Here is a 117,462-nt window from a genome sequence, read left to right on the forward strand (position 1 = left end):
ATGCCATTTACATATGATGATTACATCTCTTTTAGTGTTTATCCAAATGTTCGAGTTTGCACCTGCATTTCTCATTACTAAACAATGTTATTGAGAAACGCGAAGTTACATACGAAATGATGAACAACATATAAATAACCGGCTAGTATTTTAAACAGATGTAAAACGCCGAATTATATTTTCACATTTCAAGACAATAACTTCGGTTAAATAAAAATAATTGCAACTATGAAACTTGATTCCACACAAAAAAAACTCTTAAACGTAAGTAGTGTGCGTGTGTCCGTTATGTTTATTCGCAATGTACTAATTTACGAATGTTTACAACATTTACAACAAATTCGGACAATGTGTGTCTCAGATGAATTGCAAACAGATTTACATTGAAACGATATTAAAGTATCGATAGCCATTCCTATTTAAATTATTTTCTGTTTTATGATTTTCGGCCCACTCTAAGTCAAAGTGTAAATGACAATACGAATAATACAATAATGAATATGTTCGTTTCTCTTCGAAAGTCGACAAGGTGTACGCAGTGAATCTGTACATAGATATTACAACATGAGAAACAATAAAGTAAGTAACCCTTGACAGCAGATCACGACGTCCACTTGTCAAGCGTATAAATACAGAAATGACTCTTGATGACATTGAACATACTTTATAAAACGAAATTTCCAGTGCCAGAAAGGGAGATTTTCTGCACATGGAAAATTAAAAATTACAGCCATCCAGAATGTTTCGACAATATTGAAAACTGTGCAATAATTCAGGTTAAGGCCCCCATCTTGTGTTACAGAGAGGGATCCATGCAAATAAATGAACAAGGCTATTGTAAGAAATGAGAATCACATCCAGATGAATACCTCCCAGACCAGTGGCGACTGTAAGCCGGAAGACATTATTGAAGTCTATGACGGCAATACTCGATTTTACACTGGTTTCCAACATATGCAGTGTTGATGCTTTTCTTCCAAACATTCATCAAACATGGTGCTGATCGTTTAAACAAACAGCGAAGGTCAGAAACGCACACAATTAGACAAAAGTCAACGAGACCTCCCATAAAAATAAGACAGGAAACAGAAACTGCGACCGACAGACGAATTCGGCCGATTGGTTTTGTGTGTCAATTATGACAGTTTCAATGATCATGAGTACATGAATAACCTATGTACGACCGCATGAAAGGTCTCAATTTATAGCCAACAAAGAAAAAAATTCTTACCAATCGACCAAAATGCACTCAGGAATCTTTTGATTCTAGGACAGAAATAGATGCCACTGATTCTTTTGCAAAAACCCTAGTTCTCTGAAATCTCAGAATATGACATGGAGTGACGTGGAGTGAGTAAAAACACCATACTTAATTCAAAGTTCAAAGTTCACGCAAATGTGGGGTTTTAAAAATTTGCTTACTGTACAAGTACATAGCAGAATTAACTCTTCGAACTGTGGTCGGATCAGGCGGACCGATAATGTGGTTAGTGTTTATATGCTTTCAAAATGGAGTATTGCTTATTGCGGATTGAAACCAAAAAAACACACGAAAAGTTATAAAGAAATACGTACTTATTATAAACAATTAATTATGTGGTAAATACTAATCAATGTAAAACAACTAACGTATATAGTCATGTATATGTCTGCACATACATATTTCAAGCATTTAAAACTGAAGGGCGAAATGTTTGTTTTGAAATGCTGTAAATAGTTGCATTTAAATAGAATTATATGTATGGTTAAAACTATTGCTTCATCTTCATCTTGTGTTGTTTAAAAACTTCAAGAAATAATGCGATGAAAATTTACATTTTAAAGCTGCACTCTCACATATTAATCGTTTTAACAGCTTTTTTTTCTTGTCCTTGGATGAGCGAATTGTTGTGCAAATGTCTAGAATCCAGTGATATAAAACTGCTGACAAAGGGTCACTGATTGTCCATATTTACATTCGAAATTTGATGTTTTAATTGTAAAAGCTTTACTAACACTTTAAAGCTGCACTTTCACAGATTGAACGTTTTGACATCTTTTTTTTGTCTTGGAACGTGCCAATTTTTGCGAAAATCCATGGAAACAGTAATATAAGACTTCTGACAAAAAATAGATCGCAGATGTTCATATCTAAGTTCAAATATTCATGTTTATGCATTTTTCTTAACCCGTTAGTAACGGTTTAAGCCATAAAACATTAATTTTCGAACGAAAATATGAAAATCTACGATCTGATTTTTTGTCAGCAATCTTATATCATTGGTTTGCAGATATTTACGCAAACATTTGCTCTTTCCAAGACAAAAAAATAAATAAGTTGTGAAAATGGTATATCTATGAGAGTGCAGTTTTAAGAAAACATAAATGTTCGGCAGTTTTTAAAAAGATTAAGATTTGTTATATTGTGAATTATCTTAAATGACTAAATTAAAGGCATTGACGCCAACATCAGCTGATTCTGAGACAAAACAATTACAATGTCAAAACTGTCAGTCTGTGAGAGTGCAGCTTTAAAAAACTTCATTACAATTAAAATTAGCAAAATCCTCTGCAAATGATTGAGCGTTTGTCCATTGCAGGGGTGCAGTTTCATGCTTTGCCATTTAGCCAAAAAGATACTGTTTATAAGACGTCCACTAAACAAATTTGTAGATCAAAAGTCAAGGTCACGATAGATTAAATGTCATGTACATGCCTCAAACTTTGTATGCTGGTTGGTATTAACCAGAAGATTATCTCTTTAATTTTTGTCAGTAGGTCATTGTCATAGGGACATCGGATAAGTGATATGGTTTCTGGATCAATAACTTATTTAAATATCAAAGACCAAGATAATAAAGACCTTATAAGGACAATTTTAGGTGCATACAAGTGCTTTTGCTGATGTGGAGATTAATAAAATGCGAATATATTTGACAAATAATAAAGGTGAAAGGGTTCAGGCTCTAAATAAAAAACACGAATTTTAATAACATTTTCAAAAATAATTAAATTGGAAGATCAGTATATAACAGTTAATGTATTTACAACACAATACAAAAGAACTATGTACATACCTATATATGCGCGACTAGATAATAACAACAAAAATCAGAGGGGTACACGTATTTCGAATCTGCAACGGTTTAAGTGAGGATTATAAATCTTAACTGCAAGATGGCGGCGAAGCGTTAAACAATAGGATTTTTGGAAACTGCTTTCGCCTAGTAAGTATTATAACTTATATATTTCCCAAACATCATGACGCCTATTCGCCTCTACAATCTCGATGTCTATCTCGGCGTTTTATTTAAAGCTATTAGGTTCCGGACTAAAAAGTTCTTAAAGGAAAACCTTCGACCAATCTGATGTTTTCAAATGTGGGAAGCGAGATTTTAATACTTTACAGGTCATTTTAGCTCGAAAGACATTCTTATCTGCAATTGTTTCTCCTTCAGCATTATTTAAATGTCGTATTTTAATTTTCTGACGCTTTATTTGCTGTACGAGAGCTTTCAGTGTCATTTTTATTGAATCATCTTAAAGTGTACTGAAAACAGTTTAATCACGATGCCGACGTCTTCTCATCCATTGCCTCATCTACCATGCGCTGCATCCTCTCTTCTCCATCTCATGTTCATAGTGACGGTGCCAATAGAATTCCACTAAACTCATGCAATCGGTAACTGAGATATGGCCACGATAGGACATGGAAAGCAAGACAGACGAACGGGCAGACACCCCGGCAGCTATATACTACCAAAAATGCTCGTGGAGCATTGGAAATGGTATCGATTTGGTCCTATTTTTGTGCAATATTTGGGAACACCATGCTAGTTTTATCACCTTGGTAGTTACACAATTAATATGATTAAGTTGTTCAAGTACATGTCAAGAATTTGTTTAAGACTAAGAATTAAATCAAAGCATTCGACAAAGGTTGTGTGTGCGATCAGGATAAACAGAAAACACTGATTCACTGGACTATTTAGATAAGAAATGCCTTACGTTTATTGTCTTTTGGTTCACACTATAATGGTAGGTGCATGTTTTACTGGTCGTTGAAATACTTACCATTATAACGGACTGATAGGTCGTGCAACTATCGTACATCAATAAGACATTTGAAACTATTGCATCTGATTTTGCATTCTTAATTAGGTGATAGAATTAAAACTTATAAAAAAATCATCAGGTTATATCAGGGTCATTTTTCACCATGTTGCAAGCAATGGAAGTCGTATGTCGTCGTATCCGAAATGAATGATCTTTAACAAATACTGCGTTCAAAAACTTAATTCTTTGGCATGTGGTATGTAAATTCAAAATGTACTTACTCAAAATGGTACCGACTGCCACCTGTCATACGTAGTTGGTTTTAAATAATGGAATTGACGAATATTTTAAAGCTTAACTGTGACGAATGCTCTGCACAACCGGTAATTTCTAAAAACCGACCGGAACTAATCTATACACAAGGGGCGCAACTCGTTTTGCAATTTCCAATTGAGGTAGCTCTGTATTGCGATAGGTGGCCATTAAATGTGGCAACGGTATCATTCTGCATTTTCGGCAAGCATATAACTAGCTATGTCTTCTGCAGAATGTTAAAAAAGGTTAGAGTAATAAATGCAATAACATTTAATTTATACATTTTATGTTACAAACGGAAATTGTATAGCAGGAAGTTGGCAAAAGCCCCCAAAAATCAGCATGATATGGTCGAACAATGCGTCATATCACTAATTGATCATAAGTGTTTTTTTGCCACAGCACATCCAGGATCATTAGTTCATACGTTGTGAATTTATACACAACAGTGTCATAAGTCACCATTGCATAACTTTGACAACATTAATGATACATTACACGCTGTTTTGATGGAAAAAAGTTAAAACATTTCTCGTACAATTTCCCGGGTACAGGGGTCTCATTATCAACGAGTCTATGACCAAATATCGTTAGATCAAAATGTTTACTGAAAGAGTACGTTAAAGAGCACTTTTGAATTGATACTGTTATTTACAAAATTTACTTATTATATATTAAACAAATGTTTCGAAGAAATTAACAGTACATCTTTGCCAAGCCGTACGATACGATCGGTGATGAAAGGTTCTTTGATCAATGCTTTCAACAGAAAGATTATCTGATCACGTCTGAGAGATGCTTTTCTGAGAAATATTTAGCCATACCAGTCGGGACGTCATGTGTGAACAAAATAATATTTAGGAAACGTTTGAGCCCGACCTCTTTCTTCTTTTGTTACTGTTTAGCATAAGTAAAGTACTAAAATGCATACGCAGGGTAACGAGACTGTGTGTGCAGGAGACTTAAGGTAGGATAAATGGACGAGCAAACGTTCTGGGTTTTTTAGTATTCTTGTCATGTTAACTATCGCACTTTCACTAACTAATTATTGATACGCTCACAAGTGCACACATTTAACCGGTCCCTACAAGTTTATCTTACTGATGTCGCATTTCGAAATGTTTGATAGTATAAAATCGTGAACAACGATCATGTTCGGCTTAATCATGTCGCAATCGCTCATCATGTCTCTGTCAAAGTATCATGGTAAGGACATCGTGATTTAATAGAACCCTGAGAGTGGAAGTTCCTCTCAGTGAAAATCGTCTGACAATTCACGTATATATCTTCGAATACATTGTCCAAAGCATATGTCAGTCCGAAGAACAAACGGTCAGTAAGCTGGTCGTGTTTTTGAAATTAATTTGAACGATATATTCTTTCAACTGACGGCCATCATTATGAATATGATCAGTATCGATATATTCTTTTTAAGTTGTCTAAATAAAATCTGAATAAATCAGAAGGTCACTGTTAATAGATTATTGTACAAAATTCCTCTGGCTCATACACAAACACTAGAACATACATGTTGAATGCAACTTTTGAAGATTATATACCAATGCGGCCAAACATATTAATACTCGATACATATCGAACAATAACGGGTGTAGTCTTTCGTAATTATTCTAGCAGTTTGTGTGTCGGAAATATTCCAATCAAAGAATGCAAATCCTTTGATCGTTATATCAAAAACGTTATGACTTGAAAGCTATAACGTGACAGACAGCATTCGGAACTCCTCGGCCATTTTTTTCGAAAACAACCAGGGATGTATTTGGACGGTTTTCATACTCAAAAAGAGGTACGTTTAAGACCGCTGCAAGTAGATCGCGTATTAATTTTATTTAGCAGTTAAACTTTACGACTTAACTCTTGGAAATCTTAATTATGTTTGCAACAATATACTTCACTGACAATCTATTTAAACTTGGATCAATAAAAACAATTCTAAAACACTATATTTCATAAATGATATAATTAAAAAATTTACGAACTACTTCAACTGATGTACCGGCATACATCCGAGGTTCTTTTCGATAAAATGGCCGAGGAGCTCCGAATGGACAGACAGTTGTTAAGAGTTTTTTTTGTTATTCTTTTAAGGGGCTATTTGAACTGACGTTTGTCAATTTATTACATGAAACATTCACCTCTCGAAGGCTGAAGGGAATTGCGTGTCGGGAAAAAACATTGTTATGCTTTGCAGAGCACTGTAATTGTATTCATATCACCCAGGATATGAAACTATATTGATGATATTTTTGAATGTATTTCACAAAAGATTATGATAAAGATTTCTTATAATAATACGAATAGACATAACGTATTTTTATAACCGTCAGCAGCCAAAATAAATAACAAAGTGTTGCGTTTGGAATTAACATGTATAGAAACAGAAGACTTAAAAAGTAGATATATTCATCGTTTTGTATACTGAACAAGTCTGGTTTTGCGATTTGAATTTGTCAACTTTGCAAGAATTTACCTAATGGTTAACGATACTTATTAAGGAATGTTTCTAAGTGAACATATAAACAAACAGGGATTAAACGCTTAACATTTTAAGCTTGGTTTTATCATTTGAAGTGCCAACTGCAAGTATCGATAGTGAATGGTTTAAACCTGGAATTCTCCAACATTCCGTTTCAATAATAAGTCAGTCTAACACTGTTAAAATATTTTCACATTTCTCGAAATGGAAATCTGTGAGCAAGGCCCTTTATATATTCTCTATAATAGCATACACATATTCCCATGAGAGCATCGCCCTGTATTTCGCTAATTGTAAGTCACATATATTCACATTCGACTAGTATTCTGTATAGAGAAAGCTTGACGTTCATATTGTATAACCCGAAAGACCCTTTGGGTATAACGTCATTGAATATTGAGATATTGTGCTCTTGCTTGATTAGCTGACGTCATTAGCCTATTTTTCACGAAGTGTCAGTAATCGGCAAGTCCTTTATACAATGACTGATGTCGACAGTCTTTCTTTACATAAACTACTCAGCTGCAAATTTCCAATCGTGATGAACTATTCCTTATAATGTCAAAATAAATATTGCACGGTCGCATTTAGAGTGTGTATGTTATAACGCAGGAGAAGACGCTTCAACATGTCCCCCCAAAAATAATCCTGAATTACTATGACAAAAAAAACCTGCACCAATTTGGTCCAACACAGGCGAATTGATGATGTTCGAATACTCAACGTCACATTTGAACAAATCTTATTTACATAGAACAAACTACAGTATTCCATATCAGTTTGTGGGAAAGAAGATAATGCAAAAAGCAAATAACACATAGCAGTGTTTCCTGATCGTTCCAAGGCGGTAAGCCTATCACTAATTGATAAGCATGTTGATACGAAAGTGCTTTCGTTTGTGTTCGTTCATGCCTTAGTGCTTGCTTGCTATTTTTATGCTATAATTTTCACTCCAGAAGTGAGATTTGTTTTACGTTCATTGATCTTATAAACTTAGGTTGAAGTATTGCTAAATAGTAGAAATGTACCGTTTTCTATGGCGGGTTGAACATTTTTGAAAGGTCGTCACTTGTATGTTGACACGACGCTTTAATTACCATGCGATTGTCCCCCTCAAATCAATTCATTTGGCAGTTTTCTTAAAATTCAGCATAACAGAAACAGCAAATTTTATCAACTTGTTGTAAGACCAAGAGTTATTTCGCTTGAGATCACAGATAATTATATATTTATTTGTGGTAATATTACTCTTAAAGATTTGACTTCTATGATCACCTGGTGAAATAAATTTCGGGCTCATATAAAATATCGACAAATATTTTATATTGATATGCAATTGTCGATGATTTGCAAACATACAAGCTGTTAAGTAGAAGTTAGATGACCAGAGAAAAATCGTAATGTTTAAGAAGGGTCGGAGTGATCGGAACGTAGGAATTTAAGGCAAGTGAGACTGTATCGACCTGCTCAATGATGACCGCTGTTAAAGTATGTGGATGCAAATAGGAACCACGTTGTTGCTGTTGAATAACAGAGAAAAACGAATCGCTACAAAAGAGGAGTTGAAAAGAGCAATTTGTGATATGTCATTACTAGTATTAAACCTGGAAAAACTGAACGATATCATCTAATAATCCGCTGACCATAGAATTTATTAATCTTATATAATGATTTTGTTAATTTATGGCATTCTTTGTTAAATGCACTTTAATTAGAAGTTTTTTGTTTTTGTTTTTATATATTTAAATTCACCATAAGCCACCACTACTACGACAGTAGAAACTTGGTTAGTAATATGTATTTATTTCACCACGTTACGTAGATTGAAATTCCTTCCTTTGTCAAAATCCTTACCAGTATAAGGGTGCCTTTCGTCAGATTGATGAGATCCGTGTATGATTGTACAACCAATTTTAGTGGTCAACACTGTCGATCTGGTTGTTTTCGACGTCTGTATCGCAAAATGCATATGGTTATAAATCTAGTCTAAGACATGGAAGTGTTTAATCGAAGGCCTGATATTGCGAGTTTAGGAGCCAAACAAACTTTGCCCTGGACAGGTCATGAGGATTGAAAAAATGATTAATTAAGGGTCGTACCCTAACCAAACTGATTAAGAATTAACAGAACAATTGCAACTTGGCAACCAATTGTTAAAATAATTGTATAGCTTTCAATTTTTCAATAACCTATATCCTTGTGTGTTTTGTTCTTGTATTACTTGTTCCGCTAGCAGATGCTGACACTGAATATATTTCGATGCATGTGTGGTATGGCTAATGTGTCTGTGTTGTGAGTACGTTCTGTGCCTCTCGTTAAGTATCTGTTGAGCTTTGACCTTTTGCCTCTAAACAGGGTCATTGTAAATTGTTTGGCTCCTGCTCGTGTCCATGTAGTTTCCATTGTATCTTAATGACAGAACCTGATAAACGCCCCTAGTTTTATAAATTACTTATATAGTTTGTGTTGTTTGTTGATTTTTGTGTTGTTATTCCATGTTTCTGGTTTGTGATATATCTGGTTTTTGTGTTCTATGTAATAGGCGTTGACCCTGTGCTATTAAACGGGGATAATGTTTAAACTTTCGACTACTGGACTTGTTTCTGAAGTTTTCCATATAAAAAGTTAACTCGATACGTAGATTGTCTTTCCTTCCTTTGTCGAAACCCGTGCCAGTATAAGGATGCAATACTCGATGTTAACTCGATATAAATAGTAACAGATGGTATATGTTTCGAAGGGAAATTAATATAGTAATAGGCAAAAAATATAGTGTTCCAGGGTACAGCTTCGTTCAATTTTAAAGCTTTTTCTTTTGAATAATGTAACACCAATACGAAGTTAATATTAAATAAACAATGATAAACAAAAATTGATTTTGAATATGTTTATTGGCCAAAATTTAACAAAATATCAGAAAAAAACTTAAGACACAATTTCATTTCTAACAAATCAAGATAAATCAAGTGAAGTGTAATATGTCTAATTGTAGAAAAAAAATATAGAATCATATAAATGTATCTAATGTACTAGCCCTCTGCCACTCCTAATTGATCAAATCTCGTTTTCATAATATTTGTCATTATAAACAATATTTGTTAATTTTTTTATACGTTCAATATCCCGCCAGAAAATGGTAAAGTGCAGTGACTTTCTCAAAAATTGAAAAACGAATTACCTCATTCTCTTTTTTTCTTTCTCTTATCTTATAAAAGAGCACAATTGAGAGAACGCCAACGCCCGTCTAGATTTATTATCCAGTTGGACTCGATAATTATTGTTTTCACAGGTAACATGTGTTCAACGGTTGATTCCAATATCATGAATAGTTTTTTAGTTATGCTTAGGATTAGTGGTTCTAACCGCCACCGATGACGCCAACGACGTCACAGTAGCTTTACATGTTTTCTTTGTAAAACATCAAAGGACAAGCTTAAAATGTAAGATACATGTATGTCAAGAAAAAGGACAGAGTATAAAACATTGCAAACTTTAACAATTAATGAAATGTAATAACTAGCTCCTAATGTTGGTGTCTTAGAGGCCATTTTAATGGAAATACTTCTGTGGGATATAAATTTTATTGAAACAGCATGCATTGTGATAAAAAATGTTATGATTAATATTACATGTACATTTATATAACACACGAAGCATAAATTCAATATTATATCACATATCATTTCTATTCCTATAAACGGACATATCAGTAAGAAGTTAATTTAAGATTCTAAACTAGATTCGTCTTAATTCGTTTTTTTGTTTTTCTCTTTTTCTCACTACCTCAATGAAATACAAATAGCTTAGAACGAACATATACATAATACTTATAAGACAAGTGGAAGGAAAGTGTATGAAACAAGAGAAAAATGTTAAACAATGTTTGTGCGAATATTCATACATGCAATTACAGCAAAGATGTACTTATTAATAAAAAAACACAGACAATAAATTTACATTTTTTTCATTTATACATTCAGACTTTTGATTGCAGTCATAACATAAGGTGCAATTACAATATCAACATTTGACGGTGTCTGTGACAGGACATGTTCGCGTACATGAAAACAGTGGGAGCTTTCGAAACATACACGCCCATATCCGTAGTAGTCATATGTACACACGGGTTTTGAATTTGAGTTTAAATCCGTTCGTGAAATCACTTGTTTACGTCGGTGTAATTACTGATATAGTTTAGCTCATTGATTATCAGCTGATGATATCTTGATACTTGTTTACGTCGGTGTAATTAGCTCCTTGCTTATCAGCTGATGATATCATGTTCTAGTACATTTCTTGGGTGTTAATAAAGAACGATAACGAGTCCCATCCTGAAGCCTAGGTGGCCTTCTTGTGAGAGAGGCGGAAACCATTACTCTCTGCAACTACATCACAAGTACAAGTACTTTCACGTGTTCATGAAGGTTCACTAACACTCGTGAACGGTTATATTTTAAAATTCTGAATGACATTTCCTGTGTACTCTGATTCCTAGATTTCGGCTGCATATACTTTCCGTATATACATCTCACACATACAATGACGGCGTAGCACTTAATAACTAGCCTAAACTGACATGTAGAGTTCTTTCTCAACTTGAATGATATAATGAATTATAAATAAAAACACCAGTTACACAATCATTTTTAACTCCTTCTTGTTGCACATCTTAGTATTTTTCATACAACTACAGACACAAAAACACATTGTCAACTTTGGTATTCACGCCACATGTGCGTTCATATGACAATTATTCTAGATTTGTACTCTATGTATTGCAGTCAAATAAATATGATAGGTGTGTTCACCTTGAGAGTGTTCAAATTCATAACCAAAGACGCACACATTCTACGAAAGACATGGTATTAACAAACATCGACGTTCTAGAAAATGCCAAGTATTGTTAATGTACTATCACATTTCATATATCTAAAATGAATTAAACGTCCAATCACATGTAAACGATGACTCTAAAATGGTTCATACCTTTCAGATTTTTCATTCCTTTCAGATTTTGAATAATGTGTAGATTGCCTTAAAATGAAAATGGGTAAAAAAAAAGTGTCAATGTTTCTTCAATATTTTAGTAAACCATACGCACTTGCATGACATACAAGTATATCACTACAGAGCTCATCTCTACAATCATGCATTAAATTCCCACTACATTCATATTGCTTGGGGATTTTTTAGCTGTTTCAGGTAGTAGCCCCAGTAAGCAATGTTAAAGATAGCGAACATGATTGGGAAGGAGATTCGAGAGCCCACGTCACAGTACATAGCCCAGCGCATGCCGCAAGAGAGTCCCTTCTTCCTAGGCTTTGCTGGGCTGCTTTCTTCACCCTGCTCGGGGTCCTTACCATTCTCAGTTTTCTGCAGAAAAAACGAATCAAATCGGTATAAAATATAGAAAATAAATGCAATTATTGAAAATTAATAGCTATTTGTATGGGCATCGGATAGTAGTAACACTTCTTTACGGTTAAACAAAACGAAATTACTAAGATCAGGAAAGATAATCTTACAAGGCAAAAATAGCGTTCTCCTGTCTTGGTAAAATATATAGATTCAGCAAGAAAATACATGAAATATATTTTTTTGCATTCGTCTTCCATTACATATTTCATTTATCATACTTATCTAAACATTGGTAAAAACAAACTTACTTTAAATATGATAGAACAATATACTTGAAACTGAGCATGCCAAACAATGACAGTGTTTACCTCTTTTGAATTAATTTTTTTGTCGACACCTGACCTTGGAATGCTGAAAATGTGTTTGAACTTAAACCCGTTATTCGTGTCTTTTCTCACTAGAACGTTTGCTACGGCGAACTCTATGAGCGCAAAGAATACAAACATCAAACACGTGGACATCCAAATGTCTATTGCTTTTGTATATGACACGTGCGGAAGTGACGCATTCACACCAGAACTCTGCGTTGTCATGGTGAGAACAGTTAACACTCCGAGGGAAATTCTTCCGGGCACGGCGTTCACGTTGAGCCAGAAGGAGATCCATGAGAGCATGACGACCAGAAAGCTAGGAATGTACATTTGCACGAGGTAATAGCCAATATTCCTTGCCAAGGTGAACTCGACCACGAGGCAGCTATGGTTTCCTAAAAGTAAATGCAATGATTTATACCAAATTATGCTACCAGTTAGCTGGGAATATATTATGTTTGCATGACGTTATAGCAAAAATTCCTTGCCTAACTGAACTCTACCAAGGGGCAACTATGACGTCCTGAAATTAAATGTAAAGATTTATAACAAACATTGCGATCAGGTAGCTGGAATACATCTTTGCACGAGGTGAAAGTCAATATATCTTTCCACGTAAAACTCTATAACAAGACTGCTATGGTTTCCCGAAATTAAATAATAGGGATTCATAACCAAATCTGCGACGAAAAAGCTGGTTGCACGAGTTCATAGCTAAATCTTCTTGTCAAGTTGAACTCTACCGAATACATATAACATATATACTGATCAGTCTTAACAATGATAACAACACTTATCGTGCTGATTGGTCACTATTTGTTGTCAAGAAAACATCTGATTTCAATACCTACACGGGAAATAGTTACAACGCTAACCAGATGATGTGTAGTATCATATAACTTACAGGTAGTACATGTACCTATTTTCCCTGATCTAGAAAATTTGTTTAATTTGTACTGATTTAAACGTTTCTTGGCAATACATGCTTATTTAGCTATTTTTCCTTCAAAAATAGTATTTTGGTGGACAATAAGTAGTGTTTTCATAATGCTTTATACAAAAGCACCCGGTCTCGGTCACGAGAGAATTTAGAGTTAGTCATAGAGCGATAGAGAATCTAAGAATCTTGGACTAGGATTAACTTGCATAGGCATTACAGAGTAATGAACTGTGTTTAGTTAATTTACTGGATATTGAAATAAATTCCAATTTTCCAATGTCGATACTATAGAGAATTATTATCTGTGTTACTGACATAAAATATATCTAATATAAGAAACATGTAAAAGAAATCAATTTGGGTACAGTACTAAAGGAAAGTTGTTCGTTTATACAAAAATTCTGCTCGATCACCAATATAGCCCCTTTCTGTATGACGGTAAGCGTCTTGGAGAAAGGAACCATGCGGCTTCTCAAAGTATAAAGAAATGGATTACTGGCACTTAAATAAAAACTTACAATTTATCCTGAAACCCATCGGGCGCTTTTCGCTGATAAATGGTTTATTTATGACAGTATTATGTTGTTGTTTAAAAAAGTTATACAAATGTATGGCTTTTAACTTGTTCCATGAAATGCCAATAAGGATACCACGTAAGAAACTCATAAATAACTTCTCTTTTTCCCCGAATATCATCAAAATCAGTTAATCGAAAATGTAAAATCAACTTCATTTTATGAAATCGCTTGAGTATATCATCGGGTGATTCGTTTTAGGCTAGTTCCATTGAAGGTCGGTGAGGTTTATTCGGTTATGTATAAACTGCATTAAATTGAAAAACAGCATTTGTAGATGGGTGTTTCTATCGATAGAACTTTAAACTTTCAAACAGTTGCTACTTGTTTTTATCAGGACCCTTCACATGGTAAGTCAGAAATAGAATGTCAGACATGCTGTTAAACAGCGTTTGTTTTTCCTTTTATCCAGAAAATCGGAGAGCAGTTCACCGATGTATCTTATCTTTATTTACCTAAGAATGATAGCAGAGGTAAAAGCGCATACGTGATGGACGTGAAGGTGGTATATATTAAGAACTGTATCAAAACTTATCTTATATCATATATATATATATTTATGTTGCAATCGATATTTCGACTTTACGTATATAGCTATGTTATAAAGAGTTTAAGGCGATGCTATACTTTATAGCATGATAGAAGGAAATGCTAGGTTTGAAAACGTATAACAGGCAAGAATTAAGCATTTCAATGGCTGTATAACTATCTTTTTCGGTATTTCGAAGAAAAGCAATCCGAATTCGGCAGTATCTCATTCTAGAATATTTACCTTTAGAACAATACATGTTATATAGTGCAACCATGTATAATGGTACTACAATAAAGATAAATCAAAGTAGCGGATCTAAAAATAAGTCGGAATACAATGACATCCACGTCACTGCTATCTAACTTTCATGCTAGTTAGGCAATGATCATTACTCTTCTAAAATTGCACTCATATATTATGTATTATGTTAGGCAACAGGTCAACCTTTTCCCGTTGATTGCTAAAAGAGCTTTTTGCATAGGGTATTAAACCGACTGACTATCAATGAACATTCTAAAAAGACTTAAAGATATTTTTAATTTAATCTCTCATAGTCACTTATATCCCTCCCGGCGTTGAGGATCTTCTGCATTTGACTCTGTCAACTTACATGTAATGTCAGTTCCAATATACAGATTGTAGTAGAGGTTAATCGAGATGATCACAACGGTTCATTACCCGACCTTGCAAACACTGACACAGTCCTTAATCCACATGTTCACATACAAAACTGTAAGCCTGAGTTATTAAGTTTACCTAGATCTCTTCTTGTGGCAGAAAAATTACGGGTACTGATGGCGATCACCTCGAACTGCGGCATGTGTTCTGTGCTCTTGTCTAGGAATACGGGGCCATCGGAAGAGTTCGACCATTTCAGTTGAATGTTACCGTCGTTGTACGAGACTGAAAGGGAAACATCAAGGTTATAAAATCCTATGTCAAACAAAAAGTGTTTTGCCTTTATATTTTTATTGATTTTCTTTAAATTATTGAAGACATTATTTATTGGGATATATAATTTTCCTAGCTTGAGTTAACTAATTAGAGTCCCTTGTTTATTAGAATTCGACAGGTGTCGGGATGATTCGTGTATGTAGAAGAATTTTGGCGGAAAAGTCCGCGTGGAAGTCATTCAGCTTTGGGACTTCGTCCAGGCTAATTAAAAATCATTTTGTTTCATTTAGGTTAAAGGGGGACAATTTGTTTTTAGATGCAACAAAGTATTAGCTTTAATCGTATGATTATTATATATGGTTAACATATGTATGTCATACCCGGTTGTTCCCAGATGCTATACCAAAATACAAGCTGTAATTATACAAATGTGTTGTCTTTGTATAGTCGTAACGGAGACTGTTTGGTTAAGGGAAAAAGAGCTGCATGTAATAAAATTATTTCAGGGATGTAATCGAACAAATGTTGCAAGAACTCTTTAATGGTATACTGGTTCATATGAAGGAATGATGAAGTACAAAAGTATTACTTGTTCGAACAATTTCCGTAGTAACAGGTTTCCACGAAAAAGAACCATGTCGAGTAATAAGATATCGAATGAAAAATCTGTTTTTCGATATGGCATTTTGAAGTTACAGTCATAAAAGATTTCAGTGTCTATAGGAGTATGGCAGAACGCCTGTGGTAATAACGTCATTCTTTAGAAGAAACAATTCAGAAATGGGAAAACTAAATTAACATTTACTGTTAAAGTACCAATAATGTAACATTAAAGTGACACTCTTATTCAAAATGAATACATATACATGTATAACAAACATAAATTTTAAGTGATACACCTTAAACTACTAACTTAATAATGCATTTATGGAAAATATTGATTACTGATAACAGGCTTGTAACCGTGTATTTAATAGCTGAAAACGCAAAAATATTAAATGATTGGAGAGTGCTAAATGATTTACTGTGATCAACTATCGTCTCATGAGGTAGAACTACCATGTTTTCTGTATCTTTCTTTCAAATTAAACTCAGTATCCTTCATTATAACCATGATCGTTTTTGCCATTTATTCAAATCCTTTTTGGTATATCAAAACAATTGTATTAATTGTGGTGAATCTTATTTTGGTGCAAGAGTGCATCTTTATTAATAACGTTAATAATAACGTTATAGTTTGACTATAAACATCAGTATTAGATCTAATATGGAAATGATTTGTAAAATGAATGATCTCTATATACGTACAGCTCTCGATCTCTATTTTACACGTTTGTTTGTCGAACGGGTAGTGTCGAAAGTCCATCGGACAACTCAGAGTGATGGATAATCTGAAAACACAATATATCAGTGTTGTTTAGCTCTTAAATGGTTTCGCGTCATGGAATATGTAGTGTTTAAAGTTAACGGTTGGAAAAGTAGTAGTTTATATAGTTTCATTTTGATAGGAACATATATTTTATTCACAACAGAATTGGCTCTATCTATTGATTAGTGAATTCAAAATATATCTGTTTTTCACTGCTAAAGGATGAACGTGACGAAAACAAATTTTGTGGAATTAAGGCGTTGGTAATTTATAAAGAATGTTGTTACCATTACGATTTATGATTTACAAAGACAAGGACGCTAATTGTAAGAATTATAAAAATGAAAAACAGCATATCACTTTATGGAAAAAACGCAAAACACTTTACTAACATACTTTTATTTTACACAAAGAATATAAAAAGTATATTGATATTTAACTCATCCATTTGAATTAAAATGCTTCACTACAACCACCGACCAAGGTAAATTATAGCCCTCTAAAATATCAATACAACTCCTCTTAACCAGCTCTTATAAAACAATTTTGCGCTCCTAGTGTCTGAGAGATGTTATAAAAAAAACGCATAACCCAAGTCATACCTTGTTGAGTACGTTACATCTCCCCCTTTATAGACCCTCAACATTTTGTTTGGCATCAGTACGTTGTGGTAGTACGCCCGTTTTTCATTTGGGAAGTAAAGGTCGGGTACCCATAATTTCTCGAGGTTTTTGGCATCTATTTCTACGTAGCCGTCAGCTATGTTTTTTATTTGAAACTGACTAAATCGATGGTCGTACCAGCTAAGGTGTAGCAATACGGTGGCAGTAAAGTCCTGAAAGACAACGTTTTATTTGAAACAAATATTACAGTGTTGGAACGGCTTATAATTGTGTTTGTATACTAAGTTAATTGTCTGTTGGACCTTAACACTTGAATTTTCGGTTGAATCCTACTTTGTATTAGAGGTAATGTTATAAAATGTGCTGTTAGTTAAACTGGGATTGTTATAAATATTTAGTAAATTCGGTACAAGTTGTCTAAGATATGATCGGTTGAGGGATGAAAACCTGTCAACAAAGCGAAATCAAAAGCAAAGAGGCATATCATGAAAAAATGTTCTCAACTTGTATGGAATTACCGCAAAAATATTTTTATTATTTTATCAACACAGACAATGTAAACGAACACATCGTTACTGTTAAAACAGTCATTCTTCAAAGTTCTGTATGAGCGGTTAAAAAAGTGTACATTTATCCATTTATGTCGTAGCTTATTAAATCATAAGCTTTGTACACTACTATTTATTGCATTAAGTATAAGCTTTGGGTTTGATCAGCAAATTTGTAAACGACAGAGAGAGATATGTCTTTTAGTTTTAAGAAAAGGTCGAGATGTTTGGTGTTTAGTTAACAATTTTCAATAGAACATTCAGCTAGAGTCAAATTGATCTTAACCTAACACGAGTAAATATCGTCTGTGCTTAAGAATGTTAAATCTTACCATGTTTGCCTCGTTGATTGAGTCAAAGTTTTCAACGTGCATTTCGCATTTTATAACAGTCGCAAAGTCTGAAAAATGTTATCAAAACATTATTGTAGAGAGTAAAACAATTGTGAACGATTGTAATGCTGTATAAAAAAGGATTTTAGAAATATCACGAATACTAGTGGCAAACAATAAACTAAGACGTATACAAGATAAAGAATTCCATAAATTTCCGTAAGATATCACGAATAAAAAAATATTTATTATAGGTTACCAATAGAAATTATGGAGACAAACCTCGTATATATTTTCATTGTGAATTTAGTCAAGAATAAGAAGGACTGTTTAATTTATGATAAACACGAACATTATAACTCACTTACCATCGTCATAATCTGGTGGCACGTTGTTTTCAAATTTGAGTTCGTTGGTTATAAAGTCGAGAAAGTCCTTTCTGAAAACAGAAAAAAAGCTTACAATAACAAATAAATTCCGAAAGTATTCTACGAAGTTTGAAAATAGTAGTCTTGGTTTGAGTTGGACTATAAGTGGACAAATGTGGTACCTGGTACAACAAAAACAAACCTGCTGCTCATCAGAAGTGTACATAAAGATAATATGATCTGAGATATCCAAAATAAAAGGCAAACAGTTACAGCACTTATCTAAGTGTTATGTTTCCTTGCATATCATTTATTTGGTTTAAAAGAATAATGGTTTTGAAATATGAATACATATTTCCAATACATATTTCCAAATGCTAAAGAACATTTTTTGACACAAGAACGACCAATTACATTTTAAATAACCCTACTATATCTCGGACCTAAACTTCACATTAAAGTATACCAACGTCTGCAACTTCTAATCTCTATGTATTCAATTTAAAAAAATTAGGATTAGTATTATTTCAAGAATTGGAAGTGAGGTTTTTGCAATAGCTCTCACTTGCATTTTATGAGTTGAAGTTAATTTTGGGTATAATTATACGTTCTTTAAATTGCACATTAATGCATGAGTGTTGGAGAAATCATGCTTCATTGTGTTTGCTAATATGTTCCAAAGTGGAACACTTATTTTACTGGCACAATAGCTTTGTTGAAGTACTTTCAATTGATACTTATTTCTTCATCTGCTGTTCAGTTAAAAATACATGTCTATCTAATTGAGCATTGGATAATCGCGGTGTTAATGCAGATTAGATGTAATTATGCCGACAGTACACACACTAATGGAAAGCAGGAAAAGAAAGTTTAATTCAGTAATTAAACCTCAGGATTACAACTTCAAGTGTATATTTTGCATTTAGTTCACAATGTGTGTGGGTCGCAACCGATCCTTTTTCCGATTAATTCGAGTGATATGTACCCATTGGTCCCGTATTGAAATCGTTGACAAGGGATACAATGGGGCAAATATTCAAATACTCAATCAACGGATTTACTTTTGAAGCTAAAAATTAAATAATTCACGACCTATGATGAAATAAATTTAAGTCAAATTACGTACAGGACAATTTTAATAAGGTATATGTAAACTGTTTTTTTTTTGTTTTCAAAACGAACAACTTATTGTCTAACGTTTAATAATTGAAATACACTGAATTGGACCACCATGCTGTTGTTTTCCGGTGGTACCATACCTCCTCTTTACTAAGCGATCGCACGATACGTTTGTTGATAAGATGGCTTCGCTAAGTAAAAGTTAGTTAATTGTCCTTACGAAAGTACGAAAGCCTTCGACCTTTCGTTTCTTCACACTTTCTCGTCTTGGCAATATGATCATTTAACATGTATGACCCTGCAATTCGCAGGTATATAATATCAACATGAGATTAGCGGACTGGCTTCTCAGCACGGCGTACCAGGTTTGACAATGCTTCAATATGTTTCACAATCGTGCGACACCGAATATGCGTTAAACTATGTCTTCACATACCATCTGTCGCTGTTATAATATTTTGATCCGTACAAAATCGATTACAACGCAGTTTGGTGCTATATAAATGTTAAGGGTCAATGATTTCCAAACGTTATTCTGACATGCATTAAAAAACTTCTTATTAACCGTATTATTTCGCATTTTATTTCCCTGGTACTTTTGTTTTACTAATACCTCAGAAAAAGGTAGATATTTGTTGTGCAGATAATAAGGACTTAAATTAAAACGGAGTTAAAAATAAATAATAGCTTATGTTTAAGCCAATAATATAATACACAACAAAGCTTTAATAATTTCTACGGAGTTCCGTTAGGGCCATCGTGTCCAAAGAGGAGGACCAAAGAAGAAGACTGCAAAGTCACGATAGTATAAAGGCGACGAAGCGAAAGAACGAAGGCGACGGAGCGGCGGGACGAAGCTGAAGGAGTGGAGGTACGAAGGCGAAGGAGCGGAGGAACGAAGGCGAAGGAGCGGAGGTACTAAGGCGAAGAAGCGTTGGTACGAAGGCGAAAGAGCGGGTGGGACGAAGGCGAAGGAGCGGTGTAACGAAGGCGAAGGAGCGGTGGAACGAATGCGAAGGAGCGGTGGAACAAAGGCGAAGGAGCGGAGGGACGAAGGCGAAGGAGCGGTTGAACGAAGGCGAAGGAGCGGTGGAACGAATGCGAAGGAGTGGAGGGACGAAGGAGCATAGGGACGAAAGTGAAGATTCAAAAATATGAATGTTAAAAGACGAAGAGAAGTAGCCGAAGGAGTGCAGTTACCTTGCGTAAAGGCGAAGACGCGATCGCCGAAATCGACGCAACAAAATAACATGTCTTTTTTACAGAAGTAAAAAACCGAATTTCATTTTCACATTTAAAGACAAATACTAAATTTATATCAAGAAAATTTAACTACAAAATGATTCCTTTATGCGTGCGTTCAATCAGCATGAATGCTAGAATATGGGCTTCCAAATTTTCCTAAGCGCTCTATGGATAGGAATCAAGAATACATAAAAACAGGAATCCTCCCTGGAAATGGCCCTTAAATGTCAATCAGTATATGCAATTACATTCAGACACAAAATTCGGGATAAATAAAACATGTCTTAAGCATTTTATGTTCGATCATTATACAATTCGAAAAAGATAAAATGGACTTTTTACGTAATCTTGATAAATAAAAGCAGTGTAATTCAAGACAATGATCCTTTATACAACAATATTTATGATATCATTACATATAATCATTTTGGTATAGTTTAAGAACAGTCTGTGTTTGTAAATGCCTGGCTTTTTTGCAACGCACGGGTATTCTTTAAACTATATTTTAACAAACGGTAAGATTGAATGGTATAAACCTGAAAATCGGAACCAACAACGCACAGTTTTATACTAGCTACGTCTTCTGTGGAATATTAATGGGGAAGAATGATAAAGTCAAATTCATGTTATTGGTACAAATCTGTAATATTACACGAGGAACTTGTATAAAAGTAAACTGGAATGTTATTATTTTCCATTTCTTTTGACATGCATTTATTTATAGCGTGGTAAGATCATCTCTCTTATTGTCAAATGCATTTCGAAAAACATAAACATCAGTAAGTCAAAGTCGAACACTGCGTCATGTCAATGATTAATCATTTTAGGAATGAATTGCGAGGTTGATGTCATTATCGGGGTATGAACGCAATTAGGCTGGACTCCACACACTCCACGCGTACTTTGACCAGCCCAATTACGTTCATATCCCCGATAATGACATCATCCTCGCAATTCATTTCTTATATTTACACCAGAAGTTCATTAGTTCATTCAATAATTGTTTTAAAGATACTTCATTTCATTTAAGAAAATCTTCCAGTAATCCTTTTTTACCCATTCGGTAAATAGAACGACCCGACTGTAAACGGAAACATTTTTTTTCAAATGACGTCACAATAACGCGGGAAAAGTTCAACCACTTGAAATCACTTTTTAAACGTAAAATTGACACTTATGTCAACAATACGTTTAAAACACAATAAATTAACACTTTCTTAAATGTTGATTTATATTTTTCGGGACCTTCTGACATAATACATACAGTAACAAGATGAACAATGTTCATATATATTGTTATGCGATGAATTGCGATAGAAACACATCCAAAGATGTTGCGTTCATCGATTGATAAACGCAATTGCTGAAAGGCAATTCAATTAAGAAATGGAAGTTGAGGTGTAAATATTAATAGTTTAAAGGTGACAATGCCGTATGTGAGAGAAACAATCCACCTTTTGCCTTATCGCATAGAAAGGAATTCGTTCATACGCTGTAAATAAAAGACTATAGTGTCACAATGATCATAGTCACAACATGAGATTTTGGGCCCAAATGAGGTATCTAGGCGAAAGCGAGTTATTTTCATATTCACAAAGCTTATTCTTTTCACAACCCAAATTAATTTAAAAAAATTGAGAATACCATGCATATCTTACCTGACACTTCAGCAAAAAACAGAAAATGCTTTAAAATTATTTTTTATTGGAAAAAAAAGTTAATTGTTTGACGTCAATTTTGAAAACGAGGTTACCTCATTTGGACCCAAAATCACAGAGTGTGTCATTATCATGATTGAAGATACAATACACACGTTATTTTTGCCGGAAAAAAGGAAAAGATTTTTCAGACACTTTCCCGATAACAGGGGTCATATTATCAACGAGAGTACGACTTCATTTCAAAACATCGAGAATTTTACTAAAAATAAATTAATATCACCTTTTGAATCAACAGTGCTATTTATGAATTCAACTTTATAAAATACCTTGTTTCGAATAACATAATATAACTACTTGGGTTTACCAGATCGTACGATAAAGAACCAAACTTAAATCAACACATGAGATCACTTTAAGATTCCCTGACCGTTCCAAGGCGGTAAGCCTTACATTATCAGAAGGCAATGCTGTGGCACCAGTGCTTTCGTGTGTGTTTATTGTTTGCTTGATTGATGTTCAGATGATTGTATTGCAGTTTGATATGTGGAGCCCTGAATTATCCACCACTCACGACAACTGAACGTGGCAGACGGTAGCTCGCGCATCATATACACCAACAAAGACCTTTACACAATTATTTTCAATAGCGGGATGATAAAGAACATTCAAAACTAAAACAAACAATGACTTTGTAATATTTTTGTGATCGTATCAAAATCTTAAATAGTTCGGGACTGCCGTAAGACAACGACTTAACTATTAAACTAGACCTCATAAAATGTTGCATCTCTGCTCGGCCATTTTTTTTATTACGGGCTTGGTTCTCTAGATTTATTTAAGAACCGTACTCATATAAACCTTACTATACTCAAGATTGCAATGCACCCAGACATCAGAAAATATAATTATCTATTCATTAAAAAGTATGCGTCATATCACTTTCACAAATTCAAACCAAACTGTAAAATACTCAATAAAAATGTGGCCACCTAGGAATTTTTTACGGCATCGTTCAAATTCAGTTTGAAACACACATTTTTTTGTTTGTAACCTTTCTTATCGATAATAAAACGTTAACGACATAAAAAAAACGGCGCGGAGCAAGTGTTACTCGGCTTAATTCCCAATCCAATAGAGCGTATAATTAAACAATTTTTGAAGCCATGGTTATGGGTCTTGCTGACCGTATTCGTATTTTTGTTACACACGATTAGGAATTGTTAAATGAATGCCAACAAAACAAACAAAACGAACTGCAAACTTGAACTGCAAACTTAAAAAAGTCAGGGCAAGGTTACTGTTTCTCGGCCAGTACATTCCATGCTGCCTTACTGACACTATTCATGATGCGATAGATTTTGATTAAATTACGTCACTAGATCTGATTACTTAAGGTTTCCGACCCTCAACATTGTAAGACTTTATGTCTGGTGTCTCAGTGATTTCTTATATCATTTGAGAATGCTTTATGTGCAGCAAAGAAATTTATTACAACTTATATATTATAACAAACGAGCTTTTTACCTTCCAAGATTGCGAAACATGTCATTCCATGTTGGATTTGAGTTGAACTAAAAACCAGATATGCCGACAACGAATCGCTATTTAACATTTAAGACAATATCGCTATCATAGAACTGGAATATTTTGGGTCGGATTCCTTACGGCAAAACTGCATTTCAGGAGGGAACAATCAAACATAAATGTGTCGGCTTTATTCAATGAAGACGATTTATGATAGGTTTACGTTTGAACATTTGTCATAATTGTTATTTGTTTTCATAAAATTGAAATATTGTTCACAATAATGAGAAAAGTTAATTCCGCAAACTATTTTTAACACTGTACTAGACATTCCAAGTCACCAGGAAGACAGAGGAACATGCATTAAGATAGAAAACATAATTTATTATATACGTACCATTATACGAAAGATAGCAGCGCAAGCAATACTAATCGCAAAATACACGATATTATATCGTAAACATATGATTTATACAGTACAACGGAAGCCTCAATCGACTTTTTAAATGAAAAACAAAAATGGCAGACCTTTGACTATGGGCTTTTTGTTCCCTTCTGGATTTATAATGTCGCACGAAGCAGACTCTATTCGTATGTACAATTCAATACACACTCACAGGAAGCAATGGAACCGATAGTTTGTGAATAATTGTACAACCATGATCACGATTTGGGTCCATCTCTAAATCAGCAGACTTTTGTCTTGCTTGTTCATGTTAAAAAGCAATTATATATCAATATCATTGAAACAGACGGTCCACATCGTGTGTGCAGCGTTCGTTAGAGCACAATTAATGTAGTTTCAATATTGGCATTGGCTTGCCATTTGTCGAAGGAATCGCGTGACTTATTGAATTTTAATACTGATTTAATATCAAATACTGTTTTTTATTAATTATAGCTTTAAGTGTACACCCAGACAAAGCTAATTTGATATATTATATCTAATGTAACCCGATCAAGTCCAATTTTCCCTCTTTGCAAAAAAGTTTGGATTCCAACATACGGTGAAGAATGAATGGCAAGAATTTGTCTAAATTATATCAGTATACAGTAAATAAGGCAAATTAAGATAATAACAACTGAAAACTTTTTCGAAAGCTTGCAAAATTTCATGACCGACTGTTAACTTATAGAGGCGATAGAAACATATAAAAACGACCCTTAAGAGTCATTTATTTCTTAGCAACACGAAATAACCGCACTATGATATCTTAATTGCAGACAATTTTACCTTTTTACAGTTTTTAATTTAGGTTTTATGAATTGTGTTGAACCTTTAAAGGACTGAAAACGGAAACTAAAATTATTTTATTCCTATAACCGTCTCAAATATAATATAAGTTGATATCAAAATCAATAAGAACGGCTATGTGATCGCGTACTCTTCGTCTGCGACAAAAGAAACTGAACTAGACGATTTCTAACTTTAATATGTTTTTCACTTTCTTTATCTTATACAAACATGTTTCGCAGTTGAGTTGCATGCGATTTTTTACTCACAGACATTAACGCAAATTGTTTAATTAATGATTGATTAGCCTGACTCAGTTTGTCCACTTTCTGTCAAATTGATATTCGTCTTCCCTTGCAGAGCGAAATGCAAAGATTATTAATCTTTTGACATTCTGTTTGATCCATCGATTTGCCCGCGGCTCCATTGTACATTGGTTATACTTGGTTAGTCTGTTGATACAAATTGTTTTTTATGGGGAATGCGTGCTTGGCGCCATGTTGCAACGAAACTGGACATTGGGTGATTCAGGGGAAACGATTTTGTTATATAATACATAGTTTTGTATTGTTTTTATTTATTATGATACGTTATGGATCAGCTTGCCTCAGACAAATCTAACAAACCACCTCTCTTCCATGACACAGAAAGAACTTGAATATGCATTTGTTAGACAGTAAATGAAATGACACGAGGGAAGACGTACGAAATAGTTTTTCCGGAAACATTCCGGAAACAGGTTCTCGAAAATAAGGGTTTAATGTAAACAGGGTTGTATGGTAAATGCAAAATGCCCTCATTTTTAAATAACAGTTTTTGGGAGTTAACTCCCAGCATTACGCGTGGAATATTTCACCAGATCGAGAAAATAACAGTTTTTTAACCAACTCCCAGCAATTCGCGTGGCCTCTTTCACCAGATTGAGAAGAGTAAAGTAGTAGAATGATTGATATCCAATATGTTTGTTCTGACAAGCAACTTTTAAATCATTAAAACGGACAGGTAAAGACATTTTCTGAATGATATAAATCAAGAAATTAACATAATGGATTGCATGTGTGTTTAATGCAATTATGATTATGAAATGCCTGAATACATGTTTCCATGACGCAAGTATGTATAAGATAATAATTGCTTCGTTGATATTATTGAAGCTAAGTAATCACTCTTATTTTTGAAGGGAGATGGGAAGATCAGTGTAAATAACTGTTTAAACAAGAAAAGCGTGAACGTTTCTTGGAAAAAAGTGCCAAAAGACACTCCATTGTTGTGTTATTTGACACAAACATATATATAAACTGTTGACGTTGTATGACATGATGTGCTATAATATCGATAAATATCGATATATTGGGACACGGAGAAGAAGCGATACGTAGCAACATTGGTGGAGTAACGATTTCGATCTTATTGCGGGCCGCTATATTTAATGCGTGGTGAGTAAAAGGTTTATGGAGACTTAAGAACTTGGTTGAAAATATGCGTCATTTTTTCTTAAACAAATTAAGTACTTTTGAGCTGAAAATGTAGACACAGTCAATTTTTTCCTTGAATACATGAGTTGTCGTTCTTACCAAAATAATTGTCTCGTCATTAAATAAACGGTGTTACTTTTGACATTAAATATGTAGACACAGTCTATTTTTTTTACAGATTTGTCTTTCGTACGTTTGCCAAAGCGCGCGAGTTTCTGATTTTCGCAACGTTTCTGGCGGGTGGTGCTAAAAGCCGGTACACGGTTTCTGGTATCGCCTTTATCGGATAAAGATCTCTGTTGTTGGCGGTATGCTTTAGGTTAAGAAAATAGTTTGAGTTATTTATGTCTTTCCCCGAGTAAGCAAGAGACATATTGATTTAGTGTTGTCTGTCTGTCACAAAACTTTGTCCCCTGTAAAACTTATAGTTGTACTGAAACCTGGAAGGAGTGTTTAATTTAAACTGTAGTTGTGCATAGACTAATGTTTTACCGAAATAGGTCTCTTTGAATTCCTTCATAGCCTTGACTCGACATCAGCCATCACCAACTTCAAAATAATAACATGGTAGATCTGTTTGTTGGCCCGCTGTGATTCTTTGTATCACAGTTTTTCTTGTTGTATTTATGACATAGTGTAAATGAATTTTATCAATTTTTGGCATAGGGGGATATATCGATATATTTGGAAATGTTGAATACATATTTAGTTCCAATGTGTATTATATAGCGTATTATATTACTTTTGTATTCTGGGTTGTCAAAACTGCAAAGGCATACACATGCCAAGTTTGTAAACGCAGAAGTTTGACATTCAAACAAGTGTGTACAATGAAGTAATAAAAGGTTGTTCGTATGAATATGTATTAGCGTTATTAACGTGAGTGGTGAGAACTCAAATATATTAGTATTTGTAAATGAGTAAATTAAAATCAAGTTAATTTTAAACAAATCAAAAGATGTGACCTGTAGGATTTAAGATATATCTTTCTAGTAACTCCAGATTGTCCGTGTACTGAATAATTAAATTCACAGGACAATTTACTTAACTTAAATTACTTTACTTAGGTTTAAGGAAATGAGCGTATTGTTTCCATATCGTGCAACAAATTGACAAATGTATCCACTGCACTAACCCATCACTTGATGTGTGTGTTGATTGATAAGATAGCTCCGCTAAGTATATGAGTAAGAGAAGGACACAGGTACTGGAACTCAACAAGTACACTAAAATACAATTATTTTACTGCTGTGTTTATCAAAATGCTCTATTTGGCATCTGCATTTATCTTTACTTCTCTATATTGTATGGAGAGTCTAATGATTACGAACCAATTTAAACCTGAACAATCTATCAAAATTAAAACACCGAATTCCATTTTCACATTTAAAGACAATAACTAAAGTTATATAAAGGAAATTAAGAACTGATTTCTATGTTTCGTACGTACAATTGCTTTGCAACACAAAATTTAGGTTATAATAAAAAGTAAACGTGTCCTAAGCATTTTATGGTAGATCATTATACAATCCTAAAAAACTTAAATTGACAATTCACGTATTCGTATTATATAAAAGCAGCGTAATTCAAGTAATATTGTCTTTTATGCAACAATATTTATGACATCGTTATATAGAACCAATCCAGTATTTCTAGTAAGAACATTTACTGGTTATAATGGCCTTTCATTATTGCTAATTGATGCAATGCAAGGGTTTTCAAACAATTGTATTATTTGTTTTGTTTAAAAATAGTTTATTTCAAGAAAAATATATTTTATGCAACCATATTTACGACATAGTTATACAAAATCAGTATTGTTTAATAACATTCAATGGATATATAGGCTCTGCATTAATGCTAAGTGATGTAATTTATGGGTTTTAAAAGAACCGCATGAACAACCTCTGTGTCTACGAAGTAATGATACATATATATTTCGAAACAAAGAGTTGGATTTAATAACGCACAGTTTCATGCTGCAATCTGTGATCGAAAAAAACACTTGCTACGTCGTCTGCAGAATATCAAGAAGAGGTTAAAATTATAAGGACAATGTCATGTCATTGATGCAAGCTGATTTTTACAAGTGGGAACTGTCTTTAAGGTTAACAACGATGTCTCTGAAGGAAATCATCTTGCTGTTGCCTGATCACATTTCCGGGGATTTCAGGAGATTTGTTCATAGGCTGTGAATAAAAACACTACAGAGTAAACATATCATAATTAAGGAAGTTTCGTTGGAGATACGGAAGGAAATTTTTTTCACGTGTTTCTTTGTTCCAATGTGAACTTCTACAAAGGCGAACGCATGTTAAGAGCATTGTATGTTTGTGCAAAATATTATAAGGAACTATTCTTTAGCTTATAAGAAAAATCTGGATGTTTTGATCGTTTGAGCATGTCTGTCATGTCTACTACCAAACTGTAACATTCGAGTTCATCCTAAGCTTACAGTTGCACACGTTAACCGATCCCTATGAAGTCATTTTTACTTAGGTCGCGTTTTGAAGCATTTGAAAAAATAACGAGCATGTCCGTTGGAGAAATAATGCAATCACCCATCAAGTTTCTGTTAAAGTAGCATTTATTGACACCGTGATTCATTATGGATTCCTTTTGCTCTGACATGTTTACGTATACCATTTTAAAATTAGATGTCAGTCAAAATTACAAAGACATAGTTGAGGATGTTTAAAGTTCACTTTTAATTAATTGCATGTCCTTCGAACGGCAGTGATTGTGAACAGTATCGGTGTACTGTATGCCCTCTTAATGTTCGAAACGATTATTAATCAGAATGTTAAAGACCTATTTTGCATTCAACGTATAAATGCTAGTAAATATCGAAAACGAATGAGTATGTTTTATATATAATATGCTAGCAGTTTGTGCGTAGGAAGTTATCAAAATCACGGGTGGCGAAACCTTTACTCGTTTTATTTAAAACGTTTGAACCTGAAACTATGTAAATGCAATAGAAAATATTCTTATTATCTTCCTAGGAACAGGCCTTTCTCTATAATTATTTGATCGTTCAGTTCATTTCCCTATTCCGTTACTGACAGTTGTTATTAGTCTTTATTATTCTTTCATGGGGCTATTTGAAATAACTTTTGTTAGACTTTGCATCATATATGTCTATTTATTACATAAAACACTCACCTCTGAAAGGCTAAAGGGAATTGAATGTAGGGAATAAAACATTGTAATGCTTAGCAGACCACTGTAATTGTATTTAATGCCATCTAGTATATGAAATTATATTGATGATAGTTTTGTATGTATGACACAAAAGAGACAGAGCGTCTTTGCCATTTTGATTATGTTCATGATATTTCTTAAAATAGTACGACTCGACATGAAGTTATGTTATAACCGTCAACAACTAACAATGAAAAATAGCAATGCGTTCTGTTTAACAATAAACAGAAGGCTTCATTTGATGCTTAACTCTTCAACGTCTTCCCTTTGTGTACTTAACTGGTCTGTATTTGTGATGTGAAAATTGAATATTGCACATAATGTTTATCACATGCTATAATTATCTTGTTTCCTGTCCAGTATAATTATCAATTATTTTTCTGTATGACACATGTTTTATATGACAATATCACTCCGCATGTTTGTAAACAACTGAATTGGGAACTATAATTGCTTGATTGATAATATCTAACAAGTCGTTAATTCTTATTTTGTTTCATGATAAAGATTTATTTGAATAAAGAAGTTCATTTCCATTTAAATAATGAGAGGAAAACGTTATATTGATAGGAACCAGGCCAGGCCATTTGCGTTTTTGAATTAAATGTGTTTACAGTTACATTTTACAAATTATTCATATTCATGAAGTGAAAATTGGACCTGATGATATATAATATCCTTGATTCCTTCGAAACATAAAGGAACGTGATATTCAAAGCTATTTTATGACTTTCTATCTACAATGGGCCTCGGTTGAAACCTTCGAAGACTTTTTGAGAACTTCAACAAAATGTATTTAAAATAGAGCGAAACTTATGAATCTTACATCATCCTACATCAGGTTAGACTTGGTGTGACACAAGTGCTTCATATGTGTTTATTTTTGCTTGATTGATGTTTGAGTGGTTGCATTGCTGTGCTATATGTGCGTGGAGCCCTGCTAGACTTACCCACTACACATGAGCACTAAACATAGCATGTTGTAGCTCGGGGATTGTGTACTCATCCGAAGACCTTAACACCGCTATAAATTTCCATCGCGGGATTATACAGAACATTCAATACTACAATAACCAACTACTTTCCCCAGATTTTATATAATCACTTTAATTGTTGGTGCCAGCAGTTTGTCAACAGCTTAACTATTAACGTACACCTTATACATGTTGCTTCTGCACGTTTCTGTTCTGTTGATTTATGCAAATTTTGGAAGCAGGTGCTTCTGGACTTGATTCTGTACAGTTATGTGTAAGTGTATTCATATAACTCTAACTGTGATCAAGGTTGCAATGTTGCAAGTGATGAGAAGATATAATTCCTTATTCATAGCTTATATATTTTTATCAGAATAAAACAAAAAAATATATTGACAAACGAAAAACTATGTCTAACCTAATTGAACACACGATTCAAAATTTATCAAGCCAGGAATGATGTTCTCGGAATGTTTTAGATAAATGCGATCGTTCGAATTCAGTTTTGAAAAACATATTAATTTTGTCTTGGTATCTAACCCTATGTCATAGGCAAGAAAACGTAAACAGACAACTTAAAAATGGTGTTACACATTAATCACTATGTGACAGATTTGGATTAAATCTCGTTACTAGATTTCTTACGGTTTCTGACTCTCGAAAGGGTATTCATTTATTCCTGGTTACCTTACGTTTTCTTTTTATCACTTGTGAAGGGCTTTATGTGCAGCAAAATAAAATACAAACATTTTACTTTAAATAAAAATGTGCTTTTTTGGCCTTGATAGAATGTCACTCCAGTTTTCATTTAAGAGGAAATAAAGAGCCAATATACAAACCAACCATCAAAATTGTACATTAAGGTAAATGGAACTATCAGAAAGCTAGCGTATTTGTGGTTCGGATTCCTTTAGGCAAAGTTTCTGTTTCAATAGTAAACATGTGTACGTAAATAAGTCGGTTTGGTTCAATGTAGACGATTTGTTATACGATTACGTAAGAACGCTTATCATAATTGTGATTTGCCTTCATAAATTTAAAATGAAATATTGTGCAACAAAAATGAGACAAGTCTACTCCGAAAATTATTGCAGACACTGTAATAGCAATGCAAAGGTTGCAGAAAGATAGATGAACAATCATCGGGATAGTTCTTTATTCTTGAAGTAAACAAAGGAAACTGAATTGTATGAAAACAATATATCAATAAAAATGCAATGTGATACACAGTTTTTGAAACAAACATTCAAAATTAGGCATGCAAAGGGATTCGTCCACGAGTTTAACTAACATCGATAACGGTCCTTTTTTCAAATCTTCATGAGTCACTGTGTCGTTTCTGTCGAATGGAAATAACAACTACATTTTAATGCATTACGAGTATAGAAAGCATTATGTATAATATACGTTTCCTTATATATAAGCAAGCAACGAAAAAATCTCATCGCAAAATACATATATCCGAACTCCGCCTAGTGAAATACGGGCTTTTTTTACTCAGCTGCAATTAGGTTATTACACGTATCATTGCGCGATGCTTAAAATACGTCATAAAACAAAATAGCTTGTCAATGAAATGTACTTAATTGTGTAATAATGTGTTTTTAACGTGATTTAAACAAGTAATAGACGGAATAAAAGAGTAATAAAAACTGCGTTTTGCTTCGAGAATTCGTATTCGACTGTCGTACTGTTTTGTCCGTTTTAATACAGCCTATGTAATCCGGATGTGCAAACCCTAATAGGGTCGAGTACATCCTCAACGATAAAACGCAGTTTTGACATCCTTTTATAACCATACTTTGACAAGTTTAATTGAAACATTCCTCAAAGAGTTTTTTAATGAAATACAAAAATGACAGATCATTGCCAAGGGAATTTTCCCCATCTTGATTTATGAATGGCTCACGCACCAGACACCGTTCATATGTTCAATTTAATACATTCGCACTGGATACAACGAAATGGTGAGCTTCTGAATAATATATAACAATTATCACGATTGGGGTCAGTAACTGAATCGGGAGTTTTTATCTTGCTTGTTCATGTTAGAAAGCAATTATATATCAATAACAATGATACATCATGTTTGCTATGTATATTTATAAGAGCACACCTGATATTTAAGCAAAATTTGCATTGGCGTGCTACAATAGTCGAAGAAATAGTGCAACTTATTGAATGCCAATACTTAATTAATGCCACAATTGTTTTTATCAACAACATGTGTTTAACTTTAAACGTATACCCAGCCATGGCTTAAATGATACATTTTCTAGCTATTGACACGCCCGATCAAGTTCAGTTTTCCCTCTCGGCAATGTTTGGCGACCCCCCATATGTTGAAAGATGATTAGCAGTGTGGTTTATGTGAAAATATTCGATATTTCTCTTGTGTCTTATGTCAAAGATAACATTTCGTCCACATTTATATCAGTATAAGCAACAAAGGAACTTAAAACTATTAACGAAAAGGTTCCAAAATTTAGTACCGACTGTTAAATCATAGAGTGGAAGGAAACATTTGACAGTCATTTATTTAATAGAAGCCACACTATGGTATGTATATTACAGACAATTGTACCTGTTTTACTATGGTCAAATTAGGTTATATGCATAATGTTAAGTCATTAATGGACTGAAATATGAAAATGAGTTTTCCATATTCCTTTAACTGATTTAAATATCATTAGTTTGATGTACAAAATGCTATTATAACAGCTATATTGCAACTGAATGTTTAAATCGAAGTCATCGTCTGCAAATAGAAAACGCGTACCACTTCCTTTCTCATATATGCATCTGCATTTTTACTCAGAAACGTTAACGCAGATTGTTTAATTAATGATTGATTAGCCTGGCTGAGTTGATCCACTTTCCATCATATTGCTATTCGTCTTCTCGTGCAGTGCGAAGTGTGAAGATTAATAGTCTCATGGCAGTCTGTTTGATCCATCGATTGGATCGCGGCTCCGATGTACCTAGGCTATTTTAGGTTAGCCAGTTGATACAAATTGTTTATATAGAAAATGCTTACTTGGCGCCATGTTGCAACGAAACTGGACACTGGGGGACTCAAGGGAAACGACTTTGTTATATAATACATAGTATTGTATTGTTTTTTATTAAGATACGTTATGGATCAGCTTGCCTCAGACAAAATTAGCAGCCCACCTCTCTGCCATGATAAAGAAAGTGCTTATATCTGCTTTTGGTAGCCAATATTCAGCGTTGTCTAAACGAAAGGATGTCTCCATTTTTCAGTTCTACAACTCACTCAAAACAATACTTGTAGCCTTTTATACTAGATTGAGAACAGAACAGTAATGTAAAATGTTTGATGTTCAATATTTTTGTTCTGACAAGCAACATTTTAAGGATAAGAACTGACATGTTATGGCATTTTCTGGATTCTATGAGGTGTATAAATACATTAATATAATGAATCGCACGTGTCCATATTGCAGATATACTTGTGAAATGCCTGAATACATGTTTTCATGATGCAAGTACCTGTTAGTTATTAATTGTTTCGTAAACATTATTGATGCAGAATAACTCAATCTTATTTGAGAAGAGTGATTAAAATATTCCATTTGAATAAATAAATAAAGGTAATGCAGTAGTGTTTTTTATCAAGTTCTTTCTTGGCTTAAGTGAGAAAATGCGCTTCATTATTGTGTTATTTTAATGAATCGTGTTTATAAACTGTTTTAGTAGGATGTGCGATAATATCGATAAATCGATATTTCAAGATACGGATGTAACGCTTGCGATACGAATCGATGGAATAACGATATTGTTTTGGATTTATTTATACCATATCGTAAATGCAATTTATAATCTTTAGACATCCAGATCTTTCGCTATATTTGAAATGTCGCTTCTTACTTGTATAACAATTCTGATTTGATGTTTAAATGTTGTTGTCAAAATTGCAAAGGCATTAAAATGGTAAGGTACCAAGTGAGTCAAACGTACACAATTATCGATTTTATTTTGTATTATCCGTTGTGTAACATGCAAGAAAATTGCAAAAAGAGTTATAATTATCAATATAGGAATTCATTTTGTAAATTATTCACATACCTTTTTTAAACGATTTATCAGGACGAACGATGGACATGGCGATTCATTTTGTCCAACAATACCTATACCTTATTCGGATGCAACGTGAATAAGCGTAAACGATGTTGAACGCGTTTACTTTCTACATCAATGAAAACGAAATGAAGTAAAACTCTTACAGATTATAGTGTTTTGTATATTTTGCAAGTGTGTTGTTATTTTAGATCGGCGGCAGACTAATCATCTCAGATCAGCTCAGTTATACGACAAGAAAATATGTTAAGTGAATACAATAAACTGAAGAAAAGTAAAACATGCCTGTGTCCTTGGAATTCCGATGTACATTTCCACAAAACGTTATAGTTAGTGAAAATAATATTTCGTAATAAAGAGCTACCATCATTTATAAGTCGGCTTTTGAAAAACAATAAATAGGCACGCCTATGTTTTATGTTGTATCTGCAGAGATCGCTATGAATTGAACTACTTGGATTATCTGAATGACAATGAGTTATTCGGTCTTCACTGTTTTGTGCATATATCGTTTTATCGTCGAATTTTTACGAATAATTGCCACAGTAAACTTTTTGATCATGCTCATGTGGCATATATCCGGAAATTGAAATTATTTAAATGAAATAAATATTGTTGAAGTAAACATGAGTACGACCATGTTATCAAATGCTTGAGGTGAATTACATCACGACATATGGGAAGCTAGTTTTGTAGTTGTTGTTATAATTCAAAACAAAAGATGCACTACGCTACCCCTCCAACACACGTAAATAATGATAATAAAGATTCACCTCATGAGTGAAGGCTGTCATGACGTTTACATGTGCCAAGTTAAGACATCTTCTTAGATATTATCAACAGATGATACATCTGTTGAGGAAAATATTTAAAACATACGTTGTTTTAAAACAATTACTCATTTTAGACCTCTACCGCTGGGATGGTGTTCAATAGTGTTCTATTGTTCTAATTTAAGCTAAGACCGATGAAGCTAGTCGGGTTGCGTGATATAAATAACGGACATACACAGAGAATATATAAATGATCTATGACCGTAATGTTTTTAAGTTGCATATAGAATACTATAAAGATGTACATAGCACCAGTCATTTAAGCATTTAAGAATATAACAGAAACAATGAAAGAGCTTAAAGCACTGAAAGCATTGAAAGGTTGTAAGAACGACACGCGTGATTTTACCTATTTGAAAATTCTGTTCACAGACAAAAAAAAACGGAATTCAAAAAGAGGAATATATGAACAGTGCTTTCTTCTTGCAAGTGTTTTGCTAGTTTAAATTTATTTAAATGTAACCCTATATTCGCTGTGGACGTTTTGCTTATTAGTAGGTCAGGTCCCTTTCCATTTTCTGTGTAATTACTTATAATTGTCTATTTCCCTAGGTTCCTCACCAAGATTTGTTTAAGATTGTTTAGCTTGCGTTCAAATTTAAATTAACGTTGCAATCTTATAAACGTATTTAAATTAAGTGGTCGTTTCATGCGCACTATTTTAAACCGCATAACACCATACGTCCCATCTTGTAGCCCCGGCGCATTAATTATTTTAACATGTCATGTGATGTCGAAAAGTAGATCTGACCATATCTGATTTCAATTTGCGCTACTGAAGTCCGTAGCCCTTAATAGAACAGTTACTTCTATATTATACATGTAACGCTATGTTGCATCGCCCCTCATTTTACAAATAGAGTATTACTTTCTTCTACTTATTTGCACATTTCTGTCTCTCCTACTATTATTGAAACCATCATAAATATCTACATGTTTAATCCCACCTAAACGTAAGCTACCACCACTATCACTGACAATCCATCATCATCATTACCACCGTCAACAATATCATAGATGTCTTTAATATATTGACCTTAAGTTTTACATTTTATTACTTACAATGTGTGTTTAAAATGCAAGCATAACGGTTACATTACGAAACGTTAACGTGAATGACATCGGTGTCATTTGAGGCATATTTCTTCTTTTTTTTTTTCTTTGTACAGAAACTTGGCATATTACCATGTGATTTAAGGAATTATCTCAGACAAAACCTTGCCAAATAATGCATGGATTTATTTTGGGAAGCTATAACCATTGATCAAGGTCTATACAATACAATGACATTATTTTCATTGCCTCTGGAATTCGCTCTGTCAGATCAAATAAAGACAAATAATACTGTGACAGAGGTCGGTCTACGCCAAACGGTTTGATAGTGGTATCCTACAATGACAGCTAGCTACTATAAACCAGTCCGGTTGTATCATTTTTCTCCTTCAATTGGCAGACATTGACTGACTTTCACATGTGCATTTATAAAACATAAAACAAATGCCAAATTCCCTCAAACGTAAGTTTTCATCTCACCCCCACAAGGTAGCACGTGAGAATTGAATTTATAAATGGTATCGCCATTATTTTTTAAATTTGAGTTAAGTACACTAAGGCAAAACAAAAAAAAATCAGAAATATCAAACAGTAGGGTAGTTACAATTCACGTGAATACACGTAAACTTTGAATTCATGATAAGCCGGGCTGCTTAAGATGTAATATCTATTGGTTCCAATGAGTAAATGAATAAGGAATATATCGTTTTAAAATATGAAACAATGAAAACATTTTACAAAACACATTCTTAAGTCAATGGCCATATCCAAAGAATGTCTATTGTGGCTATGGAATGGTTATCAGGAGTTGTTATATGTAGACGTATACCAATAAGTAAATGAATAAGGAATATATCATTTAAAAAATGAAATATGAGGATATTTTACATAACAAAACTACAATTCAAAGGCCATACCCAAAGAATGTATGTGGCGTTTTGAATGGTTATCAAACGAACTAAAACGCTTTTGCATTGCATTGTGTATTATATAATATATATATGATTTTAGTATTAATGTATCTTTACCTTTAAATGTGTACTTTGATATCATTATCGTTGGCGGTTAATATGCTACGATTTCAGGGTAACGATGCTCAAGTATGTAAATGCTTGATGCGCGGTGACACTATAATAAAAACATCATTTGAAAGTGTTTGATATGCAGAATTACACATTTGCGTTTTGAGGCATTAGTCATTTTGCATCTAATTCAGTTCAAATAAGGAATACAAATATAAACTGTAATAACTGTATAAATGGTATTGTAGTCTTTTTTCAGTCTTATAGTTCGCATATCAATAATCAGCATGATGGAATTCCCTTTTTAAATAATGACAAAATATGTGGTCCTCAGGCGACAACATTTAATGCAATGGTCAAAGGCTTGTTAGACATAGGATGTGTCAGGAGGCGTCGTATTATACAATTTCATTAAAAAAGTTCATGATATGCCTTGTGTCATATACCCTTTTCGGTAATTAATAAAAGAACCTACCTGTTGCACATGCACTGATAATGAACCAAATACCACAGACTGACAAAGCTATTTCCCGCGCTACCTGTTGTGCAGAAATATATTTCCCGGAAGGACTTAAAACTGAATATGTATATCCGAGCATGTTAAATTAGTAGGATGAGATCTGTGATAATATCTAGAAATATTCACAACATAGACACTATGCTTTTTGCGAAACTTGCTTTCTGTTAAATGGTAACGTCACAGATGGTTGGATGTCGTAATCATTTAGTGATATGTCCATGTTCCGTTACCTGTTTTTATAGAAAAAACGACCAGGTTTAGAAAATATATTTCATGAAATTAATAGAAACTATTTCGTTTATCCCTTACGATTAAAATAAACAAAACATTACTTTATTCAAATATATTTTTATCATTAAAACAAAATGAGAAATAAACAGACGCTTTGCTGGAAAAGTACCAACTAAGCAATCAATGTTTCCAATTAAATTGATTACAAATGTGCGAAGTGCTATTGTTATATAACACATGTGTAATACAGAATAATAAGTGATTGGTTATAAAAAGGAAACAATATAACAATATATAGCATTTAATAAATGGACATTGGATTCCCTAGAATATACAAAAGGTGTTGGTATGTAAGAGAGTCCTCATGTTGTTAATCGCAACCAAATGAAAAAGTATTGCAAGCATAGATATTTTCAAATAACACGGAATGCAGTTTTGTACATGCAGTTGAGACATATATCCAAACATTGGTTTACATTGCATTAGACAATTTGCTCTTCAAAACACAATAGATAAATGTAAATCTATAAAACCGCTGTCTGCATGAGTTTCAGCAATAATTCCTGTGTATATACCTTAGAGAAATGAGTCATTTGAATATTGTATAAAAAGTCGTATAAATGAACGAATGATAAAAGATAAATGATATTAGATATCATATTTGTTAAAGTTTGTTGAATTGGCTTTAGATATTCAAATTTGAAGTATAACAAGGGAATTTCACTAATAAGAAACAAGAGATATTCTAGACAAATAATGTAGTAAATTGCAAATTCGACGTAGCCACTAAAAACCTCCTTTCTGGTAGGCAACCTTTATCTCCTCGGGGAGATGCAGAACCGGTACCAGATAAGGAACCATTAGGCTAATATCGCTCAATACTTACCAGAAATTGTCGGTATTTGCGCTATCATATGACGACATGCGGATGGAGAGATGCTGAAAATGGCATTAATCTCCATCAATTCATGTCTGAGATTGGCCAGTCAGAAGGGCGGATTATTCGTTACCGGTCTAGTCAGAGGTAATGACCAAACATTTCTGTCTAATTTCTAATGATAGCCACTTTTACTTTTGTTTTGGAAAAAAGGGAAAATTATTACCGTTGTGATTGCGTTTACGTCGTTTCTTAAGCGAATTGTTTCTATAACTTTTTGAATTAAGACATCAAACCAACGCTTACAGTAACGAAGGATCAACTTTCAAATTAATCTACTTTACAAAAAGCATTTTATAAAATTGGTTTGAAATAATCTATTTTCTGACACCATCAAATTATCAGGCATTACATGATTGCTCACATATGTTGAACGGCGCAACCACTTAAATTATCTTATTTGCTAATTTCAGGATATTTTCGTAAAAAAATGATGTAACTTTGCGTCTGAATATACAAACGCTACACTTACCGCTATCAGAACACTAATGTTTCCAGGCATATTTTAATAATTCAAATATTTACCCTACGAGATATAACGCCGCCGGTTCACTCTGAACATATCTACCACGGACGTCATATCTCTCTAGGCTGTTACAATTTGGCAATCAACCAATATTTATATTTTACATACTGGCATACTGTGCTTGGCTCCTGCTTGGCTTTCTTAAATCAAACAGCTTTGTGAAATCAAGTTGTAGGATACTGTCTTCACCCATAGTTCTTAGATGTACCAAAATAAAAAAAACGAACTATATAATTACTACTAAAACTCATATAGTGAGAATAATATCATAATATAAAACTAACATATCCTCATATATTCATTTGAGAAATGAGTAACTATTGATACGAATTGAAATATGCGTGTGTTTGACAAATGAACGAGTTATAAATTGTTATGGTATTCAACTATATGCGGTAATCTTGTATCTTGTATAAAAGACAATTATAAAATAATAACTGTGTGCTTATCGTATAAGACGTTTGAATTCAATTGTACGTCAATTTGGGCGTCATATCAAATGATACCTATGTTTGTGACAAAAATCGTTTTGTTCAAGACGGAGTGTCTAGTTATGTTCACTAAAGTATATAGTTACATTTAATAATTCTTTTAACTGATTGTGTACCTAAAATAATAGCAAATGAGCCTTTCCAAATTTTGAGGAGTATTAAACGTGAATTTAACTCTCCAAACAGTAGAACCGATATTCAGGAAACATCTGAAGACATTTCTTAGTCGATTTGCTAAATAGTTTGAGAGAAGTTATCCTACTGGTCGGAAAAGTAATATCTTTGAAATTTCTAAAATGCTTTATTTTCATTGACATAGATCGAACGTGTTTAAGATAAACAGTTAAAATTTGTAATTACTTAAACATTTCTTTTGACTTTCAGGAATTTTAATTCAAATTCCACCTCGGATGTTTTATGAATAAGAGCCATAAACTTTTTTCTGACGTTGCCAGTTGCATTTAAAAGAAATGCCAAACCTCAAATTTAAAGTCAATAATATCAATATGTTTCTATGCGTCCATTTTTTTTAATTGCAGAAATACCTTTCAATATTTCCAAGGCATCTAACGATTAATTCTAAGAATGTCCATATTGTTGTGGCTTAAAAAAAATTCCATATTCGTGGCATTTGTCCCTTTTTTAGTTTCGTTGAAATCTTACGCATATTTTGGTGACCTTTAAAAACCTTGCCAATATTTTAGAGGTATGTTCAATTATGTTGGTGACCCATTAAACCTTGTCTATTATGAATGAGAGAAGAGAATATTCGGAAGCATAGACTTATCTAAATTATGAAAACAGCAGATTCGTTTTGATCGAAACTGTTTATTGGCAAAAATGATCAGCGCAACATTGCCCTTTTATTGAATTCTGTTCTGGAGAACAAGTAGGTATACTAATATGAGATCAATCAAACACATTTATATTTTGGCTATCAAATGAACACATATGAACCAGCTTTACATCAATTTGAAAAGGAAACGTAACATGAAGAAAGGGTAAATAGTGTACACTTCAGAGCACATAGGAAACATGACGGACAAAAACGGGATCGCATTACGTTCAATATCAGAAGAATTCCTGAAGCTTACCAAGGTAATTAACTTATGTACACTACTCATTTACCTCCAATGAGTGTTTTATCGTTTATATTTTTCTATTCCCTTTCTCCATAAAGAAGTAAGACCTTTGAAAGTGATGATGTGGTTAGATCAGAATGGATATTACGCAGTATGATTAGGGTGATAATGATGCTCTTTGCATAATATAACCACTGTTCTGATAGAAACTGACGGACATATTATATCATGAAAATATATCATATATCTGAATAGGATTCATTTGTATATACCACACAACTTTATTATCCTGAAAGAACCATTACGTCGACAGATGGTTTTGTAATAAAACTGATTTTCTGTAGTTGAAATAAAGTGTTAATTTTTAATTACAGTTTGCTTTACCCTTGCGGTTTCTGTTTTTGGCCATTCGTGAATTAAATGCAATTTAAGTAGCATTTATGAAACGTGTGGAAGATAAGGATGTTATCGCTTACCTGTCGATAACATATCGGTATGCGTTAACAGGATTATATGTACAAGTGCTAAAATTGCATTATTCAACGAACAATGTTTAGAGCATCTATTATGTATGGCGTTTTAATCTTTGGACGTAATTGTTATTTTACAAAGATGTTTTTTTGTTCTACTTGACGTGCGCAACACTCACTTTCAGATACTTCCACTCTGCAATTCTGGTTTTTCAAGGCAGTGTATTATTTTATGAAAAAACGCAGAGCCATTGTGTAAAACATTCGAGTTTAACGGAGAATGTTGTCTGTACTAGTTTTTGCCAATTAGATTTTGAGCGGAAACGTGACTTCTAAAACAAGTTTTTGTCTAAGCATGGATTAAGCTTAGTAGCGCAACATAGACATCCTGCTGCATTAAGCAAATCCTTTTTCAAACATTTTCGAAGACGACTCCGTAGCTGGCCGTAATGATAGTGATAAGACAAAATATAAAAAGTTTATTTCTTTCAACAATTTTAGAGAAGGCGAGCTAAGAAATACCCGGTAACATCTTTGTTATCCCCTGAAAAAGCACATGATTCATCTCATCAACGATTTGGAACTGTGATAATATTTGGTAAGACAAAAGGATTTAATCAGATTGGTAAAACGTCTGATAAGTGCTCAAAGTTATTCTAAGATTCATATATGAACCCTATTAAGAGGAACAAAATGATAGCATACACGACACTGAAAGTGATACAAAAACGTACAAATACCACCACAGGCTATCAACATAGCTTAATCAATACATAATAAGTTCGCTAGAACACAATTCACTTGGGGTTTAAACTGGCTTATGTGTCAATAACCTCCCACTCATTCCACCATTTATCCCAATACTATCCTTAAATGGCGATTGCAAGGCAAGGCAGCAACTGGTACCAACTATTTTTGGTATGAAGCGGTTGAAGTTTGAACCCTGAACAATTGCGCACCAAACTGTTGACGATCCACCGCATGTTGCAGCAAGATTTATTTTTTATTTTTTATTTTATTAAGATCATAATGCTTGACTAAGAAAACAGGGTTGCGTGAAATGACAATCAAGTGGCCATAATTCTGAGACCGAATTGTTCCATCGATACGTCGTGGTATCCGTACAGACATTGATACGATTAATGGTACTTGACACATCTCACCAAACTTGCAAACCAATTTTGATCTGCGTAGTTGACATTCTATGACAGACATATGTTGAATATACGAACATTTTGTGTCGTTAAACAACAACAAAAATATATGATTTCTACTGATGTGGAAAGAAAGTGAATTCATCTTAATCTCAAACTATGTTTAGTTCAAGTTTAATAACTAAAATATTTTTAATGCGGTTTCTGTTTTGGGCGTGATAGAATAAAGTTCCATGTGTGATATTTGTTAAGGAGGCATTTACGGATCTGTCGGAGATATGAAAAACTAATAACGATATTGTTGTTAGATAAGAATATAGCGTTGGAATTAATTTGGTTGTAAAATTCATTTGCTGGTACTACCAGACCTGTTTATGTTTCGTTTAAGTTTTCATTTAAGTAAGACGGGAAAAGGAGTTAGCGTGTTTTTTTGCAAATCTGATTTCGTTTAGCCTGATGCTTTTTGTAACAGTTTGTCACAATGCTTTAGCGGGATCACATGACCATAACATTTTCTTCAACTTTTACAGACACACTTTTTGCAATTTAAAACGCAGTTTGACTGCAGACCCATATAACCTTATACTGTAATACGATTCAATGCAAAAGCATGTGCATGATCTCTTCATCGATATCGAAGTTTATGTTTTGCCAGAAACAAAATATCCAAAACATTTTTTTATGTTGGTTTAGTTAATTAGCATTCGTCACACACACATATACAAATTGTTTTGTTTTTATTCAGAGAAAATTGAAATACCTTGACCGTCTCGAAGAGAAGTATATGGTAACAAAAGCAGGCCTTGGGGAATGTTTAATGGTTTCTTTACAATTGATGCTGACCGTTGTTCAACAATTTTGATCAGTATTGCAATAAGACACATGACGAGTCACTCAATATTGCAATAAGATACATGACGAGTCACTCAATATTGCAATAAGATACATGACGAGTCACTCAATATTGCAATAAGACACATGACGAGTCACTCAATATTGCAATAAGACACATGACGAGTCACTCAATATTGCAATAAGATACATGACGATTATATCAATATTGCAGAAGTAACGTTACGTTTAGATGGTGAGAGTAGTCTAGTGGAATAGATGTCCGCCTCTCACCCAATAGGTTGTGGGTTCGAACCCCACTAGGGATACTTTCTTTCGACCTTTCAAAAAGGTCACAATATTCTTTCTGGGGATCCGAGGTCATTCAAATCAGCTATCAGCTGTCATTACAATCGAGCAAAAATATATCACTGAATATTGCAGCAACTTACATGACGATTATCTTTGTTCACTAAGCTTACAGAGTCACGTGGTATTTCAATCGCTTGGCAATGATAAAACAACCAACGTATATAAACGTAATACGTTTGTAAATATATCATGGTAAACCGTTGTGACAATCAGAAGAAAGGGCTTATACCAAAACTCTGTTTAAAGTTGATTTTGTTAAGGCGTATTTGACTATCTTCAACGAGTGTTTAATAGGCGGACATCCAGTGACATGAGAGACAGAAAAAACAACGATAATCTTTTCTAAAACGACTTTCAACGCAATGAACCATCATTTTAAAAGAAACAGATGCCATCTAATCGACGATCGTATCGTGCGTCTATTTTGTTTGTATTACTGAGTTATTAATGCTGCACATTTCGAAACAACTGGTAATATTGGAGACGCAAGCCAAATAATATTGAATTGCTCGATTATTTTCTTCCAATTAAATTTGTGATAATGCCAAAACATCAAACCGACATTCTTGATCATCCGATATTGTATCGTATTCTATTCCAAAAGATGGCACCAACAGTTTATCAAAAATAAATACAATTTGTTACAAGAAATATCACTCCGGACAAGTAGACAGCATGTACGTCTTACATGTTTTGTATAATGCAACAAATACAGGCTTTTTATGTCCCCTTTATGATTTATTCGAGGTTGATCAATTTGCTCAATAAAGTAATGTACAATTCGAAAAAAATGTATCTGTGTTTCCTACCAAGCGTGATTCAGCTCGACCATATGCTGATAAAACATAGAATCATTTGGAACACTAATTTGACGCATAAAAGGTTTCGTTTGTGTTTCAGTAGTACACAATCTTATTAAGTGCCGATGTTATTACTTGCAAGAGACTGTAAGTAATAGATATTTCATTTATAAGTACACTTATAAGATACACCCATATAAACGTATTTGTGAGAGCTTTTAAAACATTGATTCAATGGGGTTTTGATGTTAAGAAATGAAATATTCGAAGGAAAATGGGGATGACATTACTTCGAGCATCAATGATCACCTAACACTATATGTACAAGGGTTGACCCAACATATCATAGACAACCGCTAATAATATCAAGTTTTAGGATTTCATTTACGTATTATTATAATTTGAGTGAAATGTTGAGAAATTATCTTAAAATTTACCCAAAATGTATATTTTATTTACACCACTAATTTCGGCACCAAGGTAAATAAACGATTTGCATATCGCAAAGTTTAATTTATATCCATTTTTTGGCCTGGTTTTCGGTGTGATTTTAATACTAGTATAGTGTTGAAGAACGTGTTTTCGCTCAACATACGTTTAGATCTGTAAAAGTTATAACTCCAATCTTTGTCAATTACCATATTAAAATGTTAATTGGCCTGTCTATTCATTTGTGTCTTGTATGTATCATTCTTTCAAAATCATTCATCCAACCTGTAAATAAAAACACACAACACGTTTAGCTTTTGTAGGCGGTAAATAAAAGCTCGCTCTTCGTTAAAATATATCGACACTCAGCTCAGAATATAACCATTTATTCCATACAGATTAAATTTTCGTTTAAAAATTACATGGTTAAAAAATAATAAGTTGGAAACCGGAAAAATCCGTATTAAACACAGTGTTTTCTGAATGAGTCACACACAGTAGCCTGTATACATTGAAATGTATATATACACGATAATAAACGTATTTTAACCCCTTAGCGCCTCGCAATCGTTTGGGTTTTTTTGTGAAAATTGCATCCTTATCTAACGTCAAGATGTGTAGATATAGCATTTGTCTAGCATGTTAGGGATAGCCGTCGTAAGAACTCATCAACAGATCCATTGTGCGTCTGTCGTTTATCTTTCAATGCAATATCATATCACTCTTTATATTTATTTTGAGTATGGCGGGGTCAGATGCGGTACACCCCAGGGTTACACAGGTGATTATATTGCCTAATGTTACCATTTTCCCCTCCCGCAATTTCTACAATCTGACAGACATGTAATATTATAAAAAAAAATATAACATATTAGAAGAGGATTCATTTCAATCTCCCACACACCTTTATTATCCTGAAGTAATCATTACGTCGACAGGTGGTCTTGTAATAAAACTGGTATTTTGGATAGGTGAATAAGAATGTTAAAATCTTAATTAGTGTAATAAATGGTCGTCTTTATCTTGCGCTTTCTATTTTCGACCATGTAGAAAACCTACACCGTGCTTTTTTGTCTTGTTAGGGAAGTATTTATCCAAATTTTGAAGATATTGGTTATGTGAGAAATAAATTGGGACAATAAAATTTTATCGATTTATACCAAATGAATGGATTCTAAGAAAGACTTTGCTGAACCGATATTCTGTATCATGTTCAAAACAATTTGGTTGTGTAATTATTTATACACTTACATACTCCATTTTTTCAACACCTGTTCGGTTCAGGTTCTCCAATACTAATTATTTCAAGGTTCTCGGCTTTGTGGTTTTGAAAAAAAACACAACCTTTGACTATTGATGTAAAAATGAAATACTATTTTGTATTTCATTCGTTTTCAACGCAAGATATTTTAGCAGGTTTATATTTTCAAGTAACAGTTTAACTTTGATTGTCTGCAAGCATTTGTACGAATATTTAGCCTAGTACCCAACTGAAGAAATAATTTATATTAATATCATTGAAGACACTTGTCACGAAAGCTGATGGCTAATATATGCACGCTTGGTTATAACTAGTTGTAGAATCCAAGTTAACAAGGCAATGAGAAAGTGCCCAAGACGGGGCTCCAACAGACGATTTATTTCGTGACACGCATGCCATTTGACATCTCTTTACTTTTAAACTATTTTCACTTACATGGCAAATATAAGCTACGTTGAAAGGAATGTACTATATGTGACATGCTTAGGCATAACTCCGAAAAAAAAACATGACAGGGTAACGTAATGGTTTTTTTTTTTTTTAAAAAAAGGTGCTGGAACTCTTTCGGCACGTTTGTACCGACTTATGTAGTAATTATATTATGGTCTTAACATCGGTCATGAATGGACGTTTTTTTTATTTTCAACCTCCTAACAGGAACAAATAAAGAATGTCGCGGTAAACGATATGAAATGACATCATTTGAATTGCGATAATAAATCCTTAAAACTAACATAAATTTATTTTAAACATTAAAAGAAGTTAGAAAGTATAGTTTGATACTATGAATCACAGCTTGGCACTAAAAATATTTCGAACTGTTTTGATTGGAAGTCTTTTCAAATTTAACGAAATATTAAAACGTTATACTAACTAATTCCATTATATTAAAAAGATTACTGAGTTTGAATGATAAACAGATATGTTTTCGGTATATATTGTTCGGACGTAAAAGCATATCCGAAATCAAATACACTTACATTCACCTAAAAGTAAGATTTAAACATGAACTTCAGCATCAAATAACAATTAAAATAACACTAATAACGACCAAAATGTAGTGTGTTTTTTTCATTCTAATCCTTGCGGTAAATTCGTATTAATTATTTGGAGGGTAAATAAAACAAATACTACAAACAATTACATTCCTTCACTACGGATATGAGTTAAATAGGGTTGAAGCATATTCGTTGGAATTGAGAATTAGCGTACAAAATATAAATGTAAGACAACTGTCAACATAACAGTTGTCCTCTGCGTTCGGACGATTTATCTTCAGCCGTGGATAAAAACATGTTCATCTTCCGTGTATTAAAGATATCCAAGAGAAAAAAAAATATTTTGTCAGACATAAATTGTTGATGTTTATTAATAAAACATCTGTTTTGTGGTAAATTAGCTAATGCATGTTCATTCTTCGTTTTTAGTAAGGTAGTTCAATACTATATGTTCACATATAAATCTTGTATTCGAAAAATATGATGTTTAGATTTTCATTCCACTGATCTTGAAGTGTTAAAAAACGGCATTACTATCGCAAGAAAGATGGCTACTTTCTTCTTGCTTTTACTTTAAAAAAAAACACCCACAAATATCAGTGGCTTTGGAAACGAGGTAAAGCTTCTTGCTTTTCAAGACATGTGTTTCGCAAAAGAAGAAAGAATAATGGAAATGCAAAATGATTTATACAACCAGTTTATCCTTAACGCCATACATGCTATTTTTTCTTATATAATATATAAATATATCAATTTGTGGTATCGTGATTTTTTTTACATTTTTACTTTCCGTTTATAAATTGCACTCTTATCTTGAAAAAGACGATTACTTTTTCATGGATTAGATATTAGACACAGGCGTTTATCAATACATGGCCGAAAACAGAAACAGCAAGACAACAGCAAAGAGTAATTAAATTTCGACATTTTAATTTAACAACAGAAAACCAGAATAATTACATAACCACATGTCCATGTAATGTTTATTTTAGGATAATAATGGTGGGTGGGAGATTAAAATGAAATCTGTTTGATAGATGATATTTGCTCATGAAATAACAATTCCGTCAATTCAAGACGCAGATGGCAATTTAACCCCAGTATTCCCCTACTCACACAGGGAAGTGTCAATTTCGATCCAACCGCATCATCGTTTTTAAAGGTATCATTCCAGTAAGCTTATGTTGCACGGGAAATATAAAAAGGTAAGCGATAAAACACTTTTGAATGTAAGTGAGAAAGTGTATTGGTATAATAAGTCTAAGATATGTGAAGTATTTTGTTGATGATAATTAATTTGAGAATGCTGAACGTTATGATATCCATATATTTTAGGGCATGTTTCCATTGTGCCCTCAAGTGTGCACTACTTCCCTTGTATTTCTTTAACTTGACCTTTTAAAATACCTCGTATTTATTTTTCCGTTTAAAAAATAAAATGCTGGTGACTTTTGTTCCAGTCAAATTCACCAAGTTCAACAGTTCGGGCGTATTCTGTTTCACGTATCACGTGGAACTTCCATATTCTACTGTTTAAAATGATTTTGCTTCTACCGGCCAATCAAATCGTAGCTCAAAATAAAATAAAAATCCACTCTATTCTGTAGATCGTCAAAATTGGACGCTAAATTATTTCATGTTTATAAGTGCATTCATCAGAATCGGTCTACGTAATAAAATTAATGAACAGAAGATTTCAATAATCCTCGATGGTCATTTGCCCACACAAAAATGCAAACATCGAGTGTATGCATTCTTTTTACTACCTACTCCCGTTTAACAAGTACGCCTTCTTTGAAAAAGGTAGTCTATGAAACTAATTTTGGTGCATTCGTCAGAATCGATCTACGTTTAATTAATGAACGGAAAATTTGAAATAAACCTTGATGATGATTCTCTCACACAAAATGCAAACACCAACACAAATTCCCTATATCACTATTTACTAGTTTCAAAAGGTAATCATACGATATGATTATTGATAAGATGACCAATGTTGTGTACACTAGTTCAGAATAACACTGTCTGTGACGATTCTTACTACAAAGTGTTTCTGTTTGACGAACTGTATCTTTAAATTAAACATGGTTAACTAAACGTCCATGGTCACATATATTGCAATCATACGTCCCAATCGAGGGACAAACGCTTCAAATTTGTTCTTAGATACGAAATGGTGATCCGTTAATCTACTCTTGCATAGGTGTATGTGTTTTATAAAAAAAAAACCTAGTTTGATATATTAGTTTATATATTATATATGTTGTGTGTTCTTATGTAGTTTTGTGCTGTTGTTCCATGTTTCTGGTTTGTTGTTTTTGTGTTTTGAGTGATTGACTTTGACCATGTGCTATCAAACGGGGTTCATGTTTAAACTTTCGACATCTGGACTTGTTTCAGTAGTTTTACATATAGATGCTGCAGTTGAACACATTCATGATCTTTGTCAGCAAAAAATTGTAAAAATGCTGTAATAGAATTTAAAATGACCGTCTATGTAGTCAACCTATTACACTGCCAATATGAGATCTAGCATTTTATTCTCATCTTTTTAACCTTTTTCCGTTCTCCATAAGCATACTGAAAAACTATGTACGAAGATATTATGTGGTGGGATTAGAATTGGTATTACCCCGTGTGGTAAGAATAATTGTGGTGGTATATTATACCCTTATTGAAAGGCTTGTTGGTCAAAATTAAGGACGAGTGTACTATTGCGCGAGGCCGTTTGGAAACAGTTTTCTATATCTTATACGACAGCGAGCAGATTATTTTGATTATTAACCGACAAGCCATTCAATGAGTGTATAATATTCTCCTTTTATGTATGGAATTTGACAGACATGAAAGAAAATGATAGATCGGAACAGAACTTATTTTAATCTCCCACAACCTATATTATCCTAGAAGAATCATTATGTAGACAGCTGCTTTTGTAATGAAACTGCTTTTCTGTACAATATAGTGTTAAAATGTAATAAGTCTTTGCTTTCTCATGCAGTTTCTGATTTTGGGCCTGCATAAATTTCCATACAGTGCAAACTAAAAGTACAACACCAGACACATTATGAAATAAACCCTCTTAAGAGGCAATTGTTACGCGCACAAACGACATTGACGATAGACACAAAGGTTCAAACGCAGACCACACACACATTAAAATATATTTAACAATAAACAATGGGTTTACCGCCTTGGAACGGTCAGCAGGACACGAATTTACTGAAACACTGAGTTTTTTAGGGGATAACAGTAGCATGAATGGGCATATTTTTACATTTGTCCCAACATCTTTCAATGATAACACAACTAAAAATATAAGCCTTATCAGGGCTAGCGAAGTAAAACTTATAAACTCCTTATCTAAAATTTAGTATCGACTAGTTAATGTTGAGTTTTAAAGCGAACGGTAAAAATGATGTTGTTACGAAAGACAACATCAATGATATATAAAGCTTTTTCCTGAAAAGCTATTTTGCATGGCGTTGAAAACAAATTGGTCGGGTAAATCATTTGCTAAAACTTTTCGTTCTATTTTTGCGCAACACCTGTCTTTTTTCAAAATCTCCCACGCCGCTTTCAAAGCTACTAATCATTCTTGGTTTGTTTCATAAAAACATCAGCATCCAATGTCTGGCGATGAGCAATAAGTGTCGTTTTATATACTACAAAACAAGTCACTTCTGGTTTTTGCAAGGAGTATTGTGCTTTCTAATAACAGTTATGTATTCTTTGCAAGTCTTTGGATGAATTCACCCCAGGAGCCAAAATAATGCCTACATTGACATGTATGTGTTACTTCCAAGCAAGACATTTTATATGTCTTGTAATGTAAATTTACGTGACAAAACACATAATATATTATCGTTTTCCGTTTTGTGAATATAGATAACGAATTGATATTATCGCAATTATCCTCAGCTTTTATGGCCAATCAAATCAATTAAGATTATATTCATTATAAGCTTGTCTTAATTATCATAAAATGCAGTTGAATGAAAACATAATCTCCGAATTGACTTTATGGTTAAGAGTATATTAACAAATAGGAAAACCTGAATTATATAGCTATTGTATTGAGCTATGAAAAAGCCGAATAAACTTCATGAAACATTTCCAAATTTAACTTCTTCGGAAAAAAAAACAATAACGATTTCATTCTTTTTATACAAGTATTTTCAAAGGAAATTATAGACAACAATTGTTATAGAGAAAATTAGAATTTTACAAATACAACACGTCGGATTTAATCTACATAAAACCATTGTATTTAGGTGTCAGATGTTGTATTTATTATCTTAAGAATTTACAGAAGTATATAGAAAAAAACACTACACGAGACACGGTCAACACAAACATGACAAAGAACACAAAATCACTATATTTGTTTTTTACGAACGATTTAGTTCATGAGGTTCTGGGTTTTTTTTATTTAAAAAAAAAACATAAGTTATGTAAGTAGTATATTATGAGCGAAGGGATTTTGCTGCGAAACACCGATCTTCTTCAACGAAAATTAATTTATTGTCTGCCTGACCATTATGCTTTCAATGTTTTCCATTATTTCGTCATTTATTAAGCATAACATCAAACAATTGTTATTAAAACCCACCTGTAAGCGAAAACACATTAAGGCTCGCACTTAATACAATTATATTTCCACTCATAATAGTTTTAGAGTGCCGCCTTTTTGTTCGCCGCCATCATTCCTTAAAGTTTTGAGTGTTTGCGTCTGAGACTCAATGCAACTGACACATAATGTTATATATTGGTAGATCATGGCATTATTAGACCTTTTTGCGTTTTGTGATGCTGTCCGTGGCAAGTTAGGATTAGTTAGGATATATGCCCACTACCTTATCCTCATGTGCATTTTTTTTTATTGTTATTAAACTTAAAATACATTTTACTGACCGCTCCAAGGCGGTGCCAAACAATCCTTGGTAAACAGCCCTGTTTTTTTATAAAGTATATAAATTATGTAATGGGTTGTTTGTCGAGTTTATTACTGTTGTTTCATGTTTCTAGTTTGTGATTGTTTGTTTTTGTGTTTTATGTCTTTGGCGTTGAACCTGTGCCATTAAATGGGGTTTATGTTTAAACTTCGACTACTGTGCTTGTTTCTGTATTTTTAATACACACATTTATATGTATACATAGCTAATGTAATGTATAAGTTGAAGTATTAGTTATGGGTGGTGAAAACAAGCTCACAGTCCTTTACTAATTGCGGTACTGCCTTCTATAATAAAACATTGAGACGTATAAACAAATGCATTCTTAAGTATCAAAAGTGATTACGTTTGATAATATTAAAGGCTCTTATTATAGAAATACAATCATATTTGTATTATATTGGATGAAACTATTCCTAAAACTTCCTCTCAATTTCAACGGATATACTTTTTAATGCAAAACGCTGGTGATGCCAAGCAGATTAAAAACAGTCTCCCGTAATGCGATTACATCTAAGTGTTCAACTGTAAAGCATATGCATTATCTCTTCAAACACATGAATCTTTGTTAATATTTGTCTGACAAAAAATATCTTATTTGATTAATAAAACGTCTGTTTCGTGCTAATTTAGCTAATGCATTTTCTTGATTCGATCTTCACAAGATAGTAAAATATTGGAGAAAAACGAGTTCGACATATAGCGTCACAGGTATGCAAATTGGCAAGTAGAAGCTCAAAATGAATTTTATTAGTCGGCATTGACGGAGATTATTATCTGTTGACCGACTAGCTTTTTAAACAGAAAACTAAACCTGATTTTAGGTTTGTCGTTCATGAGTAAACACCATGCTAAGTTTATAACATCAGAATGTTATTTGTCTGTAAAGGCACAATTTTGTCATATCACAAATGATTGCCAATTTGCACATTTTTAAACTTTAAGCTTTTTCTCAGAGGCATTATAAGTACATTACATAAAAGCGGAAAGAAAAGAAAGGAAGATCTTAAAGAAATATCATACCATACCGTTAAAAACTTATGAGATAATTATGTTGGTAAATGTTGAATAACAGCTGATTTACAAGGTGGATTTTAATCTGATTTAGAATTTATCATAAAAATTCTTCCTTTTTACGAAAATGTCAACATCATGCAAAATAAATATTCCTTATGAAATATTATGTTATAATATGTTATTTGGATGGTCGTCAGGTTTATGACAGTTTAAATGGCGCTTCCCATACAATGCAAACAACATGGCCTGTTATTCCTTCCAACGATACATTTACAAGGCAAAGTGAACACATATTACTTGAGAATGAGCTGATAAATGAATGTGACTTTTAATGTCATTTTGGAATTAAGCCTTATCGGCTTGTGACATCAAAGGTGGATTGTTTTAAACTTCAAGGATTTATTTTCAAATATGTAAATGAGTGGACCCTCGGTCAACCAGCTCTGTATATATATATATATATATATAATCGTATAGTAATCAATAAGTTGGTGGGTCAATGGGCTAAAACATTGTCTCAACGCATTACTTATTACCATAAAATAAACAGACAAACAATCTGATTTATTCCCCAAATGTATAGACCGCTGAGAAGGTGTTCACTGCTGCAGGTCATGGAAGCGTATACGAGAGACAGGGCCTTGCCACGAAGCAAGTATGGAAAAAATCTTGAAAATCAATGTAATTGATTAAACGTGTCGTCCTATTATTGAGCTCTCGCTAATGGCTAAAATCAGTATGGTCAAACAAACGTTAAATATTTTGTTTTTAAAAATCAAGAATTTGATATGTGGTGAGAAAGGATCTTACGTAACTTCCACTGCGCTATGCCTTTATAAACTACATTGAACTTTTTCCGCCAAAGCCAATTACACTAAAGTATTTATACACATTTTGAACACGAATTATACAAAAGTGTAGTGCGCATGAAGTCGATAGATCAGTGTTGTTAGATACTACGTCAATAGAAAAGGACAATATGGAGTTTAAATACTCTTTTGTTACGATGTTACAGATGAAGATTTTGTGCCAATTCTCCTAACATTCTGTTCCACACAGCTGTCTGTTTTCCTTGTGTTTCATCATTTTGTTAAGATTTTGGATTTCGATCTGGGCATTTCACAATGAATAAATAATCAAGTTGCGCAGAGATCTTAATGAAGGTTTCATTAATATTACTTATCACAAGCAGATCTAGATTGAATGCAGGTGCAATAACAACACAGTAGATTGCTGTAGCTAAAGAGCTCTATTTTTAGAATGTGTCCAAAGCGTTATAATCGCCATCTGTCTTTATATACTGTAATGATAAGATTCATGAGTGCTTTATAATAATATGCAATTGTAATGTTTATTGTGTTCATTTGTTTTTCTGTCAATTATTGGTGGAAAGAAAAATTACAAATAGATAATTACTGTCATAAAACGGCAAACAAATGGTATATAGTTAGATACATATATTAAGGGTCAAATATTGAATTATCAAAGCAATTTAAGGTTTAGTTCAATAAAAAATGAGTTTCGCTGAAATTAGTTTATTTTTTACTTCATGCAATCCATAAAATATCAGCAATGGTGTTGGTCAGATGGAAACTAAAACCTGACATACAAACCCACACACTCATTGGGTTAAAAAGCATTAAACTACATGTAAACTCTTTAACCTGAATATTACCTGAATATTAAGATTGGTTGAATATATGGGCACATGTTTCAAACGGTCAATAGACCTCTTTTCGGTAGCAATATAACGTGATCTTTGGACAGGAATCTCTATGTCAAACAATGTATATATATATGAAATGTTGCATGTGGATGGATATTATTAATATTTAATCAGTTAGAGATATGTTTAAATGTATATGGATCTAGGCGACAATAGTTATTAACAAATCGTTAAACTCTACTTTTTCATCGCAAACTTTTATCGAATCTATTATATTATAATGACGCCTGTTGAATGTCCGTTTAGACCTTTGAACACAACAAAGATTATAAGTATCTTCCATGGTCGAGAGTGTAAGATAGGTTCATTCCGACCCGAGCGTAGGGTGTTTTGCGGAAACTCGGTAAACCTCGGTAGGGTGTTTTGCGGAAACGAGGTTTACCGAGTTTCCGCAAAACACCCTGCGCGAGGGTCGGGATGAACCTATCTTATACGAGCGGCTATGGTAGATGCTTTTTCTCCCACCTCAGTTAAACAAAATTAAGTAAAAATGTATTTTTTGCTGGAACTCTTATTTGCTTAGTGAAAATAATTGCGTATGGATATGCGATAGCACGTGGTTGTCATGGATATACGCGCAGTGATCAAGTTAATGTTAATGGTCAAATCGGTCTTTTTAAATAGTTCTAAGGAAAATGAAGCCTTATTTCTTAAATGGTGCCTGAAAACTGTTTTATTGTGACATTTGAAGCGAGAAATAATTAATTAGCATTCGAAATATTACCATAAGACAAGATTTCCTTGATGCTACTGACGACAGTCTTCAACAAGGGAGGTAATTACAATGTGGTAAAAGGAGTTCCATACGGGCATTTTATCTTCGCCCGTGGGCAAGATAAGAATATCTAGCATGGTTAAATTATTGGATCTACTTATCTGAGGTGGGAGAAATATATGGCTCTACATTCAATTTGTGAATGAGGAATGGCAATAAATATAGGCAATTTTAAATGAAAACTGTAACTTTTAACTCAAGTTCTGTATCTTATGTAATGTAAGAATGTAGTATAGTGTTGTTGCTGTAAAAACACATCCACATAAACACTTATGGAAGCCTCCTAGTGTCACTTTGAATACTTAATTTTAGATGTATCTCATTACCAGAAGATATATCATGAAAAGTAGATTGAACTGTCGTACTACTAGGCTACCATACAAACTACTGAAGAAAAAACGCAAAAATAATAAATTGCAAACATTCGCATGTTTCAAATTATAGCATTGCGTTAGCATCGTAAAGATATGAGATCAACTTTGATTGACATATTCACTTTTATAACCCAAAATAACGATAATTACTTCCACAAAATAAACATCCAGTATCAGTTTGAGTGCTTTCCTCCTAACAAAAAGAAAGCGTTTGATTTTGGTTCGACGAGAATTTTCCGGTAAAATTCATGAGAATGAGAGGAAGTTCTTTTAATGATGCACTCTTTCAACGCCATATGTTTTTAGGCGTCAGCCACCTGATAGCATACAGGTTTGATCCGAATCTTATCTCGTTTTTTGGCTGTGACGTTTTTGGTTGGATACAATTAGAACATATTTTGTTGAAACCTGTTGAAAACATTCGCAGGAATTTATTAGCTATCGACTGATCGTGAAAGGTACGAAATCAAACAGAAATTTTAAATACCTCTGATCGTTCAAAACGACATTCGTGATTTATCAAAAACGTTTATTTGCAGTAGGGGTATTGTATTCTTGGAAAAATATGCCAATGAGTGCAAAGTCCTTAAAGACCGAAGCTCAATATTAAAACAGTCAATCCTTAGTATTTTGTTGAGCATTATTTTGAAAAGTAAGTATATCAAGTATATTGAGAAAATCATTATGTTTGGCAGCATTACGCTCGCACATTTGTTATTTTTAAATTCCATACCATCGCAGTATTTCAAGCAGAATGAGTTCAGAACATGTATGGTAAGTGAACTAGTTCTACGATGATTCATTTAAGATTAAGTTGTCAAAATTGCCCAATTAGTTCCTCTTCGAGTGCCAAATGTCACCGACTCGGAAGAGTATGCTTCAAGTCCAGAGATCAATCCAGTGACACACTGATTGCAAAATCAGACGCTCTACGAAATTAGCTGACCGACTCGGATAGTTCACATTTTCTCTAACCTTTACGTACGATTAGGTCTTGACATACTAAAAACTTCTATTTTTATATTCAGTACTGAGATATCAAATAGTTGGCTTTGGTCATATTTCACAAAATCTTTACTTACGGCTCTCCTTAAAAGCGGGTGAAAGTAAACTCAAATAAACACATTTGTATGGGTATATCTTATATTGTAACGGCAACCAAATGCATTCCAATAGCATGTTTGCATTTTGTTTATGTTTACGGGAATAAAGTGTGGCAACGAAACGTTCAGATACCCATGCAATGATTTGACCAAACCATTTAGAACTTAGAACTCAGATATGCGTTCAAAATTGATTTATTTGGCATAGTGATAGTTTTATATGATTTACAAAATAATCTGAACCGCATCTTGAAGTTTTAACGGTGGATGATAAGGATGGCAGGCAATCATACTGACAGAAACAGAACGACGCAATCCACCCCATTACAACAAAAACATATAGAGGTCTGAAACATTTTTTTTTTAGAAATGAGATAAGTACAAAGAATGCATTAAAGTTAAATTTGAAGGTGAATTACCGAGGAGAGTTGCCATTGTATGACGAATGTTGCCATGCAACCGCGGCCAGAGTTTGTAAACTACATGTATGAACAGTTTCTGAATGCAGATATGGTAGTCTTGGTTTTTGTACTTTTAGACCGGTCGTTTGTTCACCTTTGGTCATATTTTACCAGGAAAAGTAGTAACATTGCGATTGCTCTTTTGAGATCCATTTTATTTTCTAGAACTACAAAGTATACGCCGTCCTATTTTACTGATGACGTGAGCTATGTTGGTTTAACATTTATAGATGAGCTGAGTTACCGAAATTAATTCCGGAAATGCGTAATTTCTCCATTTACAAGTTGCACCGGCGTTATTTTTTAAGATAGCTAACACAGCTCGGCTTATTAATGTTTGTCTTTCCAATGTGCTATGTAAAGGGTCTAGTAGGATAGTTATCCCTTAAAACCGTGAGCGAGTCCCTTTAGTGCGAAATATCCAGGTCAGATTCAAGCCTGCTAGCAGACAAAAGGTTTTCAATTAATTTTTGTATCAATGTCAATAAAAATGTTAATACAAAAACAAACAGCCAAAAAGCAAAGCCAAGATTAAAGTTTAAGAAATGGAATACTTGTCAAAGTTTTCATCTCTATGGACAGTAAATTGTAAGTGTCAGTTTTGGAAAGTGTAACAGTAAGAGTGTCTTTTGTAGAGCTTTATCTAGAGTGCTTTATACACTTTACAGAATGTCATTTTGTTAACAAATATCAGTTTGTTGATTGGTGGCCCTGTGCATGGCCGAAAATGGCAACTTTATGTAACAATGAAATAAATATATATTGTGTACTTTTTCCAAGCAAATTAGTTCAGAACATGCAAGGTATGTGATCAATGATGATCCATCTTACATTAAGTTTGTCAAAATTCTCCAATTATTTTCTTGAACGCGTTGAGTGTTATTAACATATGTTTCTAATGTAAAATACCTTTTAAACAAATACTTTGTTGAAATGACTCACTATCGGTTCACCCGTTAAATTCTTACGCCTTGCCAGATAAACTTTCCCCATCCACGGCACTAATATACCGGTTCTGCAATTAAAAGTTCAGTGCTTTGCTGTAACCAGTGACAAGAATTTCCAAGCTTCACTGCCTTTTCAAACACTTGTGGATCGTAGGTTACTCACTGGCAAAACGAAGAAGATAAAGTTAATTTAGGAAACTTGTTTACAAAACATGTCTGTTTACGATATATACAATTAATTTCTTGCGCGATGTTTACAATGAATACAATTTTACTTCTTCTCCAAATGCTTAGCTTGCAGGTAAAATAGGTTTTGGATATATTCTGCGTTCTTTCTTTAGAAGATCTTCAAAGCGGACATTACTTTGAAGTTCAAGGAGAAAACGAAACTTTAAACTAAATAACACAACAAGACCGTTACACATGGGTTTTAACAGCGCTGATAATTGTAAATCCTGAAAAAATAGCCGGGTGTCGGTTTGAGTATGAAGAATTCATGCCGTAAGCTGTGTGAAGGGGCTTGGACCCCTTTTAAAAATCGTTTTCAAAGTCAATTATTTTTATTTCAAGGTACTTCCTACTGCGTTTGATGCAAAGTAATCTTTCAACTGTACATTAGTCAAAAGCTCTGAATCATCATTTTTGGAATTATCCTGAACTTAAGAGACCCTGTGGTTTTTCAGTCAAACAAATGCACTTTTACATTTATTCTTTTTAAATTATCAAGCTTTTTTGAGGCTAAATATTTCCAATATTGCAAACGGTTATTCCATAATGTGTTGTTTTGAGCTATACCAAATGCGACGTGAATTCACTTAGCAATTCATATAGACATATGATGGACTATGTAAATCTTTAAGAACATATTACTTACAGGCCCTTAAGCTGTGTTTATGATTTCTAATGAAAAATGTTTAAAATATCAAGCTGAAAAGTGAAGACATGAGCTGAGTTTATAGATATAGTTATATTAGAAATATTAGTTGTAACAATCTGCCGGCAGCAGGATTCGAACCCGGGTAATCTTAAGTCTGCAGTCGAGGTCATGTCTATTACACCAAAGTATACATTCCGAGAGAGTTAAGTTTAAAATATAAACACTAGAAGCAGATTCTGCTTAACAGTCAGTTTAAGGTTGTTAAAGGTAATGTGCTATGCAAAGATATAGCTGTGGAAGAGGCGTTGAATGTTCATGAACACATTATCAAAATCGGGTTTTCGGGTGAATTATTCAAAAATAATATGCTGATTTTATATTTTCAAGAGATAAACAACAAACAAATGAAAACACTATGTTTACGTTTCAAGCTGTAAAAATAAGCAAAATAATTATTGGGAAAAAACGTTTATATATAATCCGAAAACATGCTTGGAAAGGGGTGTAATCATATGTATGGTAGTTTTATTTGCTGTAAAAAATGGTCAAAACGGTAAAATCTACCATGTTTTTGCATTCAAAATATAAAAAAATGTATCAATTACCAGATCAATTTTTGCGATATCGATATATTTTTAAATGTGGAAAGATGATATTTGAGTCAACTGACTTTTATCCCTTGCATATCTTGGAATATGCTTACAAACATAAATTGTTTTCAATTATATGTTTTTAAACCTCTTTATTGTTTTCTAGTTGTAGTTTTATCTCAAAGTTCTCAAAGTTGTATCAGACAATGCAAAATATAGTTTCTTATAAATAAAAAAAGCGAAACCTGTTTTTATATGTTTATTCCCAAAAGAAAAACAACAACAGTACAATTCACATTCAAGTGCTTCCGCTTTGTATCAATTTCTGCAATAGCTCATTAAAATACAATTGTGTATCATATTACAATTTCAAACCTGTATAAGCGATGTCCTCGATCTAAGGATCGAGTCAGTGATCGCAGTTCGGTAGGTGCTTTACCATTTGAGCTAGCATGTCAACTTGTTGATTTTATCGCAAACTACAATCTTTAAACAATTCATTGATACTTAAATCACTAGGATGAACAATCCCTAAATATTTACAACGACGAAAATAGCTTTTGCTGATCCGCAAATTAGCTGGATGAAGTGAGGATATTCTGGATATTTCCTTTGAAGAAACTATTGATACAATGAAGAGGTTTATTTTGTTTTTACTAAATAATTATCGAGTTTTTCACTGAAAGCATATTTTTGTACTTTCCTTGTTATCAATATAAAAATATCTTAACAATTCGGAAAACTTATTAAGGTCAAAAGTTACAAAAATATAATATTTTCATCACTATTTTAAATAATTATAATAATGAAAAGTATAAAAATTATTGCGCCAGCAACTATTCTCGGTCAACAATGGGTACCATATACACTGCAACTCGTTAGACAGACTCTTCTTTTTTATGTAAGTCATGTATACACTATTATTGAGGCTGTTTTTGTCAACCATGCAGTAAAAGTTGTAGACATTCAACTGATTATGTGTATTGCGATCAGGCCACACAGTTTAATACTGGTTTAAACTTAAAAAAGTCATACTATAGTTCATCAATCGGTCATTGAAGATGCTATGTTAGATATTGATGTTGGTAAATCAAACTGGTTTAGTTATGTTATGAACGTTTTCGCGCAATATGTTTTATTTTATCAGTGTGTGTATACCACGTGATAAATTACGTCATATATGCTACGTCGGAAGGCAACCTTTTTCATAACATAAAACTTAAATAAAAAAATATGTTATCTTTTACTCCACCATTTTAATTGAAACAAAGGGCAGTCTATGATGCCTTCGTTTTATAACCGGAGTGTGAAAAGGTAACTAGTTTCATCAAACACTTCGACAAACTGTTTTCTGTTTTGACAGTGCTCCGTCAGACGGCTGTATTGTGAAAAGGTTTGTCGAAGTGTTGAAACTATACTCTCAATCAAACTCTGGTAAAATACCGAAAGCGGGGCTCCGTAAGCGGCGTAGACTGCGGTATGTTTCATTTAAAATGGTGAGGAAGTAGGAAAGTAATCTTTGTTTAGTCTTCATTCGAAGCAAAATATTGTCTTCCGACGTAGCATATATGACGCAATTTATCACGTGGAATACACACTATTCATATGGTGTGATGATTCAAAGATAAACGAAAACCGTTTATTTGTATTTTTAAACAACGTCATATAGACGAATATTTACAACAATAGTAAAGAAATGTCAACGAAAATGATATTTCAATTGTGTATAAAAAAGTTAAAACCTCATTTAAATTTGAATCTTATTTCGACTATATCGCGTCAAGAAATCTTAGAATTGTTATTACACAACTACGTATTTGTTTTGCATAATTTAAGATTACATACTGGTAGATATAATAGGCTATAAAGAAACTTGCGTCATTGTCAATTATGTGATTCTAATAAATTGGAAGATGAGTATCACTTTGTGTTTAAGTGTTCACCATATGCTTTTTTAAGACGAACTTATATTAAACTTTATTGCAGACCTAGCATTTTTAAACTTGTACAGCTGTTTAATACACAAAATAAATCTGAAATATTAACGAATATATAAACATTGGTGCATTAATTAGTTGGTTGCTTTTTACATTTACATATATAATATTTAAGTCGCGTTTTATCTTTATGATGAGATATTCAATACTATATTCGTAATGTCAGTAAAATATATTGAAATGATTGTTTAAACATGTATACGTATACGAAATAATATTCCTTTACTATTTAATGAAAAAATGCACAGTTTACGTGTAATAAATATTGTTTGTTCCATGTGCTGTTTAATATCGTTAATTTTGTTAACTCTTCCTCGCTAAAAAGCAGATGCATTATGAAGAAGCGTTCAAAAAGGAAAAATAGAGAGTGTTGCTTTAATAACGTGTTGCACTTGCTTTCTTTTTTAATATGTCTGCTTATAATACATGACTTATAATATTGAGGACATTACTTTACCCCACACGTCACAGTGTGCAAACAAAAACAGTTTAAGACAGTTACCTGTTGTTAAAATCTCTGAGCGTGTGTTTCCCCGGCCTAGACACCTGGCCATGCACGAAAGCTGGCCCCATCAGAAAGCCAATTAGCCACGCAGTTTTCAACACCATCCTCTGAGGAATCATATCAAACTTTTTCAATATTTCCATCGTTATCTCAATAAACAATTAAAAATTACAAACACAACGTTGTTTTACCATTTGGTAAATAGATACAATATTCAGCCAGTTTTAATAAGCATTTGTACAGAAGACATTAAATAAATAGTCCCAAAAATTGTTCTAGTGTCTCCAGCCTTCAACCAGCAGCAAATACCAACCATCCTCCCTTAACCTCATTCAAATGAACTAAACTATCCCTATTAATGATATAAAGTTATATATTTATTCCGATAACAGAAGAGTAATAGCTGCTAAAGCCGCGTAACTCCTCATAGCATCATATCCTGTAAGTGGTAGTCACTGTGTTCCGATACATTAAGACCATCGAGACCCTAACGATGCTATCCTGCTCATCTGTTCGAGAACTAGCCGCAAAATATTTCCAAGCTATCCTGCATCGCTTCTCCACCTAATTATTTGGGATAACTGAACATTGCCAATAATTCTCTATTTTTTTTATAAAAAAGAAGAAAAGATGTAGATGATGGTATCGAAATAAATCAAGCTAACCATCGCGGCTGATGGATATAAAATTAGATAGAATCAAAATGTACCCCATGGATAAATTACGTTGTGCTTGTTTTGGGAGCACAATTTGTTCCATGAATCACTTACGAACAGGCATGAACCTTCGATACAATCTCCTAGGTTTAATGGAATTGTGAAGTGTTCAGAATTGATAAATGTGAATTAAAAATGATTTTCCTATTGGATAATAAATATTCTAAAGAACGCAATCTCGTTTTTAATTATAGGTTAATTATTAACACTGCATACCACTGCAATATAAATTCCAAAATGCTGGAGTGTTGCGTTTATAAATTTTAAGAATTGCTTTAATTACCAACCAAGTGATTTCTAGTTATGTTGGAAATTTAGAATTTCCCTTTGAGTGCTCTACCGGTGTAAAAGAGTACAGTTTGGAGTTTAGATGCGCAGTTGTATGAAAACGAAGCCTAGACAAATGTAATCGGATAATTGAACTGTTATTATTATTATTATTATGTTGTTGTTGTTGTTGTTGTTGTTGTTGTTGTTGTTGTTGTTAAATAAGCGTTGGAGAGACCTTTTTCAGACTTTCATGTTTTTACTCTCAAAATAAACTTGCCAAAAAAGTGGGGCTTTTGAATTGTTTGCCAAGAAAACCCTGATGACTATATTTTCGTGTATTTCTAACGCTCTGTGTGCAATCAAAATGCTCAGTGTCAGCGCTCTGCTCCGTTACGGCGTTTACGTCCTTGTATTTGAATTCATGTTAAAGCCACATTTTTATTTTCATTTGCACTCTCAGAGTGTTTAATGCCAGTCAAAGACGCCGAAACTTGGCACCATATATCAATATGAAACCGAGCCCGTCAGTCCTCTATTTGAGTAACAGAAAGCGCTTAAATTTCCTACGTTATATGAATTTTCGTTGCAGGAATGGCCTTCCTTACTTTGGATGCAATTTTAATTGGATATCAGAAAACTGAGTCACGAACATGGAATTCTGAATTTTGGGGGCTCTCGCAGTTTGGCTATTGGCCTTTAAAGCCATGATGGCAACAGGCATTGGGCTTCTGGGCTTGTCCCAGTTGTGTTAAAGATCACCACCTTTCAATAAACTGCAGTACCACAAAGGCCCGAACTAAGATTGAGGATTTTGTTTTTGTCTGAATAATTACACAGATCAAAACATGGCCTTTAAATGATTTATAAATTCAAATATTTTTTTTTCAAAACTGAGCTTAATAGAATGAGAGCAGGGTTTACACTATTCAAAGAAGTATGTTAATACTCGAATGAAAACCATCAGTACAAGCACACGGGAACACGGGACACGGTTTTTATTTCAATTTTAAAATTCTACTGGAAGAAAAGACAACACAATACAGCATTATTAGTGCTATGATAAAATGTAAAATAGATTCTAGTAAATAAATCCAGGCTATTTTGAAAAGATTCTAGGGCATTTAAAGGTCAATAACTACGGTGTTAAATTAATCGAATATATAAAAACGTAAATGAAATACATAAACAAGCATGGAATATAGAATTAAAATAAATAAAAAATAGCATCCATGAAACATAGGACGTTATTTGAGATCGGCAGCAGGATTCGGTCCTGTGACCTCTAGATTACTAGGCGAGATCTTTAACACTCGACCACTAAGGCGTCGATATAAAACAGGTCTTATGTTAAAGTATCATTACAATTTATTATTTCATTGGAAGTTGGCAGTTACATCATGGCCATATGTGTATGTTTTACAGATTAAGGGAAAATTATTTTGCAAATAGGTTCTATAAAGGCACTTGTTAAATATTTGAATAAATTATAAAGTTTGCTTTTATGATTTGCATTAAAATGGTGAAGTCCGTATACATGTTCATAACCTAAGGTAGACTTTACCATTCTATTGAATATTCATAGACATGCATTTGGGACGTTTGTAATAAAATTCTGAGGGGTTCGTAGAAAACGATATTTCTCACACGGACTCTATTGGGACATTCCGTAATTCAACTTTTGATTAAGTAGCCAACAACCATTTCTGTCCGTTTCAATCTACAATTTTAATTAGGGGGTGCAAGGAAATATATTTTGCAGAAAGCCCACCACAGGCACACGAAGACGGTACAGACAAATTACGTTGGTTTGATCAATACCTCCTGTCAGATACAATGATCTTGACTGATCTATGAGTTGTGATCCGTCATAACCCGATTTTATATTAGATTCTCCAAATTCTCTTGGCAATTCTACTGTTTCGAATTATTTCTCTGCTTAAACTTTGCCTTTAACTTTTGACGCCATTGATACAATCCAAACCTTCATCAAATCAGTTTGATGTATGTTGTTTTTCTATGTTTAGAACACAATTTAAAAATTGAGTAAATTCCGTTTGGGTATTCATAACCATAATGTATTACTTCCAAAGAAAGCACTTTAACTGAGTGATAACGGTTTGCGTTAAATCAAGGCGGAAAACTGTGTATATAGCTATATCGCAGATAGAAAATGTAAACGTTTTATACATCTTGCACATTTAGGCGTTATTTTGATCTCTTTGATTATGTGATATTTAACAAAGAGCTTCTATTTTCAATAATGTTTGAAAGCTTTCCGAAAGTGTGAGAGTTATTTCAATGCACCTGAGGAACGTGTGCATGCTTGCAAAACCACAATTCATTTAACAAAAGTGATCACTGGTTCTCGTCAAATAAGCAGATCCCAAATGTTACTGTTAGCCTCCTCTGTTTCTGATTTTCTTTTGCTTTTTGAAAATGACTACATCATCATGTGTATTCAGTTGATATATTAACAAATCGAATTTATATTCCTATCATAAATGTACATTTAACATGCATTATATGGAACCAGGCAATAACTCTATGGTTTTAATCCTTATGTTCGCTTATGCATTTACATTTTTCAATTAATAATGTTGATTTCAATCTTTAAAACATATCTTATATTTTTCTATTACCTATTCATGAAATATTGTAGAACACATGTCTAGTGAGAATCTTTTGTCAGCGGCATATGTTGTAACATCGACAAGCATGCATGACACATTGCAGACCTTATTTCTAACGAGTATCTGACGCCAGCAGCATCAGTAGTAATATCCACTAGCATGCATGAAATATTGCAGAACCCATGTCTATTGAGTATCATACGTCATCAGTATGGGTATTAACATCCAAAAGCATGAATGAAACATTGCAGATTCGATGTCTAGCTAATATCTCACACCGACACTATGATAACTTAACACCAACCAGCATGAATGTATGTTTTCAGAACCCATAACTAGAGAGAATCCGACGTAAACAGCATGAAAATGAACACCCAAAAGCATGAATGAAACAATGCTGAACCACTGTCTAGCGATTATCAGACGTCAACAGCATGAGTAGTAACATCCTCAAGTATGCATGAAACATTGCAAAACTCATGTCTTGCAAATATCTGACGTCAACAGCATGAGAACAAATATACACAAGCAATCATTGAATATTGCAGGACCAATGACTAGCGAGTATCTGACGTCAACAGCTTCAGTAGTTACATCCAAAAGCATGCATAAAACATTGCTGAACAACTGTCTATCGAGTATCGGACGTCAACAGCATAAGTAGTAACATACCCAAACATGCATGGAACATAAATTCATTCATCACTAGCGGATATCTGACGTCAACAACATGACAACCAAACATACAAAATCAAGCATCGAACATTGCAGAACCCATGTCTAGCGAGTATCTCACGTCAACAGCATGAGTATCAACATCCACAAGCATGCATAAGACATTGCAAAACCCATGACTAGCGAGTATCTCACGTCAACAGCATGAGTATCAACATCAACAAGCATGCATAAGATATTGCCGAACCCATGACTAGCGAGTATCTCACGTCAACAGCATGAGTATCAACATCCACAAGCATGCATAAGATATTGCAGAACCCATGACTAGCGAGTATCTCACGTCAACAGCATGAGTATCAACATCCACAAGCATGCATAAGATATTGCAGAACCCATGACTAGCAAATATCAGACGTCAACAACATGAGTAGTAACATCCCAAAGCATGCATGAACCATGTCTAGCGAATATATGACGTCAAGAAAATGACAACCAAACACACACAAACAAGCATTGAACATTGTAGAACCCCTGTCTAGCGAGTATCTGACGTCAACACTATGTGTAGTAATATCCACAAGCATGCATGACACATTGCAGAACCCTTTTCAAGTGAGTATCTGACGTCAACACTATGAGAAGTACAATACACAAGCATGCATCAAACATTAAAAAACTAATATCTGACGTCAAAAGCATGATATGTAACATCTAAACGCATGGGTGAAATATTGCAAAACCGATGCCTAGTGAGTATATGACGTCAGCAACGTGAGAAGTAACATCCACAAGCATGCATTTAACATTGCGTAACTCATTTAACGAGTACATGACGTAAGTAACATAAGTAATTAGTTGCATGAAACATTGCATAACCCATGTGATGCGAATATCTGACGTCAACAGTATGACAAGTAACACCCACAAGCATGCATGTGACATTGCAGAACACATGTTAAGCGAGTATCTGACGTCAATAATATCTGACGTACAATCAACAGGTATGCATGAAACTGTAAAACCCGTGTCTTGTGAGAATCTGACATCAACAACATGAGAAGTTACATTCAAAAGTATTGTTGAAACATTGAAGAAACCATGTCTACAGAGTATCAAACGTCAACAACATGAGAACTAAGTGCATGGAGCATGGCAAAACTAATGTCCAGCGAATATATTACGTCAACAACATGAGAACTAAGTTCATGGAACATGGCAAAACTAATGTCCAGCGAATATATTACGTCAACAACATGAGAACTAAGTGCATGGAGCATGGCAAAACTAATGTCCAGCGAATATATTACGTCAACAGCATGAGAAGTACCATCAACAAGATGCATGAAACATTGCAGAACCGATGTCTAGCGAAGACAGATTTATGACCGAGTGCTATGTGGTCAATAATGTTGTTTGACAATGTAAATGTTTGAATAAATCTGTCAATGTATTTACTCTAATATCCTGTAAATATTTCGGCTCTTCGCTATTCAATAATAATACTTTATGATGTATGGAGAAATTATTACTATAGCACACATGATTTAGTGTTTCTCCTTCCGAGCCTGCGTCTTCACATAAACAATACGGAACTAAGAAAGGGAAACGTTGGGAAACAATCTGCATCATACAGGAAACGGGACGAATATGTAAATATACAATGGAAAAAACAGGCTTTAGATGTTGAATCATCATCCTGTTTACCGGAATAAAGTCTAGATAAATACACAAAAAACATATTCATATTAATGTATTATTATTGTTAAACTCATTTATCTTAAATGATCGGATACAAAACCGCATACGAATTGTGAACAGATAAATAAAATATTGGCCTTTATAAATGTTTGTTTTTAAAAAATGGGTTCTGGGTAACAAATTACTCAGTAAAAAAATAAAAAATATCGCTAATATTTTGTATCTGCACAATGCATACATACGACGTCTAACTACAAGAAACACATTATACACAAGCATCTCTGATGGTCAGTTCCTCAACTGTTTCCTATCTAATTGGGTATTATACTACAATAGCTAACTGTAAAATTACAACGGTTATAATCCCTTTAAATCCTATAAACTTGGTTTAGGAAAGTTGAGCAGCCGGTCATAAGAATAATGCATATAAACTTTCTTTAGAATTTTCCTCAAAATATATTTCTATCGCCTGTTTTAAAAACAAGATACGATGCATCAATGAATATATCAACGTTAAAATCATGACTAGCGATTCAGTACCGTTTTTCAGTGAAAACGCTGAAAGCGTTAAAAGGCCGTAGCAGCGACGAGCGTGATTTCTTTATTTCAAAATTCTGTTTACAGGCAATAAAATCGAATCCAAAGATATTTTGAATGGACCAAAACTTAAACCGATAAGTGTCTGTCATTATCTAAGAATACGTATTGTAAATTACAATTGTAATACAATATGCATGTTTTAGGATGGATTTACAATTGCTTTATTGCTAGTGTTAAACTGTTTAAATGTAACCCGATATTAATAATTGACTAAGTTTTGACTTTTGTAGTAGATAAATAAAGACAGGGTCATTTAGTCAACACATTTCAATTTTCTGTTTAATTATCTATGATTATTCCCCTTGGTTACTCGTCATGATTTATTAAGATTATTCGGCTTGATTTCAAATTCACTTGGACTCGTATGAGTGCATTTTAATTTGCGCTATTTTAAACCGCATATTACCATACGTCTCATTTTGTAACCCCGGCGCGTTACAGAGCTGATTTTTAGTGCTGCATATCGAAACAAGTTTCTTTTTGTTGAATGTAATTCCCCGGGCATTATACTGTCAGCATGTTCAAATTGAAACGGGGTGGTCTTGAACTAACGAGTGATTTGATGCATGTTAAAAGGCATTTATCGATATACAATGTACCTTGCAAGCAAATGGAGTAGTATATCACTTTGAAGTTGATTTCAAATGTTGATTTGGTTTCTTTTGCTAAAAGGCTAAAAATGAGCTGAAGCATAAATGGCTCTAGATGATTAATGTCGATAAACACGATACCATGTTGACATGGAAATGCATAAACTGATTTATTTTCTTTAATTGTTTATATCATTCCGTGCCCATTGGCTGCATTATGGCTTGATCGCAGAGTAAAACAGGAATAAAGAAGCCTAAGCGCACCTCAATGGATGATCTATAAAGCCGTAGAATATCGTTAAACGCCAAAGAAGTAGTTGTGTAACAACGCTGAATGACATCTAAAACGTTATTCAGACAAAAATAGAGAAAATAATTTGGGTCGACCAAGCTCGTTGCATGTCATATTGGTACGGGTTACATGAGGCATCGAATGAATCATCCACAAGATAAGCTCAACTCCTGGTCTGAGATCATCTATCCAATGTATATATCTGAGCCGCGATGATGATGATGATGATGATGATGATGATGATGATGATGATGATGATGATGATGATGATGATGATAAAGATGATGATGATGGTGGTGATGGTGGTGGTGGTGGAGGTGCTGCTGTTGCTGCTGCTGCTGCTGCTGCTGCTGCTGCTGCTGATGATGATGATGATGATAAAGATGATGATGATGATGATACAGAACTTGTGTCTGGCCCATTTTCGTTCTGTATAGTTTATATTCTCTTGAACATATTAAAACTTTAAAAAGAGGCAATAAATTGTATAGAAAATAAAATAATTATGTTTTAGTACCAAAGTTGCTTTAATCGTGCATATTACAATAAAATTGGGGAAAATTTGTCATTTGGTTTGATTTATAAATCTTTAAAAATGAATCATTCGGCGCACGTTTATATTTTCAAAAGTCAAAAGTGTCTCTATTAAAATATCACGCAACGAAAAGTTTCCAGGGAATGCAGCAATTGTAAAAATGTCACTTTACGTGGTCAGACGAGATTCAAATTAACAAAATATGGCAAAGGAAATATGTTGTTAGTGAACACGCATGGCCGATATATATGTTGCGAGAAAGTCTCGGTAGTTTGTGTACGTATTGTTTTCGGTTTTTGCGTGACGTCACTGTGCTTATAGATTTCAGATTTTAAAACGCGACTAGGTCTTGGCCAACTGGATAATTTAGGATTTTAGAAACAAATGTTCGTAAGAAGGCCACAGGCTGGGCCTTGCGCAATTCTAGGCCGGTGCAAGCTAGAATAGCAATGTGATGTACTATTTACTGACTTGACATTTTGACACCGGCAAAAAGTGGATCGGTGTAACACAAACTGCGGGAGACATGTAAAAAAAAATATAATGTTTTGACGAACCACATTTAACATTAATAACATTAAGGTGTCAAGGTGGCTTAAACGACACATGGCATTGTACTTAGGTGTTTAAGTTTGATTATTGTGCACAAAGATCAGATATGCACCAATACTCTGGTGCTTGATATATCTTAAAAAATACGAACATTGGCCTTGTTGGTTATGCGTTTTGTTCAGTCAATATTTACAAGTCGTCGAAAACTAAATTTATTATTCAGATGTTGCCGTTCTGAACAAAGGTTTCCAGGTTTCTTGTATAATACAATTTTATTTTCACGTCTACATGTATTTTACAAAAAAATACTTAGCAATGTCAGTATCAACAACGCCTTGCCCCATTCAGCACTCTTGGTGCTTTGATTTTTTCTATGAGGGCATTCATTTCTGATTTAAATGTTTTGAGGTGTGACTTTCCCCCAGATTTGAGACTGAGCTCTCTTTTCATTTGACAAACGATAAAAACCTTCCCACCTTTTTAGGTTTTATTTTCTTTAAAACAGCGATACTTTGCTATGTCGTATTTATTCTGCGAAATGAACAGTTTATACGGGTAACCGTGGATATATGGCACCTGTGTACAAGATTTCAACCCGTCCATGCCCTACTTGGCACATTTGACAATGCAAGGAGCGATTCAAGGAACTTGCGTTTGAGAGATGCGCAACAGGTATTTTGGTTTAAATGTGGTAGGGGTGGTTTGAAAGTCGTCCTCAACAAATATTCAGCTATATTGCGTATAAAGTCGTGGGTTCTGATATACTCTTCTCATGTTTTCTCCGAAATTGACATGAGAAAAGTTCACTTTTTGGTTTGGTTTGTGGTCACCAAGTCGGACATGTGAGTTTGCTTTGGGTACTCCAGTCCGGTTTCCCCCACAACACATGACCACACTCTCGCGTAAAATAGTGCCAACGAGATTGATTAATTAAATGCTGTTATTACCTTTTGCACATCCCTTGTAAAAAATATCAGTTTAAACTAAAAGGTTTACTTGCACAATTGAAGTGTTGGGCGCAACGAATGCGTCCCCTCCTCCCCTAAATTCACAATTGCGAGCCATTTAAAAAAACGCTACTGTTCTGTTATATATTGATGCCTTGTGACCCATTCAATTTTAGAGTGAAAATGGTATTGTTTAAAAAAAATATATCACAAACGTGTGAGCATTCGGAACTTCTTTTATACTAATATATTCTTAACAAAAATTGGTGTTTTGTACCAAAGTCGATGAGAAAATCGAGCCAAAAGCTTTTGGCTGAAAAGAAAAAAAAAACAATAAATCATTATATCTCCATATACACAATGGTAGAGTAATGCTCTTTTTCATAAACAAACTTAAAATGTTCCAAGGCCTAATAGCATGTTTGTAGTAATATTTTGGGTAAAGCTTTCACATACTCTGTCTCTATTCGTACAGTTGCACATACCTATGTACAAATACCTAATTTATGTTTTCGAAAGAGTAGATGAACAAACACAAAAAAAGTAATAATAGGGCAATTTTGTTAACAATGTTAAAAAGAGATTGCCTGAGTAAAATGAATACATTAAAGCTTACTGGTATTACAAATGATCTTTTCTCATGATTTACATCGTAGGTGCTATGTTAGGCTAGTTTTATTTTTAAGTTCCCTTGAATTCTTTGTTTTTTATTTACCTAGAGGTTTTAAACGTACACTGATTTTACATTTGCAAATAAAAACAGCAAATTTATCCCACAGTGAACAGTTCTGAAACATTCCTCATCATCAAAGGGAGATAAAACAATCTTACGAGCCAATTATGGTTGGTGGCAGTTAATGTTAAGATCATGCATTTAGATAATACAAGTATATAAAGCACGTCTGTGATAAAATGTCACTCGTACGGCGTCCACAGTGAAGTTTTTCATTGAATCGAAAGTCTCTATTCCTGAATTTATTCACAGCATTGTAGACAATTCACTTTCACATTAAACATAGGTGCATTGAGTAACTTGCAATTTTAAAGCATGAGGTCTTTTATATTAAACTTGAATAGCAAAGTTTCTGTTCATAAAGGTTATGAATCGTTGATATATATAATATATACTATTTCATTCCGAGTGTAAGTGTTTAAAACAGATTTAAAAAACAACAACAACATAATACAGTTCATAATACAAATTCATTTAATATCATTCATACAGCTTCTACAAATACCATCACAACATACTAATATAGCAAAAAGACAATATGTATGTGAGAACAAAAGATAAACCAAATAAATACAAAAAAACGAACTACACATTCTGCAAAATCAATTATTGTGAAAATAGCATGAAATATTATCATTTCCTTTAAAAAATGAACGGCAACTACAAAGACCAGAACGGTGCCTTTACATTAAGCCTGCCAAAGTAACAAGGCCAAATAAAATATACATAACGCTAAAAAAATGCAATGAAAACTACAGGGACAAGTCCAGTAGTCGAAAGTTCTAAAATAACCTTTGTTTAGGGGCACAAAGGCAAGGACCCAAACGACAATGAATTATGAACACAAACACATTAATATCACATACACATATAACAACAACAGAAACAAACTTACACCACAAACACAGATACAAACACCACAAATAATTATACCCAAAAATTGCTTCACCGTTAAATGATGGGAAACGGCCTTGGAACGGTCAGTGAAACAAGATGTCACTGGAACTTTATTCTACAGGGGAGTCATGGTAGTTAGCATGGCCATAACCTCACACTTGTCCCATCATTAATCAATATTACTAAATTAAAATATAAGACGAAAAACAGCACAGCAATGCTATTTGGACAACCATCTTTACACGATCAGTAGGGACACACTTGGGGGTTTAACTAGTTAGTGAGCGCTGAACCGCACACTTGTTCAAATAGTTATTATTGCGTAAGAAATTGAATATGTAAGCTTTATCTGAACCAGCTTCAATTTGAATGCAATGAAGTATAACACAAAAACATCACATTAACTAATAAATTGTGTTAAAGTACAATATGACCAGAAACATACACCACCTGCAAATGAACAACAGTGCTGACTTTTCCACAGCTTTATGCAGTCATACAAAGACAGACTTTATTTTGGAATGCAACACAAAAAAACAGCAAAAAAGGCAATTTACAAACGATTAACGAGTCCCTTTAAGACTTTTTGTTTTCAAAATTCCATTGAAAAACACACCAAAATTTGGAACAATCTGTGTTCATGGCAGGATTGGATCAACGGGATGTTACCCAAATAAACTGTGTAATGTGACATGTTGATTAGATTTCAGATAAACGCATACTTTTGGGCGAAGGACGGGACCAGAAAAGATTCCTCGTAATAATACTAATTTCCCCAAATAAAGCAAAAACCGTCAGGTAACCCTTGGATACAGTGGCATTGGTCGCCTTGCTCGCTTTAAGGCATCCGCACATAAAGAGTGACAGGATATGGGCCAAAATGGCATTAGGAATCGAGTTCATGTCTTTATCCCGCATAGCCTGCCAATAAGCTAAGGGTAATCACATGTGCCATCACCTTACGCAATATCTCGGGTACACAGTGGCATAGGTCACTATGGTCCCCTTGCTCATTACCACGATGATAAGACTCTTATAGTACTGATTTTTATGGTGATACGCTGCAAACACCGCATTACTGCGGCGATACGGTGCTACGGTGCTACATCACGTACGCACACCCTTCTCATGTCCTCTCAAAATGGAAACCAGTACTTGTTTCCACCCAGGACTAGAACGTGACTCTATAAGCTGCCAGCTTTCGTCACAATCGAGTAAAAAGAGATAAGTTAAACTAGGCAACATGGTATTCGGTACTATTATTGCTAAAATGTAACTTACATCATCGTAATCGCTATTGCTGTAGTCTGCCATAGTCAATGTCTTCCCACGCGTCACAAACACTTGATTGAAAAGCGCGGCAGAGTAACATAAGCCATGTCTTAAAAGTCACAGTTCAAAAGCCACAAATCATAAATTAAAAGTACAAAGTCAGCAGACATAACATAAAATTTCATTGTGCAAGCAGGTTAAAATGATTGTGTAAATTGTAAATACAATGTAATCATTTACTGTGAATATCTAGATCACGCGCACAATTTATATCTAAATTTCAAATTTAAATTAATGATTTGCATGGGCTTTCAATGACATTCGTCGTGTTTTGTTTTTTTCTAAATAACAACTAAAAATAATGAAAACTACAGGGAAAAGTGTTTACGGTATATAAGAGTCCATCATTGACCTAAGTACAATGTTTTCTATAAAGGGAAATCGAAAGAGGAAGTAAGTTAAGTATCGAATATACAGTGTAGTCGGAAGTCCTTATGACCGTTCATGAGAAAAGTTTATTTCAATTAGAAAATGGCTTTAACAGATGTTATTGATAGGAGAAAGGTAATTTAAATGAAACGTTTAAAATCATTGAAAATCTATATTGGTTTTAGCTAGAATTGGTATTTTTGTGGAATTTGTAAATACGCAATTAAAACATAAAATGAAAGTTGCACTGAGGAAAATGAATGTGTATATATAATAATGTCATTAATAGGGTTAATCATTCATGACCTTTATTTTCTCTAGTTTATGTTCTCTATTATTAAAGCTATGTTAACAATAATTCGATTGTTTTTTACTTAAAACGAAAGTGGAATTTGCAGTACTTTCGATTTGGTCGAATTCCAAGTATTGTAAAATCAATTGCGACTTAAATTAGTATTTATTAAATATCATACAGGCAAGGTTATTTTCGTTGAATGTAAAGGAGGAGAAACTCACAGGTACACAATAAAGTTCGATGTGTTTGTTTGTGTTTGTGTTTGCTTTTTGTGAACTTGAAACACTTTTGATATATTTATATAATAATTGATGATAACATCTAGCTATATTTAATATGTAATATTAATGTATGTCAACGAGAGTAACCTAATAGCATAAGTTTATTTAACTTCCTTCACAGTCGTATTCTAATTATATATCGGTCTTAGAGCTCTTCAAGTTCTGTAGCTATAATATATAGCATTAATGTTTTTTTACTGCATTAACCAGATACAATTTCAAAGCAAATTAATTAGCTGCTGTCTTTATGTAATCAAATGTAAAATATTTCTGAACATTTTGGAAAAAAAACCCATCAAAGTGATAAGATTATCCATGAAATTATACGTTATAAATATAATGTTAAACAAGAAAATACAAATTGAAAGAAATCGGCAGCAGGATTTAAACATTGGTTATCTGGGTATGAAGTCAGGGACCACATCAACTGCGCAATGACCAATCATTACTATGAGATTTATGTAACATATACACAATATTTAAGATTGTGGCGGAATTTGTCAACATTGAAGCAGAAGTTGTTTACGTTGGAATATGTATTGTTATCATTTTGGTTGAAACAAAGATACATTAAAACAAAAGTAAAAATACACATGTGTCGACCATTTTCGCTATCAGGAAGTATTGTGTTGTAGGCAATATTGAACGTGCGAATTATTTCTTAATTTTAAAGAATTATATATATACTGGCCAGAACAGAAAGTGCTGCTTAATAAAGTTTCCACGATTAATTGAAACATTACAGATAATGGCCCGTCATCTGACCGCGATGCCAGTCCGCGCAGGCGCAATGCAGAGAAAGCCCATTGTGGCGGCCATAGACTTTGGTACCACATACTCGGGATACGCCTTCCAGACCAGGGCAAACTTTGAGGAAAATCCGACCAAGGTACTTAAGTATTGAACACTTTGTAAGAAAAAAAGGTTAATTAACAGATATATTAAACACTATATAGAGATTACTTTGTTAAATATCGGTGTGATTACGGAAGGCAATATTTTGACGAGTGGGGCTTTTAAGCTTTTTCTTGTTTCTTTAATAGAATAAACTGGCTTTTATTAAAATTCAGGTGATAATACAACTTCGTTTTGACATTTAGACATAATTCCATTCGGCATGGTTAACATTACTTTTATTAAGCTTAACGGAATCAAGCACTGTACATATCAAAATTGCAGTGAAAATAACAGCAGTGAAAATAACATATGGCACCGAAAGCCATAAGAAAAATGGGGAAAAAAACAATTATATATACATCCATGACTTAAAGCGACTCGCACATGTTTTTGAACGAAAAAAATGTTTTCCTGAAAGTGCATCTGAAAACTCTGGAGCAAATACAATTAAAGTAATAAACATTATAACGATGAGGTGCGAACCCAGTATAGTAAACAATTATAGTAGACGAAGTCTTAAGCACTCTGCCACAATGACTTATACAACATAAGATGGATATTTTAATTTTTAACGAAGACATTGGCAACATCATGTGATCAACCAATCAGGCAACAACTCTAAGCCATATCGCGTTGCTAGCGGGTTTTGTTTTTAAATTATGGTCTTGAGAAAATATCAGCATTTGTTGAAGGTTTCCAGCGTTAAAACTCATAATTTGCCACACTTTATAACGTAATATTTTTTTTCGTAAAAAGTACATTTTACAAACCATGAACATTTCCCTTTAAAATAACGTTAAAGTCGGTTAAAACATGTGATTACATCATATATGATCACGTCCAACATGATATGTGAACAGTGTCTGTCAAACGCGTATTTTTCAGATTGAGGCTGCAAATTGGGCAAGGACTGGGTCGAATATTGGAATATCACTCAAGACAACTTCGTCAATACTGTTTGATAAACACCAACAATTTCATTCGTTTGGTCAAGAAGCAGATCAAGAATATAATAAGCTCGCTGCCGAGGGACAACACTGGGACTGGTTTTTCTTCAAAAGATTTAAAATGGCCCTGTACAAGTCTCAGGTACGTTTGCTTTTTAATTGGAGTTCATTTTGTAATGTATTATTCATTTTTTTATTTTATCAAATATTCTGTAGATTGCTTTACTCTCTCGAGATCCATTTTTCGCCAACAGTTCATCCTCTGAAAACAACATAATGCCTCAATATTTCAAAAACATTCAAGACAAATCTCAATCAAACTCTTTCGCCACATAAAAGCGTATTATGTTTCAGAATTTTTTATTCTTTTAAAAAAAAAACGTAATTTATCAATATTTCTATGAAAACTTGTTCCAGTGCAAAGATATAGCCGAGGCATTGTTAAAAAACAATGACTTGTTCTCAATTACATTTTTTCCTGTATAATATTTTTTTCTTAAGAATCTTGACTGAATATAAAATCAACAAAGAGAATGCTCTTTTAAAAGGTATGCATGTCCGATTTTAATAGCTGGTAAAATGGTTTGAAATTTGAGATTTTACTTAAAAAAATATTTTCGTGGTATGGGGCCTGCTCGATTCGCGAAAGACTAGACTTAATTATTCGCGGAATGAGAGCTTTTAACATTACGCGAAAAACTTATCTTTATTCCAACCTTAATTCATTGAATAAATACAATTTTCAGAATCTTACTCGGGAGATGAAAATAAAGTCAGTGTCTACTGGTCAAGAGATGCCAGCAATTGTTGTTATCACAGAAACCATAAGGTACTTAAAGGACCACTTAGTAAACGAGATAAAATCCAAGGATACTGGAATCCAAGAATCCGAAATTCACTGGGTCTTAACGGTTCCGGCAATATGGGACGACAGCGCCAAACAGTTCATGAGGGAAGCGGCTATCAATGTAAGTACAATCAGTCAAGTGCAAACACTAATTGGTTGAGCCGCATAAAGTTGAAGTGGTTATTGTCTCCCCCAAGTTATCGAAATGTAAGAGTATTTGCGTTTGTCTTCCTTATTGATGTTGATCTAATGGATGTACTCATACAAACAGTCTTGGTGTCAGTCTAAATACATTTATCCTGAATTAACAGGAAGATATTCTACACGGAAAAGTTGCCATACTAAGTAGTTCACGTTTTATTTTGAACTCCTTTGAGCAGGAAGATATCTATACCCTGTGTTATTGTGTACCCCTGTGAACAAGTGTGAATAGATTGTACTAAGTGATGCACTTTGCTTTCCTACGAACAGGCAGAAATCGACACGGATAAGTTGTTACTCAGTCTAGAGCCAGAAGCCGCTTCGCTGTTTTGCCGGTACTTACCGTTTGCCAGGGAAACAAACAAGGCGGGTGCCAGTCTTGTTACTGCGGGAGTCGGTGACCGATACATGATTCTTGATGTTGGGGGTAAGACCAACCTATTAGAGATTGTGTTGTATCGTATAATGTGAGTTTTGGCTTAGAGACGAGTTTAAGCGTAAACGTGTATTGATAATTGTTTAGTTGAAATGTTTTAAATCGTGGTTTCAAACTTCCGTGGGCCAAAAGGACATTGATGCAAGTTTTCAAATTAAATTATTATAATTAAATCATTGATGAAATTTTGTTAAGACAATAAACCATTTTACCCCTGCATTTGCCTATCGCTTTAGAAGTCTGACCTTTATAGATATTTTCTTTACAAATAACTGAATCATCCCAGACGCAATATTAATAAATACACAGCAAAAACACCGAAAGATAATCGGCTAAAAATTTACCTGCCTTATTTACAGGCGGAACCGTAGATATAACCGTCCATGAAGTACAGATAAATGAAGAGACCAAAGATGTAACATTACGAGAAATGTTCAAAGCCAACGGTGGAGATTGGGGAGGGCTTAAAGTTGATGAATCTTTCACAGACCTCCTTCAGGACATCATTGGGCCTGATGTGATGGAAGTTCTTCAAACGCGATACAGAGAAGATTTTATGGAATTCATGGACGCCTTTGAAATTAAAAAACGGAAGGTGGCACCAGATATGGATTCACGGGAAATAATGACCGTTCCTCTTTCATTCGTCCAGACATACAAAGAACTGAATAATGTCGAGCTCGAAGATGAACAACGCATAAAGGAAAAGTACAACGGAAAGATAACCTTCTCCAAAAACAAAATGAGATTTGATCCAGAAATTTTAAAAGGTCTTTTTACCGAGACAGTCGATCAAATTTGTGCTTTAGCAAGCGAGTATTTTGACCAAATACGGGAATACAACATTAGAACGATTCTGATGGTTGGTGGATTCAGCGAATCAAGGATGTTACAGGACAAGGTCCGTTCGACATTCCCGTCTAAGCGCCTTATCATCCCAGACGAAGCAGGCCTATGCGTTCTAAAGGGAGCAGTGTTGTATGGCCATAACCCGTCCATGATCACAGCTCGAGTGAGCAAGTTCACTTATGGAATAGAAGCCTGCAAGCAGTTTGAGCCTGCGCTAGATCCATATGAAAAGCGGGTTATCAGAGACAGGATTGTACTCTGTAAAAATTATTTTAGCATCCATGCTAAAGCTGGCCAAGAGTTTCAGGTGGATGAGATGGTTGGTGAACACGAGTACGTCGCTCATGGAGAAGATGCAACTGAACTTCAGATCGACGTATACACTACGCCACACCGTAACCCAAGGTATATCGACGACGAAGACAGCAGGAAAATCGGCGAAATGCGAGTGCCCGTGGGTCGTTCGCTCAGTGGTGACCAAGAGATGGTAAAAGTCCAGTTTGTGTTTGGAGACACTGAATTAAAAGTTGTGGCCTGGAATGTGGAAAACGGGCAAAAAATAAAAGATGCTCGTTTTGAATTTTTGAAGTAATTGTTGATCTTTTATCTATTATTTGATCTTAAATATATATTTTTCTTTTTCCAATACGTCAATGTTGAATCATACCTATTGACAAAGACTTTGTTTCATTTCTGAAGTGTGTGGCTTAAAACATTGCTTTTAGTAGCATGACAAGCAAAAGCCTTTTACAGTTTGATGAACATATAGCGTTTAACAGTTTGGTGAAAATATAACTATTGTAACACCATTACCTTGACGTTGTGTTTTTTTAGAAACATTATGACAAATTAAGGACTACACTCCTATATATATATCAATCGATGGTAGTTCACAATTTCAAACAGTCCAAAAAGGCAACGTGGCATTTTGAAATGCACTTCATGAATTTGTTGCATGCTATGCATAACTATTTGTTTAATATCTGATTTATGGTATATGGATATATTCCAATCGGATGTGGTATAATTCTGCTTAACAAAACATGTCGGTTTTAAGAGGTTATTTGTTTTTATTTAGGAATGAAAAAAATAAAAACCAGATTTAATTAGGCTTCTTGAAGTCTTCTCATTACCCAACTTCCTGAGAGCAAAAACCCATCGACACAAATAAATATTCGTTTGTTCTAAAGTATGTTGATTTCAACCAAAATAACCCTAATAAACACTCAAATATTCGTTTGTTTTAAAGTATGTTGTTTTCCACCAATATAACGATAATAAAAAACTAAAATTTTAAAAACATTCCCTTCAATGGTGACCGATTCTGCCACAATGGTAACTTTCGTTTATATGTTACTTGCAACTTATTAAGAGTATCTGCCTACCCTGAAATAATGGATATGGCGATTGACTGCATATCTAGAGGACACGGATTTGATCCCTTCTGCCGTACAAATAAAATACTAAAACCATATAAAACAGCATTCTTTAACTTTTTCGTTTTATATAACAAAAGGTATTTCATGTCTTCACTTAACCCGGGATATGTTTGACAAATTGTCACAAAAGTTGTTTATTTGATTACAACAGCTGCTGAAATGCCTTTAATTACTTTGAAATGTCTGACACGGTATACATTCTTCTTTCGCGCACTAAGCACCAACGCCTATACATGCATTTCAAATTATAACCAGTCACAAAATGTAGTGTCCACGTTACATATGTCACCTTATACTAAACAGACATACTACAATTCAGCTATTAAAACAACACGCGCCTCGCTGCATTTCATAGCGACGCTGTAAAGTGTCCCCATGCAAAGTGGTTTAGGCGAGTACCCAGGTACAATATTAGTACCCAGTACCCGACCAATACAGCAATACTTTATATTGTTTGGTGCTGCGCATGTGTGTGTTTACGTCAGCCCACTGCTTGTTAAAGTGAAATAAAGATATGTTTCTTCTCAACATGTTTTAGATGATGTTCCCCAAACCAAGCGACTGAGCTCACGTTTTAGTTGACAAAAGATAAAAAATCATAACTGTACTAGTTTTTGTTTCAAACAATAAGGCTACTTGGATGTGTTTCAAGAATCGGGTTTGTGCCATGCTCTGTCATGTTATTTCTACAGAAAGAAATGTAAATTAGGGTATCTGTGGGTAATAGGCAAATGGGTACCCTGGTCCAAATATTCCACCAGTCAATGCCCTACATGGCCCAGTGATGCCATGCGGCGGCTATTCAAGGTGATTCAAGGTGTTGCATTAGAGGTAGGCACAACTTCAAGTATCTGACGTTGGCCGTTCGCCTCGCCCCTACAGCAATTTTCGGTAAAGCGATTAAGGAATCGTCCAAAATAAGTATGTACCTGTTTTAGTCCGAAATCGTGGATCCTGCTATACGCTACCCGTTTTATTGTTGCAATACTAACAAAAAAGACACTGCGACAAATTAAGGGATGACCCTTCCCTCCTCTCCCCCTTAATGTACTTATGCATGCAATTTGAATACCTGTGTTCGAAAAAATACATTGTCCTCTTCACCTGTTCATTGCTGAAAAAGAATTTGGTGACAGGTATCCGAGGAATCAAAACGTTAGTATTAAATTTTGATTCCTGGAGTCCCAATATATATTTGCCATCATTTAAAACGTTTTCTTACACATTTATAAAACCGTGTGAACTTTATTACAAAAATACATTCTGATTGCATCAATACATGTTTTCTAAGAATATGGATGTTTATTGATCTATATGTCAACATAATTTAAAAAAAATAATTTCAAAACTAACTGGATGTAAATCAAGGCCACGGAAGCGTTTGTTGCAATAGATTGGTTAAAGCTTTTACATACAATTTCTCTACTCACAAAATCACATGCTTATGTATAAATACCTGTAACAATATCAATTCGAAATAGAAGACGATTAAACACATACAAATACAAACAGTTGGCGAACTCATACTAAATTTTCTTAACCGAATACAAGCGAAAAATTATTAGTTTGGTAATACTCAAGGTTGACAATGTAGTTGTAAAGTGAAGCAAGTCTTGTTTAGAGGCTACTTTCATTTGTTTGTCATTAAGATTACTATATAATAATAATAATAACATAGCAAAATTATTAAACAGAAGAAAAGGGAGATAAAACACACTTACGAACGAAATAGTTTTGGTGGTAGTTAACGGGAAGATCAAGCATTAACATGAAACAAAAATATAAAGCATTTTTGTGATAAAATTTCAGTCGTACATCGTCCATAGTGAAGTTTTTTATTGGTTCACTGAACATTACCTGATGATTCTTTGAAATATAGTTACACTTAAGTAAGTCACGCGGCTCTTGAGCTCCACATTTGTCAATGGACAGTCTCAATCGATCTGTTAGTAGACTAACTACGAACTTTGAAGCATGCAGTCATTTTAATTAAATCTTGAAATGGTAAAATTTATTTCTGCCTCCACATGTGTAACAAAGGTTGAAAAATATTTTCTAGGTGGGATTGGTTTTTATTTCAACATAATTTAAACATAAACTAGCTTAAAATGTTCCAAGGCCAAAACAAAATGTGGTAATAGTTTGGCTATAGCATGAGCATACACTTTCTCTTTTCCAAAATGCACATACCAATGTATGTTTACGTTACAACTACAATGGTAATCATTAGAATAACCAGTCAGCTTTGATCTATTCATTTACGCTTGTATTCGATTTATAACATTGTTACGAAAATTCAGTATTTATTCGCCCTATGTTTGTATTTTAGTGTTTGTTGAAGCAGATATAAAGGTGGCTTATAATAGAATACAGTAAATAATACAAATTCATTATACAACTACCATTTCAAAAGACTTATATAACACTATTTAATATACATATTTGAGATGAAGAGATATTCAAAATTGTTAAAATTATCAGTATCTTTAAAAAATTAAACCTGCTGTTTAAATGAATCAAGGCCTGCCGAACCATACACAACGCTACAAGACAACAAGCAGTACACAACAATCAAGGTAGCATCCTTGTTAGGACAATCGCCTTGACACGATCAGTGTAACCCACCGGGGGGGGGGATAAACCAATTTATGAGCGCTGTAGCTCACACAAGTCCTCACATTTACCAACAAAGCAAAAAGAAAGCATTACAACTAGATTGCCTCCTTTGTACGGTCAATAAAATAAAATAAGACTTCAATGTAGCATAAACTGATTTATGAGCGCTCAACCTCACACTTGCTAGAACATTTTTCCCTACTTGCCAAAACATTTTTCCCTACTTGCCCAAACATTTTTCCATAGTATACGTGAAAAAAACAACATGAAAGTTTGATCGAGGCCAGAACCAACTTAAAGGCAATACAGAACAGCACAAAAACATCATATCAATTAATATACTGACTAATAGCATCAACGTTAAGGCAAAATATTATAAAACAAAACCATCATATTAAGAAATAAATTAGCTTCAAGTACACGACGATCAGATACAGACAGCACCAGTAAATTAATGAATTTCGTTAGGCCAACAGGGATTAAACTTACAACGTAGGATGCAAATATACAAAGCTGACTTTAAAAACGAGGGAAAACGAACAAATCGCTAGAAACCCATATAACCCCCGTGGTAAAAGTCGTTTTCTTTCATTATTTTGATGACGAACATTATGACTTTTATGATGACGTTGTATATATCGCCTGTTGTTGGAAGCTTACGGGATAAGCCAAGTTACCTTAGACTTAACCGTGATCTTGTTTAAAGTCACACGGATCAAGGTTAAACAGTCACAAGATAAGATACATAACAGTACAAGAAAAAAACATAATACCACTATCAAACTATATTTTTATAAGTATAACAGCTGAACGTTGCAGTCGATCTTTGCAATGTTTTTTTTTCATCATAATTGTACGTTCATTCAAAGATATCTGATAATGGTACCGTCGCATAATTAAGACTTAGTGTTAGCTCGAGAATGAAACCCCAATTCAAGTTATATCTAAGAATGGAAGAAAGTGTGCTAAATGTAGATGAAATTATCTTAATCAGATGCTAATGTTAGAATTAGATCTCGGATGTGGACTGAGTACTCCTAAAGATCGCTGTGACAGAATGTATTCTTTCTTTCAGCATCTGCTTCGTTCTACCATTACCAAGGAAAGCGATAAAAATGTAAATACCTTGACCAGCATTTAGTACAGTAAACAAGTAGGAAAATGTCACAATTCCTGTAAAGCCGTAAAGAAGCCCGAATGTCCAACCCATTCCTGTTATTGTCGACAGTTTGATAAATATCTTCAGATGATTTCGTTCAGTTTTAACGTTACTCTGAACGGTCGGAACACGCTTTATTTTGACAATAACGACGAGGAACATGACAAAGTTAGATAGGATAATAATGCCAACGGGTATAAGGAACGTGTACAGCTGAAGGTCAACGTGGTCAATGTAGCAAATATGTGTGCCATATCCAAATTCTCCATAGTACTTGTGAGAAACCATAATGTTTACCAGAACCAGTATTACAGATATTAAACATGCGTACAAGTGATAAATGAGCAACGTCTTCCATTGCGAAACCGTGGAGGGCATAGATTGAATTCTAACGAAAACCCGGAGCATATGAAATGTACATATATTCATCCAAAGACCAACGACTAGCCAAAGAAAGTGAAGTAAAATCCCCATCATTTTGCAAGACAGCGAATTCCGTTGAAAGTCGGGATAACTAATAATTAAAGCAACTTGGGCTAACAAAAGAATAGCCGCTAATGAAATAACATTTTTTCCAGGGATATTCTCTCTAAGCTTTGGTATTACAGCATATGTAAGTAAGAGAACCAGGAGACAACATATGGAAACAGTTGTGAGGCTTAAGGACAATATTTCTTCTATTATTGTATCCCGTTTATTTTGTATTCCTCCTGGCATCCTGTAAGAACTATGGTTAGAAAGTGTTACTTTTATTTCTAAGACCCCTTGATTGTGTCTTTTTCCTGACGTTGTTTCAAAACTATTGTTGGAAGTTGTTTTTCCATAATTGAATCCCGTTGATTTTGTCTTTCTCCTGCCTTTGTTTCAGAACTTGTGTTAGAATGGATTTCTTCTATCATTGAGTCCCCGTGATTGTTACTTCCCCCTGGCGTTGTTTTGGAACTATAATTAGAACGTTTTCGTTCTATCATTGATTGTCCTTGAGTTTGTTTTTTTCCTGGCGGTATTTCAGAACTATTGTTAGAAAGTATATCTTCTATACTTGAATTTTGATGATTCTGCTCTCTTGTTTCAGAACTCTTCTTAAACAGTACAACATCGCTCACTGTTGAATTATTCGGCTGTATGCACTGTTCGTTTCCTATCAGTCCTGTTTTTGAGCAAATCACCTGAAGAAAAAACTGAATTTACACTGCTATAAAATGTCAATATCTGTACTACCATTTTTTCGACAAATTATATTCATATATATTGGCACTATCAACAATCCTTACAAAAGCATATAAAAGTATATTCCTTTAATAATCACCTAATAAATAGAATGAAATTATATTCGTACATGAAAATACAAACTGGTTCTCTATGCTTTTCTTAAAGATACAATTTGAAATATAAATAGCACTATATACCGTTTTACGATGTATATATTTTTCATTTCTAAGGTCGTATTCATGATACTTACATGTAAACTCTGTTCGCTCTTGTTTTCGGCTGTTTTTAGTTCTTCTTTCGCGGATACCAGCCCCGCTCCTTTTTGTGGTACTGTAGTTTGAAACAATTGCGAATAATTATCTTCATCTAATTCAGGGCTTGTCTTTTTTATTGGAATTGTTGATCCAGAAAAATGAAGTTTTACATAACGAAATTCGTCTTGAGGATGAAATAAAGAGCCTAAGTGTTTCACATATGACGGTGTCGGACGGTAGGTTGTATATACGGCTAATGTATCACTTCTGTTTCCAATACGTGGCAAGGTTTCATTTTTAAATTTGGTGTCTGCAAAGACTAAGCCAAACAGAAAAAATGCAATTAGAAACATAACGAACACGTAATCCTGAACAGTTTGGTGAACATATAAATAAAAAGAGCGCGGTGATATAACTAGTGTTACAACATATACCATTGAAAAACAAAAACGTAAATTGACCAATACCATCAAATTATATCATTATGCCGTCGTTATTTGTTTGGTTTTTACTAGAAACAATGACAAATAAAGGAAAATTCTCTGCTGCTTAATACTTATTACAATGCTATATAGTAATTATCGGTTGTTAGAAATGCCAAACGGTCCCGAACGCAACGTGACATTTTGAAATGACTTACCTAAGCCTGATCTGAATTTATTGCTTGCTATGCATAACTAATTGTTTGGTACTTTGCTTGTTGTACATGGATGGGATATAGTTTTGCTTCAAAGGGCATACTCGGCTCTTAATAGTTTATTTGTTTATAATTACAGTATACACGGTATTTATGGTATGTGTGTCAAGACCTGTGTATTGTTGTTTTTCGAGTGTTTGCAATAATATGTGCCAAACACTACTATTTCGCACTAGGAGTTAAACAGTAACCCGGGTATATGCGAGCCGGAATCGTTTAGGCTATTGTACCCAGGTACAATATTAGAACCCCGTACCTGACCAATACAGCAATAGGGCATGTAAGTCACGTCATGTGACCTCCGAGAATTAACGAGAGTTTGCACTTCCGGGTACAAACAAACTACGATATGGCGCTGTCAATTTTGTACTGGTCGAGATACGTCGACGGCCATGTGAAGCTTACACGAAAAAGTGAAGCAGCGGTAGAAAGCGGGAGAGTATTACGATTTTCCATCGATGAACTGAGAGTGATACAGGCAAATGTTCAAGCAACCATGAGAGATACGTCGTATTCTGTCCAGGTAAACAAACATCATTTTGTGTATTACACATTACTGTACAGTAAAAAAAAAAACGATTCATTCCGATTCATAGTGCCTGCTGCCTTGGTTAATATCCAGGAACTGTTACTTTCAAACGAAAATGTGTGGAGAACTACGTTTTAAATAATAACAAGTATTTATTGATGACTATAATGATGTATTACATATCTTCTCTTCTGTCCATCTTAGGGTTGAAAACGTTGAGTTTGAGGGTGAAGTACACCTGTCCATTCATGTATATATATGATTACCCTTATGCATCTATAAAATATTGTGTATTTATCAAATATTTACTTTTTTTACAACAGCAAAGAACCAAGTTGACAAAAAAATCTTTGGTCTGGTAAAAGCTTGAGGTCTGTATCGATGTCTGTTGAAAATGTTCTTATCCAGGGCTCTTAAGAGGACTGTCACAGCAGACGACAGATCATTTCTATATAACTGCCTAGGGCAGTTAGGGCGTTTCACAGTTTGCGAAATTGTTGGAGTTAAATGTTGATTTTTGTTACTGTTGTACAGTTGGGATTGAATAATATGTCTGTTCATTGACGTTGTCATTTTCATTATTTACCATAATTTGATCATCATTTGTTTCTTCTGATAAAAAATGTTCTGCATTCAAAATATTTGGTCTAAACTTTGATAAAATTTTCTGAAATTGCAAATGACAAAATAATAATGTTTAGTATAATAATTAAATTAATATTGATAAACAAGGATCTTGTAAAATAATGATATAAACCTATTCACACGATTGTGCATTGTATGCATGTTATTTATGTAATAGTTAACTTTTGCAATTTTCCTTTAATTAATGAAATTTATTATTTACTATCTACTTGTAGCTTTACACTGGATTCTGTTGGAGGAACCCAAGCCGCCACAACTTCCATTACCAGTGATTGAAGATGTGTTAGTCAGCGAAGGATACTTTTCATCAGAAGATCCACGCACATATTTTAGGCGGTCACTTGTTCTGTCCCAGGAGAAGATCACCCAGATAGCCTTCATGACAACCGGGCAGAGGGAAAACTCCCTTTGGGCAACCGCCAGAAAGCTGCGATTCACTGCCTCCAACTTTGGACAAATAATTGCTGCTTCCAAACGCAATCGGTAAAGCTATGGATGATAAACTAAGCAATAGGTCTCTTGTAAAACTATCTTTATTACTATTTTTCCCTTTTATCCAAGCATTATGATAGCAATATACTTTGTATTCAGTTATATACAACTGTTAATAACATGTGTGATGTCACTTAAGTATGATAATGTATTTACAGATTATGTGCGTCCCTGAAGAAACGGCTACTGAGCGCCTACAATCTTCAGAAGAGGGCGCCTATCCAGTGGTGGATAACTCATGAGAAAAATGGGTTAGATGCATATTGCAGAACTGGAGGTGTGACATTGGTACAAACTGGTAAATATTTAAATGTCTTTTTTTCTGATTCATGAAAAATATCCAATGATACTAATTATTGAACATGCTTAATGCTGTAAGGTACCATAAAGTTTTGTACATTTTAATGTGATTTGGTACCTAATGACATCAACCAGTTACTGCATGTTAATATATTACACAATGCACAAATGATAATGTGATATGAATAATTAATTTCAAAATTGGATTCATCTTCATCTGTGTTACAAAGCTCATTTCAATGTACATTTTAAGTTCCCACCACTTTTCATTGACCTTCATGTATATTACATTTGTATTGAGATGAAAATGATTATAATACTGTTAGTGGTACTTGCTATATTCAAGAATCACTAGTCTATGTATTATTGTTGAGAATGTTTGATTGTAAAGTATTGAAGTTTAATATTTGTAGTTTGCTGATAAATAAACAAGTAGAGATTTAGCTCTCTGTGTAATGCATCAACCTTGTTATCAAGAGGTTTGTGATTTGAGCCCCAGTATGGGTACATTCATTAATTGACCAGTGTCGTTAAACCATATTGTAGCTGATGCCTGTTTATGTGTATCTAATTTTGTACAGGCATTTGGCTTCATGAATCAGGCATCTTTGGGGCTTCACCTGATGGGTTTGTTCAAGGGGATTATTGTGGCCGCGTTCACCTTCAAGAGAAGGAACAGCCAGCAATGTCACCAGACTTCATCGAGGTGAAGTGCCCTTTCTCGGCCAAGGACATGACTATTACGGAGGCATGCCATTCAAACAATGACTTCTACCTAGGTATTTTCACTCATTTTATTCTCTAAGATGATTTTCAATATAAGTGAAAAATAATAATTTTATCTCTGGATTGTTGACACAGAAAAAGGTGGACATAAACTGTAAACACATATCACAAACTGTTAACTTGATTTATCGCTTGATTGAAGATGTTGATGCTGGTTGCTTATACCATTATATTGCAGTTAACTATCAACTACTATTATTTATTTAACTTAAAGCTGCACTGTCACATATTGATTTTTTTTATTTTTTTTATTTTTATCTTGGAATGAGCCATTTTTTGCATATATATACATTTATATAAATGCCAGGAAACGAGTGATGTAAGACTGCTGACATAAGAGCAGATCGAAGTTTTCATATTTACGTTTTCAAAATTGATGTACTATGGTTATAAGCGTTAATATTGCTCGAAGAGAAATGAAATTTTCGGCAGTTTTCCAACCAATTGAGATATGTTCTATAGTGAGTTATCTCTTATGACTGAATTGAAGGCATTGATTCCAAAATCAGCTGATTCTGAGACCAAAAAAGAGGTCAAAACTGTCAGTCTGTGAGGGTGCAGCTTTAAGTAATCATTTTAAATAAAAATGAAACAAGCATTTTTTGTTCATAAGATATGATCAAAAGACGGCTTTGTTTTTTTTTTCCAGACTTATCTCCAGATGGCAGGATGTGCTTGAAACGCTCACATGACTACTGGCACCAAATTCAGGGACAGCTTCATATTACTGGCACTCAGTGTTGTGATTTGGTTGTTTGGACAACGAAAGCCATGCAAATTGTTAGAATATTAAAAGACAATTCTTGGGCAATTAGTATGTCTTCTATGATTGATTTTTACATGTTGACATTTTTACCATCTCTAAAATGAAGATATACTTTATTGAGTTTATTTTTTTCATGAAAATGATGAATGTACTTTTGTAATAGCTGACACTGAAAATGGACCATTGTCAGAGTTTGACACTGTGCCATGATAAAAGATAAGAGATTGAGTAGTGTGTATCACATTCAATGTTAACTATCAAACAATGCTTTAACAAATTTCTATCATCTTTGAAAACTATTTTAAAGTTTGAATTTTTTTTAATTGAATCAATTATTTTAAACAAAAGGGAAGTCCTGCGATCATTACAGAAACTCTTTTTGTACAAAAAAGAAATTTGGTGTGTTACCTTTGTTTGTCATAAATATAATACCGCTTTTTTAAATTTCATACAGGTGGTGTTTGATTATCATGCACAGGACACAAACTGAAGTAAAAGAAAGATCTTTTCATTTAGTTGTTTAATATGTTTCACTCCAAAATCTCATATTTATCAGCAATTTCCTTCAATAATGGTGCTTGAAGGTTAACCAAACAGCAACATAGTTGAAATATTTTGGTTGACAAATGTCTATACTGAGCAGGAATATGATTTAAAATATCATATTTTTTTATTCTTTCGTTTGCTCTTTCAACATGGATTCTACTTCTTCCTATTTTGAAACACAATTCAGCCTCTTCCTTAGTAAAATGTCCTTTACTGGATAAAAATGGTGGAATATTTAAAGAAACACCAGCTGGAAGTTTATCAAATATATTAAATCCTTTGTCTGCTAGAATTAGATCTCCAGGCTGAAGCTGGTCTAGAACATGACAATGTTCGACTATTGCAGCATCAGATGTGGAACCTGGATATAAATCTGAACTGTAAACAAGTGCACCATTTGGAGCAACACAGGTTACAGCCTTAACAGTGTGTCTGCTTTTGTAGCTGCTGTAAGACAGCGACTGGCTGTTCATATCTGATGGCACATCTTGTATGATTTCTGTAGCATCCATAGCGATTCTAGCAGAGGTGAAATCTTCAAATGATTTTGGCATGGAGCCTTTGCATTTCAGCTGGCTTGGAATTCCTACTGCCTTTAAAACACCATCATGTAGTATTTCATGCAATACAGATATGTAGGTGTTGATAACATTAGACACAGTTGCCCTGCTGGTATTGAACCGGACAGCTAAATGTAGGTCCTTACAATTCAACCTTAGTTTCATCAAAGCCATCAGAAGTTGATCCTGAATGCTAAAGCATGTGACTGTCCAACCAGCATAATAGTTGAATGGGGCCATCCTCTGAACCATGCTCGCCAGCACTTGAAAAACATCTGTTGGGAATGACGTGTACAACAGCATCTGCAAAACAGTGAATCAATATACTGTCAGTTAATTCCATGCGACTGTTGTATATTATGTTACGATAAATGATGTTGGGCATTCAGTAGACATATCACTATATGAAATCTGAGTATTTGTCAAAAAGTAAAAATGCTTATGACCAATGTAAACAACACACTTGTTTTGACAATAAGTGGTACTTTAAGTACTTTAAAGGCAATATATGTATTCATACTATTTATATATTTATCATTTGGTAAATGTCCTTTTGATAAAAACAATTGTTTTGTTTCATCGAGATATCAATCTTAATTCATATTGTCAACACAAACATTTCCCATTTTCACTCGTGAAAATATTACTTTTGATGTTCACTAGATTAAATAAATTTAATATGTCACTGAACAAATCCTTTTGAAGTAAACAAACTTACTTTATCTATATCATGAATTATATCTTGCAGCGTCAGCCTTGGTTTCGACAGTTTAAGAGTTTTGATTTCATTTTCTAACTCTGAAATCTGCTCCTCCAGCTGTGGAACTGAAACATTTTGTATGACAAAAGTAACTAAAACTGCCTATGACACCTGGGAGTAAAATGTTTTTGTCCAAGATGCCCCTGGAATGGCCAAAAATAAGAAAAACGAATATTAATTACAAATTGGAACATTCTATATAAAGTAAATTTATTAAAATATACTTGTAAATGGTGGACAAAGTAAAGGACAACATAAAAGTTAAATGATGCAGGGATTGATTTTTGAATTTTGTTGTGACAATTCACATGAAATAATATATTCAGCAAAAATAAGTTTGTCTTCATGTATGTTCAAATGGTTCAGGACATAGTACTGGTCAGAGAGTATAAAACTTATTGAGGTTGGTTAGCTCAGTTTGTAAGAGCATCTGTATTGCAAGGGGATCTTGGGTTTGATCTCTGGATTGACCGCGTTCTTTTTTGAGTCTGTAATATTTGTATGAATACTAAAAAATGTACCAGATTTTGAACACGCTGTAGAGCCTTCCATATCATCCATTTCTGACAATGGCTGCTTTATGTAGCTATGGTCACGGTTGCTGCCAGTGGCTGTATCAGGCACGTCAATTTCTGGTTCCACAGCCTCTTCCACCTTGCGTTTTTTACGTCTGGATAAAAATTAATAAATAAATGAAATGTATAAATATCATTTCAAATAACAATTACAGACCTTGTTGCAATTTAGTAACTGTAGTCTAATTATTTTAATCATACTGAAACTACTAAAAAGCACATTATGATTGGGATATTAATCACAGTGACTATGATTTATAAGGATATTGGACAACAAATAGTGTTATTATCGTACAAGGAAGTTCTGTCTAGCATAAGCTGTGAAAAGTTTTAAAACAATAACACTACACAACATATTCATTAAATTTACCTTGTTGGGGTTGGTAGGTCTGGAAAGCTGCCAACATCTTTACTGAAGCTGAAGATGGTTGGACCATTCTCCTTCTTCCCATTAACAAAATGACAGCTACATACCCGGTCGTTGCTGTTATATGGCCTGTCTGCCCGTCTGAAATGTTGTCATGAATACGTTTATAATCATACTATTGAAAATACTGGGACAATCCAAGCAGTTGAACATTTAAACAGTGATAAGGCGTCCTTGTAAGAACAATTATTTAAATATGTAGATATACTGTACAATAGTAAGACATAAACTGCTCATGTTATACAACTCAACCAGTACTGTCACTACATCAATAAATGACGTGTGGATTTTAGGCCATACACATTTAGGTACAATTGAGTATCTCACTTCTGTCAGTAACTTTTTAACTTTTGTTAATACAATTAAGTAAAGTAACTGAATCAAGTAACAAAATGCACTTTTCAATGAAAATTTAAGAAAGATCTTGCCACCATACTGTACATTACAAATATATGAACGTGTCTCTTTAATTGAGATGGGTGGGGTAATGATATAACAGATAGACGACGGTTCTGTTTAATTAGTTTTACCCTCGTTATCTCGTAGTATTCACACTATTGGTGAATCAGCATGGAAAAAAGTACACAACATATCGTGTATCTTAAATTCAACTGTTGATGAACAGTAATAAATAGCAAAGGTCATTTATGTCAGCAACATCGTCTGATCGACTGACAAAATGAACATTATTTAGTCACAATTAGTGTTTGTAGACAATTTTTTGCAATTACCTGCATCTGTCAATCCATTTCTTTCTGTCCTTGTCATTAGTCGGAAACCTGTAGAGTCCACAGGCCTGTCTGCCCCCTGTGCGATGCGTAAAGCCAAAAGCATAACAATACACCATTTTCATAAATGGCGGTGATGTACCCGGAAGTCCGAAACCGAAAGTGAAAGTAAAACGAGACTTACGCGCCCTATACCATACATGTTTTTGGAGGTATTCACATGTGTTTTTACTTTAGCCTGCTGCTTGTTCAAGTGAAAGAAAGATATATTACTTCTCAATGTGTTTTACCAAGATGATGTTCCCCAAACTTAGTTTTTTGTTTCAGACAAGATGGTTTCTTTGAGGTGTTTTAAAATAGGGATGAAACCTTAATTTACTTTGCTATGTTGTTTTTATTCTGTGGAATGAAATGTGTATATAAGGGTTTCCGTGGATAATAGGCATTCGGGTACCCGGGTCCAAAATATACCAACCGTCCATGCCCTACTTGGCACAAAAGATCACCGTCGGTGGCGATTCCAGTTGTTTCGTTAGAGGTAGGCGCAAAATCACATACCTAACTTTTCGCATGCCTTCCCTCCTTCCTAAAACCAATTTTATGGTTTAGATGTCGTTAAAGTGGCTTTGAAATATGTAGCTAATTGAGTTTCTGATATACTGTACTCATATTATTTCTCCGATATTGACATACAAAATTACACTTGGACATATTAAAGGGTGGGGGCGTACCGGATGTGCCCGACCCCTCTCTCTCCCCTAAGGAGGGATTCAACGGATTCGTTTGAGCCCTCTGTTCCTTTTATATGAATTAAGGGGTGGCATCTATTCGATGAATCAAATACCCTACTATTCTGTCAAATATTGGCTTCTGGTGTCCCAATATAATGGTATCAGTTAAAACGGTGTTGTTCTTGTTTTCAAAAATCAGAACCATTTTTTTAAACCGTTGATCTCACATGTGTGAATGAATATAAAAAATCAATACCATCATCATATACGCTCATAATACTATGGCAGTTTAAGTGCTCTCTATATTTCAACACAATTAGGCACATAAACTAACCGTTTCAAGACCGATAAAATTTGGTTGTAGTAACATACTCTTTCTCAACATTAAATTTACATTCCTATGTAAAGATACCTTAAACAATATCATTTCGAAGGAATAGACGAACATACAAAAGTACAAACATTGGGCGAACTCATACTGAATTTTCTTAACAAGAACGTACACTGATTTTACATTTTCAATTAAAATAGCTAAATTATCCAACAGAAGTTAGTATTCGAAAAGGGAGATAAACCACCGAAAAATGTTGGTGGTAGTTAACGGGAAGATCATACATTAAGATGAAACAACATATACCATTGAAAAACAAAAACGTAAATTGACCAATACCATCAAATGATAGTATTATGTCGTTGTCATTTGTTTGGTTTTTACTAGAAACAATGGCAAATAGGGACAATTCTCTGCTGCTAAATACTTATTACAATGCTATAAAGTAATTATCGGTTGTTAGAAATGTCAAACGGTGCGGGTACAATTACTCGTACATAAAGTTTTTCTGCGATAAACTGTCACTCATTCGTCTTCCATAGTGTAATAACTTATTGGCTCACACTTGTTATACCTTTTTCCCACAAAGTAAGCGCTAAGCTTGACACTTGTCACGCCATTTGTCATCAAAGAAAGCGCTCATCCTCAAACTTGTCATACCCTTTGCCAAAAAAAGTGATCACGTATCCTCACACTTGTCATAGCATTACCAACAAAGTAAACGCTCAGCCTCAAACTTGTTATACCCTTTGCCAACAAAGTAAACGCTCAGCCTCAAACTTGTCATACCCTTTGCCAACAAAGTAAACGCTCATCCTCACACTTATCATACCCTTTGCCAACAAAAAAAACACTCAGCCTCAAACTTGTTATACCCTTTGCCAACAAAGTAAACACTCAGCCTCAAACTTGTTATACCCTTTGCCAACAAAGTAAACGCTCAGCCTCAAACTTGCCATACCCTTTGCCAACAAGGCAAGCGCTCAGCCTCAAACTTGTTATACCCTTTGCCAACAAAGTAAACGCTCAGCCTCAAACTTGTTATACCCTTTGCCAACAAAGTAAACGCTCAGCCTCAAACTTGTTATACCCTTTGCCAACAAAGTAAACACTCAGCCTCAAACTTGTTATACCCTTTGCCAACAAAGTAAACGCTCAGCCTCAAACTTGTCATACCCTTTGCCAACAAAGTAAGCACTCATCCTCACACTTATCATACCCTTTGCCAACAAAATAAACACTCAGCCTCAAACTTGTTATACCCTTTGACAACAAAGTAAGCACTCATCCTCACACTTATCATACCCTTTTCCAACAAAGTAAACGCTCAGCCTCAAACTTGTTATACCCTTTGCCAACAAAGTAAACGCTCAGCCTCAAACTTGTCATACCCTTTGCCAACAAAGTAAACGCTCTGCCTCAAACTTGTCATACCCTTTGCCAACAAGGCAAGCGCTCAGCCTCACACTTTTCATAACATATGCCAACAAAGTGTTAAGAGCGTATGGCCACAAAGTAGAAAGTCACAGAAAAGAACCGCCGAAGACAACTTAACATTAAACTTCTAATGCCACAATTTGTATATTTAAAATTATTGCCTTGGAATGGTCAATGAAATGAATTAAGATGTCAATCGGGCCTAACCTGAATTACGAGTGCTTAACCTCACACTTGCCCGATCATTGATCTATACATGAAGAATTATAGTGACACTCTTACTCAAAATCAAAACATACACATGTATAGCAAACATAAATTTTGACTGATAAAACTTAACTAACTAAATAATACATTTATGGAAAATATGAAATACTAATTACTAGTTTCTAACCATATATTTAATAGCTGAAAACACAAAAAAAAATATTAAATGATTGATGAATGCTAAAAGATTTATTGTGGTGTACTATAGTCTCATAAGGTAGAAATACTGTGTTGTATGAACATTTCTTTCAAATTAAACTCGGTAACCTTCATAAGAACCATTGTTTTCGACATTTATTCATCCTTTTTGGAATAGTAAAACAATAGTATTACTTGTGATAAATCTTATTTGGGAGTAAGAGTGCATCTTTAAAGATGTAAGCCGAGTCGGGGCCAGCTTCAACTTGAATGTAATGAAGTATAGAACAAAAACATCATAGCATTATGTAAAATAAAAGGCAGTATTTGGATGCTGGAAGATTGGTTATAGCGTCTGAGCACATCTGGATCGTTACCTTGGTCAATCGTGGCCACGTCCGTCCTTAGAGTCAGCAACATCAATAATGACTGGTATCTTAGAAAACATCATGAAACAACTGGAACGAAACTAAACATACGATAAATCTTAAATCATAAAAGTAACAAATACGTTACTAACTAATGTTAGGCAATCAAACAGTGGAATTCTGTAAAAGAAAATAAATATGCATCTTAACAGGAAAATCAACCTGAAAATAGGGATGGGATGGGCGGGAAATATTATCAAATGTATATCTTCGCTTTCAGACATTTCAAAATAACTTCTTATTTCACCAAATACAAAACCTCGAGTGACGAAAACAAAATCGTTTTCCCCATATACCCACAAAAACACGAGGAAATCATGTTACTAGTGACCCGTCAAACTAATCCACCTTCATGAATCTTAAGTAAGAAATAGAAGTGAAGTAACTCTGCAGTGCATAATATAATAATGGAAATTGTCAACACATTTATAAGTACAATTATTAATTACTAAATTGCTTGACAATTTGATTGACGATATTGTTACGTTTAATAAATGCCCCAAATATATTTCTACACAATCTTAGCTGATACTTTTTATTATTCGACTGTAACAAATCAACAAATTTTAGCATACTAAGTCTTACGTAGTATTGATCATTTAAATAATCTATGAGCACATCACGTAGACACACTCTGCTGCTCGTGTTTGTTGTAATTTTAGAAACAGTCATAAATGAGGGAACATTAATTATCGGCTGCTAATTACTTATAACACTGCAGTTATAGCAATTTATTGTATTTTGAAATATCAAACAGTCCCAAATTTTGAAATGCACTATCAAAGCTGAAACTAAATGTGTTGCAAGCTATGCGTAACGCCATCATTTTTGTACTCAATGAATAATAATAAAACTAATAGTGAGGGGTAATCCTGAAAAATAAAAATAAAGTTTTAAGAGGATATTTTTTCAAAAAAAACCACACACACACTTTTTTCATTTAACACAAAATATTGTTTATAGGATAAAGCTGTATATTAAGTGTATGCATGTTTTCATTCTATTCACATTCAATGTACTTCATAGATACTTGAACAACAGTTTTTTTTAACTTTCCTCTAAGATTATGCTTCGTTCGCCTTATATGGGGGAGGAGTTTAGTATGTGTTTGGTAAGAACCAGCCGGCCAGTAAGTTCAATATGTTAGAGCGCCGGTCTAGTGTTCCGGTGGTTTAGGGTTAGAGTCCCGCGCTGGATACCTTTTTCCTTATTATGTTAACTTTATGTTTAGTTTATGTTTCGACAACTGCTATAAATGTGCTGGCCTTATCGTCAGGCTAATGTCTTACATATAGTCGATTCGAACGACACGTTGGTACATGGATCACTTTATTTGAGTTTCGTTCTAAAGTATATTGATTTTTACCAAAGTAACCATTTATTTAAACACTCAATTGTTTATATCTGCCGTTTCAATTTGACAATTATTGACTTAATACTTATTATGCACCAGTCAATTGTAACCACGGCCCCCAAGGTCCGGGGATATACCGAGGATAGCCGGGGAAATGGACCGTGGTTTAACCTTCCAGGTGGTCCCGCAGTGCCGGGTGAATGCGGTGGTTTTGTTTTTGCGCAAAATAAAGCGAGGAATGGGCCTTACCTAGTGTTACCTTGGACCGAAAGTCAAAGTCCCCGCTATTCCCCGCACCTGGGGGAGGGGGCGTGGTTACAATTGACTGGTGCATTACGGGCAGCTGTCTACGATGATGTATTGGTTATTGTGCCTGACTACTGATCTAGAAGGCACGGGTGCGATCCCTTCTGCCGGCAAAATTAAACAAACAAAAAACAGAAAAAAAAACATTCTTATTTTCGTTTCCATTATTTCATTTTAAAACTAATTACATGTCTTAATCAAGCCCGGATATGTTTGACAAAATTGCCACACAAGTTTTATATTTCATGACATCAACATAGCTGTTTTGAGGCCTAAAATTGATTTGAAATGTTTATCCATATTGTTACAACGGTATACAACCTACATACGCGCGCATTTAGCACCATACAATCTTTAGTAGCCCCCACACTAAGCACCATACCACCTACAATAGCCCACACTGAGCACCATACCACCTACATTAGCGCGCACTAAGTACCATACAACCTACATTAGCGGGCACTAAGCACCATACAAACTACATTAGAGGGCACTAAGCACCATACAAACTACATTAGCAATCACAAAGCACCATACAAACTACATTAGAGGGCACTAAGCACCATACAAACTACATTAGAGGGCACTAAGCACCATACAAACTACATTAGAGGGCACTAAGCACCATACAAACTACATTAGAGGGCACTAAGCACCATACAAACTACATTAGAGGGCACTAAGCACCATACAAACTACATTAGCAAGCACTAAGCACCATACAACCTTCATTATCGAGCACTAAGCACCATACAACCTACATTAGCGAGCTCTAAGCACCAACGACTATACGCAAAAGCAAGTTACCGGGCATAGTATACCTTTAACTAAACATAAATACTAAAGCGCAGCCATTATAGCTAGCTTTCCTAGTCCCCATGCAGTGTTAGGTCGTGGGTTCGTTTCCCCGCAAGATGAACATCTTTCCAGTCTGCTGTAACAACTCACACTGCGCGATTAGACACGAAAAGAGGAATATTGCGAAATGATATAATCTCTGAAATTCAAGGTCAAATTTATACCGTCTGTTGCTGTTGAGTTTATAAAGGTCTGCCCGCGTCCTATATAGTGGCTTCATTATGGCTTGACACCGCCACATCCCCAAGTGTTGACTAAAACATATTTTTGAGATCAAGAGGGGCGGGGGGTGTTCCCAACGTTTTGTTGGATATTCACAAAACGAGTAATTTTGAGCCAAAATTGCCGCGGGTCCTACGATGAATGACATCTAGAGTGATCCCACAGCTCTGACTAGTGGATGTGGTTTTATTTCTTTAGTCTTAATTTGTTTTAATTAAGAATTTGGATAGTACGTGTGTCTTAAAAATCTTTAACTAATGTAAGTATGAAATATTTTAAAGGATGAGCAAGACTCGCGGACAGTCCATTGACAAGAACGTGTTCTGAGAACAGGACGTTTCGTCCAGTCTGCATACATGTATATGTTTATCACATGCTTACCCTTGTTTTCCGTGTAATATACCCATAACGAATATTTTGATCTCACACATGTGTAAGATAACCTATCAGACATTTCTATTGGCTAAACTAATCACACGCAACCTAGATATCCCTCCCGAATTGTTTGTAAACAAAATGGTTTAAATGCCAACAAATAATTACCTCAATAATGAAGCTGTAAGACTTCCGGGAGACAAATGGCTAACGAATCATAGTGCCAGAAAGCATCTTGTACAAAACCTTTCTGATAACAATGTTCCGTCAACCAGATAATGAAGATCATTAGTCACAGAAATATCCAGTCAGTCAACAAATACAGCCACATTAGTGACAAACACCACAAGAACATTTCAGACATTTCCATCTTGACCAACACAAGCAATATGCAATCAATGACATTTGCTTGCCAGTTTAATCAGCTGTCGGTTACCGAAAACACAAATACGAATTCCGCAGCACAGACGTCTCCTTACACATCCCATGGCGGCTAGAACATCATGTTCTCTGGAAACATTCTTGGTGGAACTTTTTTAACATCAACATCCATGCAGTACAGAGTAAGGCTCCGCTGTAATCATCTGCATGTTGTGAAACTCCATGTTCACTAAGAAAACGCTGCAAAACCATCGTAGAAAGAGACAGCGAATAACTTTTAAATCCGCGCACACAGTAAAACTTGACAGACCGATGTAAGTCACATAAAGCGCGTAAATGCATGTAATCTGAGTGTGACGTCATCAATTGTACTTATTGGGTTTTTTTTGGTTAAAATCGTTCATTATTCATGCTGTTGGATATTTTACTACACATGTTTATAGTTGTGACTTGTTAAGCGCTTTATCAGAATTAAAACTTGATAACTCTAGTCACTTTTGTCATTTTAATTTGGAACTTTTTATATGGCGCATCGTTGACATTCTACTCTGAGTACTTTGGCTGTCAAACAATCGGTTCAGAATCTGGAACTAAATTGGTAATAAAAACACCGTTTTAAGCATGTGATAAAAAAAAGATCTGACACGAGTTGTCATTTAATACAAGAATTTTACAGAGGCTCGCTTACTAACAAATTTCATAAACTCGTTTAATAAAATCTTGTATTAAATGACAACTCGTGTCAGATCCTATATATACCGTCTACCTATTGAGGTAGCTTTTATAGTGACGCGCCTGTGGAGCGAGTAAGTTATTGTTTTGGTCATTTAACATTCGGCGCCCAACATAGCGTCTTACCTGTTGAGCATATACTTAAAGTATAAGTCAACAAGTCTTTATAGTAATATACTAATATAGTATTAATTTCCTCCATAAAAGCCATGTAAAAAACGTCTGCATTTAGTGTAGGCCTTATCTGTAAATATGAATATCACGTAAATAATTCGATATCGAGATTTAGGAGATCAAGTTTATTGAGTCGCATGGACATCTGTTAACATTTGGCGTGCTTTTTCAGAATAATACAATGAAAAATACAGGAACAAGTCTATAAGTTATATAAGTGTGCATATCTTGACGTAAGTACTATATTTTAAACGATAAGCTGACATTTTAGAAAGATAAATCAGTCTACTTTTGATCGACCATAAATATAAAAGGAAATCGAAACAGGAAGTAAATTAAGCATCGACGATACAGTGTTTTCGAAGTCCTCACGATCGATCAGAAGAAAGGTAAATTAAAATACAAAATGGCTTTAACAGATGTCATTGATGGGCGGAAGGTAAATAGTTAAACTTATAGATTAAAATAAATCAAATAAAACCTGATCATATATTCGTTTTATCTAGTATGGGTATTTTGGGGGTATTTTAAAATGATAAAAATAACATAAAAGGACGTTACGCTGCTGTAGTTGTATGTATGTATATAAATATATAGTATATTACCATTAATAGGGTTAATGGTGCATGACCATCATTTACTATAGCATATGTTCTCTTTTATAACCTTTATACTATAAATAAAGGTTTCTTTTTGTTAGAACCAAAATTGGAATTTGCGGTGCTTTCGATTTACGAGTCTTGAATATAAGGTCCAATAGTCCAAATATTGTCAAATTAATGATGAGGTCTTAGTATTCATTAAAATTATAAAAAGAAAGGGTGTTGTTTTTTTGTTTAATGTGAAAAAGGTAAAACGTTAAAAAACATTTGCTTGGAAGTGTTTATATTCACAGGTACGTAATAAAGATCGGTTTACTTGTTTACAGTACACTTGACACACTTTAGATGTAGATATATTTGTGATAACATCCAGCTCTATTTAATATAACAGTTCGATATGGCATGTACATTCACCTAATTAAATGAAATAAATGTTCATGTAATATTAATATTTAACAACGACAGTAACTTAATAACATATAAATCCACCTAATTAAATCAAATAAATGTTCATGTAATATTAATATTTAACAACGACAGTAATTTAATAACATAACTATATATACTTTTCTTTAAAAAGTTTACACTAATGTGTATAAATGCTTTTTATAATTGTGTTATAATTAAACACTGCCCTTAGCTTTACTACGTATTTCTGTAGTTTTCAAAATCATTGTGTTTCTTTACTTCTAAAAATCTTGGTTAGATTAGTGTAGACATTAAATTATACTTATATGTAAATTGTATGGTAAAGGATGGCTGTCGGGTTAGCACAGAGGCTAGCCCTCTCGCTTCTGACGGCGACCTGGGCGTGGCGCATGTGAGTTTGGTTTGTGGTCACCAATCCGGACAAGTGGGTTTCCTCCAGGAACTCCGGGCCCCCACCCATAATAGGATGTTGCTTTAACTTCTCTCACAAACGCTGTAATCATATAAGTTTCATCTTATTAGGATAAACAAGAAAAAGGAAAAGAAAGAAATCTGCATCGGCAGCAGGATAAAAACACTACGACATGAGCGATCCTTGTTATGTCACATATAAACAAAAGTTAAAGATTGTAGCAGATTGTGTCCACATTGAATTCGTTGAGATAAGGATTCATTATATATCTAAATCCCAGCCTTGTATATATATATATATATATATATGTATTATGTATTTGCTATATAAACATGTTCAATATGTTTAATGCAATAAAAGTATTGAATATTAAATATAGCGAAAAGCTCGACACTTTTATTTATAGTTTTGTTTCAGGTAGTAGTGTAATGAGAAGCTTTCAATAGGCTTTTTCAACTGTTATTTATGTTTTATCAAAAAGAAGGTATATATAAGTACATTGGCTAGATCAGAAAGTGTTGTTTTGAGATCCCTCAATCAAGCTTCGTCGATCTTGAAATTGCACTTTTATTACCTGTGTCTGATAATTAAAACACTGCAGATAATGGCCCGGCATCTGACCGCGATGCCAGTCCGCGCTGGCGCAATGCAGAGAAAGCCCATTGTGGTGGCCATAGACTTTGGTACCACACACTCGGGATACGCCTTCCAGACCAGGGCAAACTTTGAAGAAAATCCGACCAAGGTAAGTATTTAAACAAAATAATCAGGAAATTAAAAATAATTATTTCCAGATATATTATACAATAAAATTGGAAGTTACTTTGTTCAATATATGTGTGCTCAAATAAAGCAATATTTTGATGAGTAGGGCTCACTATTTAACACCGAAAATAAGCATTTTTTGGTTTCTTTTAAATGCTATTTTCAGATGATTTGAAAACTGAATTGGCGTTTATCAAACTGACACATTAAATCGTTACGTCATTTTATGACGCTATTTAAATAAACAATTCAGCTCAAAATTCTAAACATAATTTTATTGAGCCAAAGCAGCATATTTATCAAAATGAAGTGAACATAACAGCAGTGAAAATAACATATTTCACTGAAAGACATAAAAGAAACGGGAAAATGCAAGCAAATATTCGCATATTTTTTTTTCAGATTGACACCGCAAATTGGGCGAGGACTGGTTCGAACATTGGAATATCACTCAAGACGACTTCGTCAATACTGTTTGATAAAAACCAACAGTTCCATTCGTTTGGCCACGAAGCAGATCAAAAATATAATACTCTCGCTGCGGAGGGACAACACTGGGACTGGTTTTTCTTTAAAAGATTCAAAATGGCCCTTTACAAGTCCGAGGTATGTTTTTAAAGCAAAGGGAAGTGCATTTCTTCTAACTATTATTCGAATGCAGCCTAAAATTTCAGCCAATGAAATTGTAGATATGCAATCCTTAAGTACTAGGCTCAATCATCAAGAATTTCAAATTTAGTGAGTGTTTAAAGGTCCGCCTACTGCCATATCCGATACACAATCTCTGCGTCAGTTTTTGCGTTACCCTTGAGGTTATATTCTAAGAGATTAAGATGACCTGAAGTAATGTTTTAATAATTAAGAATGTGCGGAGTGAGCGAAGAGAACTTCATGTCATTTAACTATTGCATGTATTAAATATTCTGTAGATTGCCTTACTTTCCCAAGATCCCTTTTTCGCGATTGGTTGGCTTTGGCTAACTTCGCGTGATTTAATATTCGCGACATCAATACTTAAAGGGTCACAATATAAGTTATTTAATTTGAATGCATCATTATATTTGACTCATTTGATTTAAATTCATCAAAACACAAATAAAAGCAAATGATTTATGCACAGATATTTCTGCGCTTTTTGTGACTACGTAGCTATTAACTGAGTACCGCATTTATAAAGTCTAATATTGTTTGAACTGTACACAAATGATATGTTTTGTTGTTTGGCATACATAAAAGTTAAATGAATTAAAAATAAAAATGCATTATCATTTTATTTGCGTTGTCATTTATATATATATTGAGGATATTTGTTGAATTCAGTGTAAGTTCGTATTTTATTTCACGAGTGGTCAAAGAGAAAATATTTTTCTTTGACCACGAGTGAAATAAAATAAGATTTTACACTGAATTCAACAAATTTTCTTTTTATTTCATGCATATATATATTTATATCGTGTTTTTTCAACATATTTCCCCGCTAGAGTAAATTTCTGTGGCCTCTGCGAAGCAAAGTAACTGCGGCATAATTGCTATGTCAAAGTTACCTCCTCATCGCGCGAGCTGTCTGCCCACTATAAAAAAGTTCCACACTTTATGGAAATAGTTGTTGGAATTGAAATTATTTTTAGATAAAACCCTACTTCCATCAACGAAACCTATCATTTTTAACATTTACTGATGCACAAAACAAGTATTTAAACAAAAGCATTTTGGAAATAGAAATACATGTATCGCGTAGAAATACAATTCAATGAAACTTGAGCATTTGTTTGTAGGAAAAAATGATCTATCAACTCTATTTCTAGCACATGTGGACAAGTAAATATTCAACCGATACCTACCAAGCGGGTTAATTGTAACAGTATGTTCTATGAAATAGTTCATACAAAAATTGGTAATAGATATAATCAATCGCAAAAAAATGTTTGTTTTATGTGAATATTGCTGTACTCTATAGACGACAACAAACATGTACTTGTGACATCCATGTATTTTTTTCAAAATCAAGGAAAGCAAATCTTATAAAAGATGAAAAAATAGTCCCGAGTTTTCTGTACAGAGTGGAATAAGCAAGGGTTATCAGTATACTCGAGCCAGAGTGAAATGATCAAGTTATCAATCACTAATATTTTTTCACTCTTTCACCGGTATGCATGAAATAAATGATTCTCTGTATACCTATACCCTGTTACCCCTTAAATTATCCTCAAAAACATAAATGGAAACTTACGTTAGATTTTGAATTCAATCCCAACGCAAACCTAAAACCATCGCGAAATGACAGCAGTCAACACTAATCAGAAAACTTCTCTCTATTTCAAACTTAATAAATTGAATCAATCCACTTTTCAGAATCTTACTCGCGAGATGACTTTAAAGTCAGAGACTACTGGTAAAGAGATGCCAGCAATTGTGGTTATCCAAGAAAGCATAAGATACCTGAAGAACCACTTAGTAAATGTGATAAAATCCAAAGATGCTATGTTCAACGAGTCAAAAATTCACTGGGTCTTGACGGTCCCAGCAATATGGGGTGACAGCGCCAAACAATTCATGAGGGAAGCGGCTATCAATGTAAGTACAATCGGTGAAATGCATACACTAATACTAGATTCATCCACATAAAATCGAAGTGGCTACTTCAAATTTTAGAAATGTAAGAGTATTTGCGAATGTCTTTATGTCTTCAGTATCGATGTTTATTTAATGGGTTACAAGCATTCTTGGTTTTAGTTTAAATGCATGTTCGTGTTTATATGCAGTATCCATGTTGTACTTCTTTGAATTAACATGAAGATATTCCACACGAAAAAGTTGACATTCTAAGTAGTTAACGTTTTATTTTGTATCTCTTAGAGCAGAAAGAAGTATTTCATGTTTCATCGAAATAAATTGTACTCTTTCTTTCTTGCCTTCCTATGAACAGGCAGAAATTCACACGGATAAGTTGTTACTGAGTCTAGAGCCAGAAGCCGCTTCGCTGTTTTGCCGATACTTACCGTTCGCCAGGGAAACAAACGAGAAGAGTGCAAGTCTTGTTACAGTGGGAGTCGGTGACCAATACATGATTCTTGACGTCGGGGGTAAGACCCTGATAGGGATGATTTTGTGTAATGTGTGTTTTGGCTTTAGGTCGAGTGTGAGCGAAAAGGTGTATTGATATTTGTTTAGGCAAAACGTTTCATCTCGTGGTTTCAAACTTCAGAAGGCCAAAAAACTTTCAGACAAGTTTTCAATTTAAATTATTGTAATAAAATCATCAATGAAATTTGTAAAGACCATCAACTACTTTATCTCTGCATTTGCCTATTGCTATAGAAGTCAACCCTTTATATATATAGTTTTTTTTTTTCAAATAACTGAATAATTCCAGGCGCAATAGTTATACATGTATATGTACAGGCTGTGCACTGATATATTAGAAAAAGACACTCGGCTATGATTTAACATGCCTTAATTACAGGTGGAACCGTAGACATTACAGTCCATGAAGTACAGAGAAATGAGGAAACTGAAGATATAACATTAAGAGAAATGTTCAAAGCAAACGGCGGAGATTGGGGAGGGCTTAAAGTTGACGAAGCTTTCGCAGACCTCCTTCAGGACATCCTTGGGCCTGATGTGATGGAGGCTCTTCAATTCAGCTACAGAGATGATTTTATGGAATTCATGGACATGTTTGAAATTATAAAGCGGAAGGTGGCACCAGATATGGATTCACGGGAAACAATGAATGTTCCACTTTCATTCGTCCAGACCTACAAAGAACTGAATAATGTCGAGCTCGAAGATGAAAGACGCATTAGGAGAAAGTACAACGGAAAGATAACCGTCTCAAAAAACAAAATGAGATTTGATCCAGAAATTTTAAAAGGTCTTTTTACCGAGACAGTCGATCAAATTTGTGCTTTAGTAAGCGAGTATTTTGACCAGATACGGGAATACAACATTGGAACGATTCTGATGGTTGGTGGATTCAGCGAATCAAAGATGTTACAAGACAAGGTCCGTTCGACATTCCCGTCTAAGCGCCTGATCATCCCAGAAGAAGCAGGCCTGTGCGTTCTGAAAGGCGCAGTGTTGTACGGCCATAACCCCTCCATGATCACAGCTCGAGTGAGCAAGTTCACTTATGGAATAGGAGCCTACAAGCAGTTCGAGCCTGCTCTAGATCCTCCAGAAAAGCGGGCTATCCGAGACAAGATTGTGCTCTGTAAAGATTCCTTTAGCGTCCATGCTAGAGCCGGGCAAGAGTTCCAAGTGGATGAGATGGTCGGTGAAAACGAGTACGTCGCAGACGGAAAAGATGCAACTGAACTTCAGATCGACGTATACACGACGCCACACCGTCACCCAAGGTTTATCGACGACGAAGACAGCAAGAAAATAGGAGAAATGCGCGTGCCCGTGAGTCGTAACCTCAGTGGTGGTCAAGAGACGATGAAAGTCCAGTTTGTGTTTGGAGACACGGAATTGAAAGTGGTAGCCTGGGATAAAGACAACGGGCAAAAGATAAAAGATGCTCGTTTTGAATTTTTGAAGTAATCTACAAAGGCACCGAATCTACAAAAACACCGAACTAAATGCTGTTGACTGGAACGTGGAAACCGTGCAAAAAATAAAAGATGTTCGTTTTGAATTTTTGAAGTAATTGTTTATCTTAAAAAATCTAAAAAGACACCAAACTGAACGTTGTGGCCTGGAATGTGGACAACGGACAAAGGAATTATGCTTTTTGTATGTATCTGTTATCTGCAAAACAAATGCTGTGATTTAATAGAGCCATGGAATTACTATTTCATAGTATACTAAATACTAAGTATATCGTTTATTTCTATGTACATAGTAACACTGTTTTATCAAGTAGAATAGTTTGGCTTTGACTATAGTCATGAGATTTTTTTTAAAGTAATCAGATTAATTTAAAAAAATCCAATTCATTGATCATTTTGGTTTTTCATTTTGGTTTTATCTAAAATAGAGTTTAATATACGATCAAAGGTATTCATAAATCAAAATAAACATTTCATAATTTGAATCACATCTTTGCTTTAAATTTGTATTCCAAAATATCTAAAAACATCATATTAAATGTCTTTCTTCATTTATCAAAGAATTGAAGTAAACTATTACATTGTGAACACCCAGATAATCTTAGAAGATTTTGACTGAAGTTTATATTAATTTTAACCTTCAAGATGAGTTGTGATATATGCTCAAAACCATTGAATTACTTTTTTAGCATAGTTTTTCCATTAGTATGCTATTGTATTTGCAAAAGTGATAACTATTATGTCTAACAAATAGTTGAAAAATGTTGCACTAACAATTTGCTGCAATTGGATATAATTATTCAAAACGAATCTGCTTTATAAATTAAAGTTGAGTTAAACCAACCAAATGAATATGATCAATGCACTGTCTCACTCAATCCAATGACTGCTTTGATTATACCATGGATTTGTTCGCTTCCAAATGATGTTTTATTATACCCCAACCACATTGGGCTTATGACTCATAGATCTACCTTTCTCTATAACTCCATATGTTTTGAGGTATTGACTTCAAATTGTTTACACATATTGACTGTGTTAAGGAGAAGTGTTATACAAAAAAGTGTTTGGTATTTTAAGAGTCATTGCCCATAGAGAGTTTTACTCTTTTTTGAGGTATTGCTTTTAACTGTACAAACAAACATTAGGATCATTATTGGTGCTTTTTTACTACCAGAGGGCATTCGAAGTATGGTGGGAGTACTTAAATCATATCCAATGGTAGCCTTAGTTATTATAATCAGTATTTTTATTATTACTACTATAAATTTTATTTTTATAACTACCGAAAGGGACTAAGAACTTGTGACTTTTGCTGGAAACAAGGGTTGTCTTGGTCTGTATTTATCTAATTCGTCTGTTAAAATGCCAATGTCAATGAAGATATGTTTTGTCATGTCTTTATATGAAATGTTGTGTTATTTTTTAACATTATTTTCTGTTTTTCATTTTATTTTTTCAAACGGACATACTTCAGCATTATCATACAATGACCGCAATTATGCTAATTATTTCGAGCTATACAGTTTCAATTTATGTTTGGATTGAGGTATTAATACTTAGAACAACAAGGTTACGTTCAATATATGTAACAGTCAATTTATATGCAACGACTAATGTCAATATATAACAATACCATAAGAAAACGTACTTTACTGACATGAAAAAACTTTGTGTTAAAAAATAAAGGAATGTCTTACCTAAGCCTGAACTGAATTTATTGCATGCTATGCAGAACTGATTGTTTGGTATTTTCCTTGTTGTACATGGATGGGATGGTTTATTTGTTTATATTTAGAGTATACACGGTATACATGGTATGTTTGTATTGTTGTTGTTCGATTGTTTGCAATACTTAATATGTGCCCAACAAAACTCCTTCGCACTAGGGTTTGGACGGTAATCCGGGTATACGCAAGCCAGAATCATTTAGGCGATCGTACCCGGGTACAATATTATCACCCGGTACCTGACCAGTACAATAATACTATATATCAGTGTGTGTATACCACGTGATAAATCGCGTCATAAATGCTACGTCGGAAGGCAATACTTTGCTTCGAATGAAGACTTTAAATAAAGATAAATTTCATATTTCTTCACAAATTTAAATGAAACATAGCGCAGTTTAAACGAAACAGCGCAGTCTACGCCGTTCACGGAGCCCCATCTTCAGTCTTTTACCAGACTTCGATTGAGGGTGTTCTTAAACACTTCGACAAACCTTTAAAGATACCTTAAACAATATAATTTCGAAGGAGTAGACGAACAAGCAGGCAAAATTACAAACATTGGGCGAATTCATACTGAATTTTCTTAACAATTTAACAAATCGAATACAAGCGTAAAATGAATAGATCAAAGCTTACGTAAGTGTAACGCAATGCTAGTTTTGTTCTTCTTATTAAGTTCTTTTACATTATTTGCTAAATGGTTTACTTTCCTGTTATTGTACGCCGATTTAACATTTTCAAATTAAATAGGCAAATTATCCAACAGAAGTTCATATTAGACAAAAGGGCCATGATGGCCCTAAATCGCTCACCTGAGTAAGAGTTTAACCTTTGCAATCAATATAACTTGATATTTGTTCTGAAAGAATATTGTGAAACATACTGGTCAAACCTGTTGCCTGGATAATCACTGACAGGACTTGTCACAGTTACCCGCACACTGACAGGACTTGTCACAGTTTCCTGCATACTGACAGGACTTGTCACAGTTGCCCGCACACTGACATGATTTTGTTCAGTTTCCTACACACTGACAGAATTTGAATCTCATACCTACACTGACAGGACTTTGTTCAGTTGCTTGCACACACATTGACAGGACTTGATAATTGACTGCACACTGACAACACTTGGTACAGATACCTGCACACTGACAGGACTTTTATTCAGTTACCTGCGCACTGACAGACTTTGTTTAATTGCCTGCACAACGCCTTTCAAATACCAGAACACATTCAACACCTTCAACTTATATTATCGTTTCTTCCATCAAGGTCAACACCACCTTCCTTCAAATGTTAAGAATCATTTTTTATGTAAGGCTTATTAACTATCCACAAATAAGATAAGATTGTAGCTTAGAATCATCTACATGAAGTTCACAATAATCTACATGAAGTTAATGAATCTATGAACCAAAATAAGAACAATAATTACCTTAGAAGGACCATGCTGTAGACGTTTTAACAATTACAATTTAAAATATATTCCCTTGTTACTAGAAATAGAAAGTAGTGAAATCTCCAACAAAAAGGGCGACCATATAGCAAGACTTGGCCATTTTGTTGTTGTTGTTGTTGTTGATGATGTTGTTGTTGTTGATCAATCGTGACCCCTGTCGTTGTTTGTTGTAGAGGGTCACCAAAGGAAGCTTCCTGTAAAGTTAAATTGAATTTGGACTGGTAGTTTCAGAGGAGATGTTTTTTAAAGCAAAACAGGAAGTCAATCATTTTGTTGTTGTTGCTGTTGTTGTTGTTGTTGATGATCAATGATGACCCCTTGCTGTATTTTTGTAGAGGGTCACCCAGGAAGCTTCCTGTAACGTTTCATTGAGTTTGGACTGGTAGTTTTAAAGGAAATGATTTTAAAGCAAAACAGGAAGTCGGCCATTTTGTACACAAGGCGGCTGCCAATGGATGAGTTGGGCTCTATATGGCTAAGTATAAAGTGGCTGCCAACTGTTAACTGGCTGCCAATTGTCAGCTGGCTGCCAACTGTTAACTGGCAACAGGCTGCCAGCTGGCTGCCAACTGTTAGCTGGCTGCCAATTGCCAGCTGGCAGCCGTACACAAGGCGGCTGCCAAAGGGCGAGCTGGGCTCTACATGGCTAAGTATAAAGTGGCTGCCAACTGTTAACTGGCTGCCAATTGCCAGCTGGCTGCCAACTGTTAACTGGCAACAGGCTGCCAACTGGCTGCCAACTGTTAGCTGACTACCACCTTGTTGTTGTTAATCAATCTCGACCTCTTGTTGTATTTTGGTAGAGGGTTACCCAATGAAGCTTCTTGTGAAGTTATATTGAATTTAGCCAGGTAGTTTCCGAGGACATGTTTTTAAGCAATTGTTGACGGGCGGACGGACGGACAACGGACGGACGGACGCCGTACAGAGACCGATCACAATAGCTCACCTTGAGACTTCGTGCTCTGGTGAACAAAAAAAGGGAGATAAAACCAACTTAAGAACGAAATGTGTTGGTCGCAGTTAACGGGAAGATCACACATTAAAATGAAACAAATATATGAAGCATTTCTGCGATAAACTGTCACTCGTTCGTCTTCCACAGTGTAGTAATTAATTGGCTCAGCCTCACACTCGTTATACCATTAACCAACAACGTGAGCACTCATCCTAATACATGTCATACCTTTTCAATCAAAGTGAAACTCAGCCTTTGTTATACCATTTGCCAAGAAAGTAAGCACTGATCCTCACACATGTCATACCATTTGAAACAAAGTGAAAGCTCAGCCTCACTAAGAGCCATACAACCTACAGTAGCTCGCACTAAGTACCATACAACCTACAGTAGCGCGCACTAAGCACCATACAACCTACAGTAGCGCGCACTAAGCACCATACAACCTACAGTAGCGCGCACTAAGCACCATACAACCAACAGTAGCGCGCACTAAGCACCATACAACCAACAGTAGCGCGCACTAATCACCATACAATTAACAGCAGCGCGCACTAAGCACCATACAACCAACAGCAGCGCGCACTAAGCACCATACAACCAAAAGTAGCGCGCACTAAGCACCATACAACCAACAGTAGCGCGCACTAAGCACCATACAACCAACAGTAGCGCGCACTAAACACCATACAACCAACAGTAGCGCGCCGCACTAAGCACCATACAACCAACAGTAGCGCGCACTAAGCACCATACAACCAACAGTAGCGCGCACTAAGCACCATACAACCAACAGTAGCGCGCACTAAGCACCATACAGTCTACAGTAACGCGCACTAAGCACCATACAACCAACAGTAGCGCGCACTAAGCAACATACAACCTACAGTAGCGCGCACTAAGCAACATACAACCAACAGTAGCGCGCACTAAGCACCATACAACCAACAGTAGCGCGCACTAAGCACCATACAACCTACAGTAGCGCGCACTAAGCACCATACAACCAACAGTAGCGCGCACTAAGCACCATACAACCAACAGTAGCGCGCACTAAGCACCATACAACCAACAGTAGCGCGCACTAAGCACCATACAACCAACAGTAGCGCGCACTAAGCAGCATACAACCTACAGTAGCCACACTAAGCACCATACAACATATGGTAGCGCGCACTTAGCAGCATACAACCAACAGCAGCGCGCACTAAGCACTATACAATCTACAGCAGCGCGCACTAAGCACCATACAACCAACAGTAGCGCGCACTTAGCACCATACAATCTACAGTAGCGCGCACTAAGCACCATACAACCAACAGTAGCGCGCACTAAGCACCATACAACCAACAGTAGCGCGCACTAATCACCATACAATTAACAGCAGCGCGCACTAAGCACCATACAACCAACAGCAGCGCGCACTAAGCACCATACAACCAACAGTAGCGCGCACTAAGCACCATACAACCTACAGTAGCGCGCACTAAGCACCATACAACCAACAGTAGCGCGCACTAAGCACCATACAACCAACAGTAGCGCGCACTAAGCACCATACAACCAACAGTAGCGCGCACTAAGCACCATACAACCTACAGTAGCGCGCACTAAGCACCATACAACCAACAGTAGCGCGCACTAAGCACCATACAGTCTACAGTAACGCGCACTAAGCACCATACAACCTACAGTAGCGCGCACTAAGCAACATACAACCTACAGTAGCGCGCACTAAGCACCATACAACCTACAGTAGCGCGCACTAAGCACCATACAACCAACAGTAGCGCGCACTAAGCACCATACAACCTACAGTAGCGCGCACTAAGCACCATACAACCAACAGTAGCGCGCACTAAGCACCATACAACATATGGTAGCGCGCACTTAGCAGCATACAACCAACAGCAGCGCGCACTAAGCACCATACAACCAACAGTAGCGCGCACTAAGCACCATACAACCAACAGTAGCGCGCACTAAGCACCATACAACCAACAGTAGCGCGCACTAAGCACCATACAACCAACAGTAGCGCGCACTAAGCACCATACAAACTACAGTAACGCGCACTAAGCACCATACAACCTACAGTAGCGCGCACTAAGCACCATACAACCTACAGTAGCGCGCACTAAGCACCATACAACCTACAGTAGCGCGCACTAAGCACCATACAACCTACAGTAGCGCGCACTAAGCACCATACAACCTACAGTAGCGCGCACTAAGCACCATACAACCAACAGTAGCGCGCACTAAGCACCATACAACCTACAGTAGCGCGCACTTAGCAGCATACAACCAACAGTAGCGCGCACTAAGCACCATACAACCTACAGTAGCGCGCACTAAGCACCATACAACCTACAGTAGCGCGCACTAAGCAGCATACAACCTACAGTAGCGCTCACTTAGCACCATACAACCTACAGTAAAGCGCACTAAACACCATACAACCTACAGTAGCGCGCACTAAGCACCATACAATCTACAGTAACGCGCACTAAGCAGCATACAACTTACAGTAGCGCGCACTAAGCAGCATACAACTTACAGTAGCGCGCACAAAGCAGCATACAACTTACAGTAGCGTGCACTCAGCAGCATACAACTTACAGTAGCGCGCACTTAGCAGCATACAACTTACAGTAGCGCGCACTAAGCAGCATACAACTTACAGTAGCGCGCACTTAGCAGCATACAACTTACAGTAGTGCGCACTTAGCATCATACAACTTACAGTAGCGCACACTAAGTACCAGCGATTTCACGCGCATTTCAAATGAAATTAAATCACACATGGCATCCAATTGAGTATCTCATCCTGCAATGCCTCCTGGTAGTATAACAGCAGGTTACGGGGCATAGCTCGCATTATACTGAACATAAATATATATATATATATATATAAGTGCAGCTATTAATAGCTACTAAACTGTAGCTACCTTTCTTTATGACGCGGTAGAGTCTCCCACCTACTGTGACAACCGACATTGCACGATTAGACTCAGGAATATTGAAAAAATGACCTTAATCTCTGATATGCGAGGTCTAATGTATAAAGCGGTACGTATACTCTCTAGCTTTTGAGGTACCTA

At 34.5% G+C, this 117,462-nt stretch overlaps 5 protein-coding genes across 8 annotated transcripts; 3 read left to right on the plus strand and 2 right to left on the minus strand.

Annotated features, from left to right (window-relative positions):
* Window positions 1-9,722: 9,722 nt before the first annotated feature.
* LOC128226532 (glycine receptor subunit alpha-2-like) lies at window positions 9,723-64,650 on the minus strand. Of its 3 annotated transcripts, none has more exons than XM_052936458.1 (9): window positions 64,632-64,650; window positions 63,626-63,735; window positions 18,755-18,825; window positions 18,387-18,454; window positions 17,486-17,718; window positions 16,823-16,905; window positions 15,377-15,523; window positions 12,571-12,968; window positions 9,723-12,217 (listed from the first exon to the last, which is right to left on the minus strand). In XM_052936458.1, the coding sequence occupies exons 2-9, from the start codon at window positions 63,730-63,732 to the stop codon at window positions 12,014-12,016; spliced, it is 1,311 nt and encodes a 436-aa protein (XP_052792418.1). In that variant the 5' UTR covers window positions 63,733-63,735; window positions 64,632-64,650; the 3' UTR covers window positions 9,723-12,013. The 3 variants fall into 3 exon arrangements, with proteins under 3 accessions (XP_052792418.1, XP_052792417.1, XP_052792416.1); XM_052936457.1 differs by lacking the exon at window positions 64,632-64,650 and adding an exon at window positions 64,050-64,172; XM_052936456.1 differs by lacking the exon at window positions 64,632-64,650 and having other exon boundaries at window positions 63,626-64,184.
* An 11,811-nt stretch (window positions 64,651-76,461) lies between these two features.
* On the plus strand, window positions 76,462-82,330 carry LOC128227088 (heat shock 70 kDa protein 12A-like). 2 transcript variants are annotated; one of them, XM_052937294.1, is made up of 6 exons: window positions 76,462-76,602; window positions 77,789-77,932; window positions 78,826-79,029; window positions 79,634-79,855; window positions 80,206-80,362; window positions 80,731-82,330. In XM_052937294.1, exons 1-6 carry the CDS (start codon window positions 76,570-76,572, stop codon window positions 81,810-81,812), a joined length of 1,842 nt encoding a protein of 613 aa, XP_052793254.1. In that variant the 5' UTR covers window positions 76,462-76,569; the 3' UTR covers window positions 81,813-82,330. The 2 variants fall into 2 exon arrangements, with proteins under 2 accessions (XP_052793254.1, XP_052793255.1); XM_052937295.1 differs by lacking the exon at window positions 76,462-76,602 and adding an exon at window positions 76,879-76,985.
* Window positions 82,331-88,371: 6,041 nt separating this feature from the next.
* On the plus strand, window positions 88,372-92,232 carry LOC128227090 (uncharacterized). Its single transcript, XM_052937297.1, has 4 exons — window positions 88,372-90,254; window positions 90,422-90,561; window positions 91,145-91,342; window positions 91,999-92,232. Exons 1-4 carry the CDS (start codon window positions 89,956-89,958, stop codon window positions 92,217-92,219), a joined length of 858 nt encoding a protein of 285 aa, XP_052793257.1. The 5' UTR covers window positions 88,372-89,955; the 3' UTR covers window positions 92,220-92,232.
* Window positions 92,233-92,616: 384 nt separating this feature from the next.
* LOC128227089 (uncharacterized) lies at window positions 92,617-95,830 on the minus strand. Its single transcript, XM_052937296.1, has 5 exons — window positions 95,715-95,830; window positions 94,927-95,064; window positions 94,503-94,651; window positions 93,940-94,046; window positions 92,617-93,524 (listed from the first exon to the last, which is right to left on the minus strand). Exons 1-5 carry the CDS (start codon window positions 95,828-95,830, stop codon window positions 92,646-92,648), a joined length of 1,389 nt encoding a protein of 462 aa, XP_052793256.1. The 3' UTR covers window positions 92,617-92,645.
* Window positions 95,831-106,059: 10,229 nt separating this feature from the next.
* Window positions 106,060-110,898, plus strand: LOC128227091 (heat shock 70 kDa protein 12A-like). The gene is made up of 4 exons (XM_052937298.1): window positions 106,060-106,259; window positions 108,006-108,227; window positions 108,580-108,736; window positions 109,117-110,898. The coding sequence occupies exons 1-4, from the start codon at window positions 106,239-106,241 to the stop codon at window positions 110,196-110,198; spliced, it is 1,482 nt and encodes a 493-aa protein (XP_052793258.1). The 5' UTR covers window positions 106,060-106,238; the 3' UTR covers window positions 110,199-110,898.
* Window positions 110,899-117,462: the final 6,564 nt, after the last annotated feature.

The sequence above is a fragment of the Mya arenaria genome, chromosome 3, assembly GCF_026914265.1.
Source record: "Mya arenaria isolate MELC-2E11 chromosome 3, ASM2691426v1".
In the NCBI taxonomy this organism is placed as follows: domain Eukaryota; kingdom Metazoa; phylum Mollusca; class Bivalvia; order Myida; family Myidae; genus Mya; species Mya arenaria.

Excerpts from the sequence above, each read along its gene's own strand:
- LOC128226532 (XM_052936456.1), bottom strand. The coding sequence starts at position 63,771 with ATGGAAATATTGAAAAAGTTTGATATGATTCCTCAGAGGATGGTGTTG. Across the intron at positions 17,719-18,386 it reads CAATCAACGAGGCAAACATG|GACTTTACTGCCACCGTATT; the intron begins GTAAGATTTAAC and ends GTTGTCTTTCAG. Across the intron at positions 16,906-17,485 it reads GATGTAACGTACTCAACAAG|ATTATCCATCACTCTGAGTT; the intron begins GTATGACTTGGG and ends TTGTGTTTTCAG.
- LOC128227088 (XM_052937294.1), top strand. The coding sequence starts at position 76,570 with ATGGCTTTAACAGATGTTATTGATAGGAGAAAG. Across the intron at positions 77,933-78,825 it reads TTGAGGAAAATCCGACCAAG|ATTGAGGCTGCAAATTGGGC; the intron begins GTACTTAAGTAT and ends CGTATTTTTCAG. Across the intron at positions 79,030-79,633 it reads TGGCCCTGTACAAGTCTCAG|AATCTTACTCGGGAGATGAA; the intron begins GTACGTTTGCTT and ends TACAATTTTCAG.
- LOC128227090 (XM_052937297.1), top strand. The coding sequence starts at position 89,956 with ATGAAATTTATTATTTACTATCTACTTGTAGCTTTACACTGGATTCTG. Across the intron at positions 90,255-90,421 it reads GCTGCTTCCAAACGCAATCG|ATTATGTGCGTCCCTGAAGA; the intron begins GTAAAGCTATGG and ends ATGTATTTACAG. Across the intron at positions 91,343-91,998 it reads AAACAATGACTTCTACCTAG|ACTTATCTCCAGATGGCAGG; the intron begins GTATTTTCACTC and ends TTTTTTTTCCAG.
- LOC128227089 (XM_052937296.1), bottom strand. The coding sequence starts at position 95,830 with ATGGTGTATTGTTATGCTTTTGGCTTTACGCATCGCACAGGGGGCAGA. Across the intron at positions 94,047-94,502 it reads TACAGCGTGTTCAAAATCTG|TTCCACAGCTGGAGGAGCAG; the intron begins GTACATTTTTTA and ends AAAATGTTTCAG. Across the intron at positions 93,525-93,939 it reads TAATTCATGATATAGATAAA|ATGCTGTTGTACACGTCATT; the intron begins GTAAGTTTGTTT and ends ACTGTTTTGCAG.
- LOC128227091 (XM_052937298.1), top strand. The coding sequence starts at position 106,239 with ATGGCCCTTTACAAGTCCGAG. Across the intron at positions 106,260-108,005 it reads TGGCCCTTTACAAGTCCGAG|AATCTTACTCGCGAGATGAC; the intron begins GTATGTTTTTAA and ends TCCACTTTTCAG. Across the intron at positions 108,737-109,116 it reads CATGATTCTTGACGTCGGGG|GTGGAACCGTAGACATTACA; the intron begins GTAAGACCCTGA and ends CCTTAATTACAG.